This window comes from Adiantum capillus-veneris, chromosome 14 (assembly GCF_014529385.1).
Source record: "Adiantum capillus-veneris isolate H3 chromosome 14, ASM1452938v2, whole genome shotgun sequence".
Classification (NCBI taxonomy): Eukaryota; Viridiplantae; Streptophyta; class Polypodiopsida; order Polypodiales; family Pteridaceae; genus Adiantum; species Adiantum capillus-veneris.
This window is the reverse complement of record NC_140944.1, coordinates 139827465-139971643: the sequence shown is the minus strand read 5'-3', so window position 1 is coordinate 139971643 and position 144179 is coordinate 139827465. Positions and strand designations below refer to the sequence as shown.

Here is a 144179-nt window from a genome sequence, read left to right as displayed (position 1 = left end):
AGCGACAAAGCCCACTATTGAGCTCTGTGAAGTACTACCATAGAAAGCATCACCCTTTCGTGCCAAGTAGAAGACCACCAACCCTGTTACCCCTTCCCTCCCAAACAACTACCTCCATTCCCTCAAACAGTTCTTCACCTCCCAGATTACCTGTACCAATAAAATTCTCGGCCACTGTGGTATAGCAAGCTCTTGAGCAACACTCTCCTGAGCAGGCAGCCATGAAGGAGCTCACAAGCGTCTTGGCTAAGGTGAACATAAAGTTTCCGACTTTCAAAGGACTCTCCACAGAGGATGCAGATGACCATGCTAGGAGACTTGTATCCCTCTGCAAGAGTCCTGGCCTCAACAGAGAAGACACACACTTCTCTTCCCGTCAACCTTGAACGGCTTTGCAAATAAATGGTACGGTCAGTTTGTAGAGAACCACTTCACTACCTGGGCAACAGTTCTGTGAAGATTTGAAACCAGGTGACTTCCAAGAGAAAGTTCTGGATGAGTTGGCTAGCGTGATGCTCTATCCAAATGAGACTTTTGCAAAACTCATGACTAGAACAGTCTCTGGTCGCCAAGCTTCCCCAACAACCAGGCGAATTTATGGCCAAGAAGTGGGTAGAGAAGGCTCTTCCTAAGACTTCTCAACAAAAGCTTCGATAGAGTCTCGGACCTCAAGCCACTCTAGAGGAGTTTGTCGCTACCGCTACTAGGATAGAGTGGGCAAGGAAGCTGTTCAACGACTCTCCTGAGGTAGAGATTGCCTCTGTTCTCTTGGAAAGTCCATCTCACCCCTTGACTTCTTTACGCAGGGAACTAGAAGCCTTGAAGTTACAACGAGCTCTTTAAGAGGAAAGATCCTTCTCTTTTTGACCAGAGAAGCCTCCGCATCAAGAGGCTTTGGACCAGATCAAGCAGGAGCTAGAAGAGCTCACGGCTCAGCAGAAGTCTAAGTCTGTGGTAGCTCATGCCACTCTCCTGGACACCCTCCACATGAATGCCCCCTTCGGGCTTATTGCCACTCATGCGAAAAGTCTAGACATGAGGACAAGGATTGCTACTACCTAAAGGGATTGCGGCAAATACAACGAAGTCTTGGTCTTGCTCTTCAAGAGGGATTAGCACCTTCATCCAACATGGTTCCCCCTATGGCCATCCAAACCACATGCCACCTTTTTTGACAACCCCTCCCATGCAAGGTATGGCGAGCGCTTTCCCATCTCCAAGTTTTTATCATGCTAATGCTCCCTCAGCCCCTCAGAGCTTCTACTCTTCAGCCTCCACCTCCATGCAGTAGGAGCAGAGACCACCTCGTCCCCCGACTCACCCATCCAATCGGCCCATTTTATGCTACAGATGCGGGGATTATGGGCATTACCAAAGCAAATGTCCTTTGCCTGAAGGGTCTCTTCCTTGCCGTCATTGCCCAGAGGCTAAGGATCACTACAATAAGGATTGTCCCAAGCAGCACCATCCACGTCTTCAAGCCCAAGCCCGAACAAACAAGAGTTCACGTTTTCGAAGATCAACCTGATAGGAGTGAGCACCGTTCCTCAGCGGTCACCTGCTACTCATGTGGTTACGCCTCACAATAAGAAGTAGGTAATAGAGGAGCCCATTGGTGTCCTCACTCGAGCACAAAGAGCAACCCTCGGCCTCAACCTTCTAGAAGGACCTACTCTCCTGTCCCATTCCCTCAACCTAGTCGACCTGCAACTACGGACAAGCCGTCCACTAATGCCAATGGCCGACCGACCTCTATGCTGTCTGATATTAATGGGGCCTTCTTAGAAGCAATGACTAACTTGCTGCAAATCAAGGCATAAGAGAAAGCCCTAACCAAAGGAGAAAAGCCTACAACAGAAACCATCTTAAAGAACACCTTTCAACAAGTGTCACTCTAGGACATGCTCCGGCTGGATGCAAACCTTCTGAGCGACACACTTACAATCATTCAATCCATGTACCCCGGTGCAGGGTCCAGTGACGGGCATTTCCCTGTGCAACCGTCTGAGTCCTACATGATCTCCTATCCCGCTGCTTCTCTCACTGATTATAGGAGCCCTCATCTAACTATGTCTATTCTGTGGCAACAATTTTCAAGTGTCATAGTGGATGGTGGATCTGGCATCAACTTGATGCTTGCATTCACTTTGCATGCATTAACTAGGCCCGCTCCATTCATAGTGACTTTGGCCGATCAAAGAATGGTTTATCCCTTGGGCATAGTCGAGAAGGTGCCTCTGCAGGTGTCACAAGACGGGCACCACGTGTCGAGAGAAAAGAACAGACTGAATAGACTCTTAGCACTTCAATAACAACTGAATTGAGAGAGAGAGAGAGAGACAACACAGAGTGGCGGAAATCCACCCCAGAGAATATTGGCCCCAAACCTTGGCGCCCCTTTTGGTATTTCTTTATACTGCATCAACATAGTACAAGCCGGTACTCCAGACTCTGCACCTTCGCCAGGAAGCATGCCAGAGAATGAGCCCTAACCTCATATTTAAAGGCCCTAGGCCCCAAAAGCAGTTTACAGTAAAAAGCCTTCAAACTCAAAAGCAGCCTGCCACAACTTCATGCCAGCGCAATTTTCGAAAATCTGTCACGTCATCAATTTCTGCCACATCATCAGTTTTTGCGTGTGTCCGGATCCTGCTTTATTTTCTTCCTTTATGTCACTTGGGGCCCCATCGAACGGGGTCCCCATAAGTTGGTAGGACTTCTTCTTCTGTTACTTGTTCTTCTTAGGGTTTAGGCCCCTCAACCGGCTTCTGTAAGTTGACTCCATTCTTTAGGCTTTGACACGTCAGCAATTTGTTACAGCAGGTGCAGGACTTTACGTTTAGCCTGGATTTTGGTTGTGGTTCGTCTTTCCCAGGTTGAAGGTGGCTTTGCCTTGCTCATCGACAGACCATGGTTGCGGCACACTATGATTGGGGAAACGATGCTATGTGGATACATACCCTGGCTCACCAATACAATCCATTCGACTTGAAGGAGGTATGGATCCAGTAGTGCATCATAGTTCTTTGTCAATATAGCCCAACCCCAACTTGGAACAGCCTACCCCACCAGATGGATTAGGCGAAGACCTAATGGAGTGGTTGGAGGCGACCGAGTCTATGCCATGCTATGTGGTCCCTATGAATTCCTTGCCTGAGGATACACCCTCTTCTAGTGTTCCTTTAGTAGGTGACCCCAGTGAGCCACATCATCCAGCAGCAAGTGCGGCGGTCACTGAGGATAACTCAGTTGTCCCCTTGGTGGAAGCCATCGGCCTTGGTGAGCCTATCAAGCACCATAGAAGGGATAAGAAATCTCCTTTATAGGAGTTCACCCATGACTCACCTCTCCCCTCGACCTCCTCGGTGTCTGACTCTCTGACCACGCAAAAGGTCCATTCTGTGTTTGATGAACTCCCCTTTGACGAGCTTCCAGAAGGATGGTTGCAAGCAGAATATGCTGATTTTCATGTTGATCAACTCCAGCTCTTGATGTCTCTATACTCCAAAAATTGGTACCCTCTTCACCTACCCAAACATCTTCAGCCATGCCCTCTCTGGACCCAGTAAATGCAGACCAAACCCCAGCCCCAGTAAATGAAGCCAACTTGGTTGACTCTGGCAACACCTAACCCATTCTTTTGGTTGTAGGGCTATGGGATCACTCGGTGCTGAGAGACCAGTCACCAGGTACATTTATCAAAGTGGGAAATCGACGATTCATGTTCACATAACTTCGTTTCTTTTAAAATGGACCTAACTTGCTCTTCTCTACGCATTCCATTCCTAGGAAAAACCAATAACACATTTTATGAAGCTTTCAACAATCTTCAAAAGCTCCAATTATGTGACAAAAAGGAACACAATAGATGTTCTCATCAATCAAATAGTATTTGTATCAGGCTTGTGCCGCCGAGTTTTGGATGTGGCCAGACGAGGACTCTTGCTATTGACACGAGATTTCTGTCAGCTGCTGCTGGTGTAGCTGCATTTGTATCACACTATGGTTCACAGGATGGTACTCTGTTGGTAAATTGCAAGCTTCCAGTAACATTTTGGGTTGCTTCAGTCAGTCATAGGATGGATGTGGGCATGCGTTTTCAAATCCTTCAGGGCACCACACGAAATTTCTGATTTTAATGCAAACCATACGTACCCTGGCCCCCTTCCCGAATCCCTCCCCCATACTCTCTCGCCCCTAACTACCCCTTCCCTTCCTCTCGCCCCTAACCACCCCCTCTCCTCATCCCCTGGCCCCTACCCCCCCCCCCCTTCTCTCTCGACCCGACAGCTTTCATCCGGGTAGCCTTGGCACCAGACCCGCCCATGTACCACATCTTACATCCCCCCATTAGTACAGGATGGAGCTAGATAGCTTGACGCATTCTCATGATTGTACTACCTTGAGCATATAGACATGCATATACCCCTAGAGATAGAGCTCCATCCCTCCTCAGATACTCCACTACCTACATTCAGTTCAGTTTTGTATCAGTTTTGTTTCATTTGTCTTTCCGATAGACGGATGACATACACACCATGTACATTTGATTTGTCTCATAGGCCGATTTCGGCCTGACATAGACGTTAAAAATCTTTCTTTCTTTCTTTCTCTCTCTCTCTCTCCCTCTCTCGTCCCTCCCCATCTCCTTGCCCCTACCCAACCTTCCCCTTGCCCCCCTCTTCTCTCCTATCTACTCCCTTGCCCACCAGCCGCCTAGCCTTGTCGTGAAACATTTGAAGTTCTTACGTGGGTCATTTTTTTCTTCTTTCTTCAATAATCTTCAAGCGCTAAAAGAAATCTACGCAACAAGCTACTCCAGCGTTAAGACTTTAACGTAAGCGTACCTCTTGCCCCTTTCTAGTTCTCGCCCCTACCTACCTACTTCTCGCCTCTACCCACCTCTACTCGCCCTTAGATAGCCACACCTCGCACCTAGGTCCTATCTACCTCTCGGCCCTACCCACCTATAGACTCGCCCCTTCCTACCTGGCCCTCACGCCTACCTATGTATGTGGTTGTGGGTGCAGGGAATGTAAGGCCTTGAGGAATTTGTTTTGCTACACAGCGGTCGAGTAGTGTTAGTCTACTGTAGCAGTTTTGAGTTCAATTTGCTTGGTGACATTAGTTGCCTGCAGTACACATTAGGTCCTCACTTCACAGCACCAACTCCAGAGTCTCCTTCTGAGTTTGCAGTAGCTACCCCCACTCTCCGAGTACCTACCACCAGTCTCCGAGACGGTGAGTGGTCTTGTGGCGGGCAACCTACAGCATGGCTACAGAGGCACTTGCACAGGACAGGCAATTAGTTACAGGTTGTCTGGGTAGTGATATGTGGTAGTGATACGGGTAGTGGCCTGGTAGACATCATGGCCAGACCATCACCACCGCAGTTTGGAGATAGGCTTAGTTGGAATGGGATATTTTGCTAGCCTTTGGTGGCTCTTTATGGTTGTATATATGTGTGGTTGGATCTAGTCGTCGGATATTATGAGATCATCATCCACTTTGTATGGTCGAGCGTCTTGAGTCTTGAGTCTGTAGTCTTGAGTCCAGCACCGCACATGTGCACCCTCCCTGCACATTGGAGCCTCAACACCCCTGGGCTTGGAGCTGAGTGTGCTGCCAGCCAGAGTCTGTATGGTGCTATCAGTTTGTCGAGCTCCACTGAGTTTTGAGTCTGTTGTGCTTTGAGCTATTGTTCCATTTCGGTGTGATGTTTTCTACTGTTGGAGTGAGGTTTCTTGCATACTGCACTGAGGAGCACCCACTGTAGAGAGCACGACACACCTTCCCTGCTACAAGACCTCCTGAGGAGAGGTACCAGATTAGGATTGAGAGGATTTTTTAGAGCAGATGGATAGACAAATAGAGCATGAGGATCAGCAGTTGGAGGCAGCTCAGGTGTCCCAAGATAGGCCAGTTTAGTAGTGTGTTGATTCTTTGGTGGTTTGCGTGCCTCTAACAGCAGGTTTTATCGGGGGAGAGCAGGATAGTGAGTCTCCTTGGTTAGCTGAGGAGTTTGATTATTCAGCAGGTTTTGCATCACTGGCAAATGTTGTGTTATCCATGTCTTTGCCTCTTCTTTTCTTTGCTTGTGGTCCATGGATGGCAAAGTTTCTCTTCAAGGCGTTTCACTGTCAAGTTTCGGCCGTTTGGTGTTTTGGCCCTACCGAAACATGGTTGGGTCTTCTAACCGCAAGCAAGCATCAGTTCAGTTGCTATTATCTGCAAGGAAAGTTCCAAATTTGATGTCTCTCTTATTATTTGTTGGAAATTGAATGATACATTTTATCTTCCTGTAGATACAATCTTTTCTTGCTGGTGTGTCAAAGATTGTGTGCGCCTTCAGGTATTTGTTTACACACCTTGTAAAGACAAGAGCATGTGGTTGTTCTTTTTTGAAATGTTTTCATGAATGGACTTGTAGAGATGATAATGGTTACATTATGCGAACTGAGATCATGAGGACAAGAGAGATAACTCAGCGTGTGAAGGAACGGAATTTGTGGCAGGTTAGTTATAACGAATATGTCCAAATCTTTGGCTCTCCATGTAAATTTAATAAATGACATTAGCTTAGTGATCAATGTAATGAAAATAGCATCTTTCAAGGTTGTGTGTTCTGATTGATTGCCAGGTGCTAAACAGTCAAAGAGGCATTAAATTTTTTATCTAGCATTTAAGCTACAATTATGAGTTACATGTTCTCCTAATCTTCTGGTTTAGATTCTGAGAACCCAGTTCTGAGAAATATGCTTCTCAGCTTTATGAACATGTTCTGAGCAGTATGTTGTCGGCAGTTTTTTCTTGTTAATCTTTTTTCCTCAAACAAATCCTTAGGTTACATGTTCTGAAGTTTGTATTATTGATATGACAAGCTAGTCAAGTACTCGATCAAGTAGAATTGTGTTGAGACTGTTTTCATGCGTCTCAAATTGTCCGGTGTGTTTCAAATTTTATTTTCTTGTCAGGGAGGAGTTTGCTTAGCATTTGCAGATCAAGTGCTGTGTTGGCTGTATGGAAGTGTCAAAGAGAGTAAGTCTCAAATTCTATTTTTCTCAACATTTATTTCCAGAATAGGGCACGTATTCAAGATTTGTATGAAAGTGTCAATGAGAGTAAGTACTAATTACTGGAGTAGTTCATGGGCTGCTTATTAATGTGTTATTTGACGGTCAATGGCATGACGGTTCCTTATTAATGTGATATCGAGGGGATAGCTGTAAATGTCAGCTGCTACTTCTGCCCTCATTGAGTCCCATAGGCTACTGGTCAACACCGTCGGATGCCTGCAAAAACACTCCATAAACCGCTGCCACCTCATAGTTTTATGCAAAGAGAGTTATGGAGGGGATCTCGACATGCAGGTCCTGCGAACAGGCTTGCAAAGGTAGCACTATATGCTGCCCCAGGCTTTACCTAGTCTACTAATTGGCCCTGGGCTGTACATGTTCGCATGGCACAATGAGCCCATGTGCGTGTGACATCTCTCCTCCTCACGTTGAGGCTAGGCCAAGCCGCCCCGCCATGAATGACGGCTTCCTCAAGTCCTTATCCATCTACTCTTGAACGTGGTGAGATAGGCCCACCACGGTCCATACTCACATGTCGATGTCACTCTTCCAAAGACTCACATGTCGATGTTACTCTTCCAAAGACTCCCAAAAAGATCTCGACTCCAAACGGGTTCCTTTGATCCACATAGACACTATCTGCGAGTACAGGTTCCGCTTTTCTTCACTTGTCCGTTCTTTCAGCTTTCCTCTTGACCTGAGAGAAGAATCAATGGCCTTTCACCATCTCGAGTAAATCTCATCAATCGGGTAATTCTTCAGGGGTTTCGTAAATCTTGGGTCTGTGGAGCACTTGATCAACATGTCAGCGCGATTTACGGAACTCTCTTTCAGAGTGCAAGCTTCATTTTAGACCCCTCGGCCGTGGTACCATAAGTTAGTACAACTTTGAGTTTCAGTTCTTTAATTCTTTGTCCCTTGGGCCCCACCGGACAGGAACCCTTATGACATTTTTTCTGGAATTTGTCCTGGTGGTCATGCCACGTCGTCACTTTGAGAGAGAGAGAGAGAGAGAGAGAGAGAGAGAGAGAGAGAGAGAGAGAGAGAGAGAGAGAGAGAGAGAGAGAGAGATGATGATGATGATGATGATGATGCTGATGTATTTACGTCCTCGGGGGGCCAAAATTTCCGTCTTTGGTTTTGTATGGCATAGGCGGCATATCTTGCCAGTTGCTTGTATCCCTCTGAATCTACGAGTCTCAATCTCAAGCTGTTGTGAAGATGTCCGTATCTGACTAATGGCACTCTGTAACCCATGAGATAGATGCGTATGCATTTAGCTGGGCCGAATCACAAACGCATGCCGTGTGAGTTGAAGAAGATGCTCTCTATAGAAAGCCATCTTCATGCCCAACTGCTGTGTCGGCTCTATCCATATGCTCCTGCTATCCAACTGGGTTAGGTCTTGGCAAATGAGTCTAGTAATCTCCACCCATATATGAGACAACGATGGTGCATCAAGGGAGTACTGGAGTCTAGCAGGGAGGCAAGCAATCCATGTTGAAACCATGTATCTGGAACAATGGTGACATTTGTGCATGCTAGCATGGTGTGTCCCCATGTAAAGCTAATTGTCTAGAGGACTCCAGGGCCAATCTGGCATATCTATCTTTGGTAGTATCCCATAAACTATGCATAAAGGAGACTGCTAATTCCGCTCTAATGATCTTGTGTGGCACAGAGGCCTTGGCTCTAATGAGCCGAGAGATCATAGATACTAAGGGCCTTTCCATACCTCTTCACCCATCCTGACCCACAGAGAGTCTTCAAACCTGAACCCCATAGAGAATAGCTGAAGCAACCAAGAGATCAAAGAACTTGAGCTTTGTTCGGGGTTACTGAACTGAACCTGCGAGCACATTCTCTCCAATCCTCCCAGGGCCGCACATGCTTTGGTCAATCTAGTCTTTGTTGCTCTTTTCAAAGAAAACCTTGGCCTAGTGAAGTCTATTCCAAGATAAGTGTATGCATCTGCGTACTCCACAGTCTCCTAACCATAATCGAATGTAGATGTGGTCTCTTGATCCACGACGGTGTGGTGTTAAACACCATAACCTTGGTTTTACCAAGGTTTACAGACTATCCACTATCCTCGGTAAAAGGTATGTAATGCAGCTAAATGTCAATGCATACTCTCTAGTGAGTCAGAGATCAACACAATATCATCAACATATAACAACAATGGAATCCATGTCCTTGCCAACTGGGCACCTTTGTCACCCTCTCTATCAAGGTAATCGGAAACCTCATCTTTATACATATCAAATAGAGAGAGAGAGAGAGAGAGAGAGAGAGAGAGAGAGAGAGAGAGAGAGAGAGAGAGAGAGAGAGAGAGAGAGAGAAATGAAATGTTATGTTAACGTCTTCAAAAGGCCAAATTGACCTATGAGACCAGAACATTACAATGTGGTGGATCTGATACACACACACACACACACACACACACACACACACACACACACACAGAGAGAGAGAGAGAGAGAGAGAGAGAGAGAGAAATGAAATGTTATGTTAACGTCTTCAAAAGGCCAAATTGACCTATGAGACCAGAACATTACAATGTGGTGGATCTGATACACAGAGAGAGAGAGAGAGAGAGAGAGAGAGAGAGAGAGAGAGAGAGAGAGAGAGAGAGAGAGAGAGATTTTATTATCGTCTTTGGAGGTCAAGGGGACCAAAGATACATGTGATGTAGTATGTGTATGACTGATGAGTGACTCTCGATGCTCCAAAATTATGGTGATGAGAGTTGCAATGGAGAGTCCACACTGTGGCTGGGAGAGGAAAGTGTCTAGGTCTAAGTCATGGCTGAAAATGTGAGAGAAGCAAGTTGGGATGTCATCAAAAGCTGAGCACTCTAGTGGTGTGTAGTACTCGGACTCTCGAACTTGCAGTGAGCATAATGTGCATAGTCGATTTGACTCTTCTTCATTGCCCAAACGCCCTCTCTCACATCAAAGGAAATGGGAGCTAAGTCGAATGGCTGCGATAGTGCATATCGCTGACAAGGGGATAGGCTCAAGCATGTAAGTGTGAGTATGGTTTCCTCTTTCAGCGAAGAACATGGTTTTGTAGTTGGAGGCAATATGGGTGGTGTAATGTGAGAAGCGTGACCCATCGAATTTCTCCCAAGCCATAATACATTGGCGTTGTAGAAAAGCTTCATTCACTTGGGAGTCAAGTGAAGCATCATGTAGTAAGTGTAATGCATCCCATCTCCCAAACCACTTCTTTATGTCTTGCATCCATCCTGTGCTCAAGATCTTGTTTTTATGCGTCTTTTGAACTTTTTTGCTTGCTTCCCATGCAATTGTAGGAAGTCGATGTGAGGGGTTTTGACGCATCTTTATCATTTACTCCACAACACTTTCCATGCTCATAACCTCAATTGGAAGAGATCCCGACTCAAGAAGTAGGAGCATATATGGTGTTTGTGTCTTAACTTGGAGAGAAACGCTTTTGAACATTCTCAAACTCTTTCCAAGTAGAAAAACTACCCAGTAACATTGGAAAAGACGACTTGACTTTGAGATGATCGCGCCCCACACTTCAACTCCATAAAGAAGAACCGGTGTCACCAAAGCATCAAAAAGATACTTCTTGAGAAGCCAACACTTGATGTTTCCCGCATTACACATGTTCTCAAATGCATAATATGCTCCCTTTCCCGCTTCCAAATGATTCATAGCACATTCATGCCACTTGTGATTGGACGGAATCTCAAGGCCAAGGTACTTAAAGCTCTCAACAACTTCAAGTGTCTCATTGTTGTACACAATGCATGGCTTCTCCTTATGGTTGGTTTTCACAAGCATAACATTTGTTTTGGATTCATTCACAATCAATCCACTATGCAAGCAAAGGTTCTCAAGGACAACCATAAGCTTTTGTGCATCTTCAAGTGTGTGCTAGAAGCACTACATCATTCGCATTCAACAAAAGCATGATTACCGCATTGCAAATAGTGACCTCTTCAATGCCTTCTTCTTGCATAAAGTCAAGTACCATTTGTTCCAATTGATCGATGCATAGAACAAAGAGAGTTAGTGACAACGGACATCCTTGTTTAACCCCGATAGTGCTTACAAAAATTTCTGAAATTTCTCTTCCCGTGCGTAATTGACAAATCACCTTCTCATAGATTCGAGAAACCACAAGCATAAACTCACTTGGCACTTGAAGGTCTTCCATCCTTCTCCACAAATTGTTACGTGGAATCATATCAAAGGCTTTCTTAAAGTCCACAAAACAACAATACGATCGTTTGCCTTTCAACCGACTTTCCCAAATGAGAACACGAAGAGTGACAAGATGATCAATGGTGCTATGGCATCGACGAAAACACGCTTGTCCTTTTGCCCGCTTCTGATTCTCTTCAGCCCAATCACTCAATTTCATCTCCATTATGCACCGAAACAACTTTGCCATAAGAGACCCAATCATTATAGTTCAATAGTTGTTTACATTCTTTACATCCCTTCCTTTATGCAAAGGCTTAACCCAATTAGTACTCCAATCATAAGGCATAACATGTATTACAATCCACTCATGGGTAAAATCTCCCGTCCATTTGATCATCTCCGTCTCGATACCTTGAAGATCTCCCGCTTTGCGAGTGGCAAACTTTTCATGCCTACCGCATACATCCTCAATAGTAAAAAAATAGTGCATACATGGGAGTGAACCATAAAATAACATTTTTTCAGCATTTGTTTGCTCATATAATTGCTTACAATGTGTGTACATATCCACAAGACTCAAGTTACCAAAATTCTCAACCCGCTTGCCCCTAAAGTTTCTCTAAAATCTTCCACATGCACGTGCCTTTTTTTTTACTTGAAAAATTTGTTGCTTTACTTCCCATCTTCTTCTCTTCTTTTGAATCAATGTCTTGTATGTATGCAATTGACTTTGATAGTTTTCTTTGTCCATATTTGCATCAAGCTTTATTGAGGACTTTCTAGCATCTTGACATTCTTTATCAAACCACCGCATACATCTTCAATAGTAAAAAAAGAGAGTACATGGGAGTGAACCATAAAATGGCATTTTTTCAGCATTTGCTTGCTCATATAATTGCTTACAATGTGTGTAGACATCCACAAGACTGAAGTTACTAAAATTCTCAACACGCTTGCCCCTCAAGTTTCAATGCCTTGTATGTATGCAATTGACTTTGATAGTTTTCTTTGTCCATACTTGCATCAAGCTTTATCAAGGACTTTCTAGTATTTTGACATTCTTTATCAAACCACCTTTTGTGTGATCTATCTTTGTTGATACCATGGAGATGCTTTATGGCAAAGCATTCTTCGGCACAAGAACAAATAACTTTCTTGAAAGTTTCCCATTTAGTTTCTTATGGTGCGTCATATTGAATCTTTGTCATCCATAACTTTTGCTCAACCATTTCAATGTACATTGGTTCCCGTTTGAAATCTATTAGTAATAATATATCTTCTCTTTGATTGAGATTATCATGCTTAGTTGCTTCTCCACATGAAAGGTGAATACATAAGGTCCAATGGTCAGATTCTGAGGTCCATTGGCCAAACATAAAACTCTTTATGTAATACATGATGGCTTTTGGAGAGTAACATATAGTCAATCACACTATCTTTATTATGTTTCCTACTTGTAAATCCATTGGTTCCACTCCACAAAGATACACCATTGGCAATGAGCATACCCCTGCTATTACACACGTGTAAAAATAACTTTCCATAGTGATTCGCCTCTTTTTCATCCATTGAAGTACGATATATAAGTAAACTTCTTCCAACTCCCTTGAAATGTACGGCATATCAAATTGTTGATATCATGTTGCAATGTTTTTGTGTGAGCATTCATATCCCCAAATACTATAACATCACCTTCGCCTTTGACATAAGCAATATTCTCTTCTAAATCAAAAAATGATTGATCTCTATCTATGCAAGCATAAAAGAGAGAATCATGATTAGGAATGTAGCAACCGGCTATAAAAAATCCACCTTCAGTCTTGTGGATGTCTACACACATAACGTTTGTACTTGTCATCTTTCACAATTGTTACAAAATCTTCTAATCCTTTCTTAACCATATATGCTATCCCTTCTTGCTCTCTTCGTTGCTTGAGATTCTTCGACCACATCAATAAATATACATTGTAATGCTCCAAGCCGTTAATCCTTTGTGTATCATGCTCCCAAATTTCAACAAGAAGTACAACATCGGCTTTGCTTGTTAGTTTATCAATGCCAACCCCCACATTCCATGGGTATCCATTACAATTCCAAAAGCATATTTTCAATTGTAACTTGGGCTCATAGGTCGCGTATCCCTATTTGTTCGAGGGAGTTGCTTTCTCCTTGGCACATTTTCTTCGTGAGAAATCTCCTTGTTTTTCGCATGCTTTTTCTCATATGCCTTGCAACGCATATTTTGTTGCTTAGTAGTACGATCTTCACATACAAAACATTTTGTATCCTCAAATAGATCTAACTATTATCATGGATAATCTTTCGCTTGGTCTCATCGGGTATGGTGCATGCAATTGGCCGTTCTCCCGAGCAAGGGGCTCCTTGCTTCCCCATTCTATGTGCTCCATAGACCATAACTCCGGACATGCCAAAGTGGGTTTTGAAGAAATCTTCTTGAAACGTCGCTCCCGTTACTTCAACTCCACATCCACATTCTCAACATTCTTTGTTTGAACCATAGCTTGCATGAGTGAGGAATTAGAAATCACATCGTTACCACATACATAAGCCCAAGACTTGTTTGTGCATACATTTTTCATGTCGCATACATCCCGGCTCATGGTGTCAAACTTCTCCTCTTTCAATACATGGCCATGCTCTACTTTGCTCATGCGCTCCTTCAAAGCATTTAAGTCCACAAGAGAGCGTTTACATTCCTTAACTTCCTCTTCAAGTTGCATCAAACATGTCGTTGCATCTCAAGTGTCCTCTTGAGTTTCTCATTCTCAACCACAAGTACCCTTAGTGTGCCATTCTCCATTGCAAGTGTCCGTAAGTCTTCGTCTTGTTTGTTTACCTTCTCTTGCAACGATACCAAGTATACCATGATCATGGTTTCCGATGTCGTTGGTCGGGTGGTTGTGGTGCTATCTCCACACTTACGAGATTCTGGATCATTTTCTACAATGGTTGTGGACCTTGTTAAAGAAGAACCCTTGCGAGTGCAAGAAGATATTGTATGTAAAATAATAGATGAGAGTCAACTTTCTTGAACATGTTCACTTCACAAATGCTGCTACAGAAACGCCTTCCATAACTCTGAAAATTTCTGCCTTTACATCAATGCGTAGAGCGTGTCGTGCTCTTCGATTGAGGCTATAGATGGAGTTCAGATGAAGAAGTTATGATCAAAAGAGTGAACTGTTGTCTAGTAGGTCAAAAAACGATTGCGTATTTTGTTGAAGGTCAGAGAGAGAGAGAGAGAGAGAGAGAGAGAGAGAGAGAGAGAGAGAGAGAGAGAGAGAAAGAATGAAATGAAATGAAATGTTATATTAACGTCTTCAAAAGGCCAAAGTGACCTATGAGACCAGAAAGTTACAATGTGGTGGATCTGATACAAAGTCAGAGTCAGAGTAACAAGATGACAAAAATGAAATAACAAATGTCACAATAAAAATAAAATAAAATACTATGGAATCCTAAACTACTAGGTGTGAACTAGCAACTAGCTGGGATAGCTAGATCACAAGAGATCCAACATCGGTCGCTGGCGGATCTCATCAATCTCCTCCATGGTCAGTAGTCTGGCCGGGCGTCGTGCATGTCGAGCCAAAGTGATCTGAATCCTCTGATGCAGCCTCCATCAATGCTGTGTAGTCCTCTGCAGTCGTGGGCGTCTGGATCTCCCCAGCTCAGTCGCTCGGTCGATCAGTGTGCCTCTAGTGTGAGACGACGAGCTTTGCTGTGGTAGTAACTCCTCCGGGTGTCCAGTGGCAGCTCTAAAGAAATCTGTGATCTGTCTCTGAGACTGGCTAGCCTCTCCTCTCATCAGGCTCTCCCTGTGTCTGCATAGCTCGAGCAAAAACAAACCCAAGCATCTCTGATCCTCGTACTGCATGACTTTCGAGAATGGTCCAAAGCCCTCTCAAAACAAGCAATGGAAGCGGCCTCGTATCTCGTAGTAGACGGGGCAGTGGCATGTATAGTGCAACTCTGTCTCAGGCTCGATGTCACACAGGGGGCATGTCTTGGCCTTTGCTGGTACTCTGCTGTATCTCCCAGTCTCGATCCGCAGCTGGTGTGAAGATGTGCGTATCTGGCCAATAGCACATCGTATCCCATGAGACAAGTGGGTGTCCATGTATCTGGGCCTCGTCACAAAACCATCAACCGTAAGCTGGAGGAGATGCTCTCTGTAGAAAGCCATCTTCGTGCCCAGCTCCTGTGCTGGCTGTATCCATGTCCTCTTGGTGTCTAGCTGAGTCAAGTCGTGGCGGATGAGCCTGGTGATCTCGGACTGTGTAAGAGTCAGAGAGGGTGCATCCAGTGAGTACTGGAAGGGAGGCAATCTGTCTAAGCTTAACCCATGCGCCTGAAACCATGATGTCATCTCCCCATACCAGCATGTTGTATCTTCCTGCATGGCAAACTGTCGAGAGGACTCAAGTGCAAGGCAGGCATATCTGTCTCTGGAAAGTTCCCACATGCAGTGTATGAAGGAGACAGATTTGGTGAGCGCCTCAACCACTAGTGGGGGGGCAGCTAGCTCTGCTCTAACAATAGCATGTGGTACTGAGGCTTAGCTCTAATGAGCCGCGAGATCATAGAGACCAGAGGCTTCTCCATGTCCCCCCATCCATCACTGTAGCCTGTCCTCCCGTGATGATCCAACGAAGGTCCCCAAATCTCAACTCCATAAAGCAATGCAGAAGCCACCAGAGTGTCAAAGAGCCAGAGCTTCGTCCGAGGCTCCTGAAACTGAACCTGTGAACACATCCTTTCCAATCTACCCAATGCTGCATGGGCTCTGGTCAGTCTAGTCTCTGCTGCCCTCCTCAATGAAAATGCTGGCTTACTAAAGACCACTCCGAGGTATGTGTACGCATTTGTATACTCCACAGTCTCCTGGCCGTATGTGAATGTTGGCGCTGACCTCCTAATCCACTGTGGGGTGGTATTAAATACCATGACCTTGGTTTTACCAAGGTTGATGGACAAACCACTTTCTTGAGCAAACATATTCAAAGCATCCAAGTGACGTTGCATCCCCTCCGGAGAGTCGGAGATCAACACAATATCATCAGCATATAACAATAATGGAATCCATGTCCCTGCCAGCTGTGCACCTCTATCACCATCTCTCTTAATGTAGTCAGAAACCTCATCCACATACATACCAAATAGAGTAGGAGAGAGCGGGCAGCCCTGCTTCACCCCAATAGTGGAGTGAATCGGTGTGGATAGACCCTCTGAGGTGCGTACCTGCCCCACTACTGACTTGTATAATGCCATGACCCCCCAAATGAGCTCTATGGGTACTCCCATCTGCTGTAATCTGCGCATCAATCTAGCTCTAGGCACTGTGTCAAATGCTTTGCGGAAATCCACAAAGCTACAATAGATCCGTCTCCCACGCGATCTACCCTCCTCAATGATGGCTCTGAGTGTCAAGATATGGTCAAGAGTAGAAAAACCCCTCCTGAACCCTGCCTGCCCGGCTGCGCGTATCCCCTCCCTCTCTGCCCATCTACTCAGCTGCTGCTCAAGAATAGATGCGTACAGCCGTGCCAATGTGTGTCTAATCATGATAGTGTGATAATTCCCAGGCTCCATAGGGTCTCCCGACTTGAAGATAGGTACAATAGTAGATAGGCTCCAAGTATCAGGCAAGCCCTCACACATGGCACGGTTAAACATCACTGCTAGAAGCTCTGCTAGTAGATCTCTGGCATGCGTGAAATGCTCAGCCACTAAACCATCATGATCGTATGCTCTCCCAGTCCTTATCCTGTCAATGGCCTTCCTCACCATCTCCGCGGTGAAAAAAGCCCATATGTGTGGGCATGGATCGGGAGGGTCAGGAAGGGGGGGCTGCTCAGGAACTGTGTACAGAGATGATGCGTACTAGCCCCAGTCCTCTGTAGAAGTGATGGCGAGGGGGAGAGAGTGCTCCTGAAAGAGCCGCCATGCCTCGCGTGAGTCCTGACTCAAGAATAGCTGATATAGATCCTGCTCTAGCCAAGCCAAAAATGCCCTCTTCTTCCGCCGCACTAGGCGTCGGAAGTCAATCTGTGACTGCCTGTGAGTGATGTCCCCCAAAAGCACCTCCCTCTGAAGTCTAGCTCTAGTGTCCCGGAATTCCTCATCATACCAACTATTCTGGGGCATGCTCCCCGAACGGCATCTCTGCTCAGGCTGGGTATGTGGGTATGCTTCTGCTGCTGCATCATGTAGTGTCTGTGTCAATATAGTAGTAAGCTCCTCCAGAGGTCGCCCTGGCTCCTCTGTGCATAGGCGTCTGTAGATCCCATCTATGTATACAGAGTCTGTCTCCCACGTGAAGGTGTAGCGAGTAGAGGCTGCTGTCCGTAGCCTGTGTGCTACACTAAACTGAAAAGAGATGGTCATTGACACAAGAGCATGATCCACTGCCACACCAACAGGTCTGGGTCCAACCGTGAGATCCTGGATACTAGAGATGAGGCTCGGTTGTGCCATGACATAATCCCCTGTGCTGGCTCCATGTCTGTGTGGAAAGCATGTAAAACCCCCTGAAGCGGGAAATCTCTGTAGACCATTCAAGATGGCCAATCCATGTGCAGTCCCCATGTCTATCAAGTGTCGTCCATACTCAGTGTGTTCTCCATCTTGTGATAGTCTGGATAGGCTTGTCTCTGCAGCATCCAGCTCTCTCAGCATCTCCTCTGAAGTATCATAAAATACTGTGTGATGATGGGCAGTCCTAGCATTGAATTCCCCTAGGATGATGATGTCACCATCTCTAGAGAACTCCCATATGTCATCATCCAAAATAGAGAAGGGGGACTGTTCTCTAGGTGGTGCATACACTGACGTGCTCGGGGGAAAGTAGCAAATAGTAATGTAAAGATATCTGTCTGTCTCTGCTCTCAGTCTCACCCACATGTACCTAGCTTGCTCATCTCTGCGGGCTATATGTATCAATGGCTGTAACTCCTCCCTGAATAACATTGCCACTCCTCCTGATCCCCGCCCTCTGTGCTCTGATCGTGTCTCCTGTCTATAAGCAGTCTCCCATCTATATCCACTAATGTGAGGCATAGACTGTCCAGGGGCCTGATGTGTCTCAGAGTAGAAAACGATGTCTCTTCCCCTGAAACTATCCTCAAAGGCGCCCACATCAAGTCGCATAGATCCATTACAATTCCACGTGGCAACTTTGAGGGTTGTCCCATGGGTCTCGCACCGTCATGTGGAGCGCCGCTCTACAATCACAACCCGGCCATCTCTGTAGAAGGCCGTCTTTCCCTTCTCCCTTGCTACTTGAATCTCTAGCATTACCTCTCTCATATGCGCAAGCTGTGTGAGAGTGAGGTCATCTCCAAGGAATATGCCCGTTTTCTTTAGTGTAGGACGCTTCTTCAAGAAGTTCTTCTTTGCCTCCATGGATGGGAAACGGATGATTAAGGCTCTCCCTTTTGAAGTCTCCCCATTGCCTTGTGTCTTCTTCCCCACCCTCCATGCGTTTGTATGAGTAGCCTCACTACCCATCATGCGGAGAAGTTCTTCAACTTCCCCTTCCACATCATCTCGGTCTTTTAGACCGGTTACTCTTGTATGCAAAGCTGTAGTTTTCCTTCGTTGTTCTTCTTCTAGAGTCATGTTGATGATTGTAGGAGTGGGGACAGATGTGGTTTCTTTCCCTTTGCCTTTCTTAGCGACCTCTATCCACTTCTCGGCCTCATCCGCCTTCTTTTGCGTCCTCGTGATCACATCCATCCACGAAGACGTCTTTACCATCTTTTGTCTCTCCTCCTCTTTGATCATTCTTACCTGCTCTTTGATGACCTTGATTTCCTCTACTACCGAAGGCTGGAATTCCCTCTCCTCTAGTCCACTGCTCACTCTATCAACAAGTTCTCGCTTGAGAGCTGAGACCTCTTCTTTAAGTGCTTTGGAGTCCGCCTTAAGTGCTTGTAGCTCTGCATGCAAGTCCTCTTTCTCTTTCTTCCACTGCGCGCCTTCGTTGAGAAACATTTGAAGAAGGTTGGCCTTCTCTTTCCACCATCCCTCCATATCTGCTTTCTAGTCTTTCATCTCCCTCTCCATTTGTGTAATCCGCTTATTTGTAAGCACAAAGGTTGCCTTCGGATGGGGCTTACACACCGGCGAAGCAGTCATTACCTCCATCAAAGCCAAAAGGGTACAAAATGTGGGCTCAAGCCCCACTCAGGAGACCGGCCGAAACCTCAAAAAGGCTCGACACTCTGGCTCAGCTGAGACCAGGTGGAGTATGCAATCAACCACAACCCCTTGGGGGTACAATGCATTATCAGCCCGCTGTGGGCACCTGCAATGGAAACCAGTAGTGGAAAGGGGGGGCCTTGCACCCGCTGTCTAGCAACAGACCTGTCCCCTCTGCTCGAATCAAGAGTCGCAGCCCAGCCGGGTCTGCTCCCAGCGCTGCTGCTGTTCTGGCAATACAATAGCACGCGGCCCCCTTGCAGGGTTAGCTCGCGGCCCTGTTGTTCAACCTGCTCAAATCCCCCACAGAGGGAAAGGCCTATCGCATGCGTACCTGCGACCTACCTGGTATAGGCGCAGCCTGCTGCCCCAAACCCGATAGAACTGAGGGCACCGCCCTGTTGCCTGCTGCACCACTAGCACCACTACTTGCCTGCGTGTCCCACCTGCAGCAAGCTAACGCACAGCACAGCTCTATAAGCCATCCTTGTAACTCTCAGCACGTACCGTGCTTGCTGCAGACAACCTGCACACACCTGTTTTAGGGTTTTGGGAGCACTTGCGAAACTTGCGAACAGCCCCTTGGTCGTAAGGGATAAGCATGCCGTACGCGAAAGTGTCTGCTGCGTGTTAATTTGGTTGCTGAGAGAGAGAGAGAGAGAGAGAGAGAGAGAGAGAGAGAGAGAGAGAGAGAGAGAGAGAGATGAAATGATATATTAAGGTCTTCAAAAGGCCAGAATAACGTATAGGACTCCATTACAAAATAGTGAATTTGATACCATGTCTATGTATAAAAAAGAGATTTTAAAATGAATCTAGAAGTGTTACTAGTTGGAACTATGTGGGGTATGTTTGATCATCAGTACCTCAATACAAGAGGGTGATATAATGGGTGATGAATCCATCCTCATTTGTACTCCGGATGTCGAGATAGTTTGGCTCGAATCCTTTATTGTAGTCTCTGTCGATGCTGTCCTCTCCTCAGTCGTGGGCGTGTCGATCTTCCTAGCTTCAATGATCGATCAATGAGAGCACCACGGGTGTGAGTATGAGTTGAGCTTTGTAGTGGTGGTTACTCCTCTATTTGTCCAGTGTCTAGTGTGAAGAAATCTGTAATCCATCTTTGGGATTGTCTCTCTTCAAAGCTCCTTAGTAAACTATCTCTGTGTCTGTGCAACTCTAGTACATACAGTCGAAGACATCTCTGGTCTTGATAGCTCAATTATTAATCCCCTACCGGATCCATCCCCCACACATGTCGTGACACAAGCCAAATTCACACCTAGACACACTTAGTGAGGAGCATGTAGTCGAGCGGGCTAGCCTCTGCCACAAGGGCCGGTGTCCGATACCACCAAGCCCACACGAATACGGGTGTACGGACAGAGACACCAAGTGCCTAGACTCCAAGTGTGGTGATCACACAAGATGTCTCACAAATGAGGCTCAAGTCCTATTTATAGGACTTCATAACTAAATGAGGTTTACACCTGCTGGACATACTGTAGGCGCCCATCGTGATGTGTGACGTAACACTTCTCCCCTTATTTTTATTTGTTGTCCTCAACAATTAAAAATAAGGGGAATATTGTTGTCCTCAGCAATATCCTCGGTTATAAAACTGGTGAAAGGATTCCTTAACGATCTAACTGACTCCACTTGATCAAATACTCCGCTTGGGATTCAAGACCATGCTTCCACTTGATCAAATATTCAGGGGACGAAGACTTGTGAGACTCGCAGATCCTTTAATCGAGAACCGATTTGGGTTCAAGCGGAATAGAACGGGTGGTGACTTCGAAGTTCGGGACTTGCTCAGGAGGAATCACTAAGTCATCCTGCCCTAGCTGTTCCTTTGGATGGCTCATGTGAAACACGGGATGTACAACAATGCCTTGAGGCAGGTCCAACTTATAAGAAACCGAACTTATCTTCATTGTGATTTGAAACGAACCACAATAACGAGAAGATAATTTCTAGCATGGACCAGTTCAGATCGTTTTGGAATCCTTCTCTACCCTAAGGTATACCCACATGCCCTCTTGGAATTCGTGGGGTTGTTGATGCTGATTAGTGTAAAATGTGGCACGATCTTGTGCCGTCTTTATGCTTTCTTTTGCGATCTGGAGCATTTCCTGCATATCGTGCAAGAAATCGGTCACTCATCGCATCTTGTTCCCTATGAATCTGATGGCAATTGGTGGTTTCGGCTGATAGCCGTACATAAGGATAAACGGGCTATAACCAGTAGCCGAGTGCTTTGTACTCTTATAAGCAAACTAGAACTGTACGGATTTCTGGATTTTTCGTTGACTGTGTTGACGTGGCAGCTTGTACGGATTTCCGCAATTTGCGTTGCTGACGTTGCAGTTGTACGGATTTTATGCATCGCTTTTGGACCAGATGCTTTTGAGTTTGAAGGCTTTTCATTGCTTTTGGGCCTAGGGCCTTTAAGTATGAGGCCATGGGCTCATTCTCGAGCATGCTTCTGGCTCCTCTCTCTCTCTCTCTCTCTCTCTCTCTCTCTCTCTCTCTCTCTCTCTCTCTCTCTCTCTCTCAGTTCAGTTGTTATTGAAGTGCTAAAAGTCTGTTCAGTCTGTTCTTTTCTATTGGCACGTGGTGCCCGTCTTGTGGCAGTGGTATCAGAGCATCAGGCGTGTGCTTTTCTGAAAGCATACTGGTCCAACAAAAGAGCAGACAGAGCAAACCAGAGACTACTGGAATGTTACTTGAAGTATCTTCCGGTCCCGACCCCGGACTTATTAGCCACTCCCACCCTTACTTCATTGTGCATTGAGCGCGCTCCCATCTTCACCGCTCTTGTCTTACAAGGCATAAGCCATAAAGATTACTTGCAAGAGAAGGATCCAAGATTTGTTTCGAGTCATTGTTTTTCTCAAAAGCAATGCCATGCAGATGTCGATCCTATAGCTACCAAGCCGCACACTCCAAGGACTTGGCAAGCTTTCAAGAAAATTTTTGCCCGAAGTTATATGGTTTCTGACATCTTCCTTCGGAGCGCAACTTTTGGCAAAGTGGGGTATCCTGAAATGCTTGTCATGGAAACCCTAGAAGATTATAACTTGAAATTTCTCGACATCTCTCAGTCCAAGAGCTGATGGACCATGTTGTGGTCGGCTACGACCTTATGGAAGGAACCTGACCCTAATTTTTGGTGCAAGTTTCAGGATGGAAAGTCAGTCGACTTTTCGAGCTCGATTGATGTCGAGATTACTTTTTAAGTTTGAGTTCTGTTTGAGAACTTGTTTGGTCATCTTGTTTGGACTTTGTTTTGCAACGGATGGTATCTGTTTTAAACGTGTCTTGGTGCCGATTTGAATTGCTTGACTCTGGCTTTAATACTGGTTTCAATGATTGGTGATTTTACTCCCGGGTGGAGTACTAAGAAATGATGTTTGAGAATGCTTGTTCATACTCATGGCCTGGACCCTTGTGGTTATTTGCGGGGGGAGTATTGAAATGTAGCTTTTTGACCAAATGCTTTTGAGTTTGAAGGCTTTCCATGTAAACTGCTTTTGGGCCTAGGGCCTTTAAATATGAAGCCATGTGCTCATTCTCGGGCATGCTTCTGGACGAAGGTGCAGAGGATGGAGTACCGGCTTGTACTTTGATGATGCAATATAAAGAAATACCGAAAGGAGCATCAATACTCTCTTGGGTGGAATTCCGCCACTCCGTGTCGCATGTCGTCTCTCTCTCTCTCTCTCTCTCTCTCTCTCTCTCTCTCTCTCTCTCTCTCTCTCTCTCTCTCTCTCTCTCTCTCTCTCTCTCTCTCTCTCAGTTCAGTTGTTATTGAAGTGCTAAAAGTTTTTTCAGTCTGTTCTTTTCTATTGGTACGTGGTGGCTGTCTTCTGACACCAAGGCCATAAGTTTGCCTACTATGCCAGTTCTTGTTCAAGACACACACTCCCTCCCAAAGGTGGTAGTGGTGGTTGGATCATACAAAGTGTGGAGTATCCAGGTCTCCCGAACCAGTGCTTCATTTGCAGACATATGGGCCACTTAGCAAAGGCCTGTCCTTGCAGAAGATCTCGACCCACAGCGCCTGCGTAGCCTCCCAAGGCTGAGCAGGCCCAACAGACAGATACCCAGGACACACAGGCTGGTACCTCGACAGAGGCTAGCGATCAGCCAGTTGATGCCCGGTCGTCGCCGGACAGGGATGGGCTCGCCACACTGCCCCCCTTTGGTGGTCGTCCTTCTGCAGCTTAGCAATAGTGGGTTCCGACAGGGAACCAATCTAACCCCCTGTAGTAGGAGTCCTCTGAGGAGGCCCCCTCTGCACAAGACGGGCACCACGTGCCAATAGAAAAGAAGAGACTGAACAGGCTTTTAGCACTTCAATAACAACTGAACTGAAATAGAGAGAGATGGCACGTGACACGGAGTGGCGGAATTCCACCCCAGAGAGTATTGGCCCCAAACCTTGGCGCCCCTTTCGGTATTTCTTTATATTGCATCAACACAGTACAAGCTGGTACTCAAGACTCTGCACCTTCTCCATGAAGCATGCCAGAGAATGAGCCCTAGCGTCATATTTAAAGGCCCTTGGCCTGAAAAGCTTTTGCAGTGAAAAGCCTTCAAAACTCAAAAGCATCTGGTCCAAAAGCAAAGCCAAAAAGCTACCAGCGTAAATCAAGGAAATCCGTACAGCCTGCCACGTCATCAACTAGCGCAATTTTTGGAAATTTGCCACGTCATCAGTTTTTGCGTGTGTGCGGATCTTGCTTTATTTTAATCCCTTTATATTACTAGGGCCCCATAAGTTGGTAGGACTTCTTCTTCTTTTGCTACTTGTTCTTCTTAGGGTTTAGGCCCCTCGCCCAGCATATGTAAGTTGCCCCCATTCTTTAGGCTTTGACATGTCAGCAGTTTTGTGACACCCTCTACGGCGACTCCTCCCACCTTTCTCCTCTCTCCTCGGTGGGGCCTGCAGCCTCATCTCCCTACCCATCTCACACTCCTCCTCAAACGCAGGTGCAGCTCCTTGGATGAGATTTGACAATGGCGACCCATTATCATCCTTAACTTATCTTACAAAATTCTAGCAAAGGCTTTGAACTTGAGGATCCAGCCACTTCTAGAGAGCATTATACATGGGACCCAGATAGATTTTGTCAAGGAGCGTAGTATCCTTGACAACATCTTCACTTTCTGGGAGGCATCTCCCCTCGCGCGTCCCCAAGGAGAGGATTTGGTGATACTCCTTGATTTTGAGAAGGCCTACGACAGAGTTGACAGGGACTTCTTGGAGGGCACTCTGCGTAGGATGGGTTTCGCAGATGCTTGGATCAAAGGTGTGTCAGCTCTCTACAGGCATGCGCACGGTCATGTGCTTTTGGCAGGGGGAAGAGGGGAGCGTTTCTAAATCACTCAATCAGTCAGATAGGGCTGCCCGCTTGGCCCCTTCCTCTTTCTGTTCTATGCTGAGGCAATGAGCAGATTTTTGTCTTCTCAGCAAGGGCAAATGAGCTTCTAGATGTTGAGTTTGCCGACGACATAGCCTTGTACTTGGAGGGCCAGGAGGCCAATCTGCATCCGAGTGAGCAGGCTCTTGAGGTTTTCTTTTGTGCATCAGGTGCACTGACCAACTAGAGGAAGACATTTGCTTTCTGGGTTGGAAATGCTCGTACGCCTGATTGGTCATCACGTGAGGGTTTTAGGTGGATCCCCCTAGGGTTTGTAGTTCGTTACTTGGATCGTTAGGTTGGCCTGGACTTGTCCCCTGAGCAGCAAGCTGCTCCCCTCCTCTTGTCCATTCGAAGGAAGTTGCTGCATTGGAGTTTGGCACGACTCTCTTTGGCAGGCAGAGTTGTTGTGGCCAACTAGATGTTGTTGGCTAGTACGTGGTACATCACGTCTTGTTGGATCTTCTCGAGCTCCTGTATCAGCTAGTTAGAGAGGCTGATCTGGAACTTTCTTTGGTAAGGGCGAAACACTCAGTTTGCGCGGGCCAAAGTAGCTTGGCAGGTCATCACTCTACCATGTTCTCAGGGGGGGTTGGGGATCATAGACCGAGCACAGCACAACAGAGCCCTTCTTTGGAAGTTTGTTGTCAAAGGACTTTTTTCAGAGGAGTCCTGGAAGGAGTTGTTGCTTCAACGGCTTAGAGCTTGAGTGCCTCATGCAGGAGGCCCTTGGAGCCCTTCCATCAGGTGGATCTTTACAGAGATACGCAGAGTTGGTCTGAGCTTGAGATTGCAGAATTGATTTGCGGCGAGCTTGCTTCGCTCTTGGGAGAAGTTACGGAGTGGCCTGAAGCAGCACCAACCCACTTGCACGGAGGAGTGCTTGAGACAGCCCCTTGTTTAGAACCCCATGTTTAGCACTTAGAGAGGCCACTTGGTGGGTAATAGGACTCATGTTTCTTGGGGTCCCAAGGTGACTCTCTTCAGTTCTTAGGTTTGCGAGAGGAGGTACAAAGCACCCAGCTATGGGGCATGAGAGGGGATTAAAGCATGTGCCAGGACATTACGTAGGCTCTTCCAGCTGAGTGGCTCACCCCTCTAGGGCCAACAACTCCCATATTGCTAGGGGCCTTCACACGATTGGAGGTTCTCATCACAGTTCGTGCTTGCTCGGAGTCAGTACCCCCCCATGTTCTTCGAGATCTAGGGAGAGGGTCGACTTCACAGAGTCTCAGTAAAGGCTCCATAGGTTGCAGAGTGTTGTTTTCAGAGGATACGAGTAGTGGGCATTTGTGGGAGGACCTGTGTCACAGATCCTGACTCAGCAGACCTTGAGACAGCCACTGGAGGCTCTGGGCTTGGGAGAGGTGCCCTCTTGCACGAGAGTGGTTTTGGAGAGACCTTTTCAGCCGACCACCTTGGGATCCCTTTCTTTCAGTACACTGTTCGATTGGGGCGTCACATAGTGGCAACATGGAGAGAGGCTCGTCCTGCTGTAGCACTTCATTGGCAGGAGGAGGGTCTCAGAGCTGAGTTCCTATCAGGTTTTTGGGAGCGATTGTGGGACTCCAGACAGCCGAGGAGAGCCACTTTGTTCGAGTGGCTCATTGCACACACAGCTACAACAGTTGGGAGTTGGCTAGTACACAGTGGCTTTTCGGTAGCTTGTGCAGCTTGTGGTCATCCTTTGGAGAGTCAGCGACATTGTCTGTGGGACTGCCCCATGGCACAACAGGTTTGGCTTTGGGTTCTTCGATTGATGTCTGCTCTTTCCACAACTCGATAGTACACTTGGGGTGTTGCAGCGTGGTCCACTCTTACGGGCCCTGTGCTCCAGTTTGAGTTGGCTTCCACCAGCAGGATGATAGTGAACCAAGGGGTTAACCTACACTTCAACTTGCCATAGAGCTTACCCCCCAGGAGTGGTGCAGTGAGAGAGAGATGTGTTGGGAGCTCATCTTTGGCCCGTTGCTTCCACATCTTCGAGGCTCGCCCTGTTCCACCGGCAGAGACTATTCATGATGTTTGGTTAGAGTTGGTTCACACTCTCACAGGCCAGTTTGAGAGACGACTCCTCCCATTTCGTGATTTAAGCCCCATGGTACACATTCAGTTTTTTCATTGGGAGAGTCTCCCCTTGCTATTGATATAGACCTCTATAGTAGAGGTGATTGTAGCCCTATGGGCAATTTTATTAACTAATGGAAGGATCTTTTTCTTGGAAAAAAAAAAGATAGAAAGTCGGTCAAGATTTCAGCAAATGAAAGAGTTTTTACCTTAGAGACCCTTACGGTAGCGTATTTCGAAATCGAACTCTTGCACGAGTTCGGGTCCCCTTGCCTTTCGACCATGGAGGTCACGCTGATCACATAGATATTTCAAAGAATGGTGGTCCGTCCATACCATGAAGGGGGCATTAAAGAGGTAATGTTGCCAAATCTTTTGAGGCATGAATGATTGCCTGCAATTCCTTCTCCTGTGTGAAGTAGCGTGTTTGCGCATTTGTGAGCTTGCGACTCTCAAATGCTACAGGCCGTTAGTCCTATTATAGGACAACACCAATAACATGATCATTGGCACCGTTTCCACCACAAAGGGTTTCTTCGAATCCACAATCTGCAACATCGATACAGTGGTAACAAGTCGCTTCAATGTTTGAAAACATTGATCGAGCTCATTGGTCCATCGAACAGACGAATTAAGACTACGCTTTTGCTTTGGACGCCCTTCAACAAACGTGTGAAGGGTTTAGCAATACGTCGTTCTTATAAATTTCCGAAAGAAGCCAGTAAAATCCAAAAAATATTTACTTGCCTAATCGTGTGAAGAATGGGTCAATCCAGCACAACACGTATCTTCTCGGGGTCAATGTGAATGCCATGAGCTGAGATAACATGACCCAGATACAGCAATTCCATGCGAAAAAATTCGCACTTGCTTCGCTTCACTTACAATTTTGCCCATCTTTAAATACACAAGATTAGGCGAAGGTGTTGCAGATGCTTCTCAGTGTTTTTCTGTAAATTAAGATATCATCGAGGAACACAACTCACTTTCCCAAATACGGAGGAAAGAGATCATTCATCTTTTGTTGAAAGTGGCAGGAGCATTGGTCAACCCAAAGGGTAAACTATGTACGAAAAGCGGTTTTCGGGACATCACACGGATGTACCCGTATCTGATAGTACTCGGAACGTAGATTGGTCTTGGTGAAACAATGAGCACGTGAGAGTCGATCCATAAGGTCGTCCATGCGAGGCAACGATTACTTATTCTTGACGGTGACCTTATTGAGATTTGAACTGGACTCACATTGTAGGGGCTTGACCTTAATTCAACAATGCGGTCCACCATTGAAGCACATTCCCTTTCATGAAAGTGGAAGCCTTGCGTATCTTCGAAGACTCTGTGAAGTTTCTTCTAGCATAAGTTGCATCAAAGTGTTGTATGAAGGTCAAAGCCTTCAGTTGATCCTGAGTTCCTCTGAAAGATTCAAACTTCACTCCCTACCCACTTTCCTTGTAATGCTCAGGCTGACTCAAAGGAGTCAAATTGTCATAAACAGGTGTCTGTAAAAGTGGTGGTCCAGGATTGACCATTCCTGCACTCGCATCACCTGTTTTACTTGTCGTATCTGCATTTTGGGCATATGGCTTTGAAACGTGGTTTGGACACCCATGTTCCCATACATAGGGTTAACCATGCCTGTTTGCATTGTCCCAAACACATTCCCTGGCATCTAACCTGTGGAAGGTCCAACCATAGCATGAAACACTGAACCACCTCCAAAATAACAAGGATATGAAGTAGGTAACGGGAGAGTTTGGGGCATAGCTTGCTCATTACTCCCTTGACCATTCATAAACGGTTCCTGTCGAAGTAAAGTAAATTGCTTGGGATCGATGGACACCGCTAAACAATTTGTTCCGTCTTGAAGAGTTAAAGGAACTTCCTGTGTGCCATGTGAGGAAGATCCCCCTTCAGGTACTTGGTCTCTCTTCTTTGCCATAACGACAAGCTCTGTGTTGCTTTCACCCATAACAATCGACGCTGCACTTTTTGGGAAAAAAGTGACTATCCCATCGATGGAACCATATAACCGACTTGTACACAGTAGAGGGCGGTACTAGCTCAATTACCTGTTAACTTTACATAGAGCATTGCGCCCTCTCCCTTGTTTTTTGTGGCTTCGCCCAACATTGAGCTACTGCCATGGCAACCGTTTCTTACTCTACATCACAGTCGGTGGCTTTCTCATGGTCTTGGTCTTGGGTATGCAGTTGCAGAGTGAGCTTTCGGTGGGAGTGCCCATCTTTCAGAGGCTGTTGTCATTTTCTCTCTCTTTAGCTTGCAAGGGCACTTTTTACTCCCTTTAGGAGAGGTTTTTTCCTTGGCTTTTCAGTTTTCAGTTTGCCCATGTGGCCAGTTGTATATAGTTTTCCAGATGTCGTCTTTGGGTCCTCTGTGCTCGCAACGTGCATACGATGACTCACGGCTTGCATACATTGCCACACTGACGTGCATTAATTTATACTTAGCCCATTAGGATCTCATTATTCCTGACATGGATTTTAAGCGTTTCAAAGATTGTCAGAGTGGTCAAGTTCTGTGCACTGTTTCCTCCCTTACCCTTGCCCACTCTTGCTTCATCCTCCCACCCTGCCCCATGGCCCTGCACCCTCTCTGGCCCTACCTCTACTAGGAGTGTTCATGAAGTTCGTGTAGTGTTTGACAAGGTGGGTTTGCCACCTCAGTTTTCAGCAGCCCCAATTTCCAGCTGACAAGTGCTTGGTTCTACATCAGTTCTCAGCCGCCTTTTGCCCATTGTCGCCTGGTGTTTTCAGCTTTGTTGGATGGCTTTTCGCCTGCAAGGCATGCTCATCAACAGCATTAGGTTGTGTCGACGGGCTACTCCATGCATTGTAGAGGAAACGATTTGAAGGGGCTCTCAATCCTGCTTCAGTCGGGCCTGCAGCGAACCCTGCAAGCATTTGTTGGTCCTCGTGGTGGTGCAGAAGTTGCTCAACCTTGCGAATCTCAGGCCAAGGCTGATGGGCGGGTTTGCTTTTTGGTTTCCTTTCTACTTCTTGCTTTGCTTTGTTTTGTTTTCTTTCAGCTTGCTTTTCGTTACTCTGGTTTGTATGTGTGTGTGTGTGTGTGTGTGTGTGTGTGTGAGAGAGAGAGAGAGAGAGAGAGAGAGAGAGAGAGAGAGAGTAAGTTTTTCTATGCAGATGAAGATTATCTCCTGCGCTACAATCCGCAAAGTGATAGATTGGAACTCCGAAAAGCAGATTTTTGTCCCCAGTCAATAACTAACCATGTAAATGAACTGACTTGAGATAGTGTATGTTCTACAACATTGGGAAGGCCATCCCATGTGGACTTGCAAGTGGGAAAGAACATAGGTTAACCTGTGGAAGATATCAGATGTTTTCTATATGTTTGATATAAGGGTTTGTCAAAGCCATTCCCATTGAACTGTACCTAATCGCTGAGTTCAACTGTATATTAGTTTTTCTATGCAGATGAAGATTATCTCCTGCGCTACAATCCGCAAAGTGATAGATTGGAACTCCGAAAAGCAGATTTTTGTCCCCAGTCAATAACTAACCATGTAAATGAACTGACTTGAGATAGTGTATGTTCTACAACATTGGGAAGGCCATCCCATGTGGACTTGCAAGTGGGAAAGAACATAGGTTAACCTGTGGAAGATATCAGATGTTTTCTATATGTTTGATATAAGGGTTTGTCAAAGCCATTCCCATTGAACTGTACCTAATCGCTGAGTTCAACTGTATATTAAATGCATTATCAGGCTGGAGGTTTTACTTGAATTCATCTTGAGGCCTCTCGCTCGCTTCATTGTATATTGACTGGCAACTCGAGGAAGAGTTGGAGGAAGCAGGAGTTTTTGTGAATGATGCATACTAATTGCTGGCGTATCAATGATTGGGGTACACTGGAACCGCAACCTAACTTCGAGCTGCAGCTATCATCTATACTCGACATGCTTCACAAAGATCATTGCATGCTCTTGAGATTGAATGACGAATGAATCTTCACGATACAAGAACCATTAATATATGCTTATCCACTTACAGGAGTATGTAGGTTGAGTGGGGGGAGGTGATTTATGAGCATGCCAAGTGAACCTACCTTGCCATAACAATGTGGAAGCACACATGGTCATCTCATCTGTATACGAGAATCCTTATGAGAATGTAGGTGCATTTTTCAGAGTGGAACTTGTCTGAAGCTAATCTCTCCTCCCCTCTTGGATTGTTTGCTCTGTCTATCGGTCTGTCTGTCTTTCTCTTTTAGCACTTTTATGTTTATACCTTTGTCGTTTCTTTGGAAATCCAGAGGACATGGATCCATCTTGTAGCACCTCTAGACGGTGCAAATAAAGCTCTCTCTCTCTCTCTCTCTCTCACAAGTGTGGTAGATTGGTTATGCCATTTCCCTCTTGAATAACAGGTCTTGAGTTCAACTCCTCGTCGGCTAGATCTTTAAGGTCTCTTGGGATAGTTTCCTACGACGTTAAAACTCTCTTCTTCTTCTCTCATAGATCTTTGACGACTCTTGGCATTGTTCCTACCATGCCTGTTTTTATCAGCAAGGGTTTTTCTTAACCATTATTACAGGTTCACCACCAATGACGAAGAGGAAAATCTTGAAGCTTTTTAGCTACCAGGGTGCTAGAGCGCCAGCTGGAAAGGGGCACATGGAAACATTGTAATAGTCGTCATCCTTTTAATTGACTTAAATGAAATTGATTTAAATGGTGTAGCTATCAATAGAATTGAAACTTCGCGAGAAGACACTTGAGTTGGTACGAGGAGGGAAAAACAAGGTAGCATACATAATTAGAGTAAAATAATTACACATAACAAGGGAGCGGTTTGGAAATGCAAACTTAATTATTCAACTAGTATAAAAGATGAGAGCAAAAGGATGCTCTTTATAGCCTTGTGGTAGGCATATCATGAGTGCGGTACAAGAGGTGTAGTAGAGCTCTAAAAGCGGTCAAATGCATCCTCGAAGCATCGCTTTGAAGAGGTCGACCCTACAAAATAAGAGCTGATTTTGGAAGACTCGTTTCATGTAAAGTTATAAGGCTTGATTCATCAGCTTAGCTCATCGCCATTAAACCTCCTCTGACAAGTTGTAAAAGCATATCATTTGTAATAATGGCTCATAAGTTGTTTTGAAAATGGATCGCATGATGATCACCTTGTCGAAGATGACACACAGGTGCCTAAAGTGTTTCAAAATCATAGGTACCATAATGATTCATAAATAAAAAACCCTCGCCCCAAACTAATGACCATAATCGTGATTAAGTATCATTGCACTATCTTCAAAATCCTAACAAAGCCAGCAGGCTCGAGTTAATGGCACATGGATTCCGGCTATTATTGTCCTAAAAGGAGTTTGTGTAGTTGGCAAATGGAATGTCCTCGAACGGACCCAACCGAGTCTCCAATTACGATATACCATGCAAGTGATGTCCATTTGGATAGACCATCTCAAAAGGGTTATTTTTTTTAGCCCACAAGAGTGAGTGTAATTAAGGATTGTGCAATTGACCCTCAAGAGAAATGACTTGGTTATGAAGGCAAAAACTAGTGCAATTTTCACTACGAAAGTTGGAAAAAACACCTAAATTAAATGATAACGTCTGGCCAAGGGCCATGACGCACAAGCTCCCTTACGAGGAGGCGTGAAGTTTGGTGACTTGAGTGGGCAAGATCCCTTGGGGCAGGGGGGAGGATACACCTGTATGATAGTGTTAGGATTTGTGTCTAAGCCCACCATGGAGCTCTCCCCTTACTCTACTTTGTTTAGATTCAATGTATCTGCCTACTCGACTTGCTTACCACTTTTAGTTGATGCTTGCCTTGACTCCACATGGTACACACACACACACTCATGGAGAGGTATGCACAACCTAGAAGAGATGTGGGTTGATCTTTGATGCCTACTATCATTTATGATGTCATTGAAAGCTCCCCCTAGAAGCCTATATAATGGTTCACTATGTACTTGCAAATCTAGTTCAATAATAAATTCAATTTGTGTTCTTTTTTTTTTTGTGCATTGAGTCTCCTAATTGTGGTTAGTGTGGTTGCACACCATCATTATGAATGCAAGCTTAACCTATCCACCTTAATCTATGTGCTTAACAAGTGGTATCAGAGTTTTGGAGCTAGATTTGGTATTAATCTAGCACTAGATCCTACCAATTTCTTGCATTTTCATGTTCTAAGCTAGACCATTGGGTCCCACTCTCTCTTTTGCTTGGGATGGCTGTTGATTGTACTTTCATGCATTGCATTTAGGTGTAGAAATAGCATTGGATTGATTGCTATATGCATGTGAGCATGATAATCATTTTATGTCTTGAGCTCTCCATATCACCAATCTCTGCAAATTTTTGTGTATGCGAGTAGCATTTGGTCATTGCTTTCAGGGGAGCCTAAGCATGCTTCATCTAGAGCTTTTTTAAGCTCAAAAGCTCTCGGGCTATTGTAGCAAATTCGTCTTTGTCTACGGGACAACGCTTCTTGACAAGCAAACGAAGGTGGTGCCTTGCTCTACGGTGGGTGTACCAAATTTGGTGCATAGTAGGTTGGGGGATCAATACCCGCATCCTACTTTTAGGAGCATTGGTGGGTGAATCTCAAGGGTATATGTAATGCAACACATTGTGTCTCGACGGGTCCGGTAGCCAGGATTCACATGTTGTCACCCTCTACTTCGGATCCCAATGCCAAACACCTTCAAGTTCTACCTATAATCCCTTCGAGTCCTTCGCGTGGAGTCACGTGTCCTCCCGTCACCTACTTGCTCTGCACCGCCTCCTCAAGGGTTTCCCATAGGTTGTGACCTCAAGCTCAACAAAGGAACTGTTCCCATGGCTCACAGCCGTGCACCTAACCTTGGGCCTTTCAGAGAAGAGGTTTCCACAGCCTGCAGTCCTGAAACGATTCCCACGAGTGCTTTGAAAAATCCCCAAGCATGCAGCTTTTTTCGTAGTCCTTTTTTCTAAAGCATACCAATCGCAAAGCCTCAAAGACCCCAAGCTAGGGAGCTTCCCATAGGTCTTTTGGAGCACACCAACCCGGACCACCAAGGCCTTTTCTAAAGCATACTCCACACAGAAAGCCTTGCTCGCAAGCCCTACATTCAACCAAGCCTTGCTTTACATAAACCCCTTTGTAAACGACAAGATACAAAGTCTCTTTTGAAATTTTTTATTTTTTTTGGTGAAGAGGTGCTCCACAGTGGAGAGTGGCTTTATAAAACTTTCATTTTGTATAAAAATTTGCAAATTAGTCGCAGGGAGATTAGACCCTACCCCACATCAAAGAGGCAAGACGTTCTCCACACAACACTTTGTGGGCAAAGAAAATTTAAGCATTTTTTGTGGCCAAGGTTTTCATACTTGGAAAATGAAAAAGAAAGGTTACTTAATGAAGACGTAGCTATGGTCCACAGTCAAGCCATTGGGAGAGGGAGAGAGGATCGAGACTAGGTGATCTTAAGCACAATTATGAGCAAGCATTGGGATCCTTGTCAGTGTCGCAAGGGATAATTACATCCACTACCTAAACGAATGCACTACTTCCAATGATGCATGGGTCATGCTTGAGAGACATTTTGGAGACATAGCCAAAACCTCCAAAATCTATCCCAAAATGCAGCTCTAAGGTCTCACCATGGAACCAGGAGAAGAGCTCCCTTCTCTTGTCAATAGAATGAAGAACATATGCACCCAGTTGGCATACGTAAAGTGCGTAGTGGAGAACGAAGCCCAAGTAGCCATTCTACTCAAAGCGGTGAATGCAGACTACGGTAAGATTGTCACAGTGCTAAGAAAAAGGAGCCCGTACCAAACTTGGAGGAGGTCGTCAACTCGCTCCAAGAGCATGAGAAAAAGATCATAGATACAAAGACTTCAAGAGGATCTTTTTCGTTACATAATCACAGAACCAAATGAAGCAAAGGTGCAAACACTGCATTTGCATCAACCACACATTCGACAAATGTTACAAAATCAACCCTTGTGTGCATTGTGGTAAGAAAATAATCATGGATCTAATGTGTATGTACAAAGATAAAAGGCGAAGTCAACATCATTGAAGAATCTATTGAAGAAGATAATGGAGCAGTGTGCTATGTAGATGTACTTTGAGACATTCACTTTGTTCTTTTCCTACACCCTAGTTGCTTACAATTCTCTAGGGGAGGAATTTATGTCCTATACCTTTGTTGACTATCATTATCAAGGGGAGGGATTTTTGGCCTACACTCTACTGCCACTACTCTCTAGGGAAGGCAGTATCTAGATGGGGGACTTAGAACCCACTAGAAGGTACCTTTTATATTTGATGTGCTTAAACACGGGGAGGATTGTAAGGATTTGTGCATAAGCCCACACCATGGAGCTCTCCCCTTACTCTACTCTATCTAGATTCAACGTATCTGTCTACTAGACTTGCCTACCACTTTTAGTTGATGCTTGCATTGACTCCACATGGTACACATACCCACACACACACACACACACACACACACACACACTTATGGAGAGGTATGCACGACTTAGAAGAGATTTGGGCTAATCTTGATGCCTAAGCTCACACCTTGGAGCTCTCCCCTTACTCTACTGTGTATAGATTCAATGTATCTACCTACTAGACTTGCCTACTACTTTTAGTTGATGCTTGCATTGACTCCACATGGTACATACACCCACACACACACACATGGTACACACACACACACACACACATACATGGAGAGGTATGAACGACCTAGAAGAGATATGGGCTAATCCTTATGTCTACCATCATCTATGATGTCATTCAAAGCTCCCCCCAAAAGTATATATAATGGCTCACTATGTACTTACAAATTTGGTTCAATAATCAATTCAATTTGAGTCCATTTTCTTTGTGCATTGAGACTCCTAATTGTGCTTAGTGTGGCTGCATATGATGCCCTCACCATTATCATGAATGCAAGCTTAACCTATCCACCTTAATCTACCTTCTTAACAGATAGCAGTCATGGTTGGCAATTGGCGGAATTGCCCAGGACTGTGGATGAATTAACGTCACTGGAACAGGGTCAAAGGAGGTCCCCATCGACACCACCCCCCCCTCCCCAAAACTATTGCTCTGCATTGCTGCCTGCTGTCATCCTGGAGACCTTCTTCATCTTTTGTTTACATGTGGACGCCCTTTTTTGGGCACCCTCCCATAGTGAGGGCTAAGTCCCTCAATAACAAGGCCTACACGGGAGGCGCAAACGAGGTGGACACGGGAGGCAGAGACACCTAACTCCGACATAGCATAGTCTCCTGCATCATACTAAATTTAGGAGGGTTGCGAGATCCTATGTTTTCAAAGTCTTCAAGGCAAAAAAGAAAAATTGACTTTTGAAGCATGATGTCTTAAGCAAGTGGCGAATGTCTCAGCCATGCATGACACGGTGAATCATAACCAATTTAGGGCCTTGGAAGTGGCCACGATTTTGAAGTGCAAGAAGAAGGCGCTAGGCTAAACTACCATAGAGCAAGACGAAGCATATTTGGTGGCTTCATGACCACTAAGAACAAAGGACCTTTCACACCTTGAAGAGTCACCAAAAGCACGTAGGCCGAACAAAACAAGAGTGTACATGCAAAGCAAGGCTAAGAGGGCCAATTACATGACATGCATCAAGGGCAAACTTTGTCGATGGCAAAAATGTAAAGTCACGACGGAAAAAGATGCACAACCAAAGAGGGTTGGCTCACGGGAGTTCTCCTTCTTGGTTTGGGAGGGCACATAAGTTAACTTCTATAAGAAATGTGAAGCTCGCCGAATTCGAACACACAAGCCATGTGACCTGCAAGGCAAGGCAATACGAGCACTTAATGAGGTAAGCAATAGAATTTTTTTTTTGGTCAATTTCTTAAAAAAATGTTGAAGTGGTTATGGCATGCAACGGACATGTGCGATGCCAAGGGAGTTTTTCCATACTTGTGCAATTCAGGGCATCAAGACACAAGCAAGGCTTGTGAAAATAACCATAAGCAACACATTTAAGACAAATTACTCAGCAAGAACACAATTTCTTGCATTGATTAAGCAAGGTTTGTGCAAGAAATCAAATTCTGATACAAGCATGGCTTGTCCATAGCGGGAATTCAAGTAAGTCGATAAGCAAGTTAAATTTTTAGTTTATAATTTTGAACTGATTAAATCTTCTATAAGTTTTTACAATACCAACTTAACAAGCACAAGTTGCCTCTTCTAAGAAAGGTTGGGCAATCTAAGATACTTTTATGATTCTCAAAATGACGTACAATTTGACAAGGTCAATAATTTGTAGATGATTGACATGGTCGATTCTCCTGTGCCATGAAATCTGCACATCGGCAAGATCATTTCATTGGCTATGAGCACAAAGGCTCCCTTATCTTGATTTTTCAATACTACACTTCGACCTTGATGTTAAGGCATACGTTTGCATAATTTTTAGAGCCTTCTTGATGACCTGAGGACACGCTTTGAGGAATAGTAGGGAGTCATCAGCAAAGAGATTAGTCAAAAGTTGGTGGTTGTTTGGTAGAGTCGGCCTTGAATCTCCCATTGTCTTCTAATAACGTGACCAGAGGATGGGATTTAGTGGAAAACATTAAAGGGGTAAATGGGAAACCTTGTTTGGTTGACCTATTAACCTCAAAATCACTCACTCTTCCAATAAACAAGAGCTCCGATTGGCTACCAAAACAAAGGGTGCTGACCATCGGCACATCCGCGACCCAAAGCCTAGGACTTCATGACATCTTCAATAAAAGACCATATGATCCTATCATAGGCCTTATCTAAATCCAATTGAAGTGTGATGCACTCTTTCTTCGTGAAAGTAGCATATTCAATGCCAATCATTGCTGCCAGAATGTTATCATAGATTGACCTTCCTTTTATAAATTCATGCTGGTGAGGCATGAGGCCTTTGTCAAGGAGGGGGAAGAGCCTAAGGGCTATAGTTTTGGCGATGATTTTATAGGCAACCGACATCACTCTTGTGGGGCACCAATGCTTCAGATGGGAGTAGCAGGCTTGTTTGGGAATAGGCTTAATGAGGTCTCTTTTAATGCTCAAGTCCAAGACTCCATCAACTAGGGCTTGGTTAGCCATTCGCGTGATCGGTGACTTAAGATCGTCCCAGAATTCTCTGAAGAACTTAGTAGTCAAACCGTCCCAACCAAGGGACCTCTCTTTGCGTTTATCCTCAGTCAACACCTTCTCCAGAAGGTTGGCTTCAGAGAGGGAGATCGTTCTTTTGAGGCTCCCAAGAAGAGTAGAATTGGCATAGTTCACCTCAATTGAGTAGTCCTTTGACTAGCCTATAATCTATTGCATGTGGTTAAGCATTAATTAGGCCATTTCATCTGGATCCTTAAGATCATTGCCATTCCCATCCATGAGCGAGTGGACCAAGCCTCGATTTCTTTTGACTTTGAGGGCTAAAAGAAGTGTGCATGATTGGCCTCCTCCGACTGGAGAAATGTTTCTTTGGATAGGATTCTGGCCTTCCTCACCTCCTCAAGTTGGTGGTCAGTTAAGTCTATTTTAGCTTGCAGCCATCTTTTCTGCTTAGCCTCCGAGGACAGACCCTTCCTATCTTTTGGTGGTAAGAAGCTCCACTTTGTCAGCGAGCTGCTTAAGACGTCCTTCATGGTATTCCTCACTCCTAGGGCCTATAGTTTAAATTACTTTTTGCATATTCTTGCCAAAAATATCCCATGCCCTAGGGCTTCTCAAATCCACATCTTTCTGAAGCTTTCTGAGAGCTTTGAGGGTTACGGTTTTAAAGAGCGGGTCCTTAAAAAGGTGAGTCCTTGGGGGCAATGATCTTCTCCTTTAGATTTTTAAAATTTTATGCTCAATGATAGGTGATCTGAAAAACATTGTGAAGTAACCACCTTCAGTTTAAACCATGGGGGCAGCCAATCAGCTTTATGAGAGCAGTAGCAGCAATCCTGCTGAGAAGCCATACTAGCATATTGCACACTGGTGTACATGAAACTAGGTGTGTTGCTCCACGGATCTACCTCCCATAAGTCTATCAAAGCCCATTTCTCACAGAGGCTTGGCCATTTGGATCTTTCAAATCCTACCAACATGTTGGCTGCACCAATCCTATCTCCTCTCTTCTCCACCATATTGAAGTCTCCCACTAGAAGCCATTCCCCTTCAACATGGATGTCCTTGAGCTGCTCCCAAACCTTGGCCCTTTCCTTTTCTGAGCAAGGTCTATATATGTTGATGATGGTGACATGTTTTTCTGCCCACTTTATCTCTACTCCTAAAGCTTTCTTGGAGGGATGATTGAGCACCACTTCTGGTTCTAGATCGGTAAGTTTTAGCAATGACAAGACGCTCTATAAAATCAAACTCATAAGTAAAAAGATAGAAATTAGAAAGAAAAACAGCACAATTGGTGCCCATAGGGATACCAATTGTTTGCTTGAAAAGAGAGTCATCGACGGTTATATATTAATTGGGGCATGATTTTAAATTTGGAATCGAAATCCCCAGTGTAGCTAGGCAAGGTTTTCGGGCGATTTGATTACTGGTTTCACTATTCTCCTTTTCCTAAAATTCTTGAGGTTAGTATCTTGAAGACCTCAGAGATATTATCATACAAGAAGGGGTTTTTGGGAATATCAAGCATGGCTCCTTTCAGCTACCCTGACACCCGTGCTTGGGATTTGAAACATTTGCATGAAATGTAGTACGAGCTCTTCCATTACTGAAAGAGGAGTATGAAGTCCTCTACCTAAAAAATTCTTCTTTCGTGCCCTCTTTCTAGTTGCTTTCCTCCATTAGATCAATCCCATTCCCCTCGGTAACCTTGAGGTTAGTATCTTGAAGACCTCATAGATATTATCATACAAGAAGGGGTTTTTGGGAATATCAGGCATGGCTCCTTTCAGCTACCCCGACACCCGTGCTTGGGATTCGAAACATTTGCATGAAATGTTGGAAACTTGTTGCCATCCTTCTTCTGTCTTTTAAACATGGGAGACATAACAATCCTCTGAACCATAGGGGATAACGGTTTTTTATGGGTAGTGGATGTGAAATGGTATGCGGGGGTGGCCTTATCGTTGCTAAGGCTAGTGTCACACTGAGACGGGCGTCCCTCACTTTTTGCAGGGTGCCGCCCGTGGCTGCTGTCACACTGGGCCTTCTCCAAAAACCTGCGAAGAAGAAGCAGCGAATCTGCCTTGGCCAAGTGGTACGACCACCGGTTTTCTCGCTGCCTGGCTGAGTTCAAACCCAGTTCTGAGCGCTCGTGCCATAGCTTTTGGCAGATGGCCTCCCATGCTGAAAGTTGACCAAGGTGGGAAGGCCGCCCCTCTGACAAACCCCAACGCGGCCATCTTTCTCTTTTTGGAGCACCAATGAGAGAGCACCAAATCAGCACGGCCATCCCTCCCCCGTCCCAAGGTGACACCAGCCTAAGACGGGCTTTGGTGGGCTTCTCCACCTTTTCACCAGCTATTGGGCCACGTGTCGTAACTGAAGCATCCTGAGACCCGATGAACTTCTTTTTGCAGACAAATAAATGGTCGACAAAAGTAACAGCTGATCGCGTCGCCTGAGAGATTCGAACTCTCGCGGGGAAACCCCATGTACTTAGCAGGCACACGCCTTAACCACTCGGCCAAAGCGACCCTTGGATGATTGCTTTTCGTTAAAAAGATATAAGATCTAAACTAAGTTTCTTTCTTCCAATTCATCGGGTCTCTCCGCAGCGCGCACAATCGGAGGCTGAGGTGTCTTTATCATCGACATAAGATTGGACATGGTTCTTCACGGAGGCACGTAGGGTCATCGATGGCCATGCAGCAGTTTTTATGGCCATGCAGCTTTGTGCTTATATCTGCATCAACATGTTCATCGTCGTATTCCACAGTGGCCCCGTGTATGCCGCAAATCGAAGTCTTTACATCATGTGGTCTATGTATGATCTTGTTGTTTTGTGCGTCTAAATGCTAATAAAGAGTGTGTCATCCTAAATGCTAGGCCATTTCCTCACTATAGCATGCCCACTTGCTAGTATGGGAACCCCACAACACTATATCACATAGGGTCTTTAATGAAGGCGGGCAGAGACTTGCACGGATCTCGAGGGGAATGGACGGCCCACAAAAGGTCATTGGGCGTTGACTCCCCCATTGTCCGAGTTCAGCATCATCAAACCCACCTCTCCAGCTTCATTCAAGATATATAGTGCTAAGGATGGGAATCCACTTTGGTAGGGACGTGATGTCTTCAAGGAACTTCTTTGCTCTTATTCTTTTTTTTTTTGAAGGCAGTAACATGAATTTGCCATAGTGGACTTTGGTAGAATGGTTAACTATGATGCCATCTTGGGCATGCCTCTTATGAGGCACCTCAAATGTTCCAAGACTATGGATGCAATCATATATACCTAAAGTGTGTGGGATCGGTCAATGACAAGAATTTACCTTAAGGATCGAAGGACTCCAACAGAAGAATTTCACTCATCCACTACAATGAAATAAAGCTTACTTTGTGAATGCAAGAAAGGTCATGCGAATATATGCAAATCATCTACATGTCAAAAAGAGGAGTGCCTTGGTCAAGTTGGAGGTATAGCCTATACTCCTGAACGCATTTTACGCCCCCCGTTTTGGAGTTAGAGTACTCGTGTGAACAACATTGATGAATAGACTCAAATTTCTAGCCACTATGACTATGGATGTATGTGGATAACAACTGAATATTGTGATAAGGAAGATTATTACATAGTTTCAAAATGAATTTGACAAGAGAACTCAATATTTGGATGAAGCTACCATGTTGAAAGGTAGAGATTTCAATAAGAACCATAGATGACGCTAACAAAGGAGAAAATGAACCATATACTGATGCCACAAACGAGTTAGAGGAAGACTAAATGACCACTTCAAGATCAGACTTTGTTTTTTTCTTTTTTTTTTTAAAGCTTGATTAAGGTGAGGAAAAAATCTTCCATTTTTTAAACCAAACACAAGCAAGACAAAGCGTGAGACCCAAACAACGGGTTTCTTTTTTAAAAGGAAAAAGGAGACACATAGCCATGCACATATATTGGTTGTTCAAGGTCCAAGATGCCCATGAAAGCTTGAGATGGTTAGTCAAATTATCTTTAAAACAACGTTGAGGGTGGCCCTCAAAGAAATTCACTAATAAGTATGGAGGGATGGCATCTACATATGAGAAAACCCCTTACGTAGAGACCCTATGGTAGTAACACATTCACTACCTACATGCGTTGAAGCACTAGCATATTCCCTTTTCTTTAGAGTTTGTAGTGTTTGCACCCCCTACCCGCCGCGGGACGCCATCCGTGTGTGTGTGTGTGTGTGTGTGTGTGTGTGTGTGTGTGTTTTTGTTTTTATGCAATGTCTTTCACATATCAATGATATAATATATTCTCTCATCATTAAAACATCTTGCATGGTTTCCTCTGTATGTTAGCTTCAATTTTAGTTGTTTTCAATGCAACTACTTAGCAAGATTCCCATAGGGGACTTAAGGCTTCAAAGAAAAAATCAGACTTACATACCCACATGAATCCGAAAGATGAATTCATAAAATGATACGAAGTACCTTTTTAAAACTTTTCTCTAAAGGTGGTCAATGGAAAGGAATCAAGATGCACCACAAACTATTAGCCCCAAGGTGGTATAGCTTGAGACTAGGTGGCATCACGGGAGATGTGGTGCGAAAGTGCAATAGAGAAACATGGCTACTCGAATGGGGTGAATTAACTAGATACTTCTAGAACTCCATCTCACATTGGTCCCCTTGGCAAGGAAGCGATTGTTGCCACTGGGAAGTGAAAGAACTCTAAAGAGTGGAAGAGGATAATTAACAGTGCAATCCATGTTTGAGTGTATGGTTTCTTGTCCATGATAAGGGTTTCTCCGGTGCAATTAGTTTGATTTGGTGTCCCTATATTGTAGTGGGGTGGGCCCCCTTTCAGCTGTTGTTGTATCTATGATATTTGAGAGATGCAATGGCTTGGTACAAGCATGGCTTGAGCATGGCTTGAATTTGTAAATTTCTTGGTTTTGCTAATATAATATACTCACCATTGTGAGTTGGGGGGGGGGGGGGGGGGGGGGGGGGGAGATGTTCAAGGAATAAGTTAGTATGTTCAAAGATTAAGTTAGATGGAAATATCATTGAATCAAGTGTACCATGATAAGATGTTTAATAGAGGCCCTTGAGGGTTATACTCAAATAAGGCTTTAGCCTAAAATCTTAAAGAAAAAAATGTTCTATTCAAGCTCTTTGAGATGGGAATATCACTCATTCAAGTGTACCATGATAAGGTGTTCAAAGAATAAGCATCATCTCCCCCCACCCCCATGTTGACAACCATTTTACAATGAAAGTCCTGACTGTAAACTCAACATTCTAGTAGCTTTGTGATAATTCATCCAAAAATCCTTGTTTTCTTAACAATTTCTTTTATTAGATTGGCTTTTAGTACAAGCACAAAAATTGAGTAACAAATACTTTGGGTATATTTAATGGGCGCTCTTTCTTTTATCCGAAAGCCTTACAAAACAATCATACTCAAACAAGGCTTTGGCCTATATACCCATTTCCCTTCTTGCTATGATTTTGTTCATTCAAGTTTTTCGAATAAAAATCCTTCTTTTTGAGTGCTAAGCCACTCTTCTCATCCACTCAAGTTCTTATAGCACAAGCTCTTTCTATGCATGCCTCTTCACACTTGTTGTTCTCTTTCTACCATCTAAGAAGTTAGAGATCCAACTCTATTGTTGCAAAGATTCTTATTCATACATATATGGAAAGAAATGGACTAAGAAGCCTCCTTACAACATGTCAAACTTTTGTGCTAGTTTTATAATGATTGTTGCAATAATCATAGTAGTTTTCTTCACAACGCTTTTTCATACGAACGATGGATTATGGTGCAAACAGGTGTTTTTTATTTTTAATCTTTTTAAATGATGTGTATATGCTTCTTAGGAATTTCCTCATCCATGATTTCATAACCATGGTCACATAATTCTTTTGTTTGTGAAGATTTTAAGGTGCGCAAGAGCAATTGACAACTCCTCAAAACCAGTACACCCTTGCACCAAAAACAGTAAATAGTAGAATTTTGTAAGATATTATTTCGTTTATGATATAACACCTTAATGATTATCCCTTTTGTCATAGCTTGAGCCCTAGTTACAAGAGAATCAATTCTTTAGGGTATTGTTTTTCAATCATTTCTTGAAAATAACAAATTTCAACAAACTACCTACCAATAATGAAGAAATTATTTTATTGAAATGTTTACTTTCAAGTTATCCCTTAAAGCTCAACAATTTTCCAAAAGATAGACACCCTCCATCACTTATTCACAATTTGGAGAAGCATCATAGGCCACTCCAAGTTTTTTTGGATTAGCAAATGCTCAAGGATTTGTTAATTGGGTGTCCTCATCTCTTGTCCCTCCTTTCTCTCCTCACACTTGTGAAGATGTTATGAATCTTTTATTTTGCTCCAGGCTTAAAGCTTGTGTTGGTTTTGATCTAGCTTCTTTAAACATTGTGGAGTTCATAAATTTTGCCACTTTTGAGCATGCTATGTTTCATCCTCATATCGTCTTTGGACATTCTTTGTACCAATGCCTATCAGACAACCTTGTCACTAAAAGATTGGATAGTGACCTTTCCCATCAATGGTTCTTCATCACGAATATGTTATATTTTTTAGGTGGTGTATGTGTGTGTGTGTGTGTGTGTGTGTGTGTGTGTGTGTGTGTGTGTGTGTGTGTGAGAGAGAGAGAGAGAGAGAGAGAGGTTTATCTTTTGATGATGTTGTGGACACTACGGACACAAAGGTTGGCTATCTTTGTGCGAAAATGACAAACCCACTAGGGATGGCTTCACAAATGGGCACTTTTGCAATCGTGTTGATGTTGCTTGAGTACCCAGACCATTCCTTTTAAGCAAGACTAGGCTTCACAAAAATTAGGTGTGGTTGATGTTTGGCCACTTTCTCCCTCCTCTTTATAGTATGGAAGGTAATTATCTCTGATGGTGAGTATGTGCATCATGCCTCACCCATTTGGGTATGTCCTATCGCATGGAATAATTCATTATTAGTTCAAACCTCTTGATTGACTTGGATCACAAGAAAGCTTTTGATCGAGCCAAAAAGAAGGATAAGGTTGGATTCAGTAGTATTGTCGAAGGTAAAGCTCATCTTTTAGATTGTGAATGTACTTCAAATCAAGGTATGTGCAATGGTAATGAACCATGTTTGACATATCATCTTCATAAGGAACAACACCTCCCATTGTTGCGAGCTCTTAGCATAAAGACAAGTTGAGCAATGTGTAGAAAAGGCACAAGGATATCGAGAAAAGTTAAAAGCAGAAGTCTCAAGTTTTGGAGTTGTCATGTAACTTAATAGATTCCTACCTTCTCAATAAATTGTAATGATAAGGTAGCATTCAGCCATTATGGGAGAGGGAGGTACCATATCAATGCCCATTGCAACCAAATTCAACGGTTCAACGCACACAAAAAACCCGTTTGTATGTATCATGAATGAAACCCGTGTGGGTATGTATCATGACTGTACCCATGCATCTGAAACCTAGTATGCTATTAAATGTAGAATAATTCTCAACTAGGAAATTGGCTATCCTCCACAAAGTACCCAATGCATCAGCGCGCACACACACACACACACACACACACACAGAGAGAGAGAGAGAGAGAGAGAGAGAGAGGGCTTCCTCCGTCCCAAATTCTAAACCAGTTGTACCACATCAACTTACCAATGGCCAGTTATGGAAACTAGGGATTGACACACAAGGATGTCCTCTGGAGTGCAAGACATACAGGGGTTTCCCCTGGAGGGCAAGACAGACAGCAGCATGTATCTTCCCACATGAGTTAAGGGGGGCTGAAACAAGGACGATGATAATGGGCAGCGACCCACTCACGTAAAATAAGCTTTTGGGTGTGGGAAGTCACCTTTTGAGAGCAAGAAGATCTACACAAGTAACGTCTTCAGAAAATCCGTGGAAGCAGATTGTTTAAATCACTTTTAAGTCGGCAACACTAAACTTTCAGCAAAAATTGACTACTTGTATTCTTTTTGCCATGAATTTACAGGCAGTATGAACAGCATCATGAATACAAGAAGGCTGGTCTATCCTATGGCTGCATATTAGTTTGGAGGGCCTCATAGTTCACAAATGCCGCTTTATTCAGGTATAAGGGCTAATGAAGCCCAACTCGATACATAGCTTAGATGGGCATGAGAATAGCTCGATGCACGAATAATTTATCTCAAGTACAAACTAAATTACAACAAGTTGTAAACTTCCCGAGGCAAAGAACCTGGCTGCCCCAGAATTGAATACTTCTGATGAAGAAAGACATGCAAGCATTAAGTGCATGTACCAAACACTCATACAGCGGGAGTTTGTTGAGTATGCTCCCATCAACTGCAGAGTTCGGATATCGCTGCTCTGCAACAACAATGACGTAATCATCGTAGCTCTCGACAGACCCGCAGCCTCCCTCAAAAACATTCTATCATGCAATCCACATCTTCAATACCAGTGTCCAAAAGAGCACACTCTTCCAAAGACCTGGATCTTGGCAATATGCTGGCCCATAAGAAAACCCCTGTGGTCCCGGTTCTTTGTCTGTGTATGGAGTCCAATGCAATCCTTTTTCCCTTATCAACTGATTACAGAAGGCATTCCACAGGGTTGGCATAAAAATAGTCTTCCTCTTTTGGCCTTTCGGATATCACCTTTCGTTCCCTTGGTGCACCCATAAGGTCATTCTCAACTTCTTGTACTCTCACAGCAAACAACATCCAATCTAAAGTGCCATTCTTATACTGATCAAGCAAAACAACAAGCTTTTGGCGGTCCAGAAGGATGGTTTTGCGGTGACCGAGATATCTATGACAGTGGTTTAAAAACCAAAACAGGTTTCAGATCAAATAAACACAGCAAGATGGAAGTAATCATGTTAAGGTATTCAATATTTTGAGTTACCTGCGGTGCCCCGAGACAACTTTTGCCATGTTCCCATCATAAGTGGGAATAAAGACATCACTGTTAACAGCAACTAAATAATCCAGTGCAGCCATTTGAGAAGAATGATTTTGAAAGTGCTTTAAATCTTCCTGGAATAAAAGCATCTCCTTCCGTACCTGCGTGAATAAGCACAAAGAATTGTGAAATTCTGTCTTGCACATAGTTCATCACTTTCGTATTTTGCAAGCAATTGCACTCTCTCTCTCTCTCTCTCTCTCTCTCTCTCTCTCTCTCTCTCTCTCTCTCTCTCTCTCTCTCTCTCTCTCTCAAAAGCAGCGCGAACCCTAATTACGCTGCGCCTCAGGCCCAGCGCACTGCCTTACAACCCTAAAAACAGCAGCGCTAACCCTAATTTCGCCTGCGCGTGGTGCTGCAGCTGTGCACGTCACCTCTGCTGCAAGAATCGCCCCCACACCTGCTGCGCGAACTGCTCCTGCCTGCCCCTCTGCGCATTGCCCTGCTCGCAGCCAGTTTAGGGTTTGCTACCGCAATCATTACCCCTTGCTGCCTACAATTGCTGCAGATGTTGCCCTTGTTACAGGGGCTCACAACAGCCTTTTGCACCCTACTGCTAATAGAGGCTTCTCGAGTTTTGGGCCCTTGCTCACTGCCATAGGCTGCCCTCGATTACCTGTCAAATCCCTCTATAGTCAATTTAGCATATGCAGTACTTTTAGAGCATGCAAATTGCGTAAGTGCGGGTTGGAGCACCAGAACCCCATCAGTATTCAGCAGTGTTACTAAACACGAGCAGAACTGAGGGCCTGCGCAGCAAAGGCCGTTGATGGAGGTCATGAGGGCTTCACCAGTTTGCAAGTCCCGTACGAAGGCAACCTTCATGCTTACAAACAAGCGGATAACACAAGTGGAAAGGGAGATGAAGGAATGGAAAGCAGAGATGGAAGGATGGTGGAAGGAGAAGGCCAACCTTCTTGAAATGTTCCTCAACGAAGGCACGCAATGGAAGAAGGAGAAAGAGGACATGCACGCAGAGATACAAGCACTTAAGGCGGATTCACAAGCACTCACAGAAGAGGTCTCAGCCCTCGAGCGAGAGCTTGCTAATAGAGCAAACAGTGGACTATAGGAAGGTGAATTCCAGCCCTCGGTGATAGAAAAAATCAAGGTCATCAAGGAAAAAGTACGGATGATCAAAGAGGAAGAGAGACCAGATTGTGGCAAAGACGTCTTCGTGGGTGGATGTGATTACGAAGACAAAGAAGAAGGCGGACGAGGCCGAGAAATGGATAGAAGTCGCTGAGAAAGGGAAAGGGAAAGGGAAAGAAACCACATCTATTGTTAGGTGCAGCGGAATGAATGTTTGCGCTTTGCTCAAGATGAGTGCTCCGAACTGTGCTCAAGGTTCCTTTTGTTCTTATGGAAGGTAGAGCCTTCCGTTCTTAATGAGAGAATGCTATGATCACAAACAAAGTGAATGGACACTGTGCGTGCAAGTGTATGAGACTGAGAGGTAGAGAAAAGAGAGATACGACACCAGAGACGTCGTAAAACCCTCCTCCGAAGGCCCCACTCTCGTCGGCGAGAGTGGTCTACTATTGATTGCACAAAGTGGTACAATGACGATGCATGGAAACTGATGCAACTTGGGACTATGCTGGTGACGACGACTCGGACGACGATGTCGACTTAAGGGCTGAAATCTGTGATCTTCTAACTGCTGTCCATAAAAACACTATGGCTGAAAATCTGGGACTGTTTGGGACTGCTGAAAACGCTGGTTTTGGCTGCGTTTTGAGAGGCTGAAAATAACGATACTCTGCAGGTCTCTAGGGATGAATCTGCTGCTGTATTGAATGAATCTGCTGTTGTATTCAATGCTGAAAACGCTAAACCATCTGCTACTTCTTCATGGCTGAAAATGCTAAGATGTTGTGGCTGAAAACGCTGCAGAATGCTACCAAAAACGCTAGGCCATGAGGATCAAAAACGTTAGCTTCTGTGGTTTCATTAACGCTGGGCTGAGATCATTTGCTGGCGATGATCCAATGCTAAAAACGCTAGGCAGAGCTATTGTTGGCAATGGGAATCTGATGCAGAAAACGCCATGCTGGGATGCATTTGCAAAAACGCTAGGAGAGGGAAGGGGGCAACTTGGCGATGATTCTTGCTTGGGGGGTTCTTGCTGAGAGAGAGGGAGTACCTGCTGCCTGAGGGCCTGTTGTGCTCCTTGCTCATCTGCCAAAGAATGCTAGCTTTGGTTTGCTTATATATTTCCTTACCCAAATTGGCTCAACGTATAATATGTCATGCCTAGGAAAAGGGATCACATAAAGACGCTGACTAAAATACAGGAAACGATCACAAATGAAACACTCGAACAATGCGTGTGTATCAATCATGCGAACACAATACTTCCTGTGAGGGTTCTTTGGACCTAGGCTTGAAAGCCAAGATCGATCCTTCGTGATTGATCGAATCTGCAACGAGGTTAGCTTTGCTAGAAAAAGCATCAACTACAGCAGGCGCAAGCAAGACATCAGCGACCTGGTATGAGCTCACAGCCTTAGCACACAGCCCATAGCCTCGAGTGCCATCGCAGGCCTTTAGGAGGTGGTCGCTTTCAGCCCTTCCCTGAAGCTGGCCCATCGCGAGCAGTCCACACAGCCTCTACGTTGCTTGGAGTTCTAGCGTTGGATGAGCAGAGCCTTCCCACAGGCAGCAGAACATCCCGCGTAGTGGGCAACAGCCATCGTTGGCCCCTGGACCGCAGTCCCCTCAGTATCAGGTAGCACCGCAGTATTCAGCCGTCAGAGCACAGCAATACTGCTAGCCCCATCAATATTCAGCCAGCAGTTATTACAGTTTTTCAGCCTTCCCATAGTTCCTGCTTTGCAGAACAGCAGTACCACAGTGTTCAGCGCGGAGTTCCTAGCGTTTCCTTCGCAAAGAACTGTTGCATCAGCATCTGTTTGTCAGCCCAGTGTTACATCAGCATATTGCATTAGGTTCGTGCAACCGAAAGTAAATACCATTCCGGCAACGGAGTGGGGGGCCCTTGGAGGGGGTCTGGGACCCCATCTGGTGTATGTCTTCTGCGAAATGGTAAGTGAGCCCAATACATCTCTTGAACAACAAAACATGGAAGCAATCTCCCCTGCACAGGACACGGAAGCCGTCAATGTCTCACCTGTTTGCAAGTCGCGAGCAAAGGCAACCTTCATGCTCACGAACAAGAGGATGGCGCAGATGGAGAGGGAAATGAAGGAGTGGAAAATAGAGATGGAAGGATGGTGGAAGGAGAAGGCCAACCTCCTTCAGATAGTCTTCAATGAAGGCGCACAATGGAAGAAGGAGAAAGAGAGCCTTAACGCAGAAATACAGACACTCAAAGAAGAAGTCTCAGCCCTCAAACAGGAGAACAAACGCCGAGATACGGACACTCAAAAAAGAAGTCTCAACCCTTAAACAGGAGCTTGCTGATAGAGTAAGCGGTGGACTAGAGGAAGGCGAATTTCAGCCCTCGGTAATAGATGAAATCAAGGAAATCAAGGAACATGTAAGGATGATCACAGAGGAAGAGAAACTGAGTGTGGCAAAGACAGCTTCATGGGCGGAGATGATAACAAGGACACAGAAAAAGGCGGACGAGGCCGAAAAATGGATTGAGATCGCCAAGAAAGGGAAAGGTCAAGAAACCCCTTGTACACCGACACTTATCAACATGACTCTCGAAGAGGAACAAAGAAGGCGGATGCGAGCACTACATGTGAAAGTGACCCGTCTCAAGGAAATAAACGATGTGGAGGAAGAGGTCACCAGCCTTACATCCATGATGGGGATGGAGAAGCCTTTGCACACAAAGGCGTGGAGGGTAGGTAAGAAAAGTGATGGCACGGGAGAGTCTTCAAAGGGGAGAGCTCTCATACTACGCTTCCCCTCGTTGGAAGAGAAGAAGGAATTCTTGAGGAAGAGCCCTACTCTCAAAAAGACAGGTATTTTCCTCGGTGATGACCTGACTCTCTCACAGCTAGCACATATGAGAGAGGTAATGCCAGAGATTACAACGGCAAGGGAGAAGGGAAAGATAGCCTTTTACAGAGATGGACGGGTGGTGATTTTAGAGCGGCGCACTGCATGACGGTGCGAGTATGGGACCACACTGAAGATGGCTACCTGGAATTGTAATGGGTCTATGAGGTTGGACGTGGGTGCATTTGAGGACAGTTTCAAAGACAAGGATATTGTATTCTTCTCACAGACTCATCAGGCCCTGGACAGGTGATGCCACAGGTGATGGGATACAGATGGGAGACAGCTCACAGGACAAATGCGAGATTTGAGCATGGGAGTAGAGGTTCGGGAGGAGTAGCAGTACTATTCAAAGAGGAACTACAACCATTACAGCATATTGTACGAAGAGATGATCATGCTAGATATATGTGGGTGAGACTGAGAGCTGACACAGGTCGATTCCTATATATTGCAATATGTTACTTTCCTCCCAGTACATCAGTGTATGCTGCATCCAGAGGGCAGTCGCCTTTCTCTATTCTAGATGATGACATATGGAAGTTTTCTAGGGATGGTGATATCATTCTGCTAGGGGACTTCAATGCCTGAACGAACAACTGGCAGACAGTCTTCTACAACACTTCAAATGAGATGCTTAGAGAGCTGGATGTGGGTGAGTTGGGACTTGACAGATGCTCAGATGACAGAGAGCAGACGGAGTATGGGAGATACCTCATGGAATGACGACTACACATGGATTAGCCATACTTAATGGCTTACAACAAATTCCTGAAGCAGCCGGTTTCACATGCTTTCCACACAGACATGGGGCCAGTACAGTGGATTATGTTATGACACAACCGAGCTTTGTCCCCTGCATTCAAGATTTCACTGTGGGAGCCAGTGTAACAAACTTGGACACTCCAAGTCAAGAATCAACCGCGACAGCACCAAATAACCACTTCAAAACAATTCACAGATCACAATAGATTTACAATGGCCCGGCGGAGTTCCGTGCCTAGAGATATTGGCCCCAAAGACTGGCGCCCCTTTCGGTATTTCTTTTTGTATTAATCAATCATCAAAGTACAAGAGAGCGGTTAGGGTTTCACTCTCAGACTCTGCGTCCAGATGCTCTGAGAAGTGAGGCCCTCACCACTAATTTAAAGGTTACAAGGGATGCCCAAAAGCAGAGCCCCAAAAGCTTTTAAAATCAAAAGCATCAGTTCTCTCTCTCTCTTAGAGAGTCTTTTCTCTTTTTTTTATAAAAAAAAACAAAAGCAAAATTCGCGTCGCTCATCATTTTCCAAAAAAAAAAAAATTATAATCCGCCTCTGCAATTTCCGGAAATTAGGGTTTTTGGCAAAATTTAGGGTTTGCAGGAATTTTAAGGTTTCTGCTGTCCGCCACGTCATCACTTTGTGACATACCCCCCTCTTGAAAGCATTGTAATCGACCGCGTTACGCCTGCAAAACCGACAAAAGCCATAAACCGTCTTAGCAGACACTGACTGTTAGTACCTACGTACTAGGAACACACATCTAGCACATGTACAAAATCGACAGTCACATCACACGACATCCCAGGACATCACAGGACATCACATGACATTCAAAATTCATTCGGATCTTAGACCATGATTTATCGGCAATGTAGCTAGCAATCACATCTAGGTCCAATCGGGACCTCATCGATGTCCGATTGACTAACCCCTATTGCAACCATGTCTATTCGAGATCAATCAGACCAAAATGCTGCAATCATTTCGGCTATCAGTTCCTGCACTCACAAGAAGTCAAGAACAAATCAATATCATAATCAGGAATTCCATTTCATAAAGTCATCCAGCAGAATACTGTCAGCTCTCAGTATCCCTGAAGCTCAAAGAGACATCAGTGACTTTAGTATCAAAATCGAGGCATCTGTTGACAAAGGAGCGGAGTAACTCCCCTCTTGTGCATCCCACTGCACCAGATCTTCGGCCAAGCTGAGTTTCTGGGTTTCGTTTGGAGTAGACTATGCTAAACCAAAACATCGAGGTAAAGTTTCACAATCCGAGGAGTATCTGCTAGGTCCTCCTCCTCCATCCACTTCGCATCAAATGCAGGAAAGTTCTTGAACTTAACCAAGAACCGCCTTCAGACTTTACCTTTCTTCGTATCATTATGTGCCAAAATCTGTTCAGGAACAAGGGTCTCCTCGTTTTCTTCCACTTTGGGTTGCTCATCAGGCTCCCCATCATCAGGCACATCACCCTTAACAGGGTTCAAGAGACTCACATGCAATGCATTGTGAATCCTCCAAGTATCTGGCAGTTTCAATCGAAAGGAGACATCATTTATCTTGTCAGTAATCTGGAAAGGTCCGTAGTATCACATACTGAGCTTTGGAAAAAGCCTCTCCTTTCCCTGTTTCTTTATTAGGCGTGCCTTCTCAAAAGTAAGAGCACCCAATCATCCTCCTTCAGTTTCCAGTCGCGACGATGGCGATCCGCTGCCTTTTTCTGTCGTTCTTGAGACTCCTGCAAAGTCTCACGAACCTTGGCAAAAGCCGTATCCAAATCTCGCGAATATTCATCTGCTTCAAATTTCTAATCTTTCGTGCTCAGGAAGGATGGAACCTTCGCAGCAGTTTCAACAATCTCACATGGCATCTTCCCCGTCGAAGAGTGTATCGTGTTATTGTAGGCAAATTCCACCAAAGGTAAGTTCTTTTCCCATTGAGTCTTCTGATGCGAGATACAAGACTTCAATAAATCTAAAATCACTGAATTGGCAATCTCAGATTGCCCGTCAGTCTGCAAGTGGAACGATGACGAGAACTACAACCGCGTGCCAATGTTCTCCCAAATTGCCTTCCAAAACAAACTCATAAATCTGGGGTCTTTGTCGGAGACAATCGTCTCAGGCGTGCCATGTAATCGGAAAATCATCGTGATCATTCTGTATTCTCGGGAGATCAAAAAAAATGAAATCCATTTCAATATTTTCCCAGGGGCGGGTGGGTATGGGTAAAGGCTGTAACAATCCCTCTGCCTTATGCCTGTCAAACTTGACCTTCTGGCATACCAAGCAACTGCGCACAAACTCTTCCACATCCTTCTTCAGTCTCCGCAAAAAGAAATCTCTCTCTACCCCTTTCATGGTGGTAGCAATGCCGCGGTGACCCGTAAAAGGTGGACAGTGGCAATCAGTCATAACCTTTTCCCTCAACGGCTGTGTAACGCACAACATAGTCTTTTTCATCAAGTAGCCTTCCCGAAGGGAGTATCCAGCTACTGTCTCCCCATCCCGTATCCGTGTGAAAATATCTGCAAAATCTGTATCTGTGGCACACTGATCGACAATATCCTCGAAGCTCCTATGATGTATCGCGGAAATAGCCAGAACAAACGGTTTCCGAGACAAAGCATCTGCCACCACATTCTTTTGTCCCTGCACATGGACAATCTGGAAGTGGAACTGTGACAAGATGTTCACCCACCGCATCTGCTTTTCCGAAAGCTGCTTCTGTGACAAGAAGTAGCGCAAACTCTGATGGTCTGTAAAGATAGTAAAATCCGCTCCGAGTAGGTAATGCCTCCACTGAGTAAGAGCGTGGATAACCGCCAAAAGCTCTTTCCCATAGATCTGTGCTGTCATCTCCGGCCTAGAGAACAAACGGCTCTCGTAAGCTATGACATGGCCTTCTTGCATCAAGACCGCACCCAGACTACGACCACAAGCATCACAATATACTTCAAATGACTTCTGCAAGTCCGGCAAAGTCAAAATAGGTCCCGTAGTCAATTTCTCTTTCAATGTCCGAAAGGCAGTCACCTCTGTGGGTCCCCACGAAAAAGGTACTCCTTTCTCTGTCAAGGTATGCAAAGGAGAAGCAACCTCTGCAAACTTTCGTATGAACCGCCTGTAGTACGAACACAGTCCCAAGAAGCTTCTAACTTCATGGACATTCCTCAAATCGGGCCAATCACGGATAGTCTCTATCTTGGCCGGGTTCATTTGCACTCCTGCTGTGGACACAATGTGTCCCAAAAAGTGTATCTCTGGTAGGAAAAATTCACTTTTCGTAGCATTAATCACTAATGTGTGATCTCGTAATGCCTGAAAGACTTGAAGCAGATGATCTCTGTGTTCTGCCTCATTCTTGGAGAAAACAATGATGTCGTCAAAGAAAGTGCCAACAAATAGCCTGTACTCTCGAAAAATCCTATCCATCATCCGGTTAAATGTCGCAGGAGCATTGGTTAAGCCAAAAGGCATCACCAAAAACTCAAATAACCCAAAAGTCGTCCGAAAAGCTGTCTTGTAGACATCTCCTGGCGCTATCCTGATCTGATGATATCCACTCTTCAAGTCAATCCTGCTAAAGCACGAGGATCCCTGTAACCTGTCGAGTATATCATCGATCCTCGGAATCAAAAATCTGTTCTTGATGGTGATTTCGTTGAGAGTGCTATAATCGATGCACATTCTCCAAGATCCGTCTTTCTTCAAAACCAACAACACTGGAGAGCAATACGGTGAAGTACTAGGATGGACAAGACCCTTTTCCAAGAAATCTTTCACTGAGTTCATAATCTTTTCATTCTGTACTCGGCTCACACGATAAGGTGGCCGATTCGGTGGCGTGCGTCCAGATATCAGATCAATGGTATGATCTTCAGGCCCTCTCAAAAGCAATCGGCATGAGCGTGGAGAAAAAAATCTTGGCGTTCTTTTCTTCAGGTCAAAACATATTCAACTTTTATCCATCGTTCAGTTCTCCCAAAAGAATGAGTAAGAAAACTGAAGTTCATCAAGTACAATCTCTAAGCCCTTCATTTATCAAAGTCGCTTTCTCGGCCCGGTAGTCAACCACGGCGTAGTTCTTGTGGTACCAAGGGATCCCGAGTAGAACGTCACTCGCGTGCCCTGAACACCCCTGTCATTGCAAACGAAGTTTGCCAATGCTCAGTGTAATGGCAACATCCCATCCGGGTGCCAGTCGAACTACCTCCGCTTGTGGCGTCAGCCTGTCGGGCGTAGTTCCAAATCAAGCCGCCAATTCCAAGTGAAAAGAAGTTGGCCTTGGCTCCTTCAAAAGAGCTTCCTGATCCTTCACTTTGCCCCGAAAGCAGCAAAGTTTGTACTTTCATTCATTAGATTCGGTGCAAGTCCCACGCCATGTGGTACCAGTTCTGCTTTTCTATCTATCTTTTCTGCCACATTCCTCAGCTGCTCTCGAACTCTCAGACCTGTCGTCGTCTTTATCATTCTGTTCTTTCTGTGCCTTATCAGGGCACTCGGCGGAGATATGTCCATGTTCCCCGCATACAAAGCACTTCCCCTCTCTGATGAAGTGAGCTCTCTCCTCAGGAGTAAGCTTGGGTCGTGTATCCTTTTTTTTCTCTAGGTTGCTCTTTTTCATTCTACTTTCATTCCCAGAAGTCTGTTCGGCTCGTTGTGTCATGGCCTCATCTGTGGGGTAGGTCAGACTGCCAGAGTGAATGGCAAAGCCCCGCTTCGCATGACTCATCAACTCCTGAATAGAAGCCGTCTTCTGTTCCAAGCAGTGATCTCGGATCTCTGTAGGTAGACCCAAGGTAAACCGTTCAATCTGTTCTCCGAACGAGATCTTCTTGAATGAAGAGGCGGGTAGAAAAGAGCTCCAGCATCTTTCACAATAAGAATTCACTGTATCGCTCTTGGTCATCCGGAGATGGTTCCAAGCAGCCCGTATATCTCGCTCAAACTCTTGAGTCAACCAAGAAGAAATAAAAAAGCCTCTTGAATTTCAGCCATGTAACTGGCACAGTCTTGCTTAATAGAAGCGTGGACCACCAAGTACGAGCATTCCCCTTAAAGTAAGAGGCAGTTCTCCGAATCTTGGAGTGCTCTGAATAGCGTCCTCCCGCGAAAGCGATGTCAAACTGCTGTATAAAAGACAAAGCCTTCGAAGCATCTGAGTATCCTGAAAAGTATCAAACTTGATCGAGTGGCCACCTTCCTTAAACTCTCGGACTTTCTTGCTTTTATCTTCGAGAAAGTCATACTGGTTGGCTTTGTAAAAATTCTTCTTGTTCGCATAAAACTTTCCGTCATCGGAATCTGAGCTGTCTGTAGACGAGTCCTCAGTAGAACTGTCAGTCTCTGGGCGAGATGTAGCCTTCTTTGCCTTTTTCTTGCCCGTTCCGAAGCTTTGTGTCTTACTTCGCTTTTTGCTTTTTCTGTCTTCTTCGCTCTAATCCGAGGAGCTAGAAGAACTGTCAGAAGAAGAAGAAGAAGAACTGGGTGGGTCTTCAAACTTGACGCGCTTCTTCAATTTCTTTGCCTTGTCAAAAGTCGATTGACGACCCAAATATCCCGGGAAGTCAGTGCCTTTCTTCTGCTTTTTGCCGTGCTTTTTGTCCTTCTTTTGCACGTCGAAAAGCTGAGCAATCCGTGCATCAACCACGTTCTCCAGTTCCTGCTCCATATATTTTCTTGGAGGCAGAAGGTTTCTTGAGAGCGGGTTTCGGGAGTGGTGTTGTGGTTCTCTGTCACTCCATCTATCTGTACCTTTTTCAAAGAGGTCTGGTTCATATATTTTGCCATCTTCGGGTCCTTGGCAAAATTGAGCATCATCTTTGTTGCATCGCCAATCAATTGACGACGCTCCATCTCTCTTTGCTCCGCCTGAGTAGGCTGAGGCGGGCCATACTCTTTGTCTGAATCTTCGTTGTGATCCCAGCCCGCATCTCCAGATGCAGAGGGAGTCGACTGATCATTGCTTGAAGCCATAGGTGCCGCGGAAAAAAATTTCGGGGATCGGATTTCCCGTATAAGAGAAATCGGCCGGGCTCTGATACCACTGTAACAAACTTGGACACTCCAAGTCAAGAATCAACCGCAACAGCACCAAATAACCACTTCAAAACAATTCACAGATCACAATAGATTTACAATGGCCCGGCGGAGTTCCGTGCCTAGAGATATTGGCCCCAAAGACTAGCGCCCCTTTCGGTATTTCGTTTTGTATTAATCAATCATCAAAGTACAAGAGAGCCGTTAGGGTTTCACTCTCAGACTCTGCGTCCAGATGCTCTGAGAAGTGAGGCCCTCACCACTAATTTAAAGGTTACAAGGGATGCCCAAAAGCAGAGCCCCAAAAGCTTTTAAAATCAAAAGCATCAATTCTCTCTCTCTCTTAGAGAGTCTTTTCTCTTTTTTTTATAAAAAAAAACAAAAGCAAAATTCGCGTCGCTCATCATTTTCCAAAAAAAAAAAAATTATAATCCGCCTCCGCAATTTCCGGAAATTAGGGTTTTTGGCAAAATTTAGGGTTTGCAGGAATTTTAGGATTTCTGATGTCCGCCACGTCATCACTTTGTGACAGCCAGGCCAGTGGGCATAGCAATAGATCATGCTCTCTTGACACTGTCCGTTAAATTTCAGTATAGTACAACCCAAACATCAGGAGGCAGGTCACACACCCGCTATACATTTACACCAGAGACCGATTTCGTCTATACACAGGAGATCTGGGACCGTCTATTGGAAGGCACAGCTGGCACAAACGGTACATGCCTCTCAGTGGAGGAGTGCACCACTCTACTGACTGAGACACTGCATGGGGTTGCATCAGTAGCATACCCACACACTCAGTCGGGCAAGAGACGACATTCTGTTGGTATGATGAGGAGTGCAGAGAGATGAGAGCCCAGCTTCAGAGGGATCTTCTTTTAGGAGTCATCACTTACAGACAGTCTCGGATTGCTTTCCGACGCCATGTGCGACGGAAGAAGCGAGCTTACCTAGCTCAAATGGAGCGAGACTTATATCAGATGTTCTTGAGTAGGGACTCAGGAGAGGCATGGCGACTCTTCCATGAGCACTCCCCTCCCCCAGTGATTACTTCACTTGATGTGTAGGGCCAATATGCAACATCATTATATACGGTTCCTGGACAGGAACCCCTTCCAGACCCTACAAAGCCTTGCCCAGCTCTATGAGCAATTTCTTTACACCTAAGATGGTACAAAGGGCCATCGACAAGATGAGGACCGGGAAGGCATATGATCATGACGGTCTCGTAGCGGAGCACTTTATACATGCCAGGGATATGCCGATGGAGGTTCTCGCAGTGTTGTTCAATCGTGCCATGTGTGAGGGATTACCTGAGACTTGGAGGTTGTCTAATATTGTGCCCATCTCCAAGGCTGGTGACCCTACAAAGCCTGGGAACTACCGCACTATTATGGTTGGACACACATTGGCACGGTTGTATGCATCTATTCTGGAGCAACACTTGAGTAATTGGGCAGAGGGCAAGGGTGTACGAGCAAAGGGTCAGGCCGGCTTCAGGAGGGGTCTCTCCACTCTTGATCATATTCTGACACTCAGGGCCATCATTAAGGAGGGCATAGCACATGGGAGACGGATCTATTGTAACTTTGTGGATTTTCGCAAAGCATTTGACATGGTACCAAGATCTCGATTGATGCGCAGACTGCAGGAGATGGGGGTGCCCATAGAGGTGATATGGGTGATTATGGCTTTGTACAGATCAGTGGTGGGACATGTACGCACTCCGGAAGGGGTATCTGATTTAGTTCACTCTACTATTCGAGTGAAACAGGGCTGCCCATTGTCTCCTACTCTATTTGGTATGTATGTTGATGAGGTGTCTGATTAAATTGACAGAGAGGGTGACAGGGGTGCCCAGCTGGCAGGCACGTGGATCCCATTGTTGCTATATGCTGATGATATTGTGCTGATATCTGACTCACCAGAAGGTATGCAACGACATTTGGATGCACTACGCAGTTTTGCAGAGGATAGTGGATTGTGTGTAAACCTAGGCAAAATCAAGGTTAGGGCAGTCTTTGTTGGGCCGAGATTTTCTTTGAGAAGAGCAGCAGAGACTGGACTAACTAGAACTGGTGCGGCTTTGGGAGGAATGGAGAGGATGTGTTTGCAGGTTCAGTTCCAGGAACTTAGCCTCTTTGATACTTTGGTTGCCTCTACTATGTTATATGGGGTGCAGGTTTGGGGACCTTCTATAGGCCAGGATGGTTGGAGGCGTACGGAGAAGCCCTTGGTATCTATGATCTCTCGGCTGATTAGAGCCAAGGCTTCCGTACCGCAGGATATCATTCGAGCGGAATTAGCTGCCTCCCCTATGGAGATTGAGGCGCTTACCAGATCGGTCTCCTTTGTACACAGTCTGTGGGATACTACCAAAGACAGATATGCCAGGGTGGCTATAGAGTCCTCCAGATAATTAGCTCTTAATGGGGATACATCATGCTGGTATGCACAGATGGCATCATGGTTTCAGACACATGGTTTCACCATGGACAGGTTGCCTCCTTTTCAATACTCTCTACAGGCACCCTTGAGGTCTCTAACACGGGTAGAGATTAATAGACTTATTCGTCAGGATCTGATCCAGCTGGACACGAGGAGGACATGGATAGAGCCGCTACAGGAGTTGGGCACAAAGATGGCTTTCTATAGAGAGCATCTTCTCCACCTCACGGGGGATGGGTTTGTGATTCGACCTAGCTATATGGACACGCATCTTTCTCATGGTTTGCGTTGTGCCATTGGCCAGATACGCACGTCCTCACATCAGCTCGAGATTGAGACTGGCAGATTCAGAGGGACACCAGCAGGATATGCCGCTTATGCCATCTAGAGCCAAAGACAGAAGTACATTACATATGTCATTGCACAGTGTACTATGAGATACGAGGCCGTTTTCATTGTCTATTTAGAGAAGGTTTTGGGCCTCTATCTAGGGTCATGAGTTATGAGGATCAAAGATGTCTTGGGCTATATCTACTTGAGTTACACAGGCATAGAGAAACTTTACTGAGGAGAGCAGAAGAGAGACAACCCAAGAGACAGATCACAGATTTCTTTACACTAGATATTGTACACCCAGAAGAACAGACAGAGGAGCAGCCAACAGTGGAGAGGTCTACCCGCACTACTGGCATTCTCATAGACCGAACATTGGAGCTAGGGAGATCTAGACGACCCCGACGGAGAAGAGGAGCTACACAGTTTCGAAGGAGGCTACAGCAAAGGATTCGAGCCATACTCTTTCGTCGTCCAGAGTGCAGATGAAGATGGATCTCTACTCCCCTCCCATATTGTCTTCACATTGTACTGCATATATATATATATATATATATATATATATATCAGGCCACACCCCCACTAATTATTGTTGCCTACAGTTAAAAGCCACTGCCACACTTCCTTCATCGCGCATCGGGCATGCTCCCATCCTCACCGATCCTTTGATTTAAAAAGCACAATCCGATTTCTGTTTTATAGAATTAGAATTAAGACCTTTTAAGTACCAAGAAAATCGCTCGTCATTGCACTACCCTCTCTCTACGCCTCCACTCCCCCCCCCCTTTGTTCTCGCTGCCCCCAGTGCTGCCGCCGTTGGTTCCCCTTCCTCCTCTCCCACGGAGCTTTTAGCTCTCTCCCTAGCTTTCGCATATATACCCCCCCCCCCCCCCCCCCCCCCCCCCCCCCCCCCTTTCCGCGGTGTCCTCTCTCTGCCTAGCTGCAGATTGTAGTCGGAGATTTTGCTCTTCATCCTTCCTCGCCCACCGTATTTTGTCTTCGTCGTTGATAGCCCCTCTCGCTTCGACGCAGCAGACACTGATGGCCGCTCCTGATCCACCCAAAGGGACTCCTCAAAAGTCCCCTCATTCGACACCATAGAGCCAACCATCCGACTTGCTCTCGCCAGAAGAGCAAGCGAGCCTTGAAACTGAGATGGAGCACCTCCAGGCCACCTCGGTTATCTACAAGATTATCGGCATTCGACTTAGTCGTGGTGAGGTACACGACTTGCTACAAGCCCGGCTTCTTGTTGATTGCTGATGTTTCTCGAATGACGTTACTATCGAATCGCGTTGGAGTTCCCCGACATGACAACCAGAGTGATCTCCATGAGCCTATTGGGCAAAACATGCTACTAGAGCCTACTTTCGACAATGGCGCCATGGCTTTGATCCGACATCAAATGCTCTTGTGAAGGAGGCAGTCTGTACCCTGGCCTGTGATGAGAATACCTTCCACTTTTGTCCGAGATCGGTTCCACCATCAGAACAGTCTTGGAGGCTCCTCGCACAACAACTTCAGTTGCGGCCAAGGTTGTTGGACCACCAACCTTTTGAGTTTTGGTTCTCGATACCCACACGCTCCCGAAGGCCATCTCACTACCTAGGGTGGGGCATTCCCACGGACTTCCATTGCCTAGCTTTGTAAAAGGGCTCGACTATTTCAAGCCCATTTTGTATACCCACTTTGTAAACTTCCCTTATCCTTTGTGCTCACCCTACACAAGTACTAAAATTTTGTAATCTCCAAAACAAAATCCTTTTGAGCCTCGAACCATACCATGAGCTTTGTAAAGAGGTGCTTCACAAATAAGTGAAGAGTGGCTTCACAAAACTCCATCATTTTGTAAAAATCCTTTTCAGATTAGTCACACGGAGACTAAACACTCCCTAAAACAGGTAAGACCTCCTCCATACTACACATTAGGGTACACCATGGGCAAGGAAAATTTAACTATTTTTGATGGCCAAGGTTTCCATACCTGGCAAATCAAAAAAAACACCTCCTTTTGGCCCTATGTTGAGCTTGGCCTAAAAACTCATATCTATGTTCTAGCTCGTTTCCCTCTTATTTCCCCATATTAAATGATCAGTTTAACATGAGAAAAATCATTTGGGTAAAGCTAGATATTAGATTTTATGACATTTGACAGGCATAAGGCACCAGGATTTCTAAAGCCTTTACCCACACCCTTCTCCCTGGGAAAGCATTGCCATGGATTTTATTTTTTATCTTCCCAAGACTCAAAGTGGGCATGATGACATTTGGACAGTCATCGATAGATTCAATAAACAGGCCGACTTCATTCCGGTAAAGAAGACAGTTAAGCCCGATCATTTGGCGAAACTGTTTGTCTCACAGATTTTCCGAACATATGGCATGCCCGAGTCCATTGCTTGGGACAAAGATCCCCAGTTTACTGGCTTGTTTTGGAGGGCAATCTAGGAGAACATTGACACGTGGTTGCAGTTTTGGTCCTCGTTCCACCCACAGACAGATGGGCAATTTGACATAGCCAATTCAATGGTTTTGGATTTATTGGAAGTCTTATATTTCGGATAAGAACACTTAATGGGAAAAGTATTTGCACTTGGTGGAGTTTGCCTACAGCAACACACGGAAAAGGCGGCATTTGAAGTATTCTAGGGTGCTAAGAAGGTTCCTCAATTTCTAAGCACCCAAGACAAGATTTTTTTGAAGCAGATGAAAATGCAATGGATGTCAAGAATTCAATACAATTTTCACATCAACTTGGATATCAGATGAATATGCAAGAGATGTCATCATGGCTTGGCATCACTTGAAAATCACTGAGAAAGATACATTGGATGACTACTGCCAGAGATGTCATCATGGCTTTGCATCACTTGAAAATGACTGAGAAAGATACATTGGATCAGAAGACTTAATGGGAAAAGTATTTGCCCTTGGTGGAGTTTGCCAACAACAACACACGGGGAAGGCGGCATTTGAAGTATTCTAGGGTGCTAAGAAGGTTCCTCAATTTCTAAGCACCCAAGACAAGATTTTTTTGAAGCATATAAAAATGCAATGGATGTCAAGAATTCAAGACAATTTTCACGTCAACTTGGATATCAAATGAATATGCAAGAGATATCATCATGGCTGGGCATCACTTGAAAATGACTGAGAAAGATACATCGGATGACTACTGCCAGAGGTTTCGGGATACTTATTTGCTAGAGTCTTCGTTTCAGGATTACTTTGAAAGACCAGATTGAGCGGTTTTGTTGTGGTTTGCTAAAAGAGATTCAAGACTATTACCTAAACCAGAAGTCTGACTCTATTCAAAGACTTATGCAACATGCTAAGGAACGATTTGGAACGCATGCCGGCTCATTGACTTATCTTACAAACAGGATAGTATCCACCTCAACAAGGCAAGAGTCCGCCAGATTGAAGAGAATGAATCAAGAGAACCAGATGATAGCTCATCGCAGGATTTTGCAAAATCAGATGGTAGCACATCCAAACGTTCCGACGAACTACTTAGAAGCCAGTGTCTACTGAACTGGTTTATGGCTTGTGTCTGATTTTGCATGCGTAATCGAGGGCGATTACAATTCTTTCAAGAGGGGGGTATGTCACAAAATGATGATGTGGCATGACCAGATGGATAAAATGACTAATTTATAAGTTGGTCCCAAATTATGGGGCCCCGTCCGATGGGGCCAGGGGACAGATAGGCAAAAGAAAAAGAGAAAAGAAGAAAATCGCGAGTAATGCTAACGTGGCAGAGTTGTACGGATTGCCCACGAATTGCGCTGACATGGCATATTGTACGGAAATTCCGCGTTTTGCGTTGGCTCTGCAACGTGGCAGATTGTACGGATTTCCGCAATTTACATTGGCAGCTTTTGAGAGCAGATGCTTTTGGATTTAGTGCTTTTGAACTAAATGTTTTTGGGGCTTTGCTTTTGGGCATCCCTTGTAAGAACAAAAGAGCCCTTGGGCCTCACTCTGTAGAGCATCTGGACACAGAGTCTGAGAGCAGAGGTCCCTCGAAGTTGTACTTTGCAATGATTAATGATAAAGAAATACCGAAAGGGACGCTAGATTTTGGGGCCAATACCTCTGGGCACGGAACTACACCGGGCCGTGTCGACTCTCTCCCTCTCTCTCTCTCTCTCTATTAAAGTTCAGTGATTTTGAAGTTTCTGTTCGCGTGTTGCTATTGTCGCTTGGAGTGTCCAAGATTGTTACAGTCACCAGAGCAGCACATTGTTGTTGGAGTTTGGCACGGCTCTCTCTTGCTGGCAAGGTTGTATTGGCCAATCAGGTGCTTTTGGCTACTATGTGGTACATCACGTCTTGCTGGATTTTCTCGAGTTCTTGCATCAGCCAATTGGAGAGGTTGATCAAAAACTTTTTGTGGTCAGGGCGAGACGCATAGTCTACTTGGGCCAAAGTTTCTTGGCAGGTCATTACTTTACCTTGCTCTTAGCAAGGGTTGGTGCCACAAACTGTTGACGTGTCAAGCCACTAAAGACCTGAGTCGACTTGCAGATCCCAGCCTAGGGGCCTAAACCCTAAGTGTAGAAGCAACAGAAGAAGTAGCAGCAACAGAAGAAGTCTGACCAACTCACAAAGTCTTGCCGGGTGGCCTAAGTATTAAAGAAGTTCCCACCAACTTATGGGACCCCGTCCGATGGGGCCCTAGTCACTAGGATTAAAATAAAGCACCAAACACACGCAAAAAGAACTTGCGATCATCTGATGACGTGGCACTGTTGTACAGATAGCCTAGATTTTGCGCTAATGGTTGACGTTGCAAATTTCCAGATTTTACGACAGCAATGCCGGCGTGGCAATTGTACAAATTTCCTACTTTTACGTTGGCTGATTTGTGATGAGCTTTTGGTACCAAATGCTTTTAGAACTTGAAGCTTTTCATGTAAACTGCTTTTAGAGGCCAAGGACCTTTAAATTGACCCATGAGCTCTCACTCTGGCAATCTACCCCTGGGAGATGTAGAGCAGAGCTATGGGAGTTGTACCTTGTTAATGCAATATAAAGAAATACCAAAAGGGGCGCCAAGGTTTAGGACCAGTGCTCTCTTGGGGTAAAACTCTGCTACTCCCCGTCTCGTGTTCGTGTATCTCTTTCAGTTCAACGTTACTTGAAGTGCTAAAAGTTGTTCAGTCTGTTCTTTTCCGTTGGCACGTGGTGCCTGTCCCGTTACATTTGGGGATCATCGACCGAGCACGGCAAAGTAGAGCCCTCCTTGGGAAGCTCACTGTCAAAGGTCTCCTTTAGGGGAGGAGCCAAGCTTGGAAGGAGCTGTTGCTTCACCGAATCAAAGACGGAGTCCCATAGACACACGGCCCACGCAACCCTTCAACTCGCTAGATTTTCACAAAGTGCGCAGAGTGGGCCTGAGCAAAAGATGGAGCAGTAGATGGGAGGACCGTTTTGCTTTAAGCTTGCTTTGGTCTTGGGAGCAGTTGCGTAGTGGCCTTGAGCAGCACCAGCCCACATGCATCAAGGAGTGTTTGAGGCAGCCTCCTTTGGTCAGGACACAACGTGGTCACATGGTTGGTAGTCAGCCCCATGGCCCTTGAGTCCCATGGCAGAGAATCCTGCCCGCACTGTTGAAGACTTGCTGCAGTTTACAGCACTTGATGAGGAGATCCACAGCCTTCAGCTACGAGATATGAGGGGTGCGCAGAGCAAGTGTCAAGATGCTATAGAGACCATACAGCAGAGTAGCACACCTGAGTTGACGGCTCCCTGCTCGATGGGGGCTTTCACTCGACTGGAGGTCCTCATTGCAGTTAGGGCTTGCTCAGACACAAATTCATGCATGATCTTTGAGGTTCAAAGAGAGGGCCTCCTCCACAGAGTCATCGCCGAGGCGCCAAAGGTGGCCGAGTGTTGCTTTCAGCGGATCCGAGTTGTGGGCATCAGTGGGAGGACTTGTGTAATAGACCCGGGCCCATCAGCTCTTAAGAGTTAGGACACTAGCGGTTATGGGCTTGGGAGAGGGGCCTCTCGTGCGGAGTGCAGTGAGACCTGGAAGAATGGTTTTGGCACTATCCTTTTACTCTGCAAATCACCCGGGGACACCCTTTTTTCAGTACGCAGCAAGATTGGGACGTAAATAAATGACAACATGCAGAGAGGCTCATCCTGCTGCAGAGGAACATTGGGAAGAGACGACCTAGTTCTTAGAAGACTTTTTGGGACAACTGTGGAACAGCAGACAGCCAAAGACAGTCACTATCTTTCGGTGGCTAGTAGCCCATTGAGCTCGTGCAGTTGGGAGTTGGTTGGTGCACAGTGGTCACTCTACGATCTGTTCAACCTGCGACCATCCACTCGAAACACAGCGCCACTGTCTATGAGACTGCCCCATGGCACAGCAGGTTTGGCTTCGGATTCTTCAGCCGATGCCTGCACTTTCGACAGCTAGCCAGTACACTTGGGGTGCTGCCGCCTGGTCCATCCTCACTAGCTCCGCACTTCATTTTGAGATGGCTTCCATCAGCAGGATGATTGTGATATGGGAGGGCTGGCCTGCACTCCAGCCCGCCACAGAGCCTGTACCTCAGGAGTTGAGCAAAGATAGAGTGTTGTTGGGAGCTCATTTGCAATCTGACACTTGGTCAACTCAAGAGCCCGATGCTTCCGCATCTTCGAGGCTCAACCCGTCCCACCAACGGAGACTGTACATGACATCTGGCTAGAGCTGATTCACACACTCCGGACAATTTGAGAGACTCCAGGGCAGCTCCGACCGCATGCGATAGCGCCGCAAGGCCTTCTTGCGACTTTGGAAACCAAGGCCCTTCTTCACCATGGTTCATGGAGCGCCTAGACGGGCCGGCAAGTGTGGTTGTTTCCTCCTTCCAACTCTTGATTTAGCCGTCATTGTACATATCTTACTTTCTCATTGGGAGAGTCTCCCCACATTTTGATGTAGCCCTTCTCTAATACGGGCAGTTAACTGATGGAAGGATCTTCCTCTTGGAAAGAAAAAGACCTTTGAAATACCTTAAGACATGGCAACATATAGCTAAGTTAATTCATGGACAATGCTAAAAATGCATTTTGACATTACACGCACAAGCACACAAATATTATAACGCCAAAAGGTTCACAAAGACTGAGCGTACAATGTTTGGAAAAGTTCCATGTAGTGAAGCCATCCTCCTCTTGCTGCCATAAATCTCCCCAGCTGCAATGTAAATCTGTGTCTCTCTATGAAACCCCAGTGCTTTGAGAACAAGAGCAGTTTCCTCTGGCGTAAGAGGGCATAAGCCATCAAGTCTCTTCTGAACAGAATCAATAATCTTCTCTTTCCACCATGGATAAGCAAACCTGTACATATGAAAAAGTGAATTTGCAGGGTAAGAAAATGATTAACCAGGAATAATATTGATCCAAACCTCATCTTCGTCAACATGTCCACCTCTGCATCAGTGCAACCATGTGTGCATCCAGAAAAGGCCAACATATCCATCTCATATCGTAAATGAAGGACCACAAATGAACCCTTTCTCAGAAGAATATTCACCAGCTCTTGGCCCAGTCTTTCAATCAGAGGAGTAAATTTGAGAGCTTCATAATTGACTCGACAACGAAGCTTTTGCATCCAAACAGGTAGCCCATTATTTGCAAGACGAGTATCCGTTTTGCTAAAACGAATAACTTTATGCTTTTTGAACAAAGGAAGTATCTGTACCATTAAGCCGCACTCTTTCAACAACGCAGGAGTGTTTCAAACAAGACCATCTTATGACAAGGTTACACTAACTCACCTGGCTTAGATAATATGACTCATTAGACCAGCTGATTGGAGGCATTGATAAAAGTTTGCCTTTTCTAACCTTTTCATAATATTTCTGAGGCAGCCTTTTTACAATGCGTACTTCGTTTTGTAAAGAGAATATGAAGTGGTCCACATCAAAAATATCCTTGAAATCACTGAAAATTGTAAAATCAATTTAAATAATTTAAATAATAAGCAACAAGATCTAAATAACAAAGTAAGATGACAGCCTGAATAGTAGTATACAAATGAATGCAATAGCAGCCAACAAAATTGTGGCTTTCCAAGGTATTAATTCCCAAACTTTTGTTCCCAGAAATTAGAATTATGATGTGGACAAGATTTCTTGATCTACAATTATGCTGAACCACCGTGATGATAAAAATATAAGAAGACTTCTACCCTTTCAAGCAATGCAAATTATATGGCCACAAGACCCTATGATCCTTCATAAAAATCTCCTAGATCTTTTCTGCAACTTTCCCTATCTTGTGAAATACTGGAGTGTTGAACTGGATTGATGGCTCAGGACAGTTGAACCGACTGGCTCCAACCAGGCACGGCCATTTTTAGGCATATACCTTCATAAGGTCAGAAAACTCTGAACTTAAAAATTAAAAGAGAGGCTTAAAAACATCCACAAAACACAAAATCAATAGACAAAAGAAAAGTAATAATGAAGAAAAACTAAATCACCTTATTTGTTTGTAAAGAAAAAGAGGATAAAAACAAACCAATATTGGAAATGTTTAGGCGAAATAAGTAAGAGAACCTTACTTGACTGAAAATTTGCTCAACTTTAAGAATCAGAAAAAGGATAAGACAACCCGAAGACTTTACAATTCAGACTCCATACAATACCACAAGCAAAAGACAAAAGAACAAATTCTTGAACCCTAATGAACGCTAAAGAGTAAATGAGGATCGACGACGTACCTACTACCACCCTAGAAGAGGCAGAACATAATCAAACTAAAAAAAAGTTGAAAACTTGACGACTTCCCATTTCATGTCACTAAATAGTGACAAAAGATGCCCATTCCAACTTTTCCAGCGTTCCAGATATGCATTCCTGGTCACTCAAGCTCCAACAACATAACATCGTCCCTCTATAATGTGCAATAGGAAGTGCATATGAGCAGACATGCACCACATGGCCATCAACATGAGAATGTTGAGCAATAACACTCTCTTAAAAGTTTGATACCTTCCATTGCCTAACGAAGTCATAAAAATTGACCCCACCCCCCCATCACAAAATAATGACGTTGCCACGTCTGCGTGGAATCTAACAAGAATTTGAGTTATAAGTTGTTCCAACTTGGAACAACTTATATCCAACTTATAGGGTCCCGTCCGATGGGGCCCAAGGGACACTAGAGTAATAAAAAGGGAGAGAGATCACGTAGAAGATGCTGACATGGAAGTTGTACGGACGCTCCGTAATTTGCACTGACTAATGATGTGGCACCTATACGGAATTCCGTGATTTGCACTGCCAGCTTTTGGTGCCAGTTTTTGGACTAGATGCTTTTGGAACTTGAAGCTTTTAAGCTGATTGCTTTTGGGGCTTTGCTTTTGGCATCCCTTGTACTGTTAAAAGAGCCCTTGGGGCCTCACTCTGCAATGATTAATGAGAGAGTTGTACTTGGCAATGATTAATGATAAAGAAATACAAAAGGGGGGCCGAACTTTGTAGCCAATACCTATGGGTACGGAACTATGTCGGGCCGTGTTGACTCTTTCCCTCTCTCTCTCCATTAAAGTTCAGTGATTTTAAAGTTTTATAGTTGTGTGTTGTTGTTGATTCCTCGCTCGGAGTGTCCAAGCCTGTTACAGTGGTATCAGAGCTTATAAAGATTCTTCTTCTACGGAGGATTCGATCCTTTTTGCACCACGCGCATGTTTTTGTGAAAGAATCTCCGTGGCACAACCCCGGACCTAGTAGCCACTCCCACCCTTCGTACTTTGCGCATCGGGCGCGCTTCTATCTTCATCACTCTGTCTTACGAGACATAAGCCATAAAAAAACCCCAGATTACCCATGGGTTCTCGCAGAGAATCTTAAATAACACTTCTTGGTGGGTAGGCAGAGAAAAGTTGAATCCAGCGTGGGAACTGAGAAAAGAATGAAGATTTGGACAAATTCTTGGTAGAAAAGTTAGAAAGAACGGAGTACAAACGCCAACAGCATGTTAGTCTTCTCTCTCTCTCCTTCATTCACAGTATCATTCTCCCTTCTCTCTAATCTAATGCACATTTCTCTCAAGAAGTTAAGGAACCTTGAGTACGTACTGAGCATTCACTATCAATCACTTCCGTTGCATATCACATTGGTATCAAAGCTCTTTGGCAGTGTTTGGTATCAGAGCTCAAGAAAAGAACCTAACTAACGTCTCTCAGATTTATTTTCTCGAAGAATCTGTGTTCCTTCTCCAGATTTACTAGCACCCTTAGTCGATCATGCATCCGGCACACTTCCGTCTTCAACCTTTTGTTTAAGGGCCATTGCACCATAAAAGAACCACAATTTTTTTCTTATTTGGAATTGCATGCAATCCAAGATTACTTGGGCGCGTAGATCTCTCAAATTTGTGTTTGTGAAGAGTGACTATGTCACAAATTGCTGACCTGTCAAGCCAGTGAAGACCCAGAGGGTTAGGTCTCCCTAGCCCTAACCCTATCCAACTTGCAAATATGGCCTATGGACCTAAACCCTAGCAGAAGCATAAGAAGATGAAGTTCTTACCAACTTACAAATCCTCGCCGAGTGGCCTATGGGTTAGAATTAAAATCCTAACCCCCAACAACTTAGGGGACCCCCGTTTGATGGAGCGTTAAAGTAAAGCACACGCGCGCACGCGCACACACCCCCACCATAACAACTTATGAAAAAGTGATGATGTGGCCTGTAGTACGGATTTCCGCAATATGCGCTGACGTGGCAAATTGTATAAACTATCCCGCGAATCACGCTGACATGTGCTGATGTGGCACATTGTACGGACAACCCATGGGGCGCATGCTTTTGGGACCAGATGCTTTTAGGTGCTTTTCATGTAAGCTCCTTTTGGATTGCCAAGGGTCTTTAAATATGTACTCAAGCTCACTCTCTTGCATTCTACCCGCGGGAGATGCAAAGCAGTGCTGCCAGAGAAAACTGGATCCACATGAGCCTACAGATGGAAGCTATGGGGTTGGATGAAGAAGAAATGACAAGAGGAGGAGGAGATAAAGAAGAAGGAGTTCATTTTTGCCTTAAAAAGCTCTAAAAACATGCTTTTTAACTCTTTTTTGTGTTGCAAAGGCCTCTAAACATCTCTTAAACAATTGAGAATTAGGATATGCAACAAAAGTCAAAGTTGATCCTCTCGACGAGCCCTATGCATTGACGCGAGTGGATTTTGATTCCGACAATGTGTGAAAAATTAGGGTTTTCAGTAGTGAATTAGGCTTTCTTCAATTGTTGTTTTGAATTTGTTTGAAATGGATTTATATGTTTTAAACTTGTTTTGGTCCCGATTTGAGATTGCTTGATTCTGGTTTTGAGGCTGGTTTCATTGTTTTTGGTAACACTTTTCGATACTCATAACTTGGGAATTTCTGGGAGGAGTATTCAAAAGGAAACTGTGATTAAAAAGTCGTGTTTTACTCATGGCTCGGGCTTTCCTGGGAGGAGTACTGAAGAGAAAAATTGATGCTTCATAATGTACGAATATCTCATGGCTCGGGATTTCTTGGGAGGAGAATTCAATGATTGAAAAGTGGTGCTTTACTCATAGCCAGACCTTGTTGGTTATTTGCGGGAGGAGTATTGAAAAAAAATTGGATACAATCTAGGAAGTATTTACTCTAGGAACCTCCAAGCCACACAAGCAACCATGCCAAAGTAAAGAGTCTTTTGAGCTTTACCAACTTAGTCGAGATTCCAGAAGATGCCACATTCGGTAAATCGGTTCTCCCAACCTTGCTTGCTCTAGAGGCGAAACCCGTCTTGCTACGGCATGTATATCTCTCCAGTCTCGCTTGTGGCCACGATATTTCGTATAAGCAGTCAACATGGCCAGATCATAGGATGGTGCCAACAATATTCTGCCGGAGGATCCAATAGCAGTTCTCAAAGAGCAAATGGCAGCCCTCCAACATGCTTTCTCCAACGGCCTCACATTGATGACCTCACGCTTGGACGTGCTTTGGGTTTTACATTTTTGTGGTTCCAGAGACCTACATAGTCATTTTCCTCATGAGTGGATTCAGTGTCCAGATGTTTCGTAGGCTAGATTTTCACCCTAAGCATGGTTCTTCAGAGATAGCCAAACACAAATTAGATCCATCTCTGAATCATTATCAACATACGACAAAGCAGCAACACGAAGCTTTCATACTTGGCAAGCATTCAACTCGATCAAAGTGGTCTTATTTAGTGGCACATATGTCCGACCCTAGTGGTGGAGTATTCAGTCATGAAACGCCACGACGTTGGACAAGTTTCCCCTCGCAAGCCTTGACCTGCTTTCAAGTCCTTACAAGCTCTTGGTGGTAGTGCCGAAGGCTTACTTGTTCTTTCCTTGTGCAAGAGGACCCTTCAGAGGCCTAAGAGGCCGCATCTACCTCAACCTCCCCCTTCTCAAATGGAAGCCTTTAATACTTGCAAAGAAAGCTGAAGAGTCAAGAGATGCTCGTTTGTTTGTGACAATTAAAGACCACAAAACCCCTTCTGTGGTCGTGGTCTTTGCAAAAACACTAGCCTCATCATCGCCCGTGGAGAACAAAGTCTTTGTCTTTGACCAGATAGTCGGTGTTGAGGTGAACAATGATTCTTTTTCAACAATGAAGACTTCAGTCCTTATCTTCAAAGGTGCAAACGATAAATCAGATGCAGACTCTTGTAGCATGATTTCAATCTTTGCAAATGAATCTTTGGATATAATTTGTCCCGAGAACAATTTTCTAAACGAAGAAAACCATATGGAAGATATTTCTTCTCAACCTATGACAACACTTGAAGACTTTTGTGTTTCAGACAAAAGGAGTGGAATCCCTTTCATACTTTCAACAGGCGGTTGTTGCCAGAGCAGGAAAGCTTAGCGACACAATGAGATACTTTACCAATAATTTCAGTCATTTTGGGCTTGGCTACCTCTGTAAGGTGGCCAGTTAGGTGGTGTTCTACCGGGAATCAAGTCAATTGTTATGATCTTTGGGACGTGCAGGAGGTAACTCTCCAAGTAACTCTCCTAGTAAGCCTTCAGGGAAACAGCTAGCCTGAGCTTGCAAAAATTCTTGTTGTTCCTTTTCGGGGTCATACATATTTGACCTTTGTTCAACATTCAGTTCTTTCAAGATGATCGAATAAATAAAAAGATTGGATTTCATCAAATGGAACGGACTCGCCTTTCAGTTTTACATCAAGTACAATCTCTTTGCCCTTCTCATTCTTTCAAATGGCCTTCCTTGACCTATAACGACCACGTCACTGTTCTTGCGGAACCAAGGGATTCCTCGGAGGACGTCACACCCTTCCAAAGGCATGATGTAAAAGTCTTTGTGCCCTAAATACCCCTGACAATGCAAACGTAGTTTGCCAATGATAGGTGCAATGGCAACATGCCATCCGGGTGCCTCTAAAACAGCCTCGGCCTGTGGCCCCATTTCCTTGGGCGTAATTCCAAATCGAGCTGCCAATTGGGTTGAAGTTGGCCTTAGCTTTCTCCATCAAAGAAGATAAGGGTTTCCTCCATATGGGGTCCCAAACCCCCCTCCAAGGGCCCCCTCTCTAGTGATAGAGAGGTATTTGCTTTAGATTGCACAAAGGCTGATACAATTGTCCTAGACGCTGAGATGCTCATGGAATCTTGTTGTAGATGCTTGGATCTAATGGCAGAAATGGACTGAAATCTGAAAACTCTGGCTGATCTGATGGCTACAAACTGGAAATGTTGGGACTATGGCTGAAGTCAGCAACTTCTAAAAGCGCTAGGGCTGAAAACTGATAGCGATGCAAATCTGCAACTGTAGACTAAAAAAAGCTAGCGGGTTGAGTATGCTCATGGAAAAATGCCATGGATGTGATGGTGGTACTGCTAGCAAAAACGCTAGAGCATGGTGCTGCTGGTACTAGTCTTATGCTTAAGAAGTGACCCCTAGGGTCACTTATATATGGAATTATGGGTCGGGCAATGTCATAAAAAATCCCACGATTTTAATTGGCAAGGCTAATATGTCACTTATTAGTAAGTTAATAAACTCGCTTATAAGAGGTGCTTCATATAAACTACCTAGGCTGGGTACTCATGATCTATATGGAAACACTCCCCAGTGCCTACACCTAGCAGACACTGGTTGTGCTCATGTGCAATCAAAGGGTATGCAACTAAGCTAAAGTGCCTGAGCATGCAGGTCTTACGTAGGCTCACAAAGGTGCCAAAACACTTCCTAGGTTGTCTGCCACAAGACGGGCACCACGTGCCAATAGAAAAGACAGACTGAACAGACTTTTAGCACTTCTTTAATTTTCCGAGAAAAAGATCCTTCTATTAGTTAATGAAACTGCCCATAGGGCTACAACCACCTCTTCTAGAGAGGGCTATAGCAATCATAAGGGAGAGACTCTCCCAATGAAAAATAACATCTGTACAATGAGGCTAAATCAAGAGATGGGAGAAGGGAAGAGCCACACAGGTGGACGGTAGTGCCATCTCAACACACCTTGGACCATGGTGAAAAAAGGCCCAGGGCGCCAGAGTCGAAGGAAAGTGTCACAAAACGGGAGCGCACACGAGCACTTAGAAAATCTAAAAATTATAATACTTTGCAGACCTGAGAGAAGGGAGAAGATCGACACAGTATTGGGGACCAGAAGATGGGCTGCCCCCCCCCCCTCCCCCCCCCCCCCCTGTTAAGAGTATTCTTTTATTCAGGGAGAATTCTTATACAAGCACGAGAACCTGAGGAAACCCCTCCGTTCTGTAATCTTAGACCCGAAGGTCGTGCTTTCCCGTAAAGGGCTTGGGCACAGGGCCGTTCCTTCCCGTAAGGGACTTAGGCACGAAGCCGTACTTTCTCGTAAGGGACTTAGGCGTAAAGCCGTACTTCCCGTGAAGGGCCTTCCTGTAAGACGGGAGATTCTTGCAAAACAAACCACACAAAGCAACAATTCTCAATGCGTATCAACACTTTATACCTGTCGCTCCTTGCTCGGAGAATCGACCTCCGTACTCAGTCGTCACGCGAACACTTGCAAGTTCCGTCGCCAGCCTCTACTCCAGAATCCCAGCGCTAGTGTTTTTTTGCTGCTTTCGGCTCTCTGAAACTAAAACGCTGGCTGTCCTTTTATAGGCCCTGGCACCCGGCGGGAATATGGGCCCAAAAAGCAGAGTCTGGCGCTCCTAGAGAGAGGAGAGAGAGAGATCGCAAATTCAGCCTCCCCCCCCCCCCCCCCATGTAGCTTTTTAGCGCTGGTCTTTTTTTGAGAGACTTGCTTTATTTTATTAATAAAGGCCTGGTCACTTAAAAGTGACCGGCCACTTTAATAAAATAAAGTGTGAACCTGTTCAAACTTTAAAAACTCACTTAGTTAATGAAAACAATGCTACACAAACACATTCCAGGCGTCCCCGGGTGCAGGACACAACACAGATGCAATGCAGACACAGACTCCTCGCGGGAAAACATCTGTCCTCCCGCGACTGTTCCTGCTTTTCGTAAAAAGCTTCATTGAACCCATCTTTATTCTTGTGCTTGCGTTCTTACGCGTATTTTCTTACTCAGTTCGGATTTCCTCCTTAGCCTACGGGATGCCCCCTTACTGATGCACCCGTCACCCATCATGTGACGCATCAGGGGCACTCGTAACCCGGCCCTTTCCACCGAACTTACGAAACTCCTTCGCGATGTTTACCGTCACCCATCAAATGACACATCAGAGTTGTCTGTTCTTGATGGCAGTTCCTGTAGCTACAATCTTTTAACAGTTCTTAGTGCACATAATAAAATATCCTAAAAAAGAGATTAATCTTTAAAAATAAGAAAATAGTCCAATTAGCAACAGAAAGCCTCTCTACGCTCCTGCATGCGGTCGGAGCTGCCCTAGAGTCTCTCGAACTATCCTCTGAGAGTATGGATAAGCTCTAGCCAAAGATCACGAACAGTCTCTGCTACAGGGCGAGCCTCAAAGATGCCGAAGCAGCGGGCCCGCCAAATGAACAAGAGTGTCAAGCCGCAGATGAGCTCCCAACACTCCTCTCTCTCATTGCACCACTCCTATGGAGTAAGCTCTGCTATGTAGGTCGACCCCCCTGCATCACTATCATCCTGATGGTGGAGGATAGCTCAAACTGAAGTGCCGGGCCCGTGAGAGTGGACCAAGTAGCTGCCTCCCAAGTGTATTGCCATACCATGGAAAGAGCTGGCATCAGCCGAAGGACACGAAGCCAAACTTAATGTGCCAAAGCACAATCCCAAAGACAATGGCACTGACTCTCCACAGGATGGTCACAAGCTGCACATGCTACACAGAGACCGCTATGTACAAGCCAGCTCCCAACTGCTGTAGCTCGATGTGCAACCAGCCACTAGAGCAAAGTGACTCGCCGCGACTGTCTGGAGTCCCACAACCTCGCCCAAAAAGCTCACAAGAACTCAGTTGTGAGACCCTCCTCCTGCCAATGAGGTGCTGCAACAGGACGAGCCTCTCTCCGTGCTGCCAGTATGTGACGTCCCAGTCTAACAGTGTACTGAAATAAAGGGACACCTGGATGGTCGGTTGAGGAGAAAGGGTCTCTCCAAAACCACTCTCCAGGATCCCATTGCACTCGTGCCAGTGGACAGTGCTTCCAAGCCCACAACCTAGTGGCCAGTCTCAAGAGCTGCTGGGTCAGGATCTATGGCATAAGCCCTCCCACAGATGCCACAACTCAAATCCTCTGAAAACAGCACTCTGCTACATGTGGGGCCTCTATTGAAATTCGGTGTAAGCGACCCTCACCCTGTAGCTCGAAAAACAAGGAGGGTACAGTCTCTGAACAAGCCCGAACTGCGATGAGAACCTCCAATCGCGTGAAGATCCCCATCCATATGGGCGCTGCTGACTCGAGAGGTGTGAGCCACTCAGCTGGTACAGCCTCTGTGATGTCCCGACACATACTCTGCACCCCTCTCATGCCCTATAGCTGGATGCTCTGAAGCTCCTCTTATAAGCCTGAAAACTGTAGCCAGTCACCTAAGGTGCGTGTTGGACCCTCTGCCATGGGACCCCAAGAAACATCACGCCTACTACCAACCAAGTGGCCTCTCTGAGTGCTAACCATGGGGTTCCAAACAAGGGGCTGTCTCAGACGCTCCTCCGAGTAGGCTGATGCCGCTCAAGGCCTCTCCTCAGTTGCTCCCAAGAGCGGAGCAGACTCACAACGAAACGGTCCTTTAGTCTCCTGCTCAAGCCAACTCTACGCATCTCTGTGAAAATCCATCTAGTCGAAGGTCGCCAGGGGCCTCCAGCCTGAGGCACTCTAGCACTAAGCCGTTGAAGCAAAAACTCCTCCAGGGCTCCTCCCCTGGAAGTAATCCTCTGACAACAGACTTCCAAAGAAGGGCTCTACTCTACTGTGATGGGTCTATGATCCTCAACCCTCCTTGAGTACAACGAGGAGTGGTGACCTGCCAGGCCACTTTGGCCTATGCTATTTGAGTGTCATGCCTTGACCAAAGGAAGTTCCTGATCAACCTCTCTACCTGCTGATGTAGGAACTCAAAAAGATCCAGCAAGAAGTGATGTACCACATAATAGCCAACAAAACCTGATTGGCCACTACAACTCTTCCTGCCAGAGAAAGTCGTGTGGAGTGTCACAAAGTGATGACGTGGCTACGGATAGCTGAAACCCTAATTTGAGGCTGAAACCCTAAAATCCCTGCAAACCCTAAAAACTGCCAGAAACCCTAATTTCTGACAGCAAACCCTAATTCTGTTGTGGTGCCACGTGGCAGCAGGGGCAGCTTCCGGATTTTGCGCCGCAAAACACACTGACAGCTTTTGGCTTGCTTTTTGGGCTCCACACCAAGAGAGAGAGAGAGAGAGAGAGAGAACTTGCTTTTTTTTTTTTGGTTTTAAAAAAAAGATACTCTCTAGAGAGAGAGAGAGAGAGAACTGCTGCTTTTGATTTTAAAAGCTTTTGGGGCTCTGTTTTTGGGCATCCCTTTTACCGTTAAATATGTGGAGAGGGCTTCACTTCTCAGGGCATCTGAACGCAGAGTCTGAGAGTGAAACCCTAGCTACACTCTTGTACTTTGATCTTATTAATATAAAAAGAAATACCAAAAGGGACGCCAATCTTTGGGGCCAATATCTCTAGGCATGGAACTCCGCCGGGCCAGTGCAAATCTATTGTGATCTGTGAATTGTTTTGAAGTGGTTATTTGGTGCTGTCGCGGTTGATTCTTGACTTGGAGTGTCCAAGTCTGTTACAGTGGTATCAGAGCACGGCCAATTTCTCTTCTACGGGAAATCCGATCCCCGAATTTTTTTCCGCGGCACCTATGGCTTCAGGCAATGATCAGTCGACTCCCTCTGCATCTGGAGATGCGGGCAGGGATCACAACGAAGATTCCGGCACGGAGTTTGGCCCGCCTAGGCCTACTCCAGCGGAGCAACAAGAGATGGAACGTCAAAAATTGATTGATGATGCAAAAATTGATTGATGATGCAACAAAGATGATGCTCAATTTTGCCAAGGACCCGAGCTGGCAAAATATATGAACCAGACCTCTTTGGAAGAGGTACAGACAGAGTAGTAGAGAACCACAACACCACTCCCGAAACCCGCTCTCAAGAAATCTTCTGTCTCCAAGAAATACACAGAGAAGGAACTGGAGAACGTGGTTGATGCACGGATTGCTCAGCTTTTCGACGTGCAAAATAAGGACAAAAAGCACTGTAAAAAGCAGAAGAAAGGCACTGACTTCCCGGGATATTTGGGTCGTCGGTCGACATTCGACAAGGCAAAGAAAATGAAGAAGCGCATTAAGTTTGAAGACCTACCCAGTTCTTCTTCTTCTTCTTCTTCTGACAGTTCTTCTAGCTCTTCAGACTCGAGCGAAGAAGACAGGAAAAGCAAAAAGCGAAGCAAGACACAACGCTTCGGAAAGGGCAAGAAAAAGGCAAGGAAGTCTAAGTCTCGCCCAGTGAGTGACACTTCTATAGAGGACTCGTCTATGGACAATTCAGACTCTGACAATGGGAACTTTTATGCGAACAAGAAGAATCTTTACAAAGCCAACCAGTATGACTTTCTCAAAGATAAAAGCAAGAAAGTCCGAGAGTTTAAGGAAGGTGGCCAAGCACTTAAGTTTGATACTTTTTCGGGATACTCCGATGCTTCGAAGGCTTTGTCTTTTATACAGCAGTTTGACATCGCTTTCGCGGGAGGACGCTATTCAGAGCACTCCAAGATTCGGAGAGCTGCCTCTTATTTTAAGGGGAATGCTCGCACTTGGTGGTCCACGCTTCTATTAAGCAAGACTATGCCAGTTACATGGCTGAAATTCAAGAGGCTTTTTATTTCTTCTTGGTTAACTCAAGAGTTTGAGCGAGATATACGAGCTGCTTGGAACCATCTCCGGATGACCAAGAGCGATACAGTGAATTCTTACTGTGAAAGATTCTGGAACTCTTTTCTACCTGCCTCTTCATTCAAGAAGATCTCGTTCAGAGAACAGATTGAGCGGTTTACATTGGGTCTACCTACAGAGATCCGAGACCACTCCTTGGAACAGAAGTCAGCTTCTATTCAAGAGTTGATGAGTCATGCGAAGCGGGGCTTTGCAATTCACTCTGGCAGTCTGACCTACCCCACAGATGAGGTCACGACACAACGAACCGGATAGACTTCTGGGAATGAAAGTAGAAAAAGAAAGAGCAACCCAGAGAAAAAGGATGCACGACCCAGACTTACTCCTCAGGAGCGGACTCGCTACATCAGGGAGGGGAAGTGCTTTGGATGCGGGGAAACTGGACATATCTCTGCGAAGTGCCCTAAAAAGGCACAGAAAGAACAGAATGACAAGGACGACGAAAGGCCTGAGAGTTCGAGAGCAGCTGAGGACCATGTACGAAAAGGGAGGATGAAAACAGGACTGGTTCCAGATTGTGTGGATACTGATCTCGACACCATGGATGAGAGTACAGAACTTTGCCGAGCTTGGGGCAAAGTGAAAGATCAAGAGGCCCTGATTTTCTTTGATGGAGGAGCCAAGGCGCGGCTCGAGATTACTCTCGATCGGATGGGACCACTTGCAGAGGCAGTTCTAGCGGCACCCGGCAAGGACGTAGCCATTACACCTGTCATTGGCAAACTTCGGTTGCATTGTCAGGGGTATTTGGGGCATGAGGACTTCTTCATAATGCCTTTGGAGGGTTGTGATGTTCTCTTAGGGATTCCCTGGTAACACAAGAACAACGCCGCGGTCGATTATCGGGCAAGAAAAGCGACTTTGACTACAGAAAAGGGCAAAACAATTGTACTTGATATTAAACTGAAGGGCGAGTCTGTCCCTATTGTATCGGCTTCGGCCATTTCAAAATTAATGAAATCCAGTCTGTTTGTTTACTCGATCTTTATGAAAGAGTTGAGTGATGATGATGGGACAAATATGTCTAAACTTGATAAAGAACGCCAAGATTTTCTACACTCACGCCGATTGCTTCTCAGAAGGCATACCAGAAGAGTTACCACCTGCTCGTCCTGAAGATCATACCATTGATCTGATACCTGGTAGTACACCATCGAACCGGCCACCCTACCGTGTGAGCATAGCACAGAATGAAGAGATTATGAACCAAGTGAAAGACCTCTTGGAAAAGGGTCTTGTCCAGCCTAGTACTTCACCGTATTGCTCTCCAGTGTTGTTGGTTTTGAAGAAAGACGGATCTTGGAGAATGTGCATCGATTATAGAGCTCTCAACAAAATCACCATCAAGAACAAATTTCCGATTCCTAGGCATCTTCGACTTCAATTGGTGTACAATTATGTACAATTTGCGGTAGTGACCATAGATGGCCCAAAGAAACCAAATCCGTCTAATTTGAAAAGAAATTCCAACGCAAAAACATCGTCAAATTCTGAACAACCAAATTTTGCTAAAGATAAAGGAAAATCAGTAGTCAATACAATTCATGTCTCAGAGGATACGACTATTCTTATGAAGCATGCTCAATGCAATTCTTCAGTTTTGGAACCTCTCACAAAGCAAGTTTTGAGCCTTCTTGGAACTCTCAATGGTCGTTCCATCAACATTTTGGTGGATAGCGGATGCTCTAATAATTTCGTCAGCACTCAAATAGTTCAACACCTTGGCTTACCAGCTCAGAAGACATCTCACTTATATGATGTGGAGTTAGCAAATGGATCAATTTTAACTTGTGATGAGACAGTTCAACAGTTGCAATTTCGAGATTCAAACTTATGAAGATCAACTAGATTTCGAAGTCATGTCTTTATCTTACTATGACATGATTCTTGGTCAGCATTGGTTATTCCAATATGATCCTGCTATTAACTTTCGAGGACATACTATCAACTTATTCAAAGATTGACGTGAACTGATTTTACACCGGCTTTCTTGTACGGAACGAGTGATTCAAGCCTCACGTGTACTAGTCAAACGACATGATACAGTGGATTATGAAACGAATATAATCTCCGATGCAGATGCAGAAATTATTATTAATGAATTTTTAAGTTCATTAACTTCTCATGAATCAATTAATTAAGACAAAGATGATTTTGAGCAAGAAGCTTTCCAAGTGATACTTCATTCCCAGACAAAGATAAAGACATAGTTGCAGATTCTGAGTCAGAAGATGATTATGCTTTCTTTAATTCTTTGTAGGATGATAGTATGCCAATTGCAAGTCATGAAGTGACAGTTTCTGAAGACAATTCTAAAGAATTTTGGGATTCGTTATTGGAAGATGATTGGAGTCTCAATCCAAAATCCTCTCCAATGATTCACAAAGTTGAAGTTACCCCATCTGAAGAATGCCTTGAGAAAATTTCCTCTTCGCTAAATATTTCGCAGTTATTGGAAGATCTTAAACCGAAAATCTTACATCACGTGAAGGAGTTTGAAGATCAATCTCTTGTTGCAGTCAAACCTGATTATGTCAGATTCCTCTAAAAAGTCTTTGAATAATGCAATGACATGGGATTTAGCAGTCAAAGCAAAAAGGTTTCGCAAGAAGCAAAGGTTTCAGATAACTCAAAGACTGAAGATTTTCAAAGATTCAATGCTTTTCTAGAGTTCTATAAACGTCAGAAGTCATTCCTTTAACGGAGACTCTCATTTTAAATAGGAGGGAATGTCACGATTGTGACTATGTTACAGTATTACATCTACTCCTAGTTGCAGATACGCAAAGTGCCATGCCAAAAAAGAACCCCTACGCTTGGATAGTCGTGACCTTTCACTCAAGAGACATGCCTCTTCGCCAAAAGGCACACTCCTTCAACGACTGGTCACACCCCTTCGCTCTACGGTTACGACTCTTCGTCCAATGGTTAGAGCTCTTCGCCGAAAGGATGTCTCTTTACGTCTAAAGTCGCGTCTCTTCACCATCAGACGTGTCTTTTCATTTGTGTCTTCGTCTCCTATATAAGGAGCCTATTGTACTCAGTTTTCAAGCATTCATTCAATCAATCAAACACACATTCAGTCTTTGAGTCTCAGTTTGATCTCAAGTATGAAGTTTTAAATCTTAATTACAGGATTAGCACCACTAATCCTCACATCATATCTTCGGCTTCTGATGGTATGAGTATCAGGTGCCGGGGCGGGGGGGGGGGGGGGGGTGTTCAGAGTTACACCACTCTGCTACTTCACTTAGAATTTCTAGATACTTATACGGCTAGTGTACCCCAGGCTGCACCTGATTCGAGTTGGGCCACGGCTGGCTAAGCAGACAATTACGGTCCAAGCCCTCTATTTAGAGCTTTACCCTATTTTATTCCCACTTAGATCGTGGGGTATATTTGGAGGTTGGCCGACCAAGGGTTTCATACCGATAAAGGATCCCTTCTCCTATCTTTTAGTGGTGAGTTATATCTGTCGAGGACGTCCTTATGGGAGGATGTCTCCTTTCCAGTGGACCCTCCAGCTACCCCACCATCCTCTTCAGTCTCATCCCATAGGTGGCATCTAGTCCTATGCATTACATGATGCGGATAATGGTGGAGAGAAGAAACCACAACCAACAACAAGAGCGGATGGAAGTAGCCAAGTGAGAGCAACAACGATTGGCAGCCGAGACCAAGGCTCGTAAAAGGAAGCATGAGGCCAAGGCTGAGGCTGAGGCGCGGAAGCACGAGCAGGCTGTCATGCGTCATTTCATCTCCACTCTAGCTTCACAATCCAACCCAGCACCCATAGAGCCGACTTATGAGAAGCTTACCAAGACCATTGCGGAGGCTACCAAGACTACACCAAACATCAACAAACCAATTCCTAAGAAGATTTAGTCAGTAAGTTTAACGGTAACATGGATGCAATTGTGATTTACTCATGGTTGTATTTTAATTCGCAGTTGTGAAAAGGCCCGAAAGTAACAAGGTTCTTTTAGTCTCAATGCATCTCAAGGGTGATGCTATCACTTGGAAGGATGAGTGGATGGAAGTCAACCACTAATGAGCCACCCATTAAGCATCCTTTCTCAGACGAACCTCTCAAACTTTAGCTGGGAGAAGTTCCAAAAAGATCTCAAGACGAGAGCTTCTTACCTCCATGGTACCTGAAGAGATTGAAAGTGTCTCAACAAGGTAAACATGTCACATCGTATGCTAACCATGTTCTCTCTCTCTCTCTCTCTCTCTCTCTCTCTCTCTCTCTCTCTCTCTCTCTCTCTCTATGTGTACGCTTCCACATTAAGCGATTTTGGCACACATTCCATAAGCCCTAACCATACAACTAGTTATTAACTTCCACATCTTTACTGCAAAACCAATTCAAAAACCTGCTTGCCTAGATAGCTCAGACAAAAACCATAAATTTCATTGCAATCCTACCTTGGATCGGCCCAGAATGAGGTCTTGTCAAGCTCTGGTACTACCAAAGTCAAATTTAGATACCTTGAAATTGCAACCATATCACATATCTGCCAAAACATTAGAACAGTTTTAAAATAACAGTCGATAATATTGGCAATTATTTTATAGACTAAACTATTCTAGAAAGCATACTGCTGCTCTCATTTGATTAAGTCCACCATTGCAGGATACCAATAGATAGCCATTGCTCTTGTAGAGCCCTGGATTCAAAAGGTTTTAAACCATTTGTCAATTGTAATGAGCGTGTCCTCTTAATACAAAAACGTGTGCAAGCAACAGAATAATTTGCAGCACAAACGAAAATGGAAAACTTAACAATTTTGTATGCACATTTACTTGCATAGCTATTGGCAAGAGGATCGACGCCAGGTTGCATACTTGGAGGAGGAAATGCTGAGAACTTGGAAGAAACATGCTCTGGACTGGAAGCCGAAGCATCATTAACACCTGAACGGTGCTTGTCAAAGCAAGGTGGCCATCCCTTGAATAGGCGGGGGTGCCAAAGTTCAGCCAAGGCCATAAGCTGAATGAGGCACGTCCACAGGAGTACACAGGTACTCAATCGAATAAGCCAAACTTGCACACGCGACTGCCGTGGTCTGCCGCGCAGATTCTCCAGAATTGCATGCCTTAAGCCCAGGTCTTGCCACCATAGCCATTTTGAAGACGCTTTGTTGCTCTGTGGTGCAGATGGTGGTGGCGAAGGCGTTTGATGGGGTTGGATCATGGCATGCAAGAACTAGTGGCGACATGCAAATGCTGAGCACGCAACATACATACAATGCATGCTAGATTGTAATTGCAAAAGATCACGACAAAACAATATGTGCCGTAGTCTATGAAAGGAGGCGGCTGCAACTGGCGGCCTTCATTCACTACAAGGTCGTCGCAAAGCAGAGACCCGATGGTGGAAGCCCGATTTGGGCACCCTCTGTATAGCGCCCAGAGGCTGTTACTTTATAAATACAAATTCACACGACACCCTTCCTCCTCATCATCACCATCACCACCACCATCGCCCACCATCACAGTCACCGACAAAACTTGCAAGTCGAAAATACCTGTCCGGTGGGAACGCTTCCTAGAATTCTAAAAGCCATTTCTTCAAACGCAAAATAATAATTGCACAAAAAAACAAGGTGAAGAGTCATGATCAAGGGGATGAGAGTTATGAGAAGCGGGTATCAACGAGTGCTTACAATCACATGTTAATTTTTTGTATTTTAAAATAAAAATTGTACATTATACACACATAATCACAAATGGCTTATTACGAAAGGTTTCACTTAAAGAACAAATTTAAAGGCTCACATTTGCATTTCTAAAACAAAAAAAAAAACAAAAAAAAGAAGAAGAAGTAAAATAAATAACGAGACCCATTGCCGAATTAAAACAAATAATAATAATATTTTTATTAAAAAAGGTAGCTCTTGTGGTGTACCCAAATGTGGAGCAAGATTGAGACCAAATGAGCGTGCCTTGCTTGGAGCAAGCACCTCCTTATTTATGCTAGAGAGTTGGTTACAACCATAACATGTCTGACCACACTAGGTGGCCGGACTCTACCTACACAACCACACACCACACCTCTCCCCTTAGGGAGAAAAAGATGGACATCTTTTTACAAGATTGAACTGAGAAGAGACGCGACATGATTGAAGGGACTGCATCAACTCCAATATCTCATCCGGGGGGAGTGATCATACAACGGCTTGGGGGCTAGGGACTGAATTTGGGGACTAGAACTAACATCATGCCGATCATCATCAAGACATGGAAATTGTATCTCTCGCTTATGCAAACATTAGGTCGCTATCCCAATGAAATGGATAAGACAAGGAAGGAAAAACTTAAAGTATGGGTACGATATTTTGGCGACATTCATCCATTTCCATAAGGGGTTTGGTGGCTTGATTTGATGCTTTATTGAACACAATCTACTATTAAGAAAATATGTCAAACGGAACATGATGAAAACTGGGAAGAACTAATTGAGAGGAAGCTAATGAATTGGGGTCTGTAGCCATTTTCTAGGCTAAATGAATCATCTCGACTTGATGACCTTTAGCGGCAATGGAATGTGGCATCTCCTGCCCATCCTTGCACTTGTAGAATGCAAATATGTCAACTGCAGTCTTATGTGTTGCTTCTTCGAGAAGTTGTAGCACGGACTATGCAACGGACTGATGGGTAGGGAAGCAAAGAAGTTTCGTTGAGATCAGTTTGACGCTGCCAAGAACCCAACATCATCAGCGGCCACATTGGATTTGGTAGTGAACTAAGGGGCATCGCAACAGGCCTTGAAGGTGTATACATACTGCACTTGACGTTATCGTAGCCTGACCTGCCTTGGCTACCTTGACGACACATCGCTATAGAGAGCGACATTCTTGAAGAAGCAAGCGTCGACAAACCATTCTTGAAGCAGTGAAGCCATGAAACTAGGCTCATCATTGAGGTGTTTTCTGGAACCGTCGTCACCTCAGCGGGATGAGAAGCATCAAATACTGGAGAGTTGAGTGGGTCATACGACAAGTTGGGATTGCTGGATGCCATCGACTGAAAGGAAGGGATACATTGTTGTTTGTCTGACAAGAGTGCACTATGCAATTGAACGCCAATCTGGGCTTCAGCTTTTTCAGCATCAGTGCTTGCTGTAGAGGACGTCACATTGAACTCCGTCAGCCCTTTCCTTACTTGCTCCGGATGAAAAACATCCAGAGGATATGCATCTACAACAGTAACATCTACAACAGAGTTTGGATACACAAAAGCAAAGTCCCCCACTCACGAAGTATTGAGTCACTTCATAGCCTTCATGAACAGACTGAATGCCAGGCTTCAACTATGCAATGGTGGGTACATGCCTAGGAAGAATACCCCTCTGTCCAGTGGTTGCCGACACAATTATCATGTCAACCTCCTTAGCATCCAACTCATTTTGTAAGGAAGGACGAAATTGACGGTGAGCTTGGTGAATAGGATTACAAGGACAGCAGGGGGAGGCATCACGAACTAGGAAGGGAACTGAAGGTTTGGAGCGACCTGCTTGAATTTGTCCTTGAAGGCCTCGGAGACAGGGGGAGGCACGACCTGCATGGGTCTATTCTACAGGGGAGCTGGCGAGATTATTGCATGAAGAAGGATTGTAGGGGGGTGCAACGGCTAGGAATTGGAAGCGGTAGGATGACCTGAGCCTCAAAAGCCCTTGGGCTCCTAGTCTGGCTCGATGGAAAATGACATAGCTACATGAAGCAAGAAACAGTGGCAAGAAAGTGAAGGCTGCGCAAGCAGGTGAATGCCCGTCTCCTCCACCAATGTGGTGTACCCAAATGTGGAGCAAGATTGAGACCAAATGAGCGTGCCTTTCTTGGAGCAAGCACCTCCGTATTTATGCTAGAGAGTTGGTTACAACCATAACATGTCCGACCACACTAGGTGGCCAGACTCTACCTACACAAACACACACCACACTCTAATAGACATAAAATATAATATAATTAAAAATTTGATACTTCTTAATTTTGTGGAAATTTTTTATGTAATAAAAACATTAAAGGGACTCATTGCCAAATTAAAAGAAAAGAAAATTTTAACATTCTCATAGAAAAAGGTAGGTCTAATAGACATAGGATATAATAAAATTAAAAAATTTATAATTCTCACATTTTGTGAAAAAATTATATGTAATAAAAATAATAAAATTAAAAAGATATTTAAACAAAAGAATATTTTAATGTTGTTTTATAAGAAAATATAGATTTAATAAGCATAGAAAATAATATAACAATTTAGTGAGATAAAATTTTTTGAAGTCCTTAAATGAAAGGACCCTTTATCAATTCGTCACATCATAATAAGCATAGAAAATAATAAACAATTTAGTGAGATGAAATTTTTTGAAGTCCTTAAATGAAAGGACCCTTTATCAGTTCCTCATATCATGGGATCAAACTCGCTCTTTCTACTCTCATTAGATCGAATCTTCGTAGATCCCACTTCAACTTAGCAATTCAAGCTCGACAAGTCTCAAATAAGCACCACGCAGTGAGTGACCTCGACCTCACCAAGTGAGAGAGAAATCTTCGGGTTGAGCCACTCCACCTGCGAGCTCGACCTCACGACCTCACCAAGTGAAAGAGAAATCTTCGGGCTAAGCCACTCCACCTGTGAGCTATTCGATGCAAGAAACATATTAGAAAAAGGCAATCTTCTTCTCCTAGATCGGTGATGTAGCCTCTCCTGCCAACCCTCAAGTCACTCCTCCAATTGGCTGGTTGCTCACCATTTTCGACCTCCCTCCTCTAACTTTGCTTGTTATTTCGTCTCTTCGACAAAGCAACATCTCACTTAGATTCTTACAAAAAGAATCAACCCAAAATTATATGCATATATTCATATCCTTTATTCTCTAAAGTCTTTTTCAAGCATACCCAAAAAAGTGAATGTAGACTTTAGAGAATAGCAGTTGAAAGGTTAATTCTTTTAAAGCTCTTAGGGTCACTTGTCTAACAAAGAAATTTGAACGACCTTCACCCTTGGGGTGCTAAGGCCTTTAGGAGGCCAATAAAAAGTTTGATGAACATTTGTAGATTTTACAATCTACACGAATACATGCCATGCCAACATTTTGACAATACATTTCCTTCGCAGCAATGACCTTCGCCAAAATCAATTGCCGAAGCCCCAAAAACATTTCACTTTGACTTAAAAGGCTAAACTTTCTAGTCACAAGTTTAGTATTGTTGGCAAGAAAATTCTAAGATGGGGAGATAATCTTTCCAATTTGTTTGCTTCTTACTTACATGTGTTCAAGCAAAGTAACTTTGTTTCTCTCTCTCGAATGTCATTGGTCTACCATCTTGGAGTAGAACGTCACCAACAACTGTAGAACTAACATTAGTTTCTAGAACAAATGGTTTCAGTGGATCAACTATGCTAGTATAAGTGATGATGTTAAAGTTGCCTCAAGCTTTTCACAATTGTTGTTGATCTTCTCCCCAAAGGAAAACCTTACCTTTATCTTTCAGTGGGTCCATCATAGGAACATTAAGTTTTACATAATCCATAAAAAACTTATGATTAAATCCTACCTGTCCCAAAAAAAAATTATCTATTGCAGGTTATGCAAGAGCAAAGAAGGACAAATTTATTTCAAGTGTTTATCAAACAAGCATACTAAGCGAGAATACCTTTTGAATCGAATGCAGATCAAGATAAGGCCAAGTGCAATGATAAAGTTGCAGCAAAAGATAAAGACAATGCTTTGCACACTGTCAAATTGTGCTACAATTAAGTGAGCCCAATAATTTCTCTCAGGTGGAAGTGTCTCACTTCATAGAGGAACATGAATGTTTACTCGTAGCTTCCATGTGGAAGTATCCAATGGGTCCCCGTGATTTAGTTCATTTTTGTGGATACATTAATGGGGGCACAAGGTGTGCATACTTGACAATGAAGCAACTCGTAATTTTTTTATAAATGCTTTGGTTAAGACAATACAGCTTCCATAAACTAAGACCCATAGCTAGATATTGTATCTCTTACGTAAGGGCAAGGCTCCAATATTATGGTTAAAGATGTTTTGCTAGTAGTTCATGGCCATTTGATGACATTAAATTTTCAAGTTATGAACTCATTTTGAACGTGTCAAGACCTGATGTGGCTCTTGGACACAAGTGGTTGTATGGCCTTGGACCTACTTCAAAAAGTGGCTATCAACATAATACTCTTCTGCTTGAAGTTGATGGAAACCACATTTTGGGTTTTGAATAGTGTGATCTACCCCCCTTCTCTTTTCACATGTACAATTGAGATGCATTTACACAAAGATAAAAGCTTTAAGTATGATTCTATCGTTCAAAATGAATTTAATCAAGTTTTGCACAATTATGAAGATGTGTTTCTTGATGATTTGCCTCTATGGTTACCTCCATAGTAAAAAATTAGCATACTATAGATGTGCAACCGGATAGTAAACTTATAAGTTAACTAACGTATAAGCTAAGTGAATTTCAAACTAAGAAATTAGAAGGTCAGCTTGCTAATTATCTTAGTAAGGGTTTTATTCAAACCAGTTCTTCTCTGTGGGAATCTTGAGTGCTCTTGGCGAAGAAAAAGGATGGCTCTATGTGCATGTGTGTAAACTATTGTGGCTTGAACAAAGTTACAAAAAAGTTAAAAAAAATCATATGCCAAGAGTTGATGAGCTTTTTGGTTGACCCCAGGGGTTAGCTATTTTACAAATAGTGATTAAGATCAAGATATAATTAGTTACAAATTGACCCAAGCGATATTCCTAAAACATCTTTCCTCACATGGTTTGAACATTTTGAGTTTTGTGTTCTTCCTCTTAGATTAACAAATGCTTCAACTTTGGTTATAGCACTTCATGACACAATCCTACTCCCTTCTTTATGTAAACTTGTGGTTATTTTCTTGGATGAATCCTCATTTACAATCATTCCAAAGAGGAACATTTAGGGCATCTCAAAAACGTCTTTGAATTGCTTAGACAGAACCCAGCATATGCCAAGAAGAGTAATTTGGCTTGTATGCAATCCCAAGAACAGTATCTTGGACATTATTTTTCTTATGGTCTTGACATGGATCCTAATAATGTTGAAACTATTTTAAAGTGGCCTCCTCCCAATAATTTGGAAGAGCTTCAAACTGTTTTGGGTATAGTTGGCTATTATTGCAAGTTTTTAAGAACTATGTACGAATAGTTGTGCCTAGGACCGATGAATTGAAGGGTCAAGTCCATCAACTTATTTGGAAAGATGAGCTGCAAAGTAGCTTTGATAAGCTTAAGACGGGTTTAGTGACCACTCTTCTCTTGAACACCATGGATCCATCAAAAAGTCTTGCTTTGGAGATCGATGCTAGTAATAAATCCATTGGTGCAATTCTAGTTCAATATGGTAGATTTATTGCCTTTGGAATTAAGAACTTAGACCGTGCTTGATATACTTATTATGCCTACGAGTGTGAGCTATTTTCCATTTTACATACCCTTTGCAATTGGCGACATTATTTATATGGTGCAGAGATGGTGGGATGGTCAGAACGGATGCTCTTTCTCAGTCACAACAAAGTTCAATTCCCACTTGTTGGGTGTGCAACACATTTTTGCTTGTGAGGTAAATTTCATGTGAGATGATGCCACCAGGAAGAATCTGGAAAGATTTGGGTTGATAAGAGTACAAAGCTATCGATATGTAACATCCCAGTGTATGTTATCTCGTATTAGGATGATGTAAGCATTAGTTAGTAGGTAGTTTCTTGGCCAAGTTTATACAAGGACGTTCATCCGTGTATTTTTTCTAGTGACAAAAGTTGATCATCTAAAGATAGGTGGGCTTTTACACCCTATAAAGATCCCAAATAGGATCTATATGGATTTTATTATTGGTTGACCTATGATAGTTTGTGGCCATGAATCTATTTGGATAGTTGTAAACCGTAATACCAAGATGTGTTGGTTATTCCTACTAATACTACGCTCAAGGCTTCAAAACTTTGCAAGGTTCTTTATGGACAACATGTACAAATTATATGGCCTTTCATGCGATATTGTTATTGATTGTGGTAGAGTGTTTGATGGTCAAGTTTCGAGAGCAGTTTTTTGAAAGTTAGGAACTACTCTAAGTTTGAGTTTAGATAATCATCCTCAAACCGATGGACAGAGCGAGAGAGTAAATTAGGTTCTAGAGGATATGTTATGTGCATATGTTAGAAAGAAATAGATCGATTGGGAAGATTATTTGCAAATCTTGAATTTTGGTTACAATATTGCAAAGCATAATTCCATGGGAAATATTATACTCATGTTCATGTATGGTTATCAACCTCAGTATCTTGTTACCATAGGGTTGGTTGATGAATGGATACATTTGTCTAAAGATTTCCTAAAATAAATTTTTGATATGTTACATATTGCTAAGAGAAATGTTGGGCAAGCTCAAGATCGTCACAAAATTTTTGTAGATGGGAAACATCAACAAGTATCCTTCATGGAGGAAGAGTTGACATTTGTGAAGGTTCCTGAGCATTTTGAAAGTCTGGACCTACTACCACGATATTGTGTTCCTTTTAAGATTCTCAAGAGTATCGATCAACATGTTTGTAAATTGGATTTACTAGCATATTCATGCGTTCATCATGTTTTAATATTACCCATTTATATAAGCAGTTAGGACAACAAGAAAATGTTGTTGATCTATATATTTTGGTCCACATTATTGAGTCACCCGCTCAACTCTATGACATCATGTTTGCCAACAAGTTTTAGTTAAGTGGAAAGATAGACCTGAAGAAGGTTCCACTTGGAAAAACATTGGTGATCTTTGTAAGAGGTTTTCCATGTTTTTTAAAGGATGAAAACCCTTGAAGGGGGAGTAATGTAAGGACAAAAGTCACAAGGAACAATGTCTAAAATCTATGGCTGTGAGGTAAAGGGATCCTTAAAGATAGGGGTCATGGGCTACTATAAGAGGGTTGGTTTGGGTAGAGAAGAGACATCATAGTTCCTTAGGCCTTCTAGAAAGGTAAATCATTATGGAAGACATCTTTGTATGCCAAATAAACTCCTTTGCCTATTATGTAGCTTGTTGTTGATACTTGCATGAATTACTATTAATTATATATTGCAAGCTTGTAGCTTGGTTATGTAAACTTGGAGCATTTTCATCATGTTATTTGTTACCTATTGTAGAGAAAGAAAGATAAGCATGCGGTGTTGAGGAAGATTCATTTACAAAAGAAACTTTGTCATATAATTGCAAACTCAAACTTCAACAAGATAAAGCTTAAGATAGTGAGTGACAAAGAAAAGCTTTTTATTTTGCATTATTAAAATAAAGGCGAGAAAAATTAGCCATACAAATAAGTGGTGAGGGAGGGATGTTCTTTTCTCACAATTGTAGCACATATCAACCATTGGCAAACATTAGACTATTGTCCTTGTAGCTACGTCTAATGTAGGGCCTAGCCTGTGCAACCATGCCCAACTAAGGACCACATATGCCCTATCGACATTTATAAATTCAAAATCTAAGCTTATGTTATGCTCTTGCACTTATTAAAGACATTTTAGTTTGGATATCCCAAATCTCAACCATTGTTACCTTGTAGCGAAGTGAAGTGGGAGTCTGTGGCAAACATAATTTCTAATTTATACTTAAGAAATCATGAGATGCACCATCCTAGGTTGCATTTATACGTCTATTTAACAAAATTTGTACGTTTAAAACGGGATTAAACATCGATTATCCAGATTTTACGCCTACCCCTCGTATAATTCGAATTTATTTTTGATTGAGATAGGTTTTGATCGAAATATTTTTGATCAAAAAGAGTTTTGATTGAAAACAATTCCTGATTAAAGGCGGCGCTTTTGATCGAAAGCTCATTCTTGTGACTTGTGTAAAAGAGATTCTACTAGCAACAACAACAAAGATAGAATAACAGTAGTCTACCTGCCAACATCAATAGCATTTAGGTAACTGCTTTGTCTTTACTATGGTTTTTCTTCCTAAAGTTACATATGTTTTGTTTCTAACCTTGTTGAGCAGGGGCATGCCTCGCCCTTCAAGGTTGCTTTGCGGGTGCAAAGAGCATTTATTGCTTGTGTTAGACCCATGGTCATACTAAGTAGCACTAGGAGTCTTACAACCCTATCTCGTGCTCTATTAGACTTCTAAAATCACAATTTTTAGAGGGTTTAAAGGGGTGGATAGACTCCCTATCTTGTGTTGTGCTAGACCCTAGCAATCACACTCACAAGAGGGTTTAGGAAGCTCTAGGGATGGTATGGAGCATACAGTCTCACTCATTGTGTGTTAGAGGCTTTGTGAGACCTCACACTTTAGAGATGAGCATATGTAGGTGTCTAGTTTGTGATGTGTTAGAGGCTTGCCTCACACTTCACAAACTAGATTTAACATTTCTAGATTGCAGTTCATAGTTTGTGTTGGGTTTGTGGCCTTGGCCTAACACCGACAACCGGTGTGAGAACCATCTCTTGTACAGTAAGTAGTCTAGTAAGCAAGCAAGCAAGCATGTGAGAGCACATGGTAGCAGATGAGTTGCACAAAAATCCAAATGCCATTCCCGTCACCATGGCTTTTCCACATTCTATGGAGCCACTCTTGACCTTTGGAGATTTGCCCATTGACCTACCTATGGCCCTTGAGAGGTGCATCTAGCCATATGAGCTACTATTTAAGTAGCAAGCTCTTGTGTACGCTTTTTAATTTCTCAACCTTAACCCAATCAAGCATTGTGTGCATCTTATCATTTTATGATTAATCAAGTTATTTTTTGATTCTACTGTGTGTGTGTGTGTGTGTGTGTGTGAAACCCAGGGAACTATCGTAGAGGGTTCTCCACCCTACCTCCCGTTATATAGGCCCTTGGCCATCCATTTTAGAACCCCGTGTCCGCACTTAGCAGTCGGCCCTTGGTGTGAGTCCATAAATTCCTTGGATTTGCCCTTGGCCTAACATTACTCGCCCCTTGGAGAAGACTTTTTGTCCTTGGAAACAAAAGTGTCATGTCAGGACAAGGGCAAGGCTAGGGAGTCACAGACTACGGCCAAGCAACCGGGCTAGACAATGTGGACAAGGGATCCGTCTAGGGCAAGAGGTTAGGAGCCTGCCTATATACTGGGAGGTTGGGAGGAGGATCTCAAGGTCTAGCACCCCTAGGTCTTATACTGGTATCAGAGCCAACCAATATTTTGGGACACAAAGGCATGGAGAGCCAACCATATTTTTAGCTTTTGCATGTGCATGAGGTGTGAAGCCACTCTACACAAGGCAACTGACTGCGATCACTGTGTGGGCAACCCCGCTTGCAAGGAGGGAAGGCGGTCGGATCACCTGCACGAAATCGCCCGTTTTCGGGCTTGAAGAGAGTGTGAGCCCGATATGAAGGGAGCCCGTCACTGTGGCGGGCGCAATTGAGCAACTCACCCGACACAAGGAGTCTTCCATCGCCTCTCGGTGGCTCTGCAGCAACAAGCCATCGCCTCTTTTGGTTGGCTTTGCACATGGTGCCCTAAGGCCAACGACCTTGCGCAAATTTGTTAACATAGGGTGCATGCCCACCCCCGGCATACACCCCATACAAGCCAAACACGCCTCGGCATACAAAGTTGGGCAAGCCTTGATTCTCGGTGTACTTTTCAGCAAGCCATGAGTAATTGAAGTTGCAAAATTTTGCACGCAATTACTGTACGGTAATACCTCCGGATTGAACATCAATTTGTAGTCGGCCAAGGGCAATATAACCTCGCCGACAAGGGCCGAGACCTTCTTCCGCAGGCCGTCGATTTCTTGCAAGTTCTCCAAAATTGCAGAAATTGTAGCACTTCATCAAGATTAATTTACGATGGCTTTAAGGTTTTCAAACAAGTATCCAACACCCCTTGTTTCTTCGGAAGCTCGAATCGACGGCGACATGTTCAAGCGGTGTAAGTGAACGGGTGGACTTATGGATTGACAAAGCTTTGATGAACAACATAATTAGCACGGCTAATTCTCATTGTTTGTGGTGTACTACAGCTACGGGATTGTTTTTTGAATCAAGGTATTCTTCTTTCTCTTTCTTACAGTGCACAGTGTTCCCATGGATTCAAATATCAATATGACATTTAATTTCGAGCATAATACGCCTGATCCTTCCCATGATGGCTCGCGCCGGATACTCTCACGGAGGGTGCCCGCGACGCTACGGGAAGTGATGACGCTTATGAATTGCTCGATATTCAGGAATTTCGGGCACTTCAAACACGCATCTCAGTAATGGAAACAATTATGCATCCCTAAATGAAAATGTCACTAAATTATCCACTTTAGTGGAACAATTTATGCAGCACAGCAGGCCAACGGCCCTGTTGACACACACATGCATGAGCATGTTGCCGATCAAGGGCAAGGTCCTTCTGATCATGGACAACGTCCATCTCTGGATTCTCTGCACTCTCTCACTGCAAAGGAGGTGGACGAGTTGTTCAAAAACACCAAGCCACCAACTTTTAAGGAAGAGGATCGAGATCGTAATAAGGATGCAGTGAATATCTTTCTCAGCAAGTGGAATGGAATTCCCACCTTATGGCATACTCCGGATGCAGTTAAAGCACTGCAGACAAGTCTGACTCTGAAAGGCAAGGCCTATAAATGGTGGATGTCTCTCAAGGAGAAGAATATCATACCACAAAGTTGGGTAGCCTTTGAGGCTATGTTTTGAAAAGAATTTCTGCCTACGAATGAGGCTCATCGAAATTGGACGGCTTGGGACACGTGTTCCATGCGCCAACACCCATCATTACTTGAATATATCTCTCACTGTCGAGATGTTATCCTCAAGTTTGAAGGGCTAGACACCTTTCAGTAAGTACGTGGATATATCCGTGGTCTGATGCCCGAGCTTAAGAAGCACGTCAAGACTCAGGACCCCAAAACATTTGAGGAGGCCATAATGAAAGCACACATTTAGGATGATCCTGATGAAAAGAAAGCACATAATAATCACGTGCCTGCTAATACACATGGTAATACACGCACATAGTATGGGCACACTAAAAGGAAATTTATAGTAGTCAATTCTGAAGCAGCTAAAAAACCCAAGGGGTCTCGTGGTCCTCTCTCTCCTGAGGAATTTGAGAAGGCTTAAAAAGAGAAGTTATGCTTTCAATGCTTGGGAAGCGGTCATGGCAAAAAGGATTGTCCGAAGGGGAAATCTATTGCTCATGGCAAGGAGAAAGCAGTGCACAGGGTGCAACCGCTGCCTCTCGAGTCTTCCTCACGATTTTCTGTGGTGGAGGTAACACACACTGAGGTGGTGTATGAATGCTGTATCATAGCTTCCATGTGGCAACAGACCTTCGGTCCACATGAGTTAGTGTGTATGCACGGATCTCTTTAAGGACACAAGGTGCACATCTTGGTGGATGACGGTGCCACTCACAATTTCATTAACTATGGATTAGTGAAAAAACTCAAATTACCCCAAACTCCAAGGTCCCACCGCTACAAGGTAGCAATGATAAATAGTTATGACGCCGAAATATGGGATACTCAAGTCAAAGCTGTACCGTTGGAAATACAAGGCTATTCCACATCCTTGGATTTTCAGGTTATGAATATGGAGAGGGCAGATGTGGTACTTGGTAGGGAATGGTTGCATAACCTAGGACCATCATTGAAGCGTAGCTACGAGCACACCAATTTAAATTTTGAATCCCATGGTATACATGTGTTGTTAGAAGAGAAGGATGTGTCTTCCTCACCACTGATATGTACAACAGAGCTTATGCAGGTCGTTTTTGATAATGAAATAGATGAAGTCTTCTTGTGTTATTCATTGTGTCATTTTCTTTCCAATGTTGAATCTGTTGAACATTCCTCAACGCCGCATGCTTCTCTCTCATCTCTTCCACCGATGGCTACTTCTCAACAAGCAAAGTTTGCTAGTGATTTAAAAAATTTATTAAAGGAATTTCACGATTTTTTTCCTAATGATTTGTCATTAGGATTACCACCAACACGATCTGTGCAACATAGCATCAACGTGGTTGCAGACAGTAAACCACCCTACAAAATGAGTTATTTTGAAGTTGCTGAGGTGGAACGTAAGCTTGCTAACTATCTTAGCAAAGGCTTTATTCAACCCAGTTCTTCACCATGGGCTTCTCCTATCCTATTAGTGAAGAAAAAGGATGGTAGACTGTGCATGTGGAGGTAGATTACCGTGGATTAAATGCGGTTACTGTTAAGAACAAGTACCCATTGCCACGCATGGATGAGTTGTTCGACAAGCTCACTTATGCTCGTATTTTTACGAAAATAGACTTGCGGTCAAGTTATCACCAAGTACGTATTTGACTTGCTAATATACCCAAAACTGCATTCCGAACAAGGTTTGGACATTACGAGTTTTTGGTTATGCCTTTTGGGTTAACCAATGCGCCCGCAACATTCATGATACTTATGGATAGTATCTTGAAACCGTACTTGGGCAAATTTGTTATCGTTTTTCTCGATGACATTCTCGTATACAATGCTTCTCAGGACGAACACTTGTAACATATGAGGCAGGTGTTTGAATTCTTACGAACAAATCAATTATATGCCAAAGAATCCAAGTGTGATTTTCTCAAGGAGGAAATTCACTATCTTGAGCATGTTATCTCAGCTACTGGACTGCACATGGATCAATCCAAAGTGGATACCATTCGGCGGTGGCCTTCTCCTAAAAATTTGGAAGAGTTACAGATTTTCTTGGGATTTGCAGGTTTTTATCAAAGGTTCGTTAAAAACTATGCTAATATTGATGTTCCCATGACGGACCAACTGAAAGGCAAAGGCAAGACCTTCTAGTTTTCCTTAGCACGGAACGGTGCTCCTTTTCGGAGTCGGTCTCGCTCAAAATCATGGAGCTTGACAGAGCCTTGTCCTCCAGCCAGGGGTTGCATTCCGTGGGATATGTGCCCGATCGTCACTGTGTATACAAACAAGGGGCCATGCCCACGTAGAGAGAGAGAGAGAGAGAGAGAGAGAGAGAGAGAGAGAGAAAGAGAGAGAGAGAGAGAGAGAGAGAGAGAGAGAGAGAGAGAGAGAGAGAGAGAGAGAACATGCAACGAGGCATGCAATGCCCCTTCCTCCCAGCGAGACATGCAACGCCCCTTCCTCCATAGCTTTTCCTTCCTTTAGCTCTGATACCAATGTGAAACCTAGAGAACTACCGTAGAGGGTTCTCCGCCCTACCTCCCGTTATATACGCCCTTGGCCATCCATTTTAGAACCCCCCTGTCTGCACTTAGCAGTCGGCCCTTGGTCTGAGTCCATGACTCCCCTGGGTTTGCCCTTGGCTTGAGACTCTCTCTCTCTCTCTCTCTCTCTCTCTCTCTCTCTCTCTCTCATTACTAATGTAATTATCAATGTTACCAAGATCAATGCTAGTCTTGTCAATCCACCGTAGCCCAACAAGTGGTATCTGAGAGTATGGTAGGATTAGCATTCTCTAATCAATCTCCCTAATCGCACATCTCAATAATTAATCTCTAACCTATCCATGTGTGGGCATGTCCTTGGTAGACCCAAGAGGCCACTACCCTTCATGGATTAGGCGGGCTTAATTAAAAAGTAGTAGGATTCATTAATTAGCAATTAGTGTGTGTGTGTGTGTTGTGTGTGTAGGTTATAGCATTTGCATTTAGAGTTTCTCTTCATCTAGCATTGCATTGGCATTCAAAGCTATACACCCTGGTGAAGGAATTTTGGTGACTACACACTAGTTTGGAACATCTTGATCATCTTCTTATCCCAAACCCATTGATTTTGAAGCTATCATTACTTTTGATCTACTCACAATTGATGGAATTGGCTTATGTGTGTATGTTGGCCTCATTCTAAGCTTTTGATAGAACCATACCAAGCTCGATTTGGCCCGTCAATGATCAAATTTCCCGTTGGATAAAGCCTCAAGTCTATAAGCTCATTTCTCTGTTTTTCTGCAGACTTCAGAGAGCTTAGTGTGTGAGCCTTAATAAGGAAGGAGAGCCCACAATTTTCATGCCTGCCTAGTGGCACATGCCAAATAGTGTGCCAAGTTCTAATTAAGGCAGACTTTCGAGTTTGCTAACACATCTCTCCAGCCTGCTCTCACTGTTCTGCTTCGACCAGTGGATTACCACCATCTCCGGACTGGTTGATGCCCGTTCCAGCCTTCCATTGCTTTTTGCCAGCAGCCACTACCCTCACGCTTGCCCAAGCCTTTACCCACACCTACTAGACTAGGAACCCCAACACACACTACCAGATTTACCATCCCCCTATAAGGGCCACCTTGCCGTGCTATTGCATGACCCAAACAAAGGGTTTTAACTTATCCAAGCTCTTAAGCCCTCCATAGGGGGTGTGTCACATTTTGTAGTGGTACTAAAGAGCAATAAGGCATCAAAGTTTACAAAGCATTTGAAAGCTTTTAACGAGCTTTAACAAGGCAAGGCTCTTACAAGCCTAAAATAGGGGCTTCAAGTGCTAAAGAGCAGTTCAAAGAGTCTTTAGAGATTCACAAGGTCTCAGATTTTCTCAAGAATCCTGCTGTCTCACATTCTCACTAAAGCTCTTGTAGTTCAAAGTCAAATCATGCAACCGAGCACAATCATAAAGGCAATATATGTTTACACATTCCTTCGTCTTCTCCAAGCTGTGTGTGTTTCTCTGCAACCCTCTGGTAATGATGTGTGTGAACACCCTAGGACCACTGGGGCATTTTTCCCCTCTTTAGGAGGTTTTTTCCCGTGTGCATTGTATATACGCCCATCACGCTAGGGCTATCTATCTTTCCACTGCACACTAAGTAACATACTCTCTATTGTGTGCCTTGAGCTTCCTTCGTCTTCTCCAAGCTGTGTATGTTTCTCTTCAACCCTAATTCCAACAGGTGCCAAATGCAATCAAGACACGATTGCAAACCATGTGCATAAACAAATAAACTCGCAAGAAAAATCCGACAGAGTTTCGACAGTATTTGGCTATTTAACCATAATAACCATACATGCCATAAACATGCTCAAAACCATGAGCAAATCATGCGCAAAATCCGCACTCAAGCATACATGAGTTGCCCCAAAGTCTCAACTCCGTAAACTTGGAAAACAATCTTGTAGTCCGAAACACAAAGTGCATCAACCGCACTCTACAAGCAAGGCATATTCTAGCATAAACTTGGATACAAAACAACCAAAATATGGCACAAATTGATGCTCAAAACAACTGAAAATTAGCCCACATATGCCACTGCAAGGCGAAGAATACCATCCGCCGAAAAGGGCACATCATGTGCATCCACATGGCAATGTAAACGAGCATCAAGCATGTACCAAATGTGTATCAAAGAGCATCCAAATCAACTGAAAATTCAGCTCACAATTATGCAAAAAATGCTTGTAAAACTCTCTGCAAATCCGTGCACCACAATCTTGAAATCTGCTTAATCACACAAGTCAATGTACACAACTTGTATGAATCCACTCTCGAATCCTGAGAGTCCACAAGAATGCATACATCCACAAAGTGTTCTCAAGGTATGCGCATAAATGTGTTCAAATTATCAACCCACACTCTCTTCACCGAGAGCAAAACATCAATGCGCAAAACAAGAGAATGACAAAGCCCAATCCTAGCTCTTCGAATGTAGCTCACCACAATAGGCATACATAATCTTCAACTTTTGGAATACCCTGCAGCCGGTCATCACATATCTCCCAGACCGTTCAGAATTTGCAGAAACTTCCTTCTGCAAAGTTGTAGACCACGCAAAAACGGTTGGGCAATCTTGAATGAACCTAGAATGTGCTGTTTTTACAGGTCGAAACAGCTCTGCAAAAATGTGCAGCTATGTACCTAGACGTACAGGCAGTCTAAGTGACGTATCTCAAAATTGGTAAAGATTTTGAGAAAACTTTCTCTTGCAAAGTTGAAGAGGACAAAAAACTGGATAGAAGGTAGAGCATTGGCTTGAATGAAGACGTTTTGGTAGGCCAAAACAGATCTGCAAAAACGTGTTGCAGTTTTTGCTGCTTCTCTACCTGCTCCCCTGCTGAGCTCCAATGGTGCTCCCAATCCCTAAGCTCTGATACCAGTTGAAGTGCACAAGCGAGAGCGTGTGTGAGTGTGTGTAGCAATGGAGAAGAGAGGAGAGGAGGAGACCTTGTGTTTGCAAGGGCTAAAACTCACTCTCTACATGTGAGGCCCTGTAAACTGGGTGTGAATTATGCATGAGGGTTTGCAAAATTTTTCAAAGAGCCTTCCCTCCACTAGCCTTAGTCATAGAAACATTAGTGTCTTGTAAGCATTATGTGAACTTTGTGCGAACTTAGTGTGAACTAGGTTTGAAATTGTAATTTTTTTTTCAAAAACCCAAATTCAATCTATGTGTGAATTGTGTGCAATCTGTGCATGAACTATTTTTGAGTTGTCAACCACAATTGTTTTTGTGTAGTAGTGCGGACACCACACTCATGGGTTTTCTCTAGCCATATGCAAGTTCTTCCTCGCTCGATGCTTCCACCTTAATGATCCAGTGAGGTGTGATGGCTTACTTGGTTGATTGGAAGCTAGCTCCTCCTCTAGTTGAACTGTTGGAGGTGGCTCATGCCTCTTTCCATGAACAAAACATGTTTTTGTCACATGGGCTTGTATTTTTCTAATGCTTCCTTTGAGTGGCAAATCAATCTCTTTGGGAGGGAGTGCTCTTGAAAGAATGCCCTTGCAGGTGGTAAGTCAATGTAAGTAATCCTCAATTTGAATTGAATTCCACTCCTCTAATTGGCCCTCTATGTTCAAAAGAAACCGTCTCACCTCTTGAATAGATGCACGGGCTTCACTTTGCATTTGGACAACTTCATGGGGGATGTCATGATGGTTTCCAGAGGGAGTGCTAAGTCCTCAAACTCAGCCCCCTTGGAATTCATGATTTCAATCACAATCAACATTAGAGCTCTTATCCAAAATGGGAATAATCAAGACCAAATGCACAAAGTTCTTCTGCAATATGAGTCGCAAACCATACGTGTTTACATTCACTTGACAAATATTGGCAGTCACAATAATTTCTTTGGAGGCTCGCATAATACCAATGGCCAACATCACTTCTACTTTGCATCTTGAACAACAATGTCAACTCATTCATGATGACCCAGTTATAATGGCCATCCTCATATGAGCGTAGTATTTTCTCTCCCTCCTGAAGTCTTTCAGTATGTTGCTTGATGAGCCTCTCTTGCTAAAGCGCCTTGAGTCAACTACATACACATAATTCAAACTCTATTAAATAAAAAATCTTATACCATTGATGAATTTGAAGGAACACTAGATGCTTACCTATTTCTTACTTTTGTCTTAAAAACTCAATCAAAGTTCCTCCCATTCAGGTGCTAGTCATGGAGTCACCCAATAGCATGGAGAAGCTCCACAATAGATTTGTTGATTTGGGCATTACGTAAGGTGTATTTTATGTCTAGTCACAACCTTTAAACTAAATTAGTAGTGTCAAAATTCTCATAGCTAAATAAGCATCCTAACTAAGGCCACTACTGATGCCACAAGCACTCGCGACCACAACATCCATTTGTTACATACCTTTGCACGCTTGTAAAGGAAGAGAAGTTACTTAAGGGCTCCTGATAATGATGCTCAAAGTCTGTTTCAAAGGCACAATGCATCATTGTTCATTGAGGAGTATAATTGATATTGGAGATGCTTGGGACCTATGATCACCCAAGTATAACAAGGGTATGTTATCATCAACAAAACGGATGTATGCATAACATTCACATGCATGCATAAACATGTACCTTTGGAAGAAGATTCTCCACCCATGCTTTCTTTGCATGGAACCATCATATTATAATATGAAAATAGACTTGCATGCTTATGCCATCATTATTATACTCCCAGCAAGCATGATCAACCTTGATTACCTTTTCAAATGTGTCAAGCTCCAATTATGACTTGTATGTTACAATGGTCGTAGGCTGCTCATGCCCATCCTCAAAAAAATTGTTTGTAGAGTTATCTGAAGTGCCATACTTTGGTTGTCTGATCGAGTGTCAATTGTGCACAACATAAGCCAAATGGGTATACCCATGCCGTGTTGGTTTGGTAAGACACTAGCATACAAAGGGAGACCAAACACATTTGTCTTGAAGATGCTATCCATGGGCCATGTGTTGTGAAGTGAAAAATGCATGGCCACGCCAAGCATTCACTCATCCTGAATAATTCATCCGCACGCTCTATGTTGATGGATTGTATGGTTGGAAATAACACACCTATGAACTAAAATACTCATTATCAAGCCATTGTAAAGTTCTGACAAGTTGCTTAAGAACATGCAGCAAGCCTTTCTTTATTTTTGTAATAGTGTGACCTCGCTCAACATTTGTTTGACGGATACGCCACGACGGACGTCAGCATAGCGAGAACTCACCTAACATATAATGTCAGCTAAGGACGAAGCTCGACCCGCAGGCGCGTGGAAGCAAGCATAAGGTGTCAACCTACACTCGACCGACTCCTAACTAATTCCTAGAGAGGTCTCTACCAATTGTCTAAGTCACAGCCTTCAAGAGTGCGTAAGAGGAAACTTCCTACAACGCTTTCTAGAGCCGAACACTCATCAAACAATCTCGAAACACCATAGAACTTGAAGGAGACCCTACTAACACCAATAGGTCGCTCTCCCTAAGGTCTATGAACCAAAACCCCAACACAAAACACCCGGTGCAAAATCACGTAGGATGTCTGGCAGAAATCTGCAGGTCTTCATTTCCAAAATCTAAAGTGCCTAATGTGTAGCTCTACTCAATGTGAACGCGTGGATATGTTGCAATGCAAAATCGGACAACGTATGCTCACCCAAACACCAAATGAAGCTCCTAGAAGGAGCTCGCAAAACCGGACCGTACGCGCGCAAGGTAGGTATCGACGCGTAGCTCTCGTCGGGGGCAACCCGCTGCACTTCTCCGCACTCGATTCCGACCACCGGTGCACACGTAGCGTCAAGATGAAGCTCGCACTCTCTCTCGTACACAGTACGCTTACTCAGACTTCAAAACTTCTTTTTAAAAATGACAAAAGGTTTTTCATTAAGGTCAAAAAGTGGTATATATACCTTACAATTCTCAAACCCTAAAATTCCAAAATCAACCATCTACTCAATCTAACTATCAAAACTGGGATACAATCTGAAAACTTCTGTAAGTCCCAATATTTACAAGGTGAAAAATCAGGTTTTCCTCAATGAATGAATAATTACAAAAATAATAATCTTCCGAGTAGTTAGTTGCCGTGGGGTGTGTCCAGCTTCTAACACTCCCCCCCTCCTTGCTCATGTCGTCCCCGACATGGCCGCTGATCTGCTTCTTCATCGTATCGTTTCTCGCATCTTGATCAGTGATTCGTATCTTGCATGTAGATTTATCATTGTGGGGCCGAAAATGTCAGTGTTTATTGTGAAGAAGCCTGTGTAGAACACTTCTTCAAAAGCCTGGAGGTAATAGGATGGTAGAAACATTATCCTTTGATACAACGCATGTATCACCTCCTTGGAAGGCTGACCAGACCGATCATAAGCGCATCTGTAAGTATCCTGGAAGAAAAAGATGTTGTCGGTCACCTGGCCTGGCTTGAAAGTCTCAAATACTGCTAAGAGGGTTTTGCAGATTTTCTTCATCATGATGCATGTAAGGTTAGGTGAGCCAGTGAACAATTTGATGGCGTCCGTTAGGGTTTTCACCATGTATTGGATACTTATTCTCTCACCTGCCTTCAAGCCCGACAGCTTAGGGTAATTTAGCCAAGTGGGTTGGCTCCTTTGCAAGATTTCCTGCGCTTTCCACGTCCTGATCCTTGGTAGAGGAAAAAAGCTGAGGTTGTCTCTAATATTTTTCGGTGCCTCTACCAAGTGGATTAGGTATTGTGGGTACTTTGTGAGCCAGGCCTTCCTCCACTTTGGCTGAGAATCAACAATTAGCCTGACCCCTTCTGGTTGTGAGGTATCTGCATTGTAAAGTGGTACGGTCGACTCTTCTCTTATCCGCTTGTTGATGGTGGCTGCCTCATATTTCAGCAATGGATATGGGAGAGAGGGTTGAAGCCACTCGCGCCCGAGGTTGCTAGCGTCGATCTTCTGAATGGTCATAGACTTGAAAACCCTCTGCTCCCACTCCAAGGCTTCCTTTGATGTCTCTCTGAGCTCCACCTCTATTGCTTTACGCAACTTTTCTTCCTCTTCGAGTGTTAGATCTTGTGGCTCTTGAGAGGATCCTTCTAGGATTTCCTCTTGCATAGGCGTGTCCACTGGATCTGCCACATTTTCTAAATCAATGCCCTCACTGGTTGCCGGTCCTGTGCCCTCTTGCTCTCCTGCTTGCTGTCATTTCAACTCCTCTATCTGCCTCAAGAGTTTTTGCTTTTCCGTTTCCGCTTCTTCGCCCATATTCACAAGGAGGTCATTTAATTCGGCGTTTATTCTCTCCGTCTCCTCGAGCTTTCTTTTCATACTTTCTACTTCCTCTTGCAGGGCTTTTTGCTCTTCTTCCATTCTTGTTTGCATGACGATAGATCCTTCTGCATCATCAATCTTTGCTTTTTCTCTAGAGTCAGCTCCTTCTGAAGTTCTTACATCTGTTCTTCATAGAGTTGACTCTCCGTATTGATGTGAGTCAAGCTAGTAGCTTTGACTCTGGAAGGTGATGCTCGCAGCCTCTGGATGGTCTGATCTTTTACTTTGAGTTGGTCCTTAAGCTCAAGGACCTCATCCAAGCTGGCTTCTTGATCTATCTCCGCCTTTTCCTTGGCGTTTCTCATGGCTTCAACTTCTTTAGACTCTTCCGCCAGCTGTAGGGTCAAGTTATCTCTGTCCCTCTTGGCATCTAGCAATGATTTGCTGATCTGCTGACATTCTTCTTCAACTCCTTGCATTATTTTTTCTGCTGCTTGATTTTCTTCCTCCACTGCCTAGCATCTTTGCAGTGCCCTTGCTAGGCTGGCCTGTAGCTGGCCTGTAGCTCAACTCCCCTCTCTTTCTGCCTTTGGCTTTGTCCTTGTAGAGTGTCTACATCCATCTTAATCTTCATTTCCTTGGCCTTGAGAGCTGTCATCTCGCTTTTTGAAGCCATGGATTGCGCTCTCAACCCAGTTAGCTTCGTCATCACCACGTCCCAGTCGTTGGAGGGTGGGTACAGATCCACTGTATCTGTGGCAATTTCTTTCAATTCCACTAGTATGATGCCTTGCATTTGTTCTTTAGGCTCTGTGCTCGCCAAGTCGAATGCAACTCTGGTGGCTTCTTCCTTCGTGTATCCTGCAGCTAGCAGGTCCAAAAATGTGTGATAATAATCTTCTAACTCTTTTTGCTCACTTCGAGGCTTAGCCTCTTCCTTTGGCTTCGGCTCCTGGCTCTGCTCCTGCTTGGCCTCCTCCCATTCTTCTGGCTTGTCTTCAGCCTCTTTCTCTTCTTGTGGAGGGCTACTAGGAGGTGGTGAGGGCTGTGGGATGGGTTTAGGGCTGGTCGGTATGTAGGCTTGCCCTTTAAATCTGTGTCAGCTTTAGTTTTTCTTTCTCTTTCTTGGCTCTCTTGCTCATCTAGCAGTTTTTGCCGTATTTGCTCTACTTCCTCCTCTGTGAAAGGGACATGCGGTATATTCTCTGATGCACCATCAACAATCTCAAAATTCTTGATATAATCCTCGAATCTGTCCCTTTGCACTCTTCAGGATGATCCCGACATTGACTCTAGAGAAGGCTTCCAGAGTTCACTTAAATCGCCTTTAAGGGCTCTCTCTTCTCTGAAGCTCTCCATCAGCCTCTCTAACCTTGCCGCTTTTTGTGACCTTGTTTCTTTTGCAAGTACTTGGGCAAATTCCTTCTTTCCTTTCTTTTGCTTTGGCTGCTCTTCTAAAACAGGCTCTAGCCATCTTTTCAGTCTTGTAGCAACCCTTGGTGCCCTTTGTAGCTCGTCCTCTTTGTCTTCTTTTAGCCTCAGCCAGTCATTCTGGGACGGGGGATCATGCCATCTTCCTTTTGCATGCAGTGCCCCATAAATCACCTTAGTGATTAATTCTCCTGGCACAATGTATGTTGGCTTCTTGTTAGTCATCTTTACTAGGTTGTCATGTATATACGCTGCATAATTGATTATCTTTGGGGTGCCTTTCGTCATTGCCCAAGTGAATGTCGTGGCAATTGCACCTGGCGGCATTCTGTACTTCTGTGGCCTCTTTGTACACATGTGGAAGTATTAGTTGTATAACTGACTCATGATTTCCACTCTTGGGTTGGCAATATCTGTTAAGTATGGAGCCTGATTTACCCTTGTAATTTTATGTGGTAAAAGCGCACATTTGTAAGGCCCCCATTATGAGGAGAAGCCATCGTGTGTGAAGGAAAATCACTCACCGGAAACCAAAATTTTCACGGACAAGAATCAGGGAAAACTTTAGAAGCCTCGGGGGCAAAGGCCCCCGATACTTTTTTTTTCGCCGGAATATTACGGCCGGACGACGGCCGAAAAGTGGTCGGAAAACAACCGATCAGTTGGTCGGTGGCCGGTGGTCGGAAGTCAATGGCCGATGGCCGGAAAGTGGTCGGAAAACAACCGGTCGGTTGGCCGGTGGTCGGAAGTCAATGGCCGGTGGTCGGTGGCCGAATTCAAAAGCGGACTTGTCTTCTGAAGGGCGGCCACACATGGGCGGATTGGAGGGTCCGATTTGGACTTATTCGCACAAGGGCGGCTACACATGGCTGTCTCTCATAAGAGAGGGCAGCCCTTGAGAACTATAAAAGGAGGCCATTTCTACACACATTTCATAGTGTGAAGTTGATGCAACAAGGTGAGTGTGAGGTGGTGAGAGTGAAGCAAGGCGGGAGCTCTATCAAGGGTTTAACCCCTTTGTAAACTACTTCTTCTTTTGAAGTGCTAAAGCCATTGAGTGGCTGCTTTCCCGTGGACGTAGCCCACATTGGGTGAACCACGTATATCGTGTGTACTCTCTCTCTCTCTCTCTCTCTCTCTCTCTCTCTACTCTATAATCTCTTGTGTGTGAAATCTATCTCTCTCCATTAAGTAATCTGCTCAATTATCTATTTAGCTACGTCTTATTTCCTAACAATATCTTCGAAGGTGTAGTTTCCTTTCTTTTCATTGTACACCTTGACCTCATCCCTTCTTTTAGTTACACTATCCCCCTTATTGGAGAGGTCTAGTGCATCTGCTACAACCTGCTTAGTGATGATTATTTCTATTTTTGGCCTGCCTTGTAGATCTGTTACTTTGGACACTCCATCTTCTTTGATGGTTGTCACAAACTCCCAGACTCTCTTTACGTCCACCCCTGCCGGTATTGCTTCAAAGTAGTTGTGGAGATCAATCTCTCCAAGTACCCGGCCATCTTGCTTCTTACGAACTCATTGAGTTCTCGTAGCAGCATTGGTAGCTCAATGACATTGCCTTCAGTGTCTTTGAACACTCCTTGGTAGATCTTTAGGTCGTTGGACTCTAACAAATCTTCTTATATCCATGTGCTGGTGGGCTTTAGTGTTCCTTCTGGAATGACGAAGGGTTCTACTTCTTCCAGGTAATCCTTGATGGTCATTCTTTTCTTCTTTGCCGGTGACTTCGCGGCTGCCATAGATCTTGTTGCACTCAGTAGTCCGAAGTTAGCGTTTTTTCCATATTAGCTACAAAATTGAGTTTTAACTATCCAAATGACTTGAAAATTGAAAATAAAGCTTAAAAGGAACTTATGAAGCTGTGCATGTGCTCACAGTGCAAATATGGCCAAAATTTTCCATTTAGAATTGGTTCATACTTGGCATGCTGGTAGTGCATGGCTCATGGAGCATGGCTATGTGCATGGATTTGGATTTGGATATCAAAAAGTGGATTTTTGGGTTGATTCAGGCTTTAGGTCACAAATTGGGTAGAAAGTCCATCATATGTAGCAATTAATGTCCAAATGGGTTGAAAATTGGTATATGAACTCATTGCACCATGGTATTAGCTCCCATGATGTCACTCTTTGCACAGAAGACCTAAATTATGCTAGAGACATCCTACGCGTAGGATGTCTTTTTCATCAAAATGACATGAAATTCGTTATGTGGGTAGTCCTTGGCCTATGGAAGATGGCTATGCTCTTGGATTTGGATTTGGACAAGGATTGATGCTTGTAAGGGCATGTGGGGTGTTTTTGGGCTTCAAAAGTGTATCTTGAAGGTGTTGGGGGTCAAAAATGATTAGAATGGCTGCAAAATTGATATATGAGCTCTTGGTGATGAGGAGGTTGGATCTGGAATGAACAAACATCCTCTGCAGGCCAAAAAAGTCAAATAGACATCCTACGCGTAGGATGTCTACTTTACCAATTTTTGCTTCTGACCACACAGATTGGTTGGTGATGTGTTGGTGAATGTGTTGTGCAAGTTTCATGTGATTTGGACAAGATTTGGTAGGTTTATGGCCCATTATTGCCTCTATGCCCTAACTTTGCGTTTTTTCATGCATATGAGGTCAGTTTTGGTCCAAATGTGATGAAACTTGGTGGATAGCATGTGAAGGTCATTTAGAAAATGTGTATGATGAAAAATGTTGGAGTTTGTGCCCAGAAGTGTCCTTGAGACATCCTACGCGTAGGATGTCTCCTGGTGATTTTTTCATGGATGGTGCTCCTAGTGCCTGCCCTTGGTCCCCGTGAGTCCGTTTTAAGCCTAATTTCAACAAAAAAGTCAAATGGATAGAGAATAACTCCGTGTGTGGACTTCAGAGCCTTCGAGTCGTTTTCTAACTTTTGGAGTGCTTTTTGGCGATGAAATTTCTTGATGTTGGTCTCCATAGCTTCCCGATCCCTTGGGGATCCTTGCCGTATGGTTTTTGTTGACTTTGGCTTCACCGAAGCTTTATTTGGCAATTTGTCGCTCTAGAAGCACCCGTGGTTGCGTTTACATACCTTTGATGATTTGTGGTGGTCTACCACTATAGGACTTGGTTGTTGATGGTTTAGGAAAGCCGCTCGTGAAGTTTGGTGGCAAATGAGCTTGCGGTTTGGCCGTAAGAGCAATTTGACGCTTTGTGTGTCTGATGCCGTTTCTGAAGTTTAGTGCCGCCTCGGGTCGCTTTTTGGTCATGCGGGTCACATAGACTTGTCGAGCATGTCGAGATGCTCCTACCCATGAATTTTGGTAGCATTTGGTCGCCGTTTCGCCGATTTCCCATTTGGTGGCCTCTTGTGGGTTTCTAGGAATTAGGGTTTTTCCCGATGGTTTTCTACTGCCTTTGGACATCCAGGATTGGTCTCCTAAGCTAGGGTAAGATGCCGATGAAGTATTGTTGCTTTTGGGTTAGCCATTAGGCCGCTGTCTCTACTTGTAGGTCTCTACCGCCCGCTTTGTGTGTGACCCCTACGCTAGTTTTCGCGACAAAACGACAAACATGCGCGAAAAGCTCAAGGTGGTGAGCCTACCTCTCATGTCTGGAGCTCGTCGGGTAGTCGTGTACGTCGTAGAAGCTGCTGGAAGGTCGGTCCGCTCTAGGTGGCAGAAGCTCTCTCCACAAAGTCAATAGTGAGAATGAGGTGAAAATTTCTTATAATGGAGGTCCCCGAACCACTTTTCATGAAATTTGACATGTGCTCCTATCTTCCTGCGAGATGCGGTTTAGGCTCAAAAATTTCTTGATTTGGACTCCATTTGCTCTGTTTATAAGAAATTTGGCATTTCGGTCAAAACCTGGCCAAAACACGCTTTCCGCTCCAGTCTCATAATTGCACCCCCACTGTTCCATAGGTTGTCCTATAGTCACTAATCATCCCCATATTTTTTTTTTTCCATTACGACAGTTTTTCACCTGCTTTTTGTATTTTTGGAGTTTTTCTGCCAAAAATTAGCAAAATTAAAAGGAAAATAGCAAATCAAACCCAGAAAAACCCCAAAAATCAGAATAAATCACAAACATCACCGCAAAACATTATATACACTCACATGCAATTTTTATGGCCGGATTTCTCCGTTTTACCACTATTTTGCCCGAAAAATGGCTATTTCTACTTATATACACACACCTAGGGGCTTGATTTGGCGTTTGGCCCCATATACATATAGATACATGTTGTATAAGGGAATATATACTTGGGTTAGTCCAGAAAATTTCGCAATCAAACAACAACCCTTAAAATAGTCAAAAATCATGCCCTTTTTTGCTCTTTCTGCTATTGGTTCCGCATTTGAGAATGCCTCCCCCCCCCCCCCTAGCCGGAGTCCTCCCGGACGACAAGGTATCGCCTCGGAGCATGTGCTGTGCAAAGGTTGAAAAATTTGTGATAATGCTTGGCTCATTAATGTGGCCCTATTTTATGCATACTCGGTCAATGCATGGAAAAATTAATGTTGTGCAAGAGAAGGGAATAAGCAAGATGCTTATTGGCATTCGCCGTCGAGGTTTCCTGTTTTCTTTGCAAGTAATAGCTATAACTCTACTGCTCGCTGCTTAATTATCTTTTTTTTGCAAAAGGCAATTGCTTTGCCAACGCTGTTTGTAGGTCGAGGATTGGCTTGGCCGAAATGGCCGCGGGCCGTAAATTCTTGGCTTTCCATTGGTATTTTGTTTCTGCCGGTTTTGTAGATGTTTTGGTACTTCCTTGGTTGCCACTGGTTTGTTATTGATTGGCATCCACATAAGTTTGTTCTCCTTTTTTAAATGCAGTTGTCTGCCTTCCGTTGTTGCTTGTACTGAAGGGAGTTCCTTTTGCTTTTGTTTTGGTATCCAAATGCGAGTGACATTTGGGTTATGGCTAAGCATTTTCTTTGGGATCCATATCTGTTTTATGCCCTTGGTTTTTGGTTGAACTATCTACTTCGTTGGAATTCTTTTGTTGCATTGTTGTTTGTCTGCCATGTCATTTCTATCCTTCCGCAGCCATACTTGTTTCCCTTGTTTTGGTAACCTAGATCTTTTCATTGCGGTCGGTGACTTCGTATATCTGTAATTAGCATGGTTGGCCTTTACCTGATTGGTGGTCTCGGGTATCATCTTGTTCTTTGGTGGCATTTTTTCCTTTGATCGTCAGACATGTTTGAAGGTCTACCTGCATCACCACTCAATGGTCGATGCAACCCTCGCTGTGTCAATGCGTCAAGCATACACTCTCTCCATGCCGCAAAGTCTGACCCATCAAACATGCGCATCTGTGAGAGGTCACAATCTGATCGATCACCTGTCTCTGCCATGAGCACAATGTAGCAAACTAGAAAGCAAAACCACCTCACCAACAACACCTGGAAACTGTCTACCAATATGGCCAGAAACACAATGTAAAACCTGTGAGACACACTCCAAAATAGAGCTCCCGCAATGTCAATACAAGCCTCACATGCTCTAGTATCACACTGCAATCTGTGAGCTAATCACCAAGCCCACACTGTGCGGTATCGATGCATACATACGCACAAATCTCCCACCTGCAGAGAACACCGCACACAAATGCTGAGTGCAACCCGCAATCTCTACCTAGATCACATAAATGATACGCATAAAACTCCTGGGAAAATTTCGCCAGAGTTTCGACGCACAATGGCTGTCAACACAAAATAACCATTGTCCTGCAAGCTCAATACAATGATTAATCAATGCGCATCAAGCTACACTCAACATACATGTATAAGCTCTGCAAAACTATGGCAAACAATGCTCGAGATCACAAGACTCTCCCACCTGAGAGCAAACCACTGTCTCAAGCAAAGAAAGATACACAACTCCTCACTCTTGCGAGAGTGGATACAAAAACACAAAACTGTGTACAAACTGACAAAACCTGTCAAAGTGAGAGTAAACACTCGATCACAAACAATGGCGAGAATCTCGGAAAAATCCGACAGAATTTCCCTTGAAAACTGAGCAAAAAACTCAAGTACAATCTCTACCATAAACCATAACACTACTCAATGCCAATGAGTAGAAATGCCAAAATGGCTCCACATTTTCACATACAATGGCAATCCGCACTCAACGTACATCAACGGAGTGATTGCGCATAAGCAAACGCCAAAAGATTTGCAATCCAGAAACTTGATCAATGCGAAAACAATGCTCTCAAGAGAGCTTACCGGCACTTGAAAGTGCTCGCCAAAATGCATATATAATGGGCATCAACCATGTGCCATAACCATATGCAAACCATCCGCAAAGACCATGAATCCAAGCACAAAATCACTGCTAAAGTATCCTGTGAAAACCAATGAAAGAAGCTCCACATGTGTGCTCCAAAAAATTGCGTCTCTCAAGAGACCGCCTCGATGGTGTGTAAACGCCTCCGTACTTCGTTGCCCAAGTCTACCAAAAAACCCTTAAACCACAAGATTAACACAAGCTGCAATTGCATCTTCAGCTCAGAATTTATGCACTCAACTTCAAGCATCTCCCGTGGTTCCAAAAGTGCATCAAACTCGCACACAATGCGACAATAGAAAATCTGGAATTTCTGTATACAGTAAGTCTGAGCTGAATATCAGCAAAACGATAAGGAATTTACAAAAAAATTCTTCTGCAAAGTTGTAGACCACGTCAAAACGGATGGTCTTGATGTACAGAATTCTCAGATTCTGCATTCTACAAGGAGAAAAACGAATCTGAAAATAGTGCTGCTGCGCACACAGTTTTAGGGCAGCACCTTTACTTACACACAGTCTTCCACACTCCTTTCTGAGCTTCCACAAGAGCATACATCACGCTCAACTGAGCTCACAAGCTCCCATTGCATTCTCACAAAGCTTCCAAGCTTTCTTAATCTCTCTACCGTCGAGAGCGAGCGAGCTATCGCCTCGAAGCTCTCAAAGCCGTCGTGCTCTCCGCGGTCACCATAGCTCTGATACCAATTGAAAGGGATCGGGGAGCACCACAGACGGAGAGTGAGAGAGAGAGAAGGAGACACACAAGATGTGGGTGGGGAGACTGAGAAGTGGCACCTCTCCCTATACAATATACTCACTATAAGTATAGGGTAACAGTGGGCGGGCGCCCAGGACCTGGGCGACCGGTCAAGGCACATAGTCCTTAACCCCAACACTCAACTCAAAGACACATCTCTTACTCACACTCTCACACAATAACTCACACTTCTTCTCTCACACCGTCTCTCACACTCACCTAAACTAACGCCCACAAAATGATAGGGTTCCCTCACCAACCCAACACACAAAAACACACCACTCCCAAATGAGAAACGAATGAAACAACCCACATTGAAGCCCAAAAATTCCCAAAATAAAGATATTATAGTAAAGCTCACCCTCATAAATGATATTACTTAGAAGCACTCCACCCAAATATTTGTAGTAAATGTATCTCTCAAATAGAAAGGCTTATTATTGATTAAAGTGAAAATTAAAAAAAAAAACTTGGATTTTTTTATTTTTTTAAAAGCCAAAGCTTTGACCTTGAATGTGTGCGAAAAGACTCCTTGGCCATGGAAAGTCTTGCTCTCAAAAACTCTGCTCTTGCTGCGGTTATTTTCTAGCCTCAAGAACCTCTGCACAAAGATTAGGTTCAACTTGTGTGAACGTCCTCTTGGAATGCATAAAGGCCTTGATTTGTTGTCAATCTCTGTATCGCACAAGTTTGGAAGCTCGAAAAGTGGAAACTTGCTCGGCGCTTCCTCATCACAGACTTGCGAGCACACCTGCTCAGGTCATTGATTCCTTACAACAGGAAACCTTCACGGCTGGACGCTCTCACCAGTTCGCTGCCTCAGGGCGGTAAGCACCATTCTTCTCTTCACCCACATCCTTGCTGGCTCTCTTGCAGGCATCTGCGTTGACACGCCATCTACCACATCCGCTCAGCTTCACCCCCATTTGTCTTTGCAAACAATTTCCTGCATTTCTTCTATTTCTCCTTGCTCTTTCCCACTGTCTGCCCACCAAACCCCTTCTTTCTCTGCTTTACCATCTCTTGACATTAGCCCCTCTCCTCTGGTGAAAACCTGCAGCGCTCTCGGCTCCTACAATCTTTATCCTCCATCTGCCTGTCCCACAATAGCAACACGCCACGCCTGACAACTTCATCAGGAACCTCATGTATGCCTCCTTTCCCATCAACTCCAAGCCCTCAGCCTGCTGCAATCAGTACCTATGGCACAAGACTGTCTCCTCTTCTGTCGGCAGTTCCAATACACCTACTAGAGGTAAGTTCCCATAGAACCATGTCTGAAGAACCCCATCCACCTCCTCCATTGAGGCTCAAGAACATCAAACCAGGGCAGCCATGCAGTAGACCAAGCTAGTGACTTCTATGTCGCAGACTTCATCAACATTTGGAACTCGCACTCGTTGGAGCATTCTAAACAGCCAACAAAACGCACCTTCCATGGCTAGCTTGTCCCGACAACGGAACCAAAATGAACACGGCTCTCACCCTTGCTCTCAATGCACCCAAAACCCGAGAACGAGCAGCAAAATGTATGCTTGAGGCTTGGCCTCTCACCATGAAAACTGCAAGAAAAGACTCCCATAACCAAGAAAATCCCCACACACACTCAAGAGATCAAGCTTTGGCTATGGCACACAGAAAATCATCATCCCCAGAAGTTTTGGCCCACACACACTCAAGAGATCAAGCTTTGGCTTTGGCTTTGGCTATGGCACACAGAAAATCATCATCCCCATCATCCTCACTCTCTCCCTCACCTTCCATGGATATGGCAAGAAAGCACGCAGAGAAGAGAGAAGCAAGAGTTATGCCAATGCAAGAGAGTTTGAAAGATCCGTGAGAGAGGGTGATAAAGGAAGAGGGGGGTTCCAACTTCCTCAACAACCCTTCACACGGCTCCTCTCCTTTCCCTTTTCTTTCTTGATATTCAAATTTTGAAATGAGTACAATATTGGCTAAGGTCTTTGACCTTTCATTTTGCACCTAAAAAAGAACTCCTAAAACCCTTCAATTTTTGAGATACACATGTACATGTTGGACATGGCATTTTACACTTTGCGGACCCGCTAAATATGCCAAGCCAGTTTACATCACATTTTACAATGGAAAGATCAACTTTATGAATGGTTGTAGCCAAAATGCTAAAGGTTTGCTGATGTAGTCCATAAAAATGTGCCAAAGTGCACAAAATACTAGGCGCCATCATTTCTCCCACACTTGAATGCGAAGTGTCCTCACGAGCAAGCTTGATGAAGAATCCACTGTTCAGCTTCACTTTGTTGAACATCACCCAAACCCAAACTCACAATCACTCATCTCCCACACTCAACTCAAAGACACATCTCTTACTCACACTCTCACACAATAACTCACACTTCTTCTCTCACACCGTCTCTCACACTCTCACACAATAACTCACACTTCTTCTCTCACACCGTCTCTCACACTCTCACACAATAACTCACACTTCTTCTCTCACACCGTCTCTCACACTCACCTAAACTAACGCCCACAAAATGATAGGGTTCCCTCACCAACCCAACACACAAAAACACACCACTCCCAAATGAGAAACGAATGAAACAACCCACATTGAAGCCCAAAAATTCCCAAAATAAAGATATTATAGTAAAGCTCACCCTCATAAATGATATTACTTAGAAGCACTCCACCCAAATATTTGTAGTAAATGTATCTCTCAAATAGAAAGGCTTATTATTGATTAAAGTGAAAATTAAAAAAAAAAACTTGGATTTTTTTATTTTTTTAAAAGCCAAAGCTTTGACCTTGAATGTGTGCGAAAAGACTCCTTGGCCATGGAAAGTCTTGCTCTCAAAAACTCTGCTCTTGCTGCGGTTATTTTCTAGCCTCAAGAACCTCTGCACAAAGATTAGGTTCAACTTGTGTGAACGTCCTCTTGGAATGCATAAAGGCCTTGATTTGTTGTCAATCTCTGTATCGCACAAGTTTGGAAGCTCGAAAAGTGGAAACTTGCTCGGCGCTTCCTCATCACAGACTTGCGAGCACACCTGCTCAGGTCATTGATTCCTTACAACAGGAAACCTTCACGGCTGGACGCTCTCACCAGTTCGCTGCCTCAGGGCGGTAAGCACCATTCTTCTCTTCACCCACATCCTTGCTGGCTCTCTTGCAGGCATCTGCGTTGACACGCCATCTACCACATCCGCTCAGCTTCACCCCCATTTGTCTTTGCAAACAATTTCCTGCATTTCTTCTATTTCTCCTTGCTCTTTCCCACTGTCTGCCCACCAAACCCCTTCTTTCTCTGCTTTACCATCTCTTGACATTAGCCCCTCTCCTCTGGTGAAAACCTGCAGTGCTCTCGGCTCCTACAATCTTTATCCTCCATCTGCCTGTCCCACAATAGCAACACGCCACGCCTGACAACTTCATCAGGAACCTCATGTATGCCTCCTTTCCCATCAACTCCAAGCCCTCAGCCTGCTGCAATCAGTACCTATGGCACAAGACTGTCTCCTCTTCTGTCGGCAGTTCCAATACACCTACTAGAGGTAAGTTCCCATAGAACCATGTCTGAAGAACCCCATCCACCTCCTCCATTGAGGCTCAAGAACATCAAACCAGGGCAGCCATGCAGTAGACCAAGCTAGTGACTTCTATGTCGCAGACTTCATCAACATTTGGAACTCGCACTCGTTGGAGCATTCTAAACAACCAACAAAACGCAGCTTCCATGGCTAGCTTGTCCCGGCAACGGAACCAAAATGAACACGGCTCTCACCCTTGCTCTCAATGCACCCAAAACCCGAGAACGAGCAGCAAAATGTATGCTTGAGGCTTGGCCTCTCACCATGAAAACTGCAAGAAAAGACTCCCATAACCAAGAAAATCCCCACACACACTCAAGAGATCAAGCTTTGGCTATGGCACACAGAAAATCATCATCCCCAGAAGTTTTGGCCCACACACACTCAAGAGATCAAGCTTTGGCTTTGGCTATGGCACACAGAAAATCATCATCCCCATCATCCTCACTCTCTCCCTCACCTTCCATGGATATGGCAAGAAAGCACGCAGAGAAGAGAGAAGCAAGAGTTATGCCAATGCAAGAGAGTTTGAAAGATCCGTGAGAGAGGGTGATAAAGGAAGAGGGGGGTTCCAACTTCCTCAACAACCCTTCACACGGCTCCTCTCCTTTCCCTTTTCTTTCTTGATATTCAAATTTTGAAATGAGTACAATATTGGCTAAGGTCTTTGACCTTTCATTTTGCACCTAAAAAAGAACTCCTAAAACCCTTCAATTTTTGAGATACACATGTACATGTTGGACATGGCATTTTACACTTTGCGGACCCGCTAAATATGCCAAGCCAGTTTACATCACATTTTACAATGGAAAGATCAACTTTATGAATGGTTGTAGCCAAAATGCTAAAGGTTTGCTGATGTAGTCCATAAAAATGTGCCAAAGTGCACAAAATACTAGGCGCCATCATTTCTCCCACACTTGAATGCGAAGTGTCCTCACGAGCAAGCTTGATGAAGAATCCACTGTTCAGCTTCACTTTGTTGAACATCACCCAAACCCAAACTCACAATCACTCATCTCCCACACTCAACTCAAAGACACATCTCTTACTCACACTCTCACACAATAACTCACACTTCTTCTCTCACACCGTCTCTCACACTCTCACACAATAACTCACACTTCTTCTCTCACGCCGTCTCTCACACTCTCACACAATAACTCACACTTCTTCTCTCACACCGTCTCTCACACTCACCTAAACTAACGCCCACAAAATGATAGGGTTCCCTCACCAACCCAACACACAAAAACACACCACTCCCAAATGAGAAACGAATGAAACAACCCACATTGAAGCCCAAAAATTCCCAAAATAAAGATATTATAGTAAAGCTCACCCTCATAAATGATATTACTTAGAAGCACTCCACCCAAATATTTGTAGTAAATGTATCTCTCAAATAGAAAGGCTTATTATTGATTAAAGTGAAAATTAAAAAAAAAAACTTGGATTTTTTTATTTTTTTAAAAGCCAAAGCTTTGACCTTGAATGTGTGCGAAAAGACTCCTTGGCCATGGAAAGTCTTGCTCTCAAAAACTCTGCTCTTGCTGCGGTTATTTTCTAGCCTCAAGAACCTCTGCACAAAGATTAGGTTCAACTTGTGTGAACGTCCTCTTGGAATGCATAAAGGCCTTGATTTGTTGTCAATCTCTGTATCGCACAAGTTTGGAAGCTCGAAAAGTGGAAACTTGCTCGGCGCTTCCTCATCACAGACTTGCGAGCACACCTGCTCAGGTCATTGATTCCTTACAACAGGAAACCTTCACGGCTGGACGCTCTCACCAGTTCGCTGCCTCAGGGCGGTAAGCACCATTCTTCTCTTCACCCACATCCTTGCTGGCTCTCTTGCAGGCATCTGCGTTGACACGCCATCTACCACATCCGCTCAGCTTCACCCCCATTTGTCTTTGCAAACAATTTCCTGCATTTCTTCTATTTCTCCTTGCTCTTTCCCACTGTCTGCCCACCAAACCCCTTCTTTCTCTGCTTTACCATCTCTTGACATTAGCCCCTCTCCTCTGGTGAAAACCTGCAGCGCTCTCGGCTCCTACAATCTTTATCCTCCATCTGCCTGTCCCACAATAGCAACACGCCACGCCTGACAACTTCATCAGGAACCTCATGTATGCCTCCTTTCCCATCAACTCCAAGCCCTCAGCCTGCTGCAATCAGTACCTATGGCACAAGACTGTCTCCTCTTCTGTCGGCAGTTCCAATACACCTACTAGAGGTAAGTTCCCATAGAACCATGTCTGAAGAACCCCATCCACCTCCTCCATTGAGGCTCAAGAACATCAAACCAGGGCAGCCATGCAGTAGACCAAGCTAGTGACTTCTATGTCACAGACTTCATCAACATTTGGAACTCGCACTCGTTGGAGCATTCTAAACAACCAACAAAACGCAGCTTCCATGGCTAGCTTGTCCCGGCAACGGAACCAAAATGAACACGGCTCTCACCCTTGCTCTCAATGCACCCAAAACCCGAGAACGAGCAGCAAAATGTATGCTTGAGGCTTGGCCTCTCACCATGAAAACTGCAAGAAAAGACTCCCATAACCAAGAAAATCCCCACACACACTCAAGAGATCAAGCTTTGGCTATGGCACACTGAAAATCATCATCCCCATCATTCTCACTCTCTCCCTCACCTTCCATGGATATGGCAAGCCAGTTTACATCACATTTTACAATGGAAAGATCAACTTTATGAATGGTTGTAGCCAAAATGCTAAAGGTTTGCCGATGTAGTCCATAAAAATGTGCCAAAGTGCACAAAATACTAGGTGTCATCAATCACCTTTTTGTGTTGCCTTCGCTTCGACCGATTTTGTGAGATAGTCCGTAGCCACAATGATATATTGGGTATGGGTGCGATATACAGGGAGTGAGATAGGTTCCACAAAATCAATGCCCCATTTTGCAAATGCTCTTGCTCCCATCATTGGCCGTAATGGCATCTCATCTCTTTTTATTGGCACCTTGGTGTACTGACATGCATCATAACGCTTTACAAACTCTTCAACATCCATGTGGAATGTAGGCCACAAATTCCTGCGGTTAAGACAAATTTTGCCGTCTTATCGCTCGAAAAATAGCCTCCACTTATTCCGCTATGTGCATGTTCTAGAATCAACAGGTATTCGCTTTCACTTGCAGAGATTCTAAGTTGATTGTCCTTTCCTCGCTTATAGAGTTGGTTCCCTATTAATTGAAAGTCACGAGCTTCCAGCTCTATAGATTTTTTCTGTGCTCTTGTGATGTTCTCAGGAAACGTCCTGGTGGTCAAGAAATCAATGATATATTGACTCCATGCAGGTGCAATGTTTACCTGAAACAATGTCGCATGATCCACTGGTCGTTTGGCACTACATATAGTACAATTGGTAACATAAGAATGTGAGTCCGCATACATAGTTGGCCAATAAACCCCTAACTATTTCAGTCTCTGGTGTGTTTTCACTGTTGAACAATGAAATGCACAATCCTCGATGTGCTTCTTCGAGGTAGCACTCGAATTCTTCCGGATTTATACATAATCGTAGGATTTGGTCCGATCCTAGATGATACAGCCGTCCTGCTATCAACTGGAAGTTTTTTGTTCATGGAATTGTTTGTTGTTTGGATCTGTATTCCGTATTATTAAACCCACTTCCAAAGGAAAGAATGCTAACAATTTCTTGAGACCGTTTGGGTACCATTTCAATATTGAAAAGATAAGAATCTGGTATGTCATCATCTACTCCTTCAGGAGCTTCCTCGTTGTGTATCCTTGAAAGATGATCCGCTTGTAGATGGGTTTTACCCTTTTTGACCACCACTGTGAAGTCAAATTCTAGTAATATAATAAACCAGCGTACGATTCTCCCTGTATTGCATGGTTTATTTACCAGATACAAAAGAGCTTGATGATCTGTGAAGAACACAAATTTGTTTGCGAGCAAATAATGCCGAAATTTCTTTACAGCATAAAACATTCCTAACCCTTCCCGTTCGGTGGTTGTGTAGTTCTTTTCCGCACTGTTTAGCTGTCGGCTCGCATAGCAAACTGGAAAATCCATTGTTCCGTCTCCAGGTTGAGCCAGAATACTTCCAATGGCATATGCAGAAGCATCAATGTGAACATGGAATATCTTTTCCCAATATGGTGCCTTCAGTACAGGTGCTGATATCAGGTTTTCCTTCAGCTTTTGGAATGAAGTTTCACACTCCTCGGTCCAATCGAAATTGACTAGCAAACGATACAGAGGTTGTGCGATAACCGCATACATGTATATGAATCTTCGATAATATCCACAGTGTCCCATGAAGGATTGCACTTGTTTCACATTAGTAGGCCTGGGTAGGTCTACAATGACTTTGACTTTGTCTGGGTCAGTGGTTATGCCATTTCTTGAGACAATATGTCCTAAGATAATACACACTTTTCTAGGTTAAGACAAATTTGATATGTCCTGCATTTTTCAAAGACATTTTGCAAATGGTCAATATGTTCCTCTCGTAGAAGAGAGTGTACACACAGATCATCCATGTAAATTTCTAAGAATATTCTTAGGTATTCCTTGAATGCGTGAGTCATTAACCTTTGGAAAGTGGCTGGGGCATTAGTTAAGCCAAACGGCATAACTCGATATGCATAAATTCCCCATTCTGTGGGAAACGCTGCTTTGTGTTGGTCCTCCCTTGCTATTGCCAGTTGGTTGTATCCTGAAAACCCATCCAGAAAGGAATAAGCCCGTGTCCCGGCCACTCGCTCGAGTACATATTCTCTGATTGGCAAGGGATAATTATCCCTTATGGTGGCTGCATTTACCTTTTTGAGGTTTACACACACTCGCAGTTTTCCATTCTTTTTGGGAACTACCACAATGGGTGACACCCAATCTGTATGTTCGATTTCATAGATGAATTCATCTTCCATCAGCTTATCAATCTCTTCTTTGATTCGTTTAGCAAATGTGTCATTATATGTATAAGGACATTGTTTGCTAGGTTTTGCATCTGGTTTCAAAGGAATTGTATGTTGGCATATCAATGGATCAACTCCTTTGAGGTCTTTATAGGACCATGCAAACACATCTTTGTACTTCTTGAGAAGTTGTGTTACCCGTTTTTCTTCTTCAGGCTCTAAATCGTTTGCTATATAGACCAGCTGAGGCTTTTCACCTGGTTCTGCAAGGTTTATCCTTTTTGCATTTTCTGGCCCATCGTAAGATTTTGGGTTGGTTCTTTCCCTGACAGGTGGTGTCATGATGATTTTTCTGTCTTGGATAGTAAATTTCCGATAGTGTGATGGTACATTCATGTTTCTCTTTTCTGACTCCCCTTTACCATCACTATCTTCTTCAGTAGTCCATATCTCACATAAGGACCGTTTCAGTTCTTGGTATTTCTATTTACGCTCTAGTTTGATCCACTCTTGGTCTTTTGTTGTTCCTTTTTTTTATTTTTGAGATTTTTGTGATTTTGTTTCTGTTTTAGCTTTTCGTTCCTGTTTTAATTCCTCTTGTGTTCTTTCTCTTCTATCTTTTGAGAATCTTCCTGATATTTGATCTTTCACACAGTCCTCTGCTTTTACAAGCATCAAATAGTGAGTTTTACCTTTTATCCTGGGCATCAGTTTCTCTCTTACTTTGTTTCCTGCTCGTTTCCTCCTATAGCGCTCCTGGCGTCTAGGGTGTTGATTAGCAAAATCATAAAATTTGATATTCTCGGTTTCCCTTCCACGATCACTTGAGGTGTCTGAACACTCATTATCTGCATCATCATTTACTTCCAGATGTTCAAAGGAGTTATAAAACTCTTCTTCTTCTGGTGGTTCTATCATCCCATCTTCTCTTGGTATAATGCTTATCATGTAATAGGGTAGCACATCATAGCCATCCTTATCGCAAAATTTTGTTGTTGGACTATTTGTAATGGTACAAACATCCAATGTTGCTAGTATGCGTTCCCATTCTAGAGGTTCCAAGGCATCTTCAGGGAAAGGTTCCGAAATATACTCCTTGTCTTCTATCGCTCTTTTTAAGATGCATTCCTCTCTTCTTAAGCTTCCACAATGTGAAGCTCTGCACATCCATAGCTCTTTTTGTTGCCCTAACCATGCCGGGAGTTCTGATCCCGCTACTGTAGCTGAATCAAACTCTTCCACAGGTGTTTGGTTCACATCTTTGTAACTATGGTCTTTCAGGTGTATTTTAGTTGTTGTCTCGCCATGTCTGAGGTATATGTGTTCGTAACCCCAATCTTGGACCATCTTCAATTGTCACATGAATGGTCGTCCCAAGATGATCTCATAATTATTCTTTTTGTCGAAATCGACTATTGCAAATGTATGCTCATACTCGATTCCGCACGAAGTGACAATCACTTTTTCTAAGAGTCTTAGAGGCTTCTCCATGAACCCATTTGCCAATTGCAGTTTCATTCTGGTAGCCCTCAAAACTGGTTTTCCCCATTTTTTCTAGATTTCCTTGGTGGTGAGAGCAACTCCCGCTCCATTGTCAAGAATAGCTTTGGAAACTACTCCTTGTAATTCTACTGGTAGCGTGGTGTTTCCATCTTCTCCCTCGCAATACTCTCCAACCTTGTTTAATGGTACTGGCCTAGTGTTTAGTTGAGGCCTGTCCAACTCTCTAATCCCTTCCTGAAGCTTCAAGGTGGGGTCTTTCACTCCAAATTTTTTTAGGCATTTACCTACTGTGGTCCACATGTTTGGACGTAACCTTAGGAGTTCTGCTAATGTGATTGTGCATGCCACCGAAGTAGACAACAACTCAATCAATCCTTGTGAATCCATCACTTTGTTAGAAGAAAGTCTTTGAGATGGGATTGCTCTCACTTCCGACTTGGCTTCATACTCTCCTAGGTAAGAGGGTAAAGTTCTTAGCGAGTCTGGTTGGTTGTGCCCCGAACTAATTGATCCTTGGTCTCCCCCTTGTGAATGTATCTCAAAGTTTATTTGTGATCTCGCCTCAAATTCTTCAAGAGGAGGTAAGGTTACATTCTTTTCTTGTCTTGTGCTATTCATGTGGTTACTCATCCTATTAGCATCGTTGGCCTCACGGATTTGCTTCCACAGATCGTCTAGATCATTACAATCCTTACCCATTTCTGCCAATATTTTAGGCTAGAACCTGATAGGCTCTCCTCTGGACTCATAGGCATTAGTTAGTCTTTCCTTTGTTTCTACATGTTTCTCTAAAGTTGGTTGGATAGGGGTTGGAGTTGGTGCCTCATGCCAATGTGCAGGTTTACCCGGAGTGTCTTCCATCAATGATTGAGCTGTTTTGATCATCTTTTTACATATTTCCAACCTGTGTTTTTTTATTTTTGCATATGGATAAGTCATCCACCTTTGCTCCTGGGTTTGGTTCTTTTTGAGTCTAGCTTCATAAGCTTCTAGAAGCGCATCCAACTGCTCATTTACCTTGTCTGCCAGTACAGATCCTCCCGATCCCGCACTTTTGGGCTCTGCTATTTCCTTGGGTGCTATGGTTGATGTGGTATGTGAACTTAAGCTAGCTAGATCCTCTAACCGCTCTAATCTATCCTTTGTATGTCTCAACTCCTCGGATAGAGCTGTTTTCTCTCGTTCCTTCCTGGCTTTTATACGCGCCTTTCTAGCTTTCCAAATGCTTCTCTGATCTTTCGTTTCTGAACTTTGGGCATCAGTTTTTTGTTCTTCAACTATGGGTTCGTTCGTCATTCTGTGAGCTTGGGCTCATGTTACTGCCTGAATAGGTCTGATTGTTTCAGTTTTCGATCCTCCACTGCAAGGTACTGTTTCTAGCATGTTCAAGGTAGTTTTTGCTCCTTTGCTTGGGTTTTTAGGGCAATCGGGAATCAAATGAGTAACTCCACACTCAGTGCAATATGTGTTGACTCTAATGATTTCATCATGAGGACAGTCTTGTAGCCAATGGTCTCCGCCACACTTGTAGCAGGGTCCCTTGGGCTGTTGAGGTGCTCCTTGTGCCCCTCTTTGTTGGTAAGCATGTCTCTGTCCGCCCATGCCCCCATTGGCTATGAACATCAGTGTTCATTCATCTAAGCTATATCTCCCTTCTCCTTCTGCCTGTGCAGTTGTTGGTGGTCCTGTACTTCCTATCATGCTCCATGGTTCTGATGTTGAGGGTTCTTCCGGTGGATAATAGACAGAGTTTGCCGCATATCCATTGGGATCTTCATAATATGCATGCATAGGCACCAAAGCCTTATCCTCTGATTCAGTTGCGGTTGGTGTGTATCTTATACCAACTGGTCGTAATCCTGGTAGGGGTGGTTGTTGCCCCAACACTGGTTGTGGTCTTTCTACACCTACAGGTCCTGGTAGGTTGTCTGCTTGATATCTAGGCATCGGTGGAGCTTGAGGAGAAGCTACCGGAGCTTGGGGGGCGTAAGGTCTCTCTCTCATATACCCCTTGTTATAATAACATTCCTCGGTCCCATGGTTTGTTCATTTTTGTTCGATAGCACACCACTTGGGCTATTTAGCCTGGGGTTTGGCGTACAAGTTAATCTTTTTTAGCACTTCATCTACAAGATGCTCTTGGTTTACAGCTACTTATCCTTTTGGTGTTGTCTTAGAAGACTTGCTTCCACTTTGTTGTGAAGACGAATCGTCATCAAGGTCCTTGAACTCCCCCTCTTTGTAGGCCGCACAATTGTCCACAAGGTAAAGAGCCTCCTTTGTCAACTCATTCAACGTCGTGCTCCTCTTCATATGTAAGTCTTTGTGGAGATCCGCATTCCTTAGTCCTTGGATGAATATCAGCATGAGTCTGGACTGAGTTGGCAGTTCTTCAACAGGACAGAACTTAACATATCTTTTTAGTCTTAGGGATGCCTTTCATACAGATTCCCCATCTTTCTGTTTGAATTTATGGATTTGTGAGATGGTATTATGAGCTATCCCCCTTTGTGAGAATTCCTCGATAAACTCGTCAAACACTTCCTCCATAAACTCAAAGTCTCTACGCTCTACAGAGTCAAACCAAGTGGCAGCATCATCCTCTAGGGTTAGTCCAAACCCTGCAAATTGGGTAGGAAAATCTAACACCTCTTTGACTCTAATTACACGCACAAAGGCTGCTACATGATCTCTTGGGTCTCTGCTTCCTGTGTATTTCTTGTTTACCCATTTTTGCACTTGAGAAGGTCTAATTCTCTGATGGTCTACAAACCTCATCATTGGATATCCCCGTCCTAATCGATATACCTCCTCAGGTCTTCTGTAATAGGCTGGTTCCTCTCCCAATGGTGCTCCTAAGCCATAGTTCCTAACAGTTCTCGCCGGAGATGGTTTATCTCTTCGAACTCGCTCTATGGGTGGTCCTCCAGGCTCTGTTGACCCTTGAGTCTTTGGCTTACTCTCTCCTTGATACCTTAAATAGAGTGGTGGTTCTTGCAAATCCCTTAGCCTTTGTGCGGCCTGATAACCATCTCGGTTTCGGTCTTGTTCTGCTATTGCACTCTGTCGAAGCCATGCCTGCAATGATGGTTGGTTTACTGGTGGGTTTTGGTTGTTGAATACTTGCGGCCGGGTGGAATGTGAGGTAGAGTCATACTCATCAGAAAAGGGATTAGTCGACTTACTTGGGGTGTAGGTGGCTCTTGGCACTTCTTCAGGGGCATATTTTGATGCTCCTGGACCTGTTGCCCTTTCTACCTCCTCTGGGAGAATACATTGGTATTCTCGCCCGTATCTATCAATAAAAACTATACCCTTCCCCATGGGGGTTTCATAAGAGAATAAGTAAAGAACCTTGTCTTTGCTTAATTCGTTTTCGTATGGTTCTTTGCTGCGAAAGTAAGCGACTATGCCCTCACTCTCATGCTTGTAGATTCCCACATTCTCGTTATAAGTTGGAACCCTTATTGTTTTCTTATCATACATAAAAATAGCTCCGGGCCGATCAATGTTTGGTGGCAGTTCTTGAGCTTCTGAAACCATTTTCCCTTTCGCCACGTTATCTCCATATCTGTTGTAATCTTCAGGGTTACTAACTATTAGATAGTGGTTCCCCTTTTCGTCTCGGAATCTATCTCCATCATCATAGACTCGGATTATCTCCAATCTTTGAGCTGGCCTCTCTTCGATGCAAATGCACTTGCGTCCTCAATAGTCAGAATAGACTAGGACTCCCCTCGAGTTTGTTCCCTCTAAGAAAATCACCGTGAGTTTGGAATCATTCAAAGGATTTTGGGAGGTGCTTCCTCCTCGGTCCGTCATCATAGGTGAAACCTCCCAGCTGTTGACTACCCATCATGAAAAAAGATTTGTCTGACGAAGTGTCAGTATCACTACCTTCCTCAATAATCAGTGCTAGTGGATCTAGCCTTGCCTGAGTTACACTCTCTTCAGTGGACACTAAGCTACCTTGGTCACCTGCCACCTTCTGGTCTCTAACAATGTATCTTCCTGATCTTAAATTCATCAAACTTATCAATGCAATTTATCACAACTCCAACCACTCACCTAACAAAGGATCAGTCTCTGCACAACTTCTTGCTTTGTTGCTGAATATACCTGTACACAAGCGTTTAATTTCGGCAATCGAATCAAAGCATTTATGTGCTAGAGGTTATCTTAGTAATGATTGGTATAACTGGAGAGTTAATCTCCACCACTACTGTATTTTATACACTGCTGATGTTCTGGATTGGGTCTGCTAATCTGAAACTGTACTTCCCTCAGATGTTGGTCAATTTACGTGAAGAAGTCTGAATTCAGTATTTGCTTCGTCAAATGGGCAAACAAGGTCCAAATTCACTTCTGAAAGAAGTTCTGGAATCCTTAAGCCAAATGGAATCTCATTGTCTGAGCCCAGTCAAATTTTCTCTTTAGTAAGCCCCAATAGACATCCTACGCATAGGATATCTCCTGCTTTGTTTTGCCTGGATTTTTGCACTATGGTTTCCCCTTGATGTACTGAGACCACAACTGTTTTTACTTTTGATTTGGACACCTATTAGCTGGTCAATGAGTCAGAAATCTGTCTCGACAGCCTATTGCTAATATTGATCAGTCTAATCAACTCCAATTTGGACCAAAATTGACTAGGAGACTTGCCTTAGGCTTTAGAACACCTTGCTATGCTCACTGTCAAAGTTTGGCTTCAATTTCTAGCTTTAGACATCCTACGCGTAGGATGTTTTTTTCATCAGAATGGCTTAAAACTCAAAGCACAGGCTCCCCTTGAGTTGCTGATCACTTTGGTATACTCAAAATTTGGTTTGGAGTCCAAAATCACACAGAAGACATCCTACGCGTAGGATGTTCTTTTGGCCTGTTTGACCCCAGACTTGTCCCACAGTTTCCCCTTGATGTCAATAACCCAGTGGTATGTTTAGATTTTGGTTTGGATTTCAAAAGTCCCAAATTTTAGCTGTTCTTGCCTTTTTCAGTCAAAAGTGCTAAAGTATGCTATGAACCCAATTTTCTCACCCAATTGAGGTGAAACTCCTCTCAGTCACTCAATATATCATGCAAAACATGCTCATGCAACCATCTTATGGTTTTGTCTCAAAATAATGTTTTGGCACAATTTGGGTAGGATGTCTGGCAATTTCAGTCTATCTGCCCTTAACCTGTCAAGATATGGTCAAATTTCCACTTTCCAATTGAAATTAAGGTAAACCCCACCTTCTGAACACACTGGTTAACTCAAAATCCTAAAATTCCCACCAGATTAGAATGTAGACATCCTACGCGTAGGATGTCTCCTGACTTAAAATTAATTTTTTTTCTGACAAAAATGGTCCTGATGCTTTGTAGCTCTATCAGAAACACTCACAGTAACTTTTGGATTTCTCTTAGGCTTTCAAACACACTTTTGCGTTTTTTTTTTTGCGTCCTTTTGCAAACTTGTGATGACTTTACCAAGCAAGTATACATACATGAAATGCTCTAGATCCTGAATCATGATGTCCTACTTACTCTACTCCTACTCATCATGTGAAATGGTGATAATGGTGTTTTGATTGCTTTCTGGCCTCTCCGGACTCTCAAGCTCTCCTCTCACCGCTTCTACCACTCCAACTCCTACTCAAGGACTCAACTACTACCTAAAACTATCTTGGTCTACCTAATCTACCTAAGTCGAAGGATCTAGGCCAGACACACGCTTCCTAAACTCCCTCTAAGACCTAGAGAGTCCTCCACCCTCTGATCCTATCTAAATGTAAAACGAGACTCTTGGCAAGCCAAAATTCCCAATCCTCAAGGATTAGTCTCGGTCACCTACCTAAGGTTTTCTTCCTTTGCAACAGCGCCAATGTTTGACGGATACGCCGCGACGGACGTCAGCACAACGAGAACTCACCTAACATATAATGTCAGCTAAGGACGAAGCTCAACCCCGTAGGCACGTGGAAGCAAGCATAAGGTGTCAACCTACACTCGAACGACTCCTAACTAATTCCTAGAGAGGTCTCTACCAATTGTCTAAGTCACAGCCTTCAAGAGTGCATAAGAGGAAACTTCCTACAATGCTTTCTAGAGCCGAACACCCATCAAACAATCTCAAAATACCATAGAACTTGAAGGAGACCCTACTAACACCAATAGGTCGCTCTCCCTAAGGTCTATGAACCAAAACCCCAACCCAAAACATCCGGTGCAAAATCACGTAGGATGTCTGGCCGAAATCTGCAGGTCTTCATTTTCAAAATCTAAAGTGCCTAATGTGTAGCTCTACTCAATGTGAACGCGTGGATATGCTGCAATGCAAAATCGGACAACGTATGCTCACCCAAACACCAAATGAAGCTCGTAGAAGGAGCTCGCAAAACCGGACCGTACGCGTGCAATGTAGGTATCGGCGCGTAGCTCTCGTCAGGGGCAACCCGTTGCACTTCTCCGCGCTCGATTCCGACCACCGGTGCACACGTAGCGTCAAGATGAAGCTCACACTCTCTCTCGTACACAGTACGCTCACTCACAGACTTCAAAACTTCTTTTTAAAAATGACAAAAGGTTTTTCATTAAGGTCAAAAAGTGGTATATATACCTTACAATTCTCAAACCCTAAAATTCCAAAATCAACCATCTACTCAATCTAACTATCAAAACTGGGATACAATCTGGAAACTTATGTAAGTCCCAATATTTACAAGGTGAAAAATCAGGTTTTCCTCAATGAATGAATAATTACAAAAATAATAATCTTTCGAGTAGTTAGTTGCCGTGGGGTGTGTCCAACTTCTAACAACATTGCGGTCCAATTGTCTTTTGTGATCTTCCCTACATTCTCACAATGCTAGAATTATTAAGTGTGGAAGTGTAGGAAAGGGCATATCATTGAGAAACATGGAGTTTACCTTGCTTGCGGGTTCTATATGAAAGCATTGCATCCTCCCTTGGTATCATAAAGAACCTATAAATTACTCGATCAATAGGAGAGCATATCTCACATTCTCCTTTTATAGTGACATTCTTGCAACATGTTGTGAGATTCCCACATCAGTTTATTTATTTTGGTGAAATATTCAATCACATTAGGGTGAATCAACATATAATTCAAATCTCGACGTGAGCCAAGAATGTGGCCTTCACAATGAGGAAACAATGATGCATTAGCAAAGGTGATCTCATAATCACAATGGACTCGCACTTGAAATGGGCAACTTCATCTCTTTGACCTCGTCTTCCTCTTTGTGGTTCCTCTTCTGTGTAGTTCTCTTCCCCTATGGCATGCATAATTGACTATGGTTCTGTCTTATTGGTACCCTTGACAAGTCTCACCTTATGCTCAATCATAATTTGGTTAAGGCATACGTTTAGAGTAGAAATGTCTAGCCTCTTCCTATATGGTATAAGATGAGACCTCCCTTTGTTTGTTGGAAATTGGGATTGTGACATGGAATTTCTTGTACTTGAACAGACATATGATGATAGTAAATTCTTCACTTGAGCCAAAGGTATGCCATACTATTTAATATCCATGGGCCATGTCTTTCTGAGATCTAAAAGAGACTCGGCAACATCTAGGTGGGCCATCCTTGCTTAATTCTTCTATGAACGCTATCCTTGGTGATGGCATGGACCTCAAGCATAAGTAGTCTCTTCCATTTGCCCCCCTCTTCAAACAGAGAGAATCTGTCATCCTTCTCCATCTCTTTGAACCACGCAAACCCCGAAGATCACATTCCTTTAACTCGTCCAATGTCATCGGGTTATCTTTTTGTATGACAAGATTCATCATTGCATGAGTTTTGATGTTGAAAGAGTAGAACATACAAGAAATATAGTTGTATGGATCAAGCAAAGAGAACATATGTAAAGCCTATGCAATCCTCCATATGGCGTGTACTTATTTCCCCATGATTGCTTGACTCCTTGAAGCTTGGGTAGCCATCATCTACTTCCCATGTGTTGTAAGAGATAGAATACTCCTCAAATTTCATATGAAAAGATACGACTGATGGATCTATTCTCTTTCATGTCCATGTTCTCCTAAAAGAGCAGTAAACCGAGGAAACATAAACACCAATTCCTAAGTAGAAGCTTAGAATCTCGCACTTTTTACTTGGTGAGCCAAAGGCTCTTTTTCGAGTATCTGAACCCAGAAGCCACCACGTGGCATTAAATTTTTTTAATAAAAAAAGCATCGCTGCCATGAAAAGATCTAAATAAAAAAGACTCCACTCGAAAAGCTACCAAGTGAATAAAATAAAAAAGCAATTGCTCTCATGTACGTAGGTTACCCCGAGTGTAGGCATATTGGAATCGGCCTTCTTTTGCAGTGAAGCCTGAATACCTAACTATAAGCCTACATGCGCCTTCCCTGCGTAGCGATCATAACAGCTTTGTGTGCAACAAGACCCAATGGCCAGCTGAACTGTATGTCCAGCTTCAACTACCATACTCAACTCGTTTCTGCAAGTGCAACTAGTTATGGCCAGCAGTATGCCGCTCCAAGTATAGCTCATGCAGATTCAACAACCCTATGCCCTCAGTCATCCTTCAATGTTCATGGAAACGATATATTGTAGCAGGTCCACATGTCTAATTCTCAAGATTCACACGAATTGTTTTCCACAATGTTTGCCGTGCAGCAGCAAGCCGGGCAAAATTGGAAAGAGTACCGGAGACCTTTCAAAACCTAGTTATATTTCGCAGATCATCAAGATGGAGGGTACTTTGGATGCTTGCCGACATGATGAGCACTCTAAAAGATCAAATATTTTGTGCGATCAATCCATGGCAAAGGTCTGTTCTAGTGCTACTGAGACAAAAGATATCAGATTTCAATCAATGATCAATTGGCCTAATTTGGAGTCGAATCACCAAAACTCATTGCCTTCACAGACCCGTTCATCACATTTTTCTGTTGATGCTATTTTCAAGCTGTTGGCGATGCAGAGGACAAAGGCCAAAGAAATGGAAAGAGTAAATGTCAAAGTCGACATGAGGGCATAAAAGCTTAGCAGGATCAATCACACAAAAGATTATGATGGTTATCCTCAAGCTTATGATGGTTAGTTGCTTGCACTTTTAGCAGAGAGTGTGAGGGGATTAGTGGCAGACAACTCAATGTTGAGGGAAAGGCATTGCTGAATGATATTGAGTGGAACGCCACCCGTACTAATGCCTGTGAGCGTTATGTAATAGTAGTTCACCGGATGCGTGTTTGGATTATTGATGATCGGACTGAATTTAGTGCCTTCCGCTTTGGGGATGCCAACCTCAAGATGCCCATTATCATGTGTAGCTAGGAAGCACAATACATAACTCAGGTTAGCTAGCAAGGAGGCAAGAAGACATGATTGATGACCGAAGCAGCTTACACAACACACACACACACGCACACAGAAGGTAATATTGATTAGAGGACATAGAACATAAAGTTACATCTGCGTGTTTTGTGTATGACAGGGAGGACATATATTCACAACACTACGCGTTTCAATTACACAAGCGCAACTCCAACTCGACAACATTGTAAGGTCCGTTATCTGCATCCAATTTCCCATGCTCATGCGTTTGCTTGGCGCAACACATAAACTCTACGGGGCAGGGCACGGCTTCTGTTTCTTATAATTTTTTGGAGAGACCATAGTGCCAGCTCTCCACCATACTTTTGTATGGCACCTCTGTATGATGTACATTGTATACTTTGCACTTTCAGTCTGTGACGTTTCATGTACGATGATATGTTTTGTTATGGAATTGATATTTACACATTTATTGCAGCTGACAGGTGGCAAAAGCATCAACATATTATAATGGATTATGCAGAAGGATATTACATTATATATATATATATATATATATATATATATATATATATATATATATATATATATATATATATATATATATATATATATATATATATATATATATATATATATGATTATTCAAGTATTCTTCATCGCGGCAAGGAATCCACCACGAAGGCGAGTGCAGAGCGGTGAGTGACACACCCTTTGCTCTCTTGAGCTTGCTAGATTAGTCTTGTTGTGTGCTTGGAGCCATTTGTGGCTCGCACACGGTGTATCGGCAAGTCCCTTGCTTTGACAGTGCGGCAAGGAGCGCCCATTTTTGGCGCCGTTGCCGGGGAATCGCCCTGCACTAAGCCCAAGAGGCACTTTGTGCTTCTCCTATGAGTTGTTTGTAGTAGGAAAGAAGAGGAAGAGGAATGAGTTGTTTTTCTGTAAGTTGTTAATTTCTGTGTTGTCTGCAAGTTCTGTGATTTCTGCATAATGTTGTGTTTTCTGTTTGCACACAGTCTTTGCACAATTAGTAGTCGTTAGCTTGTTTGCAGTGAATGAATAAGTAGGAAGGCACTTAGCAATTTCTATTTGCACACAGTCTGTACACAGTCTTCTGTCAAGGTTTGGCTGCACACAGTCTTTGCACAGTAAGGTAGTGAGAGAGGAAGTAGGTGGACAGTTAGCTCACTGTCAGTAAGCAGTTAACAGACTAGTCAGTGGTTAGCAGCACTGTTAGTAAGTAGATAAGGTAGTGAGGTGTCTGTGAGCTGTTGACTGGTAGGTGAGAGTGTGTGTGGCCAAGAAAGGGTCACCTACACCGCGTGAGTGACTGGGGGGCTACACTAAAATTTTGATTGGGATCGGGATCGGGATCATTTTCCCAAGCCCAAGCCCAAGCCCAGGCCCAGGCCCAGGCCTCAGTCTTATGATATATACTAGACTCACTCTTATATATATACCCTACCCCCTCACGAGGGAATGAGAGCATGTGGGGCAAGTCCTCCACTCTCCTCCCTTCTCTTCCCACTTGCACCCTTAGACTTTCTAATTTGGGCCTAGTTCCCTACTAGAAATTGACGGTTTTAGGGATTCCGAGGGCATAAAGTGACCAAATGGAGGGCTGTAAAGCACGGCATGTCCCTCTGACCGAGACGCTCGTTTTGAGCTATCATACATTCTATTCTATAGCAAGGTCAGAAAAAAAGGACCAAAAAATCAAAAAATAAATAAATAAGAAAAGACTTGGGTTGCAAAACACCCAAAATTACTAGGCGAGCAGCCTTCACGGGCCCTCATTGACACTTCTAGGGGATCCAAGTCATATGAACCTACGCTCTGGACGAGTGTTAGAGCACGAGCATATTGGTAGTGCCTCCATTTAAGCGGGCACCCATTATTCCTCCACCTTAGGTTCTGGACCTTCGGCCGGGACTCAAGGTAGCGCGACCCAAGATCCTCATATCGCATCTAGTGATTCTTCCTCTGACTACGAAGTCATGGGGGGTATCCTACACCAAACCCTAATAGTTCAAGTCAAGACATGCATGCCATGGGCCCACGGCCCGGGTCCAGCGTGTTTAGCCGCTTAAAAGAGACCCTTAGTAGAGCTACTCGCTCCGAACATGCGGTTAATGAAATAAATGAAGGGAGTGGGGAAGTAAATTCGTCATTCATGCCTAAAATGGACCCTATGCTTCTTGAGAGTGTGCATGTGAATGTTCCATGCACTGCACCTCCTGATCCTTTAGGACTATCTCCCTCTGAGGTTTTACTACCCGATGGTAGGAGTCTTGCCGAAGTACAAGAGATCGAACGCTATATGCAAGCAACAAGGGAGAGGGAAATTGAGAACCTACGAAGGCTAGAACAAAGTTGAGCCCTGAAAGCAAAGGCTCCTATGACAACAATCATGCCAGCCGAGCAACCGATTGCTCCCAAGGTAGCAGTCACGGAGGGGCAAGCTATGGGGAGCAATAATGCTTCCACTTCAAGGGAAACCTCCAGCACGCCAGGCCTAGATGGGATATTCCTAAACGAAAATTGGGAGTATGACCTACAAGTCGAAGCTTTAACTGATCGGTACACAGGACACACCTATCATGTGGGTTGGTTAGATGTTCTACAATCCACATCGGGTGCCACTAGCATAGATGAGCAACAACAAAAAGTCTGTGATGTCCTCCATAGGATTGTCGAGTTAGAAAGACAGAACACAGGGATCAACATGCCTTCAACAGGCCTAATGAGATTCTTGGATACGGGAAAGGCCAACCAACCAACCCTGTCACAAATGGAGACTCCCTCAGTGAGCCCCATTGATCCTCCATATGTTGTTTCGCCAGGAGCCTCAGTACAATCTGAGCCCACAAATGGCAGCTTTACCTTCCCAGATCTAGCTCATCTTTCTCTTAATGACACTACGGCTACCATGCATATCCAAATGGTGAGCATGACAAGAAGTACACCATGGAGTTCATTTGTTAACACTGCGCCGATGCCTAGTAGCACAGTGCCCCCAACTATACCTACATGTATGTATCAATCATCTGCACCTGTCGTACCTCAGCCTCATGTAGCTCCTACACCTCCGATTATTCCAAGAGCTTACAATCCACAATGGAATTATCCAAGCTCTTATACAAGTGGAGCCATGCCATTTAATAGTAACATGCCATATCAGGCACCCCCTATGCCTAGGGCCACGCCTGTAAACTTTGGACCACCGTCTGGTACACCACCATACGAAATTTGGGACCCAAGAGCCGTGCGTATGCTAAGGCCAAGGCCAACTCCCATCTCACATGTGGTTCCAGGAGCACATACACCCATTATACCTGCTCAAATAGGAGATTTGGCAGCATTTGCCCAAACTATCGGTCGCTCTATTGCAGAAAACATGCGTAGTGCACCTGATAGAGAGCCTAGGAGCAAGGCAGTTCAAGTAGCTAAGCTCACACAGAAATTCAGTGGAGATGGAGATGCTAGAAAGCATATGGAAGTCTTTGAACATGTGTGCGATTCCTTGGAAGAGCACAATGAGCTACATAAGTTTAAGGCTTTGAGTTTGACCCTAAGCGGAAAGGCTGGAGATTGGTATAGAACCTTAAGAGTAGAAGAGAAAACGATCTACTCTACTCTTAGGAGACTGTTCTTAAAAGAATACATACGAGAGGAAGTACTTTGGGGTGTAGCCTCTCAGCTCCAGAAAGCCCAACGAGATCGTGCTCCACAAAACACTCATATGTATCCAAGAAGGGAGCAACAATGGTGCTCAATTTGCTTGGGCCCACATACTACGAGTGAATGCCCTACTTTCAGAGTAAAGTTTAACGGGACTTGTAACGTGTGTGGTAGGTATATTGGCCATCAAGCGAAGGATTGCCTGATGCCTAAACGCATCATGGAAAATAGACCCCCTATAGCTTGGGCAGACTCACCTCGAGTTCCTGCATTGATGCCTACCCCACCCATGGAGCAACAGTTGCCATTACAGCACATGGTCCCTAGAACCCAAAATGTGGTCCAAACCACACCGTTGCCACCTCCAGTGCTAGGACCGCAACCCCCTCATCCAAGAGTTACACCTATGAACCAAATAGGTTGCGAGTCACCTAGTACTTATGTAGATTGCGAAGGGGACATAGACCCTAGTATCACCTATGGAGTCGACATGCTTGATGAGTGTCCCATGTACTATATGGAAGACCATTGGGGACAAATCAAACCGGTATATCAAGCTACTGCACTAGCAGCAAGAGGCCAAAACATTAATAGTTTTGCCAGGAGACCACCTCTTCAGTGCTACGAATGTGGTGGACCACATCGAGTAGCTGAGTGCCCCATTAGAATGCAAAAGAATGTTGCACTAATGCAAACAAGTCAAGGGAGTGCATTGGAAATGCCAATACTCATTTGTAATCGTTGTTGCATAGATCATTTGATCGCACAGTGTCCTAACAATCCAAACGCACCGAAAATCACACCATTGAACTTAATAGAGATTGTTGATGGGACACCACCAACTATAAACATAGCACCAGTGAATGCACTCACACGGTCGATGCTCCAAAAGCAAAATTACATCCTCGAAGAGAGAGATGCTGCATCCATTGGCCGAGCGAGAAAGAAGAAAGCACGAAGAAAGAAATCCCTTAATGCTTCTAGCTCAAAACCTAGTTCAAAGACTAACATAGGGACAGGAGAGGATCCCGTGTATATGAATGACCCTGAGGATGACTCAAATTCGATAGAGACCACGGAGACCAAAACTATTACTACAAAGGAAAAAGCCAGTGAGGAGGATCACGAGAGGGAATTACGACAAACACCAAAAGAGTATTCAAAGTTAAACCACCCAGTTACGAACCCCCAAGATAAGCCACGAGAGACGAAAAATGAGGATTGCAAGAGAAAGATTGGAACCTATCCAAACCCAACAGTGGAAATTGAACGAGTCCAACAACTGAGGGGTTTGGTGGAAGAAACTCAACGAACATTAGAACCTGAACCCAAACATATCCAGATGTCGGACACAGTGTTTCCCACACAAGTTCAACCTCACAAGAACCACAGGCCGTTAGCTATACCCAGTATCATTCGGGAAGAGAGTGAGGGTAGGACATCTGAAAGCGGACACACACCTTTCCTACTAGAGAGAATGTTTGGTGAGGGAATGCCCGACCCCCTTGAGGAAGTGGAGATTCCATCTTCACCATTCTCTTGTCAGGGTCCTACGTCCCACAAGATGCCATTAAATGTTGCCAAATTGATGGATTTCATGTATTCAGAAGTTAGAACCACCATCATGTCCAAACTATATAAAGACCCCGAGCTAGTCTCACCTCTTCGAGCCTTCCTCAATGGAGAATTACAGGCCGGATTACCACAGTTTGCACATATGAACAAACCTGACTCGGTAATGAATGATGAGGAACATTTAGCACCACCATCTGACCTAGCGGGACATGAATCTGTAATTGAAGTACCCGTTAACAAGTTGGGGCAATACTTTGAAGGTGATGAATCTAATGCTACTCTGCCAATCACTACTAAAGGATTAACTGTAAAGGGAGTCCTTGACGGTGGTGCGAGAGTCAGCATGGTGACAAAGAGTTGTTGGGAGTCTATGGGGTGACCTCACCTTGAAGCCACAAGCGTAGTGGTAAAAATGGCTAATGGATCTATTGTTACGCCTATTGGAATGCTTAAGGATCTCAGGATCAAGGTCTTGGGACACAAGGTAAGGCAGACTTTCATTGTTATGGATTTTTCCAAGCATCCTATATCATTTGAGATGATCTTAGGGCGTCCATTCATGAGGGAAGCAAAAATGGTGCATGACTGGTCCAAAAACCACGTCTACTTACAGTTCCAAGACTCTGTCATTCGAGTTGATCTTTTAAGTGGTCGAACGCATCCTCTAGGAAATAAATTCATCATTGATAATCGATCAGACACAACAATTCACTCAGCTCCCTTACAGTATTGTTACACGTGTAACGAAGACACGGATATTGGAGAGAACTCTCCTTATATGGATATCCTACCCGGAATGGCTGAGTCAGACAATGTCGATTGGGTACACCTAGCGGCAACTATAGATACATGGGGAGCTAGAGGAACAACCTGGGTAACACCAGATGGGGAAGAGATACCACACATTGCACCAGTAAACATGTTAGGTGTAGCGCATGTAACATCCGATGATAAGAAAGAGGCACACCTACCTGAGAGCCGATAGTCATTGTGCCAAAAAATAATGGGAAACTAAGAGTGTGCGTGGACCTCAAGAAAGTTAATGCAGCTACTAGGAGAGATCATTATCCCTTGCCATATTCAGAACATGTGCTTGAAAGAGTTGCGGGCAAGGAAGCTTATAGCTTTTTAGATGGGTACTCTGGTTACAATCAAATCACAATTGCATTAGAGGACCAAGCTAAAACTGCTTTTATCACAGAGTTTGGAGTGTTTGCATTTCGTGTTATGGCTTTTGGCTTAACAAATGCCCCTGCTACATTCCAACGATTAATAAACACTGCGTTTAAAGAATTTCTAAGCGAGTTTTGTGAAGCTTTCCTAGACGACCTTTGTGTTTATTCTTCTTGGGAGAAGCATTTGTTATATCTACGAAAAATATTTGAAAGGTGCAGATTTTATCGCATCTCATTGAACCCTTTCAAATGCCAATTTTGGGTTAAGCATGGAGTCATTCTAGGGCATATAGTGTCCAAGAACGGGATATCCACAGATGAGAGTAAGATTAAAGCCATTGACGATTTGCCACCACCTACGAACTATAAAGGAGTTCAAAGATTTATGGGCCATGTTGGTTATTATCGAAGATTTATTTTAAACTTTGCCGAGATAGCGCGTCCATTGTACAAGCTTCTTATCGAGTTTCACTGGACGGAAGAATGTCATCAATCTTATGAGTTATTAAAGAAGGCCCTAACAAGTGCTCCAATCCTGCGAACACCTGATTGGAATGTACCTTTTCATGTGCATATTGATGTATCAAATTTTGCTATTGGGTGTGTTCTAACTCAACCAGGAGAACATAAATTGGACTACCCTATTAGCTTTGCAAGTCGCCAATTAAATGATGCCAAGATGAACTACACTACTACAGAGCGCGAAGGTCTAGCTATGATTTACGCAGTAAAGAAATTTTGCTATTACCTTCTTGCTACCAAGTTTGTGTTTTATGTTGATCATCAAGCATTGCTATATTTGGTAAACAAGCCGTGTTCCACAGGTCGAATTACACGATGGTTGTTAATTCTTCTTGAGTTTGACTTCACCGTTGTTGTGAGGCCTGGGAGGAAACATGTCATGGCGGATCATTTATCTCGTATCCCTAATGGCGAAGCTTCTACGGGGGTTGATGATGAATTGCCTGATACTCCTTTGTTCATTGTTGAGACAATGCCTGAATGGAGTGAAAAGATTGTTAACTTCTTAGTTAATGGTTTTCCACCCAAAGAACTGCGAAAAGATATAGCTCGAAAATTAATCAAGGAATGCGAACCCTATTGCTTACTGGCTGGAACTCTCTATAAGAGAGGAAAAGATGATGTTCTTAGACGCTGTGCCCGCGAGGATGAGTATTTATATATTCTACAAGAGGCACACATGGGCGTAGCTGGTGGTCACTTTTCAAGAAAGTTGACTGCCCGAAAGATCTTACAGTCATGCTATTGGTGGTCCACTCTGTTTAAGGATGCATCACTTTTTGCAAAGGGATGTGATGAATGCCAACGCTTCAACAAGCCACAAAGAAGGGATAGGATGCCTCTACATCCCATCAAGGTAACCCAACCATTTGAAAAGTGGGGCTTAGACTTTGTAGGACCGATTAGTCCGGCTGCACGTAACACGCAATCACGATATATCATTGTCGCTACCGACTATGTAACCAAATGGGCTGAAGCAAAAGCAACACGAAAGGCGGATGCAAAAACAACAGCTAAGTTCCTCTTTGAGAACATTATCACACGTTTTGGATGCCCCTTTGAACTTGTGAGTGACAATGGAACTCATTTTATAAATGAAGTAATAAAAGAACTCACATCAAACTTCATGATATCTCACCACAAGTCTACACCCTATTATCCCCAAGCAAATGGCCAAGCTGAGAGTACCAACAAAACTCTCATCTCCATTTTGACAAAGACAGTCGAGGCTCATCGCACTGATTGGGACCTAAAGCTTACATCAGCTTTATGGGCTTATCGTACAGCGTATAAAGTTGCTATTAATTGCACACCGTTTAAGATGGTGTATGGCCAAGAAGCAGTTATGCCATGGGAGTTTGTCATTCCCAGTCTTCGAGTAGCTTCTCAAGAAGGTTGGGATGGTAACCCCTTAGTGGAGCGATTATATATCCTGGAAAGGCTAGATGAAGAAAGGAAATGCTCTAGTGGAGAAGGATAGGAGAAAGAAGTGGTTTGATAGCCATTTAAAGGATAAAGACATCAAGGTTGGTGATAAAGTTCTTATGTACGGGGGACGTAATGAAAAGAAGAAATTGAAATACGCTGGTAAGGGACCATATCGAGTGTGTGAAATTACTCCGCAAGGTACCATTCGTGTGGAGACTCTAGATGGAGTTGAAACCATTGGATTCCTTAATGGGAGTAAATTCAAAAGATATTATGATCCTCTAAGCCAGGAAGAGTTGCAAGCCATCCATCAAAAGAAGGCTGCCAAGGAACAAGCAGAGCTTAAAAAAATCCAAGCAAGAGTTGAGGCTCGAGAACGACAACAACGTCTTAGACGCCAACGAGAGGCTAATCTGAGAATCACGCAAGCATTTTTCGAGGACACTGATGACGACTCATTAGAATCCGAGCCACCCCTACAATACCCAATTGAGCTAAATAGCCCCTATGGGAAAGTACTATACAATGCCTTATTAGATACGGGAGCTAAACACAATTTGTTATCCTATGGAGTTTGGTGTCAATTAGGGAAACCGACCCTATCCCCGAGTAGGATGCAAGTCAAGGGCATTAATAAAAAGAAAACTGCTATTCTTGGAGTCCTTCAGACCCCTGTTGTCTATGACAATGGAAGCATAGTGCAGAGGTTTCTAGTCATGCCCGCGGGAGCTATGGAAGGCAACGTAAACCTGGGACGCACGTGGATGTTGGCAACCAAATGCACTATTGATTGGGATACTGGTAGTGTCACGACGCGACCACCGACTCTTACCCCTATCATTCAAGCAAAGTCACCTACGTTGCAAACTCTAGCAAAGTTGAAGGATAGCCAACATTCACAAGCCAAGGTGGTTAACTCGTCTTTGCCGGCTACCCATGAATCTAGCACTTCAACACTTGTAGTTGCAGCAAGCAGTAATATTGCAAGTACTAAACCTGCACGACCTAAGAGTACATATCAATGGGTCCCCAAGGCCTTACTTCCAACTACCTCAACCCTCCCATCCATTCCAAGAAAAAATTTCCCGGGAAAACCAAGAGCACGCCCTAGGAGAGTCAAGACCAAATCACGATGGATTCCAAAACAACTATTAGAAGCCCAAGGCTACTATGATGGAAATGAGAAAATTTGGGTACCTAAACGTAAAATGTGTCCTTCCCTATCGACAACAAACCCATATGAGTCAAACAGTGTAACGCTAAAGCCAATGGCAGACCGTGGGAAGGGTAAGATCACAGAATGCTACACACCTAGTCCAGAGCTAGTTTGGGCTCCAAGGCAAAACCAATTTATTCCACCTAGCTCAGGAAGGGGGGAGTTCCATGAAGCTTCTAGCTCCTCATGTAATACATCGATAGAGGTAAAAGCTTCGACACAGCCTCCATCTATAGTAGTGGA

The 144179-nt window shown here is 44.0% G+C and overlaps 3 protein-coding genes, 1 non-coding gene and 1 pseudogene across 6 annotated transcripts in view; 2 read left to right on the top strand and 3 right to left on the bottom strand.

Moving 5' to 3' along the window:
• LOC147443243 (glycine-rich protein) overlaps positions 1 to 30746 on the top strand; it is a 148765-nt gene extending 118019 nt beyond the window's left edge. For both annotated transcript variants that reach the window (XM_086529153.1, XM_086529154.1), the window contains exons 10-13: positions 6306 to 6352; positions 6431 to 6515; positions 6975 to 7038; positions 30141 to 30746. In XM_086529153.1, coding sequence (XP_086385279.1) covers positions 6306 to 6352; positions 6431 to 6515; positions 6975 to 7038; positions 30141 to 30247 — 303 coding nt within the window. In that variant the 3' untranslated portion in view covers positions 30248 to 30746. The remainder of the gene's footprint in view (positions 1 to 6305; positions 6353 to 6430; positions 6516 to 6974; positions 7039 to 30140) is intronic.
• A 9826-nt stretch (positions 30747 to 40572) lies between these two features.
• TRNAS-GCU (transfer RNA serine (anticodon GCU)) lies at positions 40573 to 40654 on the bottom strand. The gene has a single exon. It is a non-coding gene; the product is annotated as a tRNA-Ser (tRNA).
• Positions 40655 to 46096: 5442 nt separating this feature from the next.
• On the bottom strand, positions 46097 to 85635 carry LOC147443240 (rhamnogalacturonan I rhamnosyltransferase 1-like). 2 transcript variants are annotated; one of them, XM_086529149.1, is made up of 8 exons: positions 84889 to 85635; positions 84685 to 84752; positions 84511 to 84599; positions 68448 to 68613; positions 68076 to 68365; positions 67803 to 68007; positions 47044 to 47201; positions 46097 to 46947 (listed from the first exon to the last, which is right to left on the bottom strand). In XM_086529149.1, the coding sequence occupies exons 1-8, from the start codon at positions 85277 to 85279 to the stop codon at positions 46728 to 46730; spliced, it is 1587 nt and encodes a 528-aa protein (XP_086385275.1). In that variant the 5' UTR covers positions 85280 to 85635; the 3' UTR covers positions 46097 to 46727. The 2 variants fall into 2 exon arrangements, with proteins under 2 accessions (XP_086385275.1, XP_086385276.1); XM_086529150.1 differs by having other exon boundaries at positions 84931 to 85635.
• On the top strand, positions 47232 to 53889 carry LOC147443241 (uncharacterized). The gene has a single exon (XM_086529151.1). It carries the CDS (start codon positions 50375 to 50377, stop codon positions 51182 to 51184), a length of 810 nt encoding a protein of 269 aa, XP_086385277.1. The 5' UTR covers positions 47232 to 50374; the 3' UTR covers positions 51185 to 53889.
• On the bottom strand, positions 85510 to 90488 carry LOC147443239 (ATP synthase subunit delta', mitochondrial-like; annotated as a pseudogene).
• Between the last annotated feature and the right edge of the window lie 53691 nt (positions 90489 to 144179).

What these genes read in the sequence shown, in the direction of transcription:
- LOC147443241 (XM_086529151.1), top strand. Translation starts at nt 50,375, where the DNA reads ATGAAGGCGCACAATGGAAGAAGGAGAAAGAGAGCCTTAACGCAGAAA.
- LOC147443240 (XM_086529149.1), bottom strand. Translation starts at nt 85,279, where the DNA reads ATGATCCAACCCCATCAAACGCCTTCGCCACCACCATCTGCACCACAG. An exon ending in TCTTGCCAATAGCTATGCAA is followed by an intron (nt 84,753 to 84,888) that starts GTAAATGTGCAT and finishes TTTTGAATCCAG; the next exon opens with GGCTCTACAAGAGCAATGGC. An exon ending in AGTCATATTATCTAAGCCAG is followed by an intron (nt 68,366 to 68,447) that starts GTGAGTTAGTGT and finishes TTAATGGTACAG; the next exon opens with ATACTTCCTTTGTTCAAAAA.